Genomic DNA, 143,684 nt, shown 5'->3' on the forward strand with positions numbered 1-143,684 from the left:
GTTCAGTCTAACTGAAGGACTTTTTCTCCTTGATTTCTAAGTCGCTTCGTCCATCTGTCGAACTGTTTGTTTTTAGTCTTAAGTGAGAGTGAGCACACAGTGAGAGCCTTGGCGCATTTCTCATTTGACCAGCGAGGCCTGGGTGCAACATTTGATCAACAGTGACCACAGTGAGGACAGGGGAGTGTGGGCCGGGGCAGTGAAGCGTTTTAGTACATGCGTTATCTGCCATCTACAGGGCCCCTGTGCTCCCACGCCCCAACTGGAACCAAATATTTATCATCCACTTGTAAAAATATTGTTCTTGAAAGAGCTTTTTTCCTGTCTCTATCTCTCTCTCTTTCTGTTTGCTCTATGCATTGTAGTTCCAATCTAAGCTTTGGCAATTGATTTGTTGACAAAGGTGAAAGACAAATTGCTACTCCCCTCAATTCTCAAAACGAGCCTCGCTCATTTGTTCTGGGTGTAATTAAATAGTCGAAAAGGCTCGTGAGCATATGCTTTTCTCTCAGTTGTTTTCTATTGCGCAACGACATATTGTTTTTATTGATTAAATGTTGTGATAAAGATTCAAATAAGCATTAAAGCACTAACTGTGTCCAAACAAAACAAAAGCCAAAGGTTAAAACATGCTGGAGCAACTTTATACTCTCTTGTGTACGATTGTACTGTATCCAGTTTGAATTGGAAAATGCTGTTACTTTCATCACCGAAATCATTTCCATACTCGGGAAAGCTATTGGGATTAAGGATGGATGCAAACAGTAGGGTCATTGAAGTACATGACGTGTGTGTGTGTGCGTGTGTGGGAGAATGACAGGGAGAGGGAAGGAGAGCAGGTGCAATAACACAGGGGGTGGTAGAGGACACGAGGGCGGCCAAATGCAACAACCGCAGGTCACCTGGGATCACAGGCTAGCCGGGATCCCACGCCTCTCCGTGCCAAATCACCCGTGGACGGTTATTGGAACCTCCTGTCCAGTCCCACAATACCGATCCACGCTACCTACACTGATAACAATGCACTTTAACAACACCTCTGCTCAACTCACCATTTTGTAATCTCTCCACCCACGGTGGAAGTTTACCGAGCCGTTTCTCCGATGCTGTAGCACCGTCCACCCACCACCTTCAGTCTTCATGTCGCAGAACACCTGTGGAAATGAAGGCAAATCGTAAGAAGCTTTTATTACTTGGGACTGGACAGTGAAAATTAATGCTTTTTTGAGTACTGGTGTTTCTTATTAATTAAGTCATTTGGAGTTGTGTTTCAAGTCCAATATTCACCCTCCCTTGGTCTCTACAGCTGCGGAGGCAAACTAAACGCCCCACTGTGTTAACCAGCTGGTGCCTTACAGTTGTTTGGTGTTGGGCCAGTTGTGTTTAGTGGGTACATCAGAGTCTAGGAAACAAGTTTGATGAGACAGAACCCAAACAGTCGATGTGCGGGCCGTTTAACCAAATCCATGAGCAGAAAGAAAAACTAAATGTTCTGCAGAGTTCTCTTCATCACTTCAAATGTTGACACCTTTTACGTGACTCATAATCATTTGATATTGTATTCATTGTTTTTTGATTATTTCAGCTTTAGACCATAATAAAAACAAAGTTCCTTCGGTTTAAAACTGATGCTTAAAGCTTGAAGTTTGTAAACGAGGGTTAAAACATAATATATATAATGTTCCCTAAATTAAGATCTAATAGAAAATATAAAAAATATTGTTTTGGCATTAGTACCATATTGTTACCAATATTGAGTTTTATATATTGAATATTATATATTTTTATAAATATCCAGCCTTTTCTTATTTTCCATTTCAACAACAACAATTGACATTGATGAAGTGAAGTGAAGTGTTTTTTGTCAATAACCTCAGATTAGTTTACAGAGTGTTTTATATGAGAAGAGTGCCAAGAAGTTGCATGAAGAAATAAAACGCACTATAGTCGTTCTGTTATTTGAAGGATGCCTTTGAAGCCTCAGGATTCGTGTTGGGGGGGGGGGCCGCCCAACATTTCTGGGTGTCACGCGAGAATATAAACCCAGGTGGGAAGGAAAAACTAACACATCAGCATGTTCTCTCATCCCCTTGAGTGGGGGTTGAGGAGGAGGCATCTGCGTTTTGGGTTACACACACTGTTTTCTTTCTTACTTGGCTGCACATTTTGCTATATGTAGATATGTTTGGGAGAACAAATAGGAATGGATTACACTCATTCATCTAGTGACAGAATTTGAAATGTAGACTTGTTAAGGGATATTAAAGGTGAGGTTGGACTGGATATATTCCAGCTTCCCTCAGGTATTGTGATGAAATGACCGTGTGCCTTTCTCCCGTGGGCGGTAAGATTAGATCCTTCTTAATGTGCTAACGTTAAAAAGTGTATTCACCGTTCATACCTCAAAGCTACAGGGTGGGACCATGTCAGTTTTCTTAGTCACCATGTTTTCATCTCTTTGCAATGCTGTCGCCTCAAATTATAGAAAAGCCACCATGTCAGTTTTCTTCGTCACCATGTTTTCATCTCTTTGCAATGTTGTCGCCTCAAATTATAAATATCGTCAGTGACATTTCTGTGTCGATAACGTCTGCGACCTGCGACGTGGTTAGTAACCGATGAAACAAAATTGATTAGGTTTGCCGGTTGCTCGAATGCTTTCCACCATATAAACCACCCTGACATGTCTCAAGAGTCTGGCAGTATGGACGCTGGTATGTGGACAGCATCCCAAGGGCTCTCTCTATTTCCACAACTGGCTATTTTCTGCTAGAAATGAAATGAGAGTTTCCAGCAATTTCCCAGAATGGGAACGCTAAATCAAGGTCAAAAGGCACTCTGGTCTTTTACCTCTTAAAACAGAGCAGACTGGCAATATGCTGTGATTATCCTCTGGCACATTAAGCCAATGTTCTTGCCTTAAAGGCATCACGCTGAATAAAACAGCAGGGTCTTGAAATAGATTCTTTTTAAGTAATTTCTCAAATGTGATCGTTGTTCTGATTTAGACCAAATCCATGTTTAATACTCCAAATTCACTTATTATTGTTATTATCCAGTAAGGAGTCAGTTGGGGCCAAATCCATTAGAATCTAAAATGCAGACAATTTAAGCGTTATTATAATAAAAAATATATATCATGCTGCGGTGATTATTCAAAAGGGCTTTCAGGGGACACAAAAGTTGCTTCACAATGTGTGTTAAGAGAGAAGCCTTAATGTGTTTAATGTTATGAGTCCTGTGCATATATAACTCTTAAAGGCAACAGAGGTATGAAATAAAACATTTTAAAAAAAAGAAGCTGATCCAAGCTGTTAATTATTTGTTTGGTAAGCCATCATTATTCACAACCGTGGTGATTAAAAGTTACATAGATGGATAGATAACAGTCAAAATCTGCCTTCCACATATACGTGAATGCATTTTGTCTCTTGTCCAACTGAGGAAGCCCGCGCTCCGCTTTGAAAATAGGGCAATTTGTATCTGCCCCAATTTTTACGCAGCCACCCAGATTGCCAACCACATTGGAATCAGATGGCATAGATTGAAAGCAGCAATGATTTCGGGAGTACTAACTCGTATCAGTGGAATCGTACATTGGCCCCAGTTGGCAGGAAACACATGGCACCAGTTCCTAACACCTGGCCGCCTTACCCACAGGAAATGAAGAGGAAGAACAGGGGAAAACAGAGGCTGTAAGAGATGGTGCCAACAAGCAAACTAGACTGAAAGTAATGAATAACAGAACTGCTTTTTCTTTTTCTGTGGTAAGCTCTGAGAGTGAATGTCCCTGCCGCATCTTGCTGGGATTTAAAGAAAGGATGGCCTGCTGGTGGATGCCATGGTTGAGTTAGCAAGGGGTAGCTACTTCAGGTCAGCAGAGGTTCCTCCTAAGCTTTTCTGACTTTGCATTCAGCAGTGCTCACCATGAAGCCTGCAGGGCATAATGCTCCTGTTGCTTATTATTTTACCTCTCTGTAACCAAGCATGGCATTTCCATCAACCCTCTATACCAAAAGCCCCCGCAAATGATCATTACATCAGACTAGTTTGTCCATCCAGTGTTTACTGTTCCATAAAGTAACGATTTAAGCCCTTTGAATGTCATTATGTAGCGTGCGAGAGCTTTATATCACACAGGCTGGACAACAAAGAAACAACCCCAGTGCTAAATACTGAAAGACAAATGGGGAAAATGTGTCGCAAGAGCTTTCATGTCACAGTTCGTTGGGTGAGATTTGCAAGAAAAGGGCCAGTGACCTTTAACGCTTTACTACCTTGACACTCTGCGTGGAGTTAGGCAGGCGTATGCTGTACGTTCCACTCTCTGTCACTCCAGATCGCAGGATCTCCGCACAGTCCCCGAAACTAAGCAACTTCTCCTTCGGCATATTGGAGATTTCTGGAAAAACATGCAGGCATTTATTTACAGATGGCAACTTTATGGGTTTTGCACACAAATCCCGAACCCATATGTGAGTTATCTTGTAATGTTAAGCTCTGGCTTAAGTCTAGTGTCTGCGGTGCATGCATGTGTCTGGGATTTGAATTACAAGCTGTTCTAGGTGATGATTTTGTAAAATGTTTCCTTTTTTTAAAAAGCCAAATCCCATGCTCATTAATTGAAAACTGTAGATCCCTTTTTGCTTAAAATGCATCCTGGTGTTTATTGATTGCTACTATTCAGTCTTCTTTGCACTAAGGAGGTAATGAATCATAGAATACAATTGTATCCTAAATACTAGGGAGGGAGTGCGCTGTCTGTAATCTGTGTTATACTTACAAAACATCTGTCTTGTGTAAATGTATATCTTTTGTTTAAAATAACTGACGTTGGCTGTACAATATGCTCATTCAAAGAGGGCAAACCTCACAGCTTTACCATTGCAGTGGTTGACCATCGCCAGCAGCTGCTGAACAGTGTCTGTGAGCACGTCCTGCTGCCTCTGTAGTAAGCTGCTGTTGAGCGTGGAGCTGCCCAGTTCACCCTGGAGCTGACTGACCAGTCGACTCTGCCTCTCCAGAAGCTCCTGAAGCTGCTGCTTTTCGCTCTGCAAGCCCTGCAGCTCCCTCCCATACCGAGCCTCCAGTGCCAAAAGCCTCTGTTCGAGAAAACTACCAAAGAGAAAAATCAGATTCTATAAATTTGGCTATGACGATAAAACGATAGCATCGCCGTAGACGCGCCTTCAATAGCAAAAAGAAAATATGTTTGGATAGTTTCCCATTCACTTAGGCCCATAGTTTACATTAGCCATCTGTTTGTTTGTGCCACTAACCGGGGGGGTGTATGGTCCGTGCAGGCTTTGATAGTTTGTTTATTGGACTAAAATCCAAAGTGTCAAAAAAGAGTAAACTCCACGAACTTTCGTCTCATCCTCCCTGTGGCCAGGAGACCCTATTTGACCGTTATTCACGCACACTCCCATTCTGAGCTGAACAGAACGTGCCACAAACATGTTTTACTGACACCTGGCGCTGTGATAATTTCTGCTACTCGCTCCATCTTTTATTGTATTGATTAAAAAGTCCTGACCCATCCCTAGGTTACAGGGATCTGGGGAAAAGCAAATCTGAAGACACAATATTACATCAAATGGTAAAATGCATCCTGAATGGTAAGAGTGACAGAAGATATAAGAGAGCGGACGCAGGTGGAGCATCCATCCATTTAATAATACCGTTCTCAGCGGAGGTTGCACAAACTTGCACATTTACATGATGATGACTAATGGACATCCGCGCGACAGTCTCATTGAGCTAACATCATACAAACACCTGTGCTGCAGCAGCAGTCACACATTGGCCTGCGTGCTAAGCCTCTCGATCACAGCCATGAAGCAACACTCTGACTGTGTGTGTGTGTGTGTGTGTGTGTGTGTGTGTGTGTGTGTGTGTCTCTGCACAGTGGCCACATCTCCACCTCCAAATGAAGATCATAAATCCCTGCAACCTGATCTTTATGGCTTTGACTGACTACTGTGCAGCAGTTATTTATTGAAACAATCCAGCCACCCAGATTGAACAAGCTACGTTTCAGCCCTGTGCACATGCAGCCACTACACTAAACGTGTATCCTCAATCTCCCACTTTAAGGCAGCGACTCGGAAAGTGGCCTGGAAGGAAAGCTGGATCAATCTAAATCATTTTTTAACATCACTCCTTTTTCATATTTGCTTTGTGGAGAAACACTCAATAAAAGTGGCAAAGCAAGCTAACAAATTGTTTTCCATTATGTGTATTTTACTTTGAGGTACAGTGTAGTTTTGAGCGTGGCGGTAATCCAACACAGCAATGTTTAAACAGTTAGAGGGTTTGACAGACCAAACATGGTATTTTGGTTCCCAATGCATCCTGGGCAATTAAATTGTTATGCTTAGGATCTTGTGCTTTTTATTATTATTATTATTATAATATATAGTATTGCTATTAGACTGCTCTCACCCGCTCTGCAAAATACTGCACTTCCTGCCAATAGTATTTTACATGTAATGCTTATGAAAACAAACATGTCTCCCTGCACTTTTTAAGTTGGCAGCAGTTCAAAAACTGTCTCATTGCCCTCAAGGATCAGTAGCAGTAGCCCCCTACAACCACTACAGTTCCCTTTTATCCCACAGCTGCCTGCCTGCACATCTACTCTGACCCTTCTAATTTCATCAGTCCCGTCCTGGTGTTTACCCTTGTGAAGATGTATTCATTTATTTGCACGTCAGAGCCATGTCACCGACTTGAAGGACGAGGGCCAAAAGGGCAGAGCAGGGCAAAGCACAAGCAGATGTGTAACAGGTGTTGGAGCTGGGGCCACTGTGTTCTCCCGGTCACACTTGGTACAGATGGGTGGAATGATAAACAATCAGATACAAAGAGAGAAAACACCCGCTCCCTTTCACATCGCCCAGCAGCCTGTCCTTAACCTCTGCTGGCCCTCATTTGACATTGTGTTTCATTTTGAAGCAGGAAAAACAGCAGCTAAATGAATAAAGAAAAATAGCACCACCCACAGTAACCGCAGACTCACTAACAGAACATATGAGAAAAAAACATTACATTGTGGTAAATACAGTTCTTGACTGATGGGTGATTTTCTGGGAAATGGAAAGCAAAAAGGACTGCATAATATGACCCTGTGATGTCCAAAATGAGAGAATAGGGGCCTTGTGAATTACCACTTAAAGTCACATAATGGATCTGAAAATGAAGTGCCATTTTCACAGTAGAAAAGCTACCCTGGATGTCTTGCAGTGCATAAAAATGTACTTGCCTGAATAATCTTTGAAGGGTGTTTGCTCACCTGTTTTTATCACTGAGGCGTGAGATCTCCTGAGTCTGCAGGAGAATATGTTTCTCCAGCCGGTTAGTGAAGAGAGAGTACTCGAGCAGCTGGATCTCCAGGCGACTTGTCTGGTTTAACACCTAATGGATTGATGAAAAAAAGAAGAAAACATTTATATTATTATGTAGAGTGTTGAAGACTGGATGGCAGTGATGAGGGACTGATTGACAGGGAACGGGGAGGGGTGCTGCCCACCAGCTGAATGAATAAAAAACACCCTAGGGGATAAACAATCATCCCATCACAGCACATCACATCACAAGGCTCATAATGCTTGATCTTACAATGAAAACTTGAGCAAGAATTATCTCACACGCCCCTGTGACATGTTTTGAAGTTGCGAATGAAACAAAAGCTCGAACAAAGCAGCTCAGATATTTGCACAGGTTGCGGTTTCATATCCACTTTGATAAGAGTAAAAGAAAGCATGAGGACCAAAACAGCCCAATCTGTAATAACAGCTCCGTGGCATGATTGAAGACACATCTGTGTTGTGCTACTGAGCTTTATGTTTTAATTGGCTTGTTGTCAGACTCCGAGCGCAACTCAGTGTGTCAATCAGAGCCGGTAGAACCAAATACCAGCTGTTTAAAAGCGGTCGCCGCCACATTTGGGCATGGCTTCTCGGCAGGTTACATCTGATTTACATTTAATTAGCTATTCGCCAAGTGTTTCTCAAGTGACGTCATTTGTTTTTGCATGGGTGTGACGCCCACAGTTGTTCATTTGGAATGGCTGCAAACAAGTTGTCTATGGTCTCACTCAAATTCTTCTTGATGGGCTCACCTGGGTCTCAACGTCTGTCAGTTTGCGAGTCTGCTCCGCTGATTGGCTGAGAAGGTTGGTTCCCATTTCCAGCATGGCAGCTGTCTGGGTGTGTACCGCAGTTCTCTTCATTTCCTCCATCCCAGAGCGCACATTCTCCTGGATGAAGTTCTCCAGCTGTACGGAGAACAAGCAGACTCTGAGAATAGTATCCAGCATGTCAGATTCCCTAGGTTCATTGCGGTGATAATCATATTTCAGGAGGTAATATGTTCACTGACAGCTTGATGCAGTGTGAAAGTAGCAACCTTAGGGTGATCTGTCTTTTTCACCTCAATCTTTTCAGGTACTGTGATGATGTCATTGAATATAGTACCCTTAGGGCACTTGCACTGTCTCGCAACCCAGCTATCCATCCGCAGTTCTACCTCAGGCTAATACTGACCCTTCCATTATATATAAAATGATGCACTGTATAGGTGTTTCAATGGGATTTCAAAAAGAACAGTAATGATATACACCAAGAGCTTGACATTGTGATACTCGTGTGCAGGACTTCAGGGATAGTCGCCTATACTCTGTAATCAATCACAGGGTCAGAGAAAGAAGCATTGGCAAAAGCCATCATATGTTGCAGAGGGAGTAAAAATAGGATGGCATCAATCTTGCTCCAATAAATTGATTTTCTTATTAATGTGGTCGGTTTGAGCAAACGGCATCTGGAAGACACATTTGGCTTTCCCTGCCGTGAACGATGGAATTTAGTTTGACGTTTAACGGGCAACGGCCTGTGCCTTGCAATAAAGAAAAGTAGAATATCGAACCGGAGAACATTAATATTTATGACTTTTTTTGCGGGCAGAAAAGATCTGAATTAACTTGGTGAACCACGTGTCTGGAAAATGAAGACTCTAAAGAGAACCCATTCAAACGTATCCAGCTAATGAGTGGCTATTCTCTAAAAGACGAAGAGAATTCAAATTAGACTCCGATTGTTTGTTTTTTATTTTCGATAAAAATTCTCATGTCAGAGAGGAATGGGGTTAGGATGCGAGATATCTTTTTTCTATCTTTTATGCAGAACAAAAATACTGATCCAAGCTGGCAATTAAATTGTTTGCCTGCTTGTAATCTTTGTCTCTTTGTCTCTTACTTGCTCTTGTTCTCTCCGTTTCCTTTAAACTCTCCCCCTTTCTCCCTCTTGGTCCGTAAATCCATCTCTCACATTTAGCTACTTAAGGACAACTGAGGCAGCAGAAAGAATCCCTCCATAACGAAGGTTATGAAGAGATTACCAAACGGATTAAAGCCAATTTCAAAAGAAGAACCAAAGGTCCCTGCATCATAATCAGCCTCATGTCTTGAAGCTGCTATCAGCCGCCTGTCCAAAGTGTTTCTATTACAGCTTTCTGTGATTGAGCTCAATCCAGAGGTCTTGATACACTCCATCTCCCACTGCCAATTGCATCAATTGCAGTTCTGTCAAATGCCAGATAAATCTCATTTGGGATGTAGCATAATTCTGCCTGTTGTGTCTAAGAGGGAGTAGGGATCATTGCTTAGAAAACCAAGGGAGTTGTATCACTTGATATCTTAATTGTCGAGCGAATAGAGACATTTGTTCTCAGTTATAATTACATAGGAGAAGGGAGAACGCATACACGCCGTTCTGGCAAATGATAATGATGGGCATCACCAGAGATAGATGCATTCTTGGCCTTAAGAGTCACCAAAATGATAAAGAACCATATTGTTTCACTTCTCATGGTATCTAACTATGCAGATAGCTTTGAAATTCTGCCTCCACCAATGGACAATAATAACATTTTGCCGTCCACAGCTTTTTATAATGACATATTTTGAAAAGATCTCCCTGTTATTCTGGGTTTTCATTGGAACTACTTTCTGTTGAAGATTATACAGACTAATTAGGACATTGTTTCTGGAAAGAGATGTTGCTGATGAATCTTTTAAATCTGGAGGTTCATCAAAGGATGGTAATGTCGGTCAAGCCGCCACTTTAGTCTCTACAGATATATAACAAAAAAATAAATAGTGGATGGTGTTGCCATGACATTGTGTGCAGACATTCATTGTCCCCAGAGGAATTCTAATGACTTTTCTTATCCCTGACATATATTTAGTGTCACCACACAGTTTTGACTTATCACAGTCAAATCTTAGTAGCTACTGCACCATACTTTGTATAGATATTCATGGTTCCCAGATGATGTATCCTAATGACTTTGGTGATCCCCTGACTTTTCCTCTAGCTCCGTCATTTGTAGGTTTGAGTGAAACTATTGGATGGATTGCCTTTTAGATTTGCTAATGTTATGCTAACATGGTAAAAGTCATACCAGCATGTTAGCATCTGGACATTAGCTTTCAGCTCAAAGCACTGTTGTGCATAAATACAGTCTAAAAGAGCCGTTAGCATGGCTCTTGTTGGAATGTAATTTTAAATTCTGTGAGCTCCGCAAACATAATTCCATTCTCCCCTGTCATATTAGATGTAGATATCGCAAAACCTTGGCCAGTTAAAACCAAAACTATCTCATGCCAAGATACCACTAGAGATAAGTAAGAAAAGATGTTTTTGTAATTTGGATGAACTGACTCTTTTTAAGATGTTTTTAAGTCCGATAGGGAATGTGCAAGATGGAGAAAGGGGATGTATATTTAATGAAAGTTTAAAAAAAGCAAGAAAAAGGAGCTAATGGATGATTGGTCATATACTTACTTAATGAAATATTACTGGGCCAGGAAATCGGGTCATCTGAGGGTAGCCTAGCCACCTTGATCTCTATGCAATATTTCTGCATTAGCATAATCCGCCCAGACTCTTAAAAGCACTAACAAAAGCATGCTCACATCCTTTTTTTTGCCAAACCCTCAGGGCAGCTGCTGGCCAACGGGACTAGATGCGGGGCTGCATTGGGGGTTAGAACAAAAATATAACAAACACTAGTTTTATCTTGGAAAGAAGGAATCTGGAACCCTTAATACAGTTCTGTTGCACTCATCGACTTGGAGGTTCCTCTGCAGAACATGCTGGATTTGCGTGTGTGTTCCTGAGTTTGTGTGTGTGTGGATGTGTGTTTTCTTTCAAGGGGTTTGGGTTGAAGGCTCACAGTAAGGGTTATATTATCCCAGGGGAGCTTTGAGTGAGATCGTACAAAGTTTCACAGACGCACCGACACAGAGTTGCCTCAAGCTCTTTCCCCATGCATTTCACCAATTTCTTTCCAAATCTATGTAGATAGGCTTAATGAGGTCCACAAGGTGCTGAAAGGGCTTTACCATCTGGGGGTCAAAAGTCAGTAATAGCCTTGTGCATATGTAAAAGAGGCTCTCTGGGGTCGTGCAGTGTTTATGAGGAAATCCCACCTACAGTGCGATCATTTATGCATTACTATGGCCTGGTGGGGTTAACTTGTTGAAAGGTTGGATCTTTGTGTTCTTTCCAGACGTTATGTGGAGGAAGTTTGGCAACAGAGCAAGATATGTGTCAGCAGAGCTTTTTATGAAGGGGGGGGGGGGGGGGGGAATCTCCATGCATCTAATTCATGGCCGCTTATGTCACTGCTCTGGTGGGAGTGAAAGAGAGTGACAATATGCTGCACAGTATATACCCAGGATGAGTGCAAAATGTGATGCTTTGCAGACTATATGCATTAATAATATACTGTGCGCACAAGGGAAAGTCTGTGCACTCTCTCATTATCTCTTCCCGACTCAGAACGTGGCCTCATGGGATTCTTTCCATGTAAGATAGGTCTCCTGTTCATAGACTCATCATCAGACAGAGTGCACACAGGGGAATTAAGTGTGTGTGTGCTTCTGGGTGTGTGTCGCGAAAGCCTGAGCAAGATAGACAGAGTAAAAGATCTGGTGGTCGACAAGTCAATGCGTAAGATGGAACACATTTGTCTTCCCAGAGGTGAAAAAATGGTCCAGATAGAAGTGAAGAAGATGAATAGAGTGGAGCAGAGTGTCAAAAGGAGAGGAGACTCGGGAAAGGAAATGAAGGAAAAAGGGAAACTTTCTTATGGCGAAGGAGAGTGGAGAGTAACAGAAGCACAGGAAGAACTTTGGCAATCATAATGCCCCATTTTTAAATCCTGAAATATAATCAACATGTTTACTCTCAGCCAGCCAAACTAAACACTCGACATAAACCCTTATAATCGGCCCGAGGATTAGTGTATACCATAAATATTTTGTGAGTGATGCAGACAAGAATAGAGAGAACGGGTGGAGAGGAGTGGCGTGTCAGTCAGTCTGTCCTAGACAATGGCCCAACACTGATTCTGTGCCCTGATGACCTTAGCAATGAAAACACTATTGTGAAACCAACTTTTAATCGCATCATTTCATTTTAGTCAGTCATAATCCAAGCTAAATGCAACTGCAAAGGCCAACGGCCATGCTGAAATGTGTCTCCAGCAGATAAGCATTATTTTTTCACTGAGGAACTCATTTTTGGGAGTTTAGTACACAGTTTTCAGCCGACTTTGGCTTACACACGAGTCAAGAGGTGAACTTTCTGAGTTCTGTTTTTTGCCTGTGGGGGACAATACTTACTCAGAAGGTTTAACTGTGTGATACATTTGGCACTGTTTGCCATTAGCAAACTTATTTCATCTTACTTGACATGGAGCCAGACATGCACACAGCGATCATCCAGGAAATCCTAGCTAAGCACTGAATTTATCAATAATGACGGCTTGTCAACAGATGTTACCGGATGGTGTACTCCATGGACATCCCATGCTTCCCCCCCCCCCCCTAACAATTTATTTGAGGGTCTGCAGGCTTAAATGTGACTTGTGAAGAGGAGGAAAGACAAAGAAAGTGTGACAGCAAAGAGGTAGAATAAGATGACGGAGGAGAAGGTGGTAAAGTAGTAGATTTAGTTCAGAGACCTTACCTTGTGCAGCCACTGGGTGTTATTCTCCATGGCACTCTCTAGATTTTCCAGCTTCCTCTCCTGCCAGGAAGGCCTCTCCTTTTGGGCCTTACCTGGCTTGGATTGGCTTGTATCAGACTCTGCCTCGGGCGGGGAGTCCCTCTGGAGGGTGTTGGTGACCTGGAAGTCCTTTAAGGGGTGGCAGAGCTCCACCTCGGGGAGGATGAAGGTGTAGCTGCAGGGGCCGTGCTGCACGTGATGCTGTTGGCGTTCTGAGCCGATCGCGGTCGCCAGCAAGTAGGCCAGATAGGCAAGGGTCAGGGCCAGCAGGCGGCCCATGTCAGGGGAGAGGGGAGAGGGAGGGAGGAGAGTGGTAGAAGGAGGTTGCTCCACCTGGCAGAGCAGAGAAGTGAGTCAGGTGAGTTGCCCGTTTGATCCTCTATATCTCCTGTATCTTTTTCCGTCGTTTGTTAAAAAGTCCCTCAAGACTCTTGACTCTGTTGTCTCGGTACAACTCCTGCTGCTTCTGTCTCCTGTTTTTTTCTTTTCTTCTTTTGGCTGGTCCTCTTCTTCGCTGTTGCATCCAGAATTCTTCTTCACCCCAGTTCCTGCTCCCGCTGGTCCTCGTGAGAGCGGACCGAAAACACACACAGGAAATGAGGATTGCCTATTATTGTAACTCCAACACTCTAGTCCAGGAAACCAACATCAGACTTCCCTCTCACCATTTATCTCTCTTCTGAAAAGTTGCCTTTTTCTCACTGCCTTCTTTTTCGAGCTGCATGAGTCCATGCGTTGGTCTGGAGGAGAGGGGAGAGGAGGGGTTGGAGTGGAGAGTGGCCCGCTTCAGGATGTTGGCTGAAGTGGGAAAGCTCTTAAAGTAGAGAGAGAGAGAGAGAGAGAGAGAGAGAGAGAGAGTGGCGTACCTCTAAACACACACACACAAATGCACCTCCTTAGCACATAGTCACTCAACCACCCTTCCCTTTTTCACTTTCTCCCTCCCTCTTAGGGTACTCTTGTTTGCGGGGGTTAGAAGAGGAAGCTACAAAAATACACACAGCTTACCACAAGAGCGAGAACTTTCTCTCACAACTTTTAGCTCTTTCTTTTTTTCTCTCTCTGAACATAAAATGTGCTCTGTTTACATTGACCATCATAACTGTAAGTATAGTACAGTGCACCAAATATGTTGTACAAGCTTTAAAATGTATTTCTAAAAGGTAGAAATAAAATTTAAAAGTTTAATAATTCAGAACGTAAGTAAAAAAGACAAGAAATGGTTTTGTGATCAACTATTTTAAACTCACTTTTCTAGAGCTTTCAACCGTATCGTTCGATAGCTCTGGAAAAAGCTAGTAAGTGAACCTTGAGATTAGAATATTTTACTGCAGATATGCTTCCCCATGGTCAAGAATGATCATATAAATGATTTACTGCGAACACTATATACTGCACGCTAAAGTTCAAACAATATAAATTACAAATACTGCATAGGATTATGCTATAATGAAGAAAAGTGATTGTAATAAAGAGATCATTCTAAAATTAGATGATTTAAAATTATAGTTTAGCAAGTAACAAGTGTGACAAAGTATTTAACAACGCAATATACAGAAATGGTTGCGGTGAGAAGCATGGAAGAAAAGAAATGACAAAAAGAGGTGTTGTTCTCTCAGGCTGTGACATGCTCGAACATATTGCGCTGCCTTCATGGCAATGTCAGTTATCCCCAGAGTAGATATAGATTTTTGCTTCAGTCGGAGTGTGTCGAATTGTAGGTATTGAAGTTTTATTTTGGTAAAGGACTTGGTTCTTCTGTTTTTACACAGGCTGCAGTGTAGCACCGTGTTGCTCTGTCTCTTCCTCTGATTGTTGGCTGAACTAACACTCTGTTTTCTCTGCTGTGGCGTGTTTGTCCGTTAACACCTCTCAGTATACATATAATACCCCCCCCACCCCCCTTCATCAAGCCTATACACAGAATTGGCTATTAACTGTTAAAACATTCAGCATTTGGAAGGAACCATCTTACTGTCAAGTTTGTATCCTAGTCAAAAACATAAAGTTCGCAAAAAGGAGCTAGTTCATGTTATTTCAATACTTGCTGAGTCGTTGCCCAGCTCCTGCACACTGTGTTGTGTTTGTCCCACATAATAAAAAGGAGTGGGATCTACCTACCATGAACTGTCTTTGTTTTATGGCTTCAGTTGTTTTAATGGAAAATGTCCAGACTGTCAAAACTTAGAGTAATGTACAGTAGAGGCTGCTGAAATCACAGATGGGACTAAGTAACAATAAAAAAATGCCACAACCTCTAGTTAACTGTCTACGTAACCATTGTAACTGAAACAATTTCATTATTTCTTTCTTTTTTATATTGCAAACTGTTTTTAGTGCCAACCCACACACATATTTAATTACCAGTACAGACATCGTCAATCAGGGCCAGAATTCACACCCCTTGGAGAATGTCTTGACTCGTGCCCAAATCATTTCACAAGTAAAAACCACCAAGAACATAAATATCAATTTCTTAGAAATAATACATTTCTGTTTAAGGGTAATTTGTATTCCGACAGTTAATCCATCGCTTGGTATTGTCTGTTCAGTGCTAAAGAGCATTGTTTGGCAAGTCCAGCTTGGGTTTATGTTGTAGATGTTGATGTACTTGTTTTCTCTTTTCTTTCTTTCTACAGGCTTTGCTTGATCCAGACTGTTAGAGGAGACGAGCCTAAATACCAGCTGGATGAGCTGTACAATGGTAGGAGTTGTGTTCAGTAAATCGTAGTCTGAATGGGCGTATTCACAGCAGGCCACCAAACTCACTCTCGATACGTCCTGCTTCCTTTCAATACTGATCAAGTACCACTGACTCAAACAAGCAAAAGTAAAAACTCTCCAAGGATAACGAGAGAGGAAGTCGCCCTGTCACACATCCGACATGAAGGCTGTTTGCTTCCTGTGATCAATACTCCCAAAGAGGAACAAACCACTATTTAACTTTCAAATTGAACACGTTCTCTCTTTCTCAGTTTTTGACTACGCCTTTCCTATGTGAGTATTGCATTAGGACACGGTAAATTTACAGTAAGAAAGTCTTAATCTTGCATATACCTTTCACGCATTGTAGAGTCTTAGCCCTTATCTCTGACGAGCATTCCACAATGCCACTGTTGTGTGGACGCTTAAGCTTTAGAGCCCAGTGTGTGGCCCCGTCGCTCAGCATACCAGTAACTCCAATCTATAGAGATACGCATCGGTTCATATACATACACGCACTGTATATAGAGCACCCGCCTCTGTCAATGCGGCACGATTGATTGATTTTGATTCGGAAATTAACTTCACGGATACATGATGGAGATTTCACAAGCAGAGCAGTGAGGTGTGATGTCTTCCTGTGGACACAAGACAAATACATGTGGTTTGGTATTATGCAATGCAGTGTCTCTCTGTCAACACTGGTCAGACATCAAATTAGTATGCTGATTAAATGAACTGCTTTCCCACTACTGTTCACAGCAGGAACATGTCCTTGTAGCTTTTCTTGCCATGGATAATAATCAGATGTCACTCAGTGCGGTCCCACAGTTGCACACATCTGTAAACTAGGATATGAGCAATGTGAGATATTTGAAAAGACAAAGTTTTCCCACTGAGAAGATTTATGCAGGAATGCAAGCATGCTTCTCTTTTTATGTTTAAAGTACATTTACATGTGAGACTCGTCTGATGTGAAATGAAAGATGGATGCATCAAGTGTATTGGGTAACAGGATGCAATAGAGTAATGATCTCGTGCAAACTCACTGACAGTAATTCCCTGAGGGAGAAATCTGAACGTTTTTCCCCTTGAGGCGTCTTCCCGCAGAATAAAAAGAGCACATTCGCATTTCATTGCACTTAGTTTTTCATTTAAAGACGAACGGAAAGGGAAGATGGGATTAGATCCTTTTTGGCAGAGGTCAGGGACCGAGCAGAAGTGAAACAAGTGGCAATCTAAGGGAGTCCCGTTAGAGAGCGATGCATCGAGATGATTATTTATGGAGATGAACAATCAAACTGCCTCAGGTCTGTTGTGTGTCCTGAAAGACACCGTGTATCATCATGACGTGTGTTCAATCACAACATGACATTAAATGTTTAGAGTCTGCTTTCAGTTACGCAACTGGATATGAGCGTAAGCGAAGTGCAGCAAATGGTTTGACTGCTGTCCAGTGTTCTTTCATATAACAAATATCTGCTCATAAACCAGGCCTACGTCCCTTTCTAAAGCACTCCGTATTGTATCCCACATGATGTATATCCGTGCAGGTCTGTAAGCTGTTTGATCCATGTGGAAAAAAACACTTAAACAGGCTCTCTGCTCCTTCTCACATATTTCACAGTTTGTGCTAAACTGTGGTAGAGACTGAAAAATCTCAACTTCTACCACACCATGTGCACAGAGATGTTGACGATTCCCGGGTGATGAGTCGTACTGACTTTGGTGATCGTCTGACTTCCTCTAGCGCCACCATGTGGTTGTGTGTGATGGGTTGCCATGACATCCATGTCCCCCTCAGGATGAATTCTAATAAGTGTTGTTGATCTCGTAACTTTTCATCGAGTCAAAAATGCTGTTGTTCCAATTGTTTGGTTTATGAGTCAAATACCTGCACAACCAATGACATTCATCAGCCTCAGCTGTAGCTTGATTGTAGTTAACTTAAGTACTGACAGAGCCAATGACATTAGTCTTGTTTAACTGCCATAGTAAATGTTATTCTAGTAGTTTTTAGAGAATAGATAGTGAAGGAAAGAAATAACAAACACTATCAACCATTGTCACAATCTTAATGATCATTACAATATATCATACAATACCCAGGACAATGAGATATCCTACAAGTGATGAATTATGTGTTACAATAAAATCCTGTGTTGATATATCTTCACATCAGCCTTCTGCACTATTTTTAGGTTTGTCCCAGAAAGTGGAAGGAAACATCTCATATATTTGGTTGAGTGATTAGTTTGTTGAAATGTACATTTCAAAGATAAACACCTTTTCTGCCATATAAAACAAAATATGATGTAAAAAGAAATTGCCCGGGGCCGATAATTCATAGTTCACCACGATTTAACGCTCTCCCAGGGGGAAACGCTGTTTAGTTTAGTGTCTCCTGTCAGGCCGAGGTATTTCCCGCAACTCCCTGAAGGCCCCGACTCAATCCGCCGGCTGGATTTGAAGGTGACATTCAGCCTCCCCTCCCTCTGGTCCGGGTATAGCGACTGGGTTTCTTCCTCCTCTGCACCGCTTGTCATCCAACCCTGTCCCCGGAGAACAGAGCTATGAAAGTGACATAAACAAAACTGTGAAGGGAAAAAAATAAACACGAGCGCACTCGTTTTGTAAAAACAACACAAGTTATATACAGTATTTGATTTTGTTTTTAGAAGCCAAACTTGCTGAAAGTTTTCCCTTTTTTTGAACCCATCCGGAGCCTCTCGCAGTGGGACCCATCACTCCACACAGCAATCTAAACCTTCCTCCTGGGCAGGGTGGAAACACCAGAGAGAGAACAGAACTGCCCCAGATTCCACTTAAACGTTTCTCTTTTTAAGGCCCGTCCGACGCACTTAACATCCTCATCCACTCTCATCTGCTCAGGCTGTCACTCACAAATGAACCATCTGTTTAAGATATATTTTTTAACACTAGTAAATGACAGAAATGTGAAAAGTGCCCAGCGCATATTGGCCTGTTACATTACATTACAGTTCTAATGCAGACAGTTACTGTCTGCAGTGGGTTAATAATACTTATGATAACAATGTTAGCAGAGCTTTATTGTCTCCCCTGTTTCTGGGAGAACAAGGCATCCAGGCAACAGAAAGCCCGGGGGAGCTGTTCTGAAGAGAAAACAACGTTTAGCTCCGCTAATTTAAACTGGAAATAAGATGAACTTGAATGAACCGCATCTAACAAACCAAAGAATGAGACAAGTCCTGTTATTGTCCACGTTCATTAAAGACGTGCAGCGAAGCTAAATCAAGCTCCTCGTGGGTCAAATCACTTGGGCAAAGGTGCTCGAAGATGACATAATCACAAACTGACAGGTCCAGAACAAACAAAGCTCCACATTGAGAGCTGGAGACTGAATTGTAACTCAAATGCCATGGAGAATGATTCACCCGTGCACCCTTTAGATTGTGTACACAATGATACGCATTCATTTCCATGGAGACTAAACAAATAGAGCAGTTGGTGTCCATCGTTCACGATGCAGGATAGTTTTACCTCTTCTGACCCATCTATCAAAGCAACCAGGCTGTTCCAAAGAGGGGATTTCTGCTCTGGCAAGAGAAATCTGTTACTGACGATAAAACGCAACCTCACTGCAATTTGAAAAAATTAAATGTAGCTGTATGTAATTGATTAAGGCTGATGCAGAGAGAGAGAAATAATGCAGTTGACAAATGAACACTTGGGAAATGCTTCTCAGTCATGCTCCAGCATTCAGTCAAATGTTAAAAGTAGTCAGGTAAAGAGTTGTGAGGATGTAGCGATCGGTGTACGTTCAGTCGTGCCAAACCACTCCATATAGACAATTTAACAGCCCTCATAAAAACGGAAACATTAAGCAAGGCAGGTCCAGATCCACGTCTGTCTCCCATCGACCTTTCTCATCCGTTCCCCATTTGATCCACTTCTCTTGAATGAAAAACGTCCTGACATTGCCTGCTCCTGCAGCTCTCCCTTTATAAATTTCACCATTTAAAGTGCTATTCCTATCCGTCTGTGACACATACTGTCTGCTATGTGAGAGCTACTCAGCCCAGAGACCATTATTCATAGCAAGCTGTCTCTTGTAAAACACCACATGAACCGGTTTGAAGCCTGGCTGTAATTAATTAGAGAAATAAGCAGATGAACATTGTAATGTGGCACGTTTTTACCACTGCTGCTTCCTGCCATACGACGGCTCACGCAGAATTTTAACAGGATTGCTTGTGATGATGGCAATGAATGAGCTATAAATGGTGGTGTCACAACAGAGGCAAGCCATCAGAAAAATCATCCGCTTCGTGCAATCACAGCTCACGTCACCTTTGCTCCTTATGTCTGTTTCCATTCTTTTCCCTCCCTCTGGTTAGAGAGGTTTTCAGTGGCTCCACACATGATTCAACTATAAAGACCTATAATGTGCTTCATATGGGATTTTCAAACTGCTGTGTGTGTGTGTGTGTCTGGGTGTGTATGATTAGGAGGCACCTCTCTTGTTGTGCAGCGAGATTAGGTAATACAAAGTATTTTATGGATGAAACACATATTGGAAGCAGCTGCTTTTCCCCAGCTGTTTTCACATCGCCTTTGTTGTGTGTTGGAAATCAGGAAGTCCGCCCTGATGCCCAATAGCCCAACCGCTACTACCTCCCAAGGTAATGAAAAATATAGACTTACGGGTGTGCAGACTTTAATCTGTTTGCTTTGACTGAATGTCGTGGCTGCTGTCAAGATACAGTACGTGTAGGCACATGTGTCACTGCTGTGTAAAATGATGGGGCTATTAACGTCTGTGTGGGAGTTTGAGAGAGCACCAGATACACACATAAACAGTATTATACACGCTGAATATGGCATTGCATGTCTGTACTTACATTAGTTTTCATGTGGAACACGTGTACCCTGACCTCTCTGACCCCTCACACACTCAAGTAGTCAACTTCCTTTTCCTGACACCAGCACCTGGGTGCAGTTTTCTACTTTGTACCTTTTCACCCCAGGGGTGTGTGTGTGTGTGTGTGTGTGTGTGTGTGTGTGTGTGTGTGTAGATGTGTGTGTGTGTGTGTGTATGTGTGTGTGTGTGTGCGTATGTACATTTTAGGACCATATTGTCTGGTTCTGGAGTTGGTAACTTGATCACTGATTGGAGCTCATTAGTTTATAGCCTTTCAGAGGACTCTGGTCTATTGATAAAGGTGCGTGCGTGCGTGTGTGTGTGTGTGTGTGTGTGTGTGTGTGTGTGTGTGTGCGTTCGTGCGTGTGTGCGTGTGTGTGTGTGTGATGTACGAGAGCTAAAATATCAAAGCTGTAACTACAGAAACACTGCAATTAAGACAAAAGGGTTTAAAGGTTTTAGGATGATTTCAAACTTCAAGAGTCTTCTTTCAGCTTTCTTGTCCTTGTAAGCTAGGTTGTTCAAGAAAGTGGAATGCTGGGTGCCCTTTTTAGTTTATTATTGTATCAATAATTATATTGAAATTTAAATAATAAATCAAGTTACCATTAAATTCATGTAAATAGTAGAATTCATGTAAGAATTCAAGTGGTTGAACTACCTTTAAATAACAAAGTCAAAAGCTGCAGTTGCAGTGCAGTTACCATTACCTTCTACTGTGTTAAGCTAGTTAGCTAAACCTTTAGCAGGAACCTTTACTTTATTTTCTTCATCTTGATTGGATTTAGCTACTTCCTCATCTGTTATGTGAAACAATTAACTGAATTATTAAGATGTTGGTTCTTCAAAATGGATATTTTTCAATTGCATTTACTGTTAGGGGGAACAACATAACATTTTAGCTTAAGCTAAGGCTAATCATGGCTATCTCCCTAGCTAGCTTTAACTCAACATAGCTTTTAATCTTTAGTGCTTTGAGACTGGAAAGTGTGACATATACAGTCTGTGAGACGGATAGAAAGCAAAACATGTCTTACACTTAATCATTATGTATCTAAATGTAATGAGACATGGTGGGAAGTGGAGGGTGGCAAATTCCTGCCTCGTTGAGCCGGAGCATTTATGGCTGTGCTATATCTCACAGCCTCTGGTTCGCAGTGAAACTAACGGAAAATGATGATCCTCGAAATTAAATTTTTTAATGGCATGCTGAACCGAAGGCGTACGCAAAACATCTGAGTAACGCCTCATCAAGACAAAGTGTATCCACGGCCACATAAGTAAACATGAGGCACAGGCTCATTCACGGTACAATCTTACAATCTGACACAAACACACATACAGGACCACCTTGGGTGAATATCACTGAACTCTTCGGAACATTATGTTCCTGTGAATTATGGTTTTAATGCTTCATCCGTTCCCATTAGGCCATCCATCACAGCAGGGCTCGCTTAGTCATGGAGCAGTTTCATCAGCGGGGGAAAAGAGGTAAGGGAGACAAGGAGACATGAATGAGATAGAGAGAGTGAAGAGATGAGAGAGAGCAGTAGAAAGAAATGGTGAAGAAAATGGAAAAATGCATGCAAAGTGGTTGTAAACTAAGAAATTAAAGAGAGGGAGAGAGCTAGGACGAGAGATGTTGATATGACTTTCGAGGGAAATAAAATGTGTGGATAAAATGGAGGAGCAACAGCAGTAGTGGAGAGACGGGGCAGAGAGAGGAGTCATTTAGACAGATTGATGGTGATGAGGAAGGGCTTGAGATCCCTCCAATACTGATAACTACTCATGGCTGCTCTGACTGAGTAAAAGGGCTGTGTGTGGTTCTGTGCATTTCCTTTTTTTTTTTTCTTATTGCCTTATTCCCTTGCCACAGTAGCAGCTCTTGAAAAGTGGCCTTGACATCAGGTGGGATCCAAACAATATTAAAACACAACATTGGCCTGTTTAGACTTACATGAACTAAAACACCAATTTCAAGTCTGCCTCTGAATACAATTCTTGGTCCCGGGTTGTTTAGGAGTCAGTTTGCATTTGCTGTAAGGTAAAGAAAAGAGAGCACTGCGTTCAGGACGAAATGTCCTACAAGTGGAAGCAATCGTGTGCTGGAATACACAATTACACACACGTAAATGTGTCCTATAATACAAGCTCATAATGACTTGTGCCATGAAATTGTCCCTCGCCCTTCCATCAAACATGTTATTAACCCTTTTTGTAGCTTATCAGCGCCGATTGAATATTGATTTGCATAAGCCTTTTTAATGGCATGCCTCCATTACATAAAACTATTTTGTTCCATGACCAATTTTCCTTCTGTAAGATCAGGGACATATGAAATCCTTGCAGTGAATATGGATTTTTACTCCTGACAAAAACAGCTATTACTTCTAAACAGCCAAATAATAGACCTTGTAATTGTCTTGTTTGAAGAAAAGTGCATCCCACATAATTGTGTTTGTTTTCCTGGAAATAAAGTGTAAAAGGAAACGGCCCCTTGCTTCTCAATTTTACCTTTTGTTCCAGATTTCAGAAAAGGCCGTTTTTTTCTTTTTTATAAAAAGTTTTGATTAATATTACATTATTATTATTATTATTATTATTATTATTATTATTATTATTATTATTATTATTTTTATTTTATTATTATTATTATATTATGCAGCTCAGCGGGATGTTTGAACTAAACAGGAACATGTTGTATACCACAGTTCGCTATTCAGTGTCCTGCATGCCGGGCCACCCGGGTCTTTATATGGAGGAAGTGTCAAGTCAGATGGAGGTGTTGAAGTAAAATGTTGTCAGCAATATGGATCACTGGCTACAGAGGGTTTCAATCAACCATGTGAGGAGAAGGTATGGCAACTCTCACCAAAATGTCAGTGACAAATCGCACCGCGGGAACTCTGAAGGTTGCGTGTTATTGGGAGAAGAGGGAGTAATGACAAGGAATGAAAGAGTGGAAGATAAAGAGATTGATGAAGCTGGACAGGAGACAGAAAAGGGGGAATGGTTAGAGATAACGCACTTGAAGACAAGTAAGAATGGAGAGAGTTCACAGAGTCCAAAGAAGGAAGAAGTTGGTTGGGGTATTGGAGGACACGAAACCATAGGTTGGGGCTTTCTTATCGTATAAGATCAGCATGAGGGATGGGATGTGAATCCTCCACAGTGGAGTGGAGGAGGAGATGATGGGAATGTTACAGCTGGTCTGTTTCATAGAAATCTGGAAAACAGAAGAGATGCAGCAAGCCATATGCTCATCCTGGCTCACTGCGTTCCTCCCCGATCACCTACAGAGAAACATCCAACGCTGTTCTCAGAAATTAAACCATAGCTCTTGTTATTCCTATTGCATAACGATATGGTGTGGTCTTGTGAAGTAAGAAGAAAGACGTCGTTTTTGTATAAATATAGTAGGAGTAGCTATGTCTAAGTATAAATAATCCATTGCTAAGTGTGTGGGGAACACGTTTTAGCTTTCATCAAGATACACCGCAGAAAAAGTCGGCATCCAAACTTAAATACTGCTAGACTTTGAGCCGGTCATGGAGCATCTGGTCTTACTCAAGAGCCTGTTTGTGTGTGTGTGTGTGTGTGTGCGTGTGCGTGCGCTGTTTTGGGAATGTTGGTTATCAACCATTTTTAATGTGTTCTACTTAGAAAAATTAAATGTCAGACATTGTCAGCATGGGATCTGTGGATCATTGAAAGTCTGACGGGGATTGTATGCGTTTAACCAGGTGCGACTGTGTGCGGGGATAAGTGCTTTTAAGTTTAATACACAATATTTTATTATTGAGCGTGATGGTTTCCAAATGTGCCCCGTTTGTCAGTCGTGCTTTAAATCATGCATTTCAAAGTAATCATTTATAACTTGGACCAAACACACCAGAGTAGTTGTAGTCCAGATGACTAAACCAGAGCCTTCTGTCCTTATTCTGGCCTAACAATATTCCAGGCGATTGGCAGGCTTTTGTTACATTGTCCGCACACGTAGGCGCCGGCTAGTTTATTTGATATTTTCCTATTGGTGTCATACAGATAACAAAAACAGAGCCCAGTATGACATTCATATGGGGAAAATAGCTGACATTGCAACACACATTCACTGAATAAGACATGTACAGTCTCTGTTCTTACTGGCATTGTGTTCTGCCTTTTGTTAGGGCTTCTGTGGATAGTCAGGCTCCATCAATAAGATACATAACTACATGCATAGATGACAATAATCTTTCTACTTATTTATTGTTATGATCTATTTAAAATATGTCATACTGTTACCATTTGCAGGCAACACAGCACGCTGTAAAAACAAGACTCATTATAAAACCTTGTGAAGCCAATAAGTAAGCAAACCGTTTCTTATTAATACTTCTAGCAGACACGGTGAATACATGAGCAATCCTTTGTGTTGCTGGCCACCTGGCCGATGTAAGTCTAGTCCTCGCTTCGTTTAGCCATTTTTTGGTCTCCACCATCTAGCTCTTAAGCAGCTCAATGTTCCCATAAATTTACCAGCTAGCCTCTAAGTTTACTAACTTTGTCTGCTGTTTGTTGCTAGGCAGGAAGTGGGTGTTTCATTGAAAATGGCTGTACATGAGGTGGATGGAGGCGACCAGACTGGAACCAAAATAATAACATTTTGAGGTCCAGATGCAGTCTTACAGACTACCATATTCACTACACCACACGAGATCTCTTCCTATATGTAGCTGCTGTGTTTCCGCAGATAGAAAAAACAAAACAATGCGCCAAAAGATGCTAAAATGCTTTAAATAGCTGAGAGGAAATGTTGGTAATTCAATGTGGGTTGGTCACTATGAGCGACCATTTCACATTACAAATATTAATTTGATTCATAATTGATAGGAACATATTGATGAGAGCAGCTTTAATGTTTATCCGCAATGCAATTGAGAGAGTCATCCCTTGTTACTGCAGATATGTTTGGATTTGGGAGTTGTGTGCTTGTAAGAGGGGGCTGTTGGTTCAGGGAGCCCTGAGCTTTACCAGGATCCTGAAGCATGCCAGGGATTTTATTGTGCCAGGTGTATATTACCCTGGCGACTGTGTTTGTGTGTCCTTTAATATACCTAATGATATACAGTACAGGCTCAGGCAGCCAGCTGGACCTTTTTATGTTGCGTGGAATTGTTCACTGGTACGTTTGAGTGATTACCTGGACTATTTTACGCTAATTTGTACATGTACGTATATGAAAAAGAGAGCATAAATGCTAGAATATGCACAAAAGCTTGTGCCTACTGTAAAAAAAATGAATCACGCTTCTCTTTGTTCTTTGCTTAATCCAATTCAGAGCTGATGTTGGAATGTCACAGCAGGCGCTCAATTTAATTACAGTTCTCTTTAACAGTTTAAATGTGGCATTGTTAACAATCCATTTGTACATGCCATCCAGATACATTACAGTAATTATGATACGTCTCTGCTATTTAACAACTTGATTGTATTACTAATGCAGAAATTGACTCTTAAGATTATCATCTATTTTACTGGTAAATGATCCCCAAGGCATGTTATATGATACAGATATAAAGCATTAAAATATATTGTTGCTTTATGAGAGTTTCCATCTCAAGCTCTAGATACGATCCTCTGATCCCTGTGGATAGGATTGAACACGATCTACAACAGATAGAGCTGTTTTAAATCTATCTCTGATGTCGGGGTCTTCTATTTCTTTCTCTTCCACCTCTTCCTCTTAAGGCCCTGTCACACATATCCGTATAACAGAAACATACGAAAATTTGTCATAGTCCAAATACGTCCAACTTTTCATCGGATCTGAAAAGTGAACATATACAGATACGCATGTCTAACCTATTGATAGCGCATCACTTACTAATATAAAATGTATCAGAAGAATACCCAACGAATGCATTACGTATACAAAAATATGGCGTATACAAAATATCGGCAACACGCTGGTTTACGTAGATATAAGGTAAGGTATAAGTAGTATTCGTTAAGAGTTCACTGTGTTAAGCTGGGGTGCGTTGTTGAACGCTCATGTTTTGAGCATGTTCAAAATTACTGGATGTACCCGATGTGTGCTTCATAAGATATGCAGACGTTACGTGACGTTAGACATACGTGAATACGGAATACGTACATACAGTACGTAAATACCCACGTAAATACCTACGTGACTATGTTAGAGGTACGTTAGATATAGGCTACGTCGGCTGACGGTGAATCCTACAGCCAATTTATTGATAACGAGTGGATAACCTATTCCTACTCTATGTTAATATGATGCCTGACGACGGAGTAACTTATTAAACGTGTTTCTACAGAACAGCTAGCGGCATGTTAGCCGTTCTCCAGCATCAGCATGACGTGAACCAGATGGCACTTTTCCAGCTCCGTTGGCCAGACGTAAGTAAGTGATACGATATCAATGTTTGACATACGTATAATAATTCGTTATGTATTCGTTATGTATGCGTCAGCTACAACACCGCTCTGGAAAAGTTGGACGTATTTGGAGCTAATTTTCATATACGCCGGCATGTTTCTGCCATACGGAGCTGTGTGACAGGGCCGTATATCTGCCGTGTACGGCGTATCGTCTGCGTCCTTCAAACGATCACAATTTACCCTTAATTTATATCAACGTATCGCCGATATTTCGTATGCGCCGGCATACGTTTCTGTCATACGGATATGTGTGACAGGGCCTTTACAGAATATGCAAATATGGGTATTTTTATGCCTGTTCGAAGATGACATTGTGTCCGTACGTCTGTCCGTCAGTCCCATTCTCGTGAATGTGATCTCTCAGGATCGCCTTGAGAGAATTTCTTCAAAATTTGGCACAAACTCGAACTCAAGGGTGGACTGATCCAAATCTGGCGGTCAAAGGTCAAGTCCACTGTGACCTCACAAAACACGTTTTTGCCCATTACTCAGGAATTCATATGCTATTTATGAACATTTCACACCAGTGTCTAAAATGATGAAGTGATTACATTTATTTTACAGACATTGAAGTAAACTTTAACTTGAATGGTTTTGGCTGCACACAACTGCTTGGCGGTGATTCTACTTTTTTAATCTCATTATCTCTCAAGCTGTTGCGACGTGTCTGCTGGGCAGGTAGCGTCAAGTGGGTTTATCAAATGTTTTTATCTGAAAACAGATGGGAATAAGGTTGATGAGAGTGTTGAGACTGAACCAAAACTATAAAGTTTCAAAGACAGTTATAAAGACAGAGAAATTACATGACAAGTGTAATGTGCACTTGTGAAAACATGTCAGTTTACTGTACGAAGACCTCCACAACGCTTAAATGCAGGAAATGGTGTTGATTACAACAAACCTGCATGAAATTCTCCTGCCTCCTGTTATGTCACAGGCACCACTTCACCACAGTAACATCACATGCATCATCACTATCACTGAGAATAAAGATAACACACTTTATGGGATAACATCCAGCATGGGCCTTATTCCGTTTCTGTCCCAAATACACATATTCAAAACTGAGCAGAGACAGCTGCATCCCGGTGCACCAGTCATTCTTTGGATCATGCAGGAGGCACATGGCTGGACAATATTGGCTCCAATGTGGATTTATTTTTGATTCATTTTGAATTCCATCGATGCAATGACAGTTTCTGTGTTGCACGGTTTTCATTTTTCTCAAGGAGGGTACTGCAGGTCCAAAAATTCCCCCAGCTTATTCTTGTTCTTGGCTGGATTTGGAAAATGGTGCAGAAGACAATCAGCGGTGTGTTAGTGTTCTGTTATGCTTGAACCGGGCAGAGGAGAGTGAAGGTTGGCATACTGAGTTAGGCTTCTCCACAAGAGAGTGACGCTACATATTTGTAAGGAATGGAAAATGGCTGATACTCTATTTCACACTTCAAATCCAAAACCTTGAAAGAATAGGAGGCATTATTGTGCTGTAAGAGATGTGTAATGAATACACAGAAAAGTCTACATATCATATCTACACACTAAATATGAAGCTTAGATTATTAAAACGACTTGAGGCAGGAGGAAACTACTTTAGCTTAGCTTTGTCTAAAGATCAATATTACCTACCAGCGCCTAAACATGTTGATTAGTTGGCTTTAGAGGTGTTAGTAGGTGGGTCTTTAAGCTAAACTGACTGTCTGCGAGCTCTTGCTTTAGCATACAGACATTGAGATTGGTATAAATCTCCTCATCTAACTGTCCAATAAAGCGTAGTGGAGTGTACTTATTTCCGAAAAAGTCAAACTTCTCCTTTAAGAGCCACATAAGAGTGCACCGGCTCAAACTGTCAGCATAATCTCAAAAACAAAGCATGAAAACATTACTTCGACCTAATCTGTCTCTTTACACTTTACGTCTGCTACAGATATGTTGTGATAACTTGGATTTACTGTTTGTTATTTATTATGTTACAAGTTTGGAAAGCTCACACTAAAAGCTCAAATAAGATTTAAAGACCACCTCCACAGGCCAATATATTTCAGCAGTTATGTTTGCATAACAGCTTTTCATCGCCCAAAAAGTTCAATCAAATTCAGTGGATGCTGGGAAACGTGTGGAGGCTTCAACTATAACCGTGAATACCTAGCTACCATATGGAATGGACTGCATATATATACATATAGCGCTTTTCCAATTTTTGCAATCAGTCAAAGCAACACATCAGCATTCATACAGAGTCAGTGGCTACCATACAAGCTGCACATTAGCTCGTCAGTAGTGACATGCCGACCCTCCGACCACTGGACGACCACTGGACGACCACTGGACGACCACTCTACCTCCTGAGCCACAGCCGCCATAATAATATCAGAGTATGATATATGATACATCCGTATGTTTTAGCCAACGCAAATGCATGAGAGCAATAGTAACAATCTGCTTCCCCTTCCCCCTAATCCGTTATCTTTGATGGTGGTGAAGCGTAGCTCTGGGATTTGGTCCGACATGCAATGTGTTGCCATGCTTTGTTGCTTAGAAACACCTCCACCAGCTCAGTCTGGGGTCAGCGGCTGCTAAACGGTGTGCTTTTAAATCCCCCCAGCAGTCATCGCTTTGTCAGCCTGTGACTCTGTGCCTGTTCTCACCGTCGCTGGGTCTCGCCACTACATCAGGTTCAAGTCATCCAGCGGGCTCGGGGAGATGCCCGATCGGGCACTCACTGAATGCACTTCCAGATTAATGCTTTGAAAGTGGTTTTGCACAAATAGCTTTAATAACAGGTGTCATCGAACAGAGAGGAAGGAAAAAGTCTGAAGGCATGTGCAAACATTTATCTCTGTCACACACACTCAAACACACACACCCTCAAATGAACTGTACTGTTAGCTTCATGATGGACAAGCAAATCGCACCACAGAACGTCTACATCTGCTGAAATTCCCCCATAATTTTACATGTCAAAGAAGCTTCATCCTCCGATTGACTGGAATGATTTTCACATCCAGAGACTAACCACGAAACACCCTAACTGAATGTGTTTCATACCAGACGGACTAATATCCTCTGCCTGTATATCATCAGTCTGTCAGTGTGTACCTCTCCTCCCTCTGCTCTTACTGTAAACTATGTCTTTTCAATGGAAGGCCTGACACAGTGCGGGCCTCGAACCCTGCTGGGCTGTTAATGGCCTGCTCTGTTATCACTTTGCCGCTACTCCTCACACCTGCACTCAAGAATAATATTTACCCTGTCTGTCATCATCACATGGTGTGTGTGTGTGTGTGTGTGTGTGTGCGTGTGCGTGTGTGTGTGTGTGTGTGTGTGTGTGCGTGTGTGTGTGTGTGTGTGTGTGTGTGTGTGTGTGTGTGTGTGTGTGTGTGTGCGTCTTTGCGTCAGACTTTAATGATGACTTCCATTCTTCCCATCTCTCAGGCGTCTTATTAGAGAGGGAATGGACACAGGCTGTCTGTGTGAAACGGATCTTTCTCAGGAAAAGGTGGGAGCAGAGAGCTGAATACCAGCACAGAACCAAAACCTCCCTGGTCACTCATAATATTTTAATCAGGCACTATTTAAATGCATGAGCACGTGTGTGTATATGTGTGTGTGTGCTTGCTTTGCTGTCTTTTGTGCATTTGTGTGCAGGCCAGATGATAATTGGCTGGGTAGGGCATGTTGCCTGATGCATCTCTCAATACGCTGTGATAAGTATGCTATCCACTCGTGAAACAAGTTGTGATTGCTTTCATTTAAGTAACAGTTAAGTCATTTTCCCCTGAGAATGTAAACATGAGCAGGGAGAACGAGACAAAGGAAGATTGAGCGGGACTGAGAGAATCGGGAGAGGCCAATGCTTTCCTTGTCTGTTTTCGAAGTTTGAGGAGGCTGGGGAATCGTTTATAATGAGAAAGACAACAACTGGATGATGTTTCGTTTCAGTTTTCACCCGAGAGAAGATCGGCACTGCATTCCTGCGCATTTGATCTATGAATATCCTGAAATTCAAATAAGAATTGACGAGCTGTGACACATTTTCAACAGCAGAGCAGCACTAGTATCCCAGGCTCAGTAAATGTGTATCAGACAGAAGACTGAAGGTGACCTTATAGAATTGTTTAAAGGGGACATATGCTCATGTTCAGGTTTGTACTTGTTTCTACTAGAACAGTTCTACATGCTTTAAATCTTCTCAAAAAACATTATTTTTCTCATACTGTCTGTCTGAATAATCTGAAACGCTCAGTTTCAGCGCCTGTCTCTTTAAGCCCCCCTCCTGAAAAAGCTCAGATTGGTCCGTGTTTCTGGGTCTTCTGAGTCTTCCGTATCGGCGCTCTCGGCGTCTTTGCACCGTCATTGCAGGGGAACGACATGTCATGGCACTGTAGTGGCACTTTCCACATATTTATAATATAGCTGTGACATCACAGCCTTAAGGAAAAGCCTGTCGACTAGTTTAAAGTCACAGAGCCTTCTCCATCGCTGCTCCCACCCTCTGGAACTCTCTGCCTCAAACCATCAGAGACTCCTCCTCACTCACCTGCTCAACACTGCTTTCAACCACTGACCGTCTCTTCTCCTTATCCTCCCTAGCCATAGTTCAACATTTTGGGAAATTTGCTTGTCTTCCTTACCTGACAGTTAGATGAGAAGATTGATACCACTCTCATATTTGTCTGAAGCCAGAGACAAGCATAAAGCCAGTTAGCTTAGCTTAGAATAAAGACTGAACCCAGGGGGAAAACGGCTAGCCTGGCTCTGAAATCCCCTTACCAGCACATCTAAAGCTGACTAATTAACACATTGTATACCATGAGACAGATAAAGGTAAGTCGTTTCCCCCGGGTAACTGTCTTTATGCTAAGCTAATCCAAGCAGCTGCTGACCGTAGCTTCATATTTAGCCTACAGGCATTAGAGTGGCATCAACTTCTCATCTAACACTGCCTGAAGTCAAATGAGCAAAATTGCAAAAAATAAAAACAATTATATTTTAATCGCTGTCAGATGTATGCCGTTACAACACTGCATAACTATAGTATATTAATATTGCACAGTAAATCCACATACAAAATATTCAAGAAAAGATGACGTATGAAATGATTTTATTAATAAATCTACAGTACATAGTTAAAGTTACAAGTTAAAGCTTTGAAATCCATGTATTGACTATTTTTTCAGTTTTTTATATGACTTTGATTAATTTCACGGTGCATCACAGGGTTACGGTTCTAAACCCAGTTGTTCCTTGATGTTGCAATTTCCAACCGCTTAAAGGACGTGACTCACGAGGATTACAAGAAATTACTATTTTGTCATTTAGATTTGTAGAACTTTGCTGACCTTGTCACTTTTGAGACGTAGTTGTAAGAGAAGCGGCGTTGAGGCAAACACTTCACAGTTCACCAGAGCATGATGAATTAGAAGATCATTAACAGCGGTCGCTATACTGCTACCCTCAGCCTGATGATTTCATGAATGCACAGACAGAACTGACATCTTACAATATAATGCAATCAATGACAACAGCACCACAAGTTATGGCTTCATAAATCTACTCTCTTTTAAACAAAACAAGGGGATGCAAAGAGACTTTTACAAGACTTGTATTGAATTGCTTCATATTATATCTGTCATTTTGTCTTTTTTATTCCTTGTCTGAAGAAGATCTTGTCAGTTTTGCCAACTTGGCGACTTGTGATGCTAGTGCTGTTAGCTAACACCATTGAAAAAGATTTGGGAACATTAGGCTGAATTGTATAATTAAAACAAATCTAGTTTACTCTGTCTGGCTTCTCCAATGTTACCTATCCGAGCTTTAATGTACCTGCATACAAATAGCTGCGTGCAATTCAAATCATCCTATTTAATAACTACTCCCCTTTATTAATAATAAGAAATCAGAAAAGAAGTGTTCACCAGGCAATAGTTAATATTTAATTGTTTTGGGCAAAGTATGAAAAAGGCATTAACATTATTGAGTCAGTGTGATTAATGCAGTGTAAGTAAAAATGTGCAAAACAAATACAGTCCAGAATCCACCACTGAGCTGCTTTCCTAATTTATTTAATGGGGTCTGCTGAGATTCCCAGTTGTGTGCAATAAATCTTAATTTGCATCTCCTCTCAGCATCCACAGTACTGTCTATATCATCCCTGAGGAGAACAAATGTACTGTAGACCTCCATGGCAACCAAACTGGTCTGCAGACTTGCATCTGTTAATGTGCATTTGCTGCCATCTAGTGGACACAGGCAAGTGCTGTATTTGGTGTAATGTAAGGTCTGTACAGTAGGGATCACTATACTGTCTTTTTTCACATTTCCATGAGTTTTGTTTATTCTGCCTCAAAAGGCTGCTTTGGATTACTGTGGGAACTAACCTGCACTTAGTAAAGTGTCCACTAGATGTCAGTAAATAACGTGTCTTCAAAACATGAAGAGGGGAGCTGTGATGAGGTAAATCATATGAGGTAATGCTATCACTTACTTGTCCCTATATGTCTACAGGTGACGGTCATGGTCTTTGTTGGCACGGTGAACACTACCCCCCCTCCTCCTTCTCCCTGATCAAATCCCTTTTTAATATAGATTCGTCTGCTTCCTCTCATCTGTGCTGTAAAACACTCATGGGAAATGTTTGGAGATATTTATACCACCATGCAAACAATATCCTCGGGGTGAAAAAAACAAAACATAACAACCCCGGGAAACATTTGCAGAGAGGAACAGAAGCAAAGGTTGTGTTTAGGTGTTATACACAGGTTTCACTCATTGGCCCACTTCTACAGCTTTGGGAGGAGCTTGATGGCTGCTCAACCTAGTTGGCTTCAGTAATGTGTAAAAAATAATATATACATATATATATATATGTATATATGTATGCTCATTATTCATGAAGCAGCCAATCACAGAAGCTGCCTGCTGAGCCACCTGTGTGTGTGTGTGTGTGTGTGTGTGTGTGTGTGTGTGTGTGTGTGTGTGTGTGTGTGTGTGTGTGTGTGTGTGTGTGTGTTCCACACTGTTGATGGCTGCACAGAGTATTTTTCTTCTGCTTTCAGAGGCCGGCTGTTGGACTGGATTACACCTCTCTCTCTGTCCTCTTCCCTCTCTCCACCTCTACCCCTCCTCATCCATCCCTCTCCACCCTCAGCTCTCTTTTCGGGACTTTGCACATAGCCTAGCCCACCCCACCCCCCCCTCCTGCCTCTTGGACAGCTTTGCTCCACCAGTTCCGTACTGTGCCGGCCTGGAGAGGAGTAAGAGAGCGAAAAGAGGAGCGAGAAGAGAGGATTTGGTGAACCGAGGAGAGACTGACAGGGGAGAGGGACCATGGCTGCGCTCTCTGCCTTGCTGAAGACCTGGGTAATTCTGCAGACCTTGTGCCTGGCTCTGGCCCAAGTGGTGAGTGGACATGGGAGGTTGAGACCTGCTCTGCTCAGGCTCAGCTCCTTTATTCTGGGGTTCAGTGGGGTTCAAGGCCCCTAGAAAGGGCCGGCGGGCACTGGAAGTCTTGATGTGATGGTATAGATTGTGTTCTGTCTTGGTGCTGTTTGAGGTGATTTAAATGCTAGAGAACGAACCAACACAGGTCTAACTGTGGTGATCATCTGGCTTTATAGCATGCATGCAAAAGAAAGAGCTTGAAATGTGTTTTCTGCTGTGGAGACTAAATGAAACCGGGCTATCTTCTGTGGATCATCGTCCTTATCGTGTCTGGACTCTTATCTCTTTTGAAGATTAGACTGAGGAGATACCATTGAAGGCAAGGATTTGCCATTACCTGGGTTCCTTTTTTTTTTGGCCTTGAAGATTTTTATAAATCAAAGACTGGAGATAAACATCAAATATATTTTTGTTTTTCATGGCTACGGCAGAGATGAGATGGAAGTCAGTGGGCTTTGACACACATACAAACACACATACATCACACACGCTAACTTTGTCCACTGAGCGTGAAAACCGCTGTTCAAACAGACACCTACGTGTCTGGACTCTGCTGGACGTCTAACACTTTTCACTCTTAAGGATTATTCTTGTTTTTGTTGTTCTTGTTTTTCACTTGAAGAATTGGATTTTAAACGGCTTTTATGACCTGATGAACTCACTTATCCACTGAGATGATATTCTTTACAGCCTGAGGAGACTTTGGGATGGATGGGGGGGGGGGGGGGGGTAGTAGTGGGGGTAAACAGTGCCAGTCTCATGATCCCTCCTTTCACATTCCTCCTTATCCCTTTTTTTAAACCCCTCTCCTACACCAATTTTATTAAATATTATCCAAATTCTTCCTCATATTGGTTCCTTTTTTTAACGTTTTTTTCTGGGTGATTCTTTCATACAATGGACACAATGCAGTAACCTTGAATTGACCAATTTGATGTAGGTCTACCTGCATCATATGACAAGTTAACTAATACAAGAAAGAAAAATATACATGTATCGTTTAGCTTGCTTTAATGTCGTTGTTCCTTTTTGTTATTACCTCTTACAGTGTCACTATGACCTATTTGCACAGTACTTTAAGAATACCTTTACTGTTGTGTGTCATTACTTCCACTAATAACAGTCTTAACATGTGTCTCTGTCTGTGTTTCAGAGGGGTCCACCTGGACCTCAGGGCCAGTCCGGCCAACCAGGCCCCTCTGGCACCCCTGGCTCAGATGGCATTGATGTGAGTATCCACACAGGTTTGCCCAGCAGATTTGTCACAAAGACCATCATTGTGCTGGTGAAATACCAACCATGTGCTGCTCTGCAGTACTGGAGTCTTACCAGCAGGGGACCCTGCAAATGAAAACACAGTGGCACAAAAGAGCTCTGTTCCCAGCAGAGAGAGGGGTCTTTGAGAAGGGACCCTTGCCTCAATCCTGAGTGTGTGTCAAAGTAATGTGATACATTTGAGATATTCTCAGGGGCTAACTACCCACAGGTTGTATAAATATGGAGGCTGCTGGGGTAGTGGAGCTGGAAACGAACTGTAAAGCCCTGGTGCTTGTTCTGATCCTGAATCAGATTTTTTGATTTGTGTGCATCAGCTAATGTGGAGCTAACACAAGTCCGTTAGCTTTTCATATACAAGGAATTTGTATTGGTATAAACATAGTAAAGAAATATAAATATAAAAATACTATAAAATGACAGTCATACAGACAAAACAATACCACAAAACTTTGATTTTCTATAGTAAAAAGTGCCCGTACTTTTTGTGACAACCTGCATAGTGAACCACAGGACTAACTAAGGAGATTGTGGTGATGCATAGACACAGATATGTATATGTCCCATCCTCATACCCTGTTAAATGATCAAATACCAAATCAAAAGGTTTTAACGTCTCCTCTCTGTCTCTCTGCAGGGAGAAAAAGGACCGCCTGGGGGCCCTGGTTCACCAGTAAGTTTGTTCTGTTTGTCAGGTTTTATATTATATAAAACCTTTAACATTTGATTCATCCAGACTTCTTGTTTGTCCGTGACAATAGTGTGTGTGTGTGTGTATTTTTTTTAATTCATTGTAGGGACTTAAGGGGGAGCCTGGAGAGTCAGGTCCAAACGGAGCAGCAGGAGAGAATGGCATTGATGTAAGTAAACTGACTGGTGTGTGAGAGAGAGAGAGAGAAATATTATTTATTACGTTTTTTAATTGTTTTGTAATTGTATTAAACTATATAACATGGTATTGCATAGCATCAGTGTAATATACAGGCTGCATGTGGCACCTGTGTATTTAATATGTGAATCTTCTTTGGGCAACAGCATGTTTTTGTTTATGCCAACGAAGCTAATTTAAACAAACAGAGAGAGAAAGAGTGTCAGAAAGAGAGAGAAACGGCTTTCACAACAACAAACATTGTGAGAGGCTTAATGTGAAATCAGCTTAATAAGGAAAAGAAAAAACACAGTGTGAAAACAATCCCGCAGGAATAACAAGACCGAGCACAAAGACACTGAATCCAACAGAACTCGTGAAAAGACGGCCAAATGTATTTCTTTCTCTTCTTTTAATTTCAATTCAATGTGTCCATAGATGTTTGGAAGAAAAAATAGTGATGCTTTATTTCAAATTAAAGGGACATTGAATGAATTCTATCACCATGAAACAAATGGAAAGAAGAAAGACTTCAACTGCATCATCGACAATGTCTGGCTCTGCAGATTCTTTATTAAAGTAAAGCAAATGTTTTCTACATAATTCACCTGAAAGGATGCAAACAATGGGTTTTGTCGAGAAATGTTGAATGCAAATAAAACTAAAACAGACTCCACAAGGGTTTAGATTGCCTTGTGGACAAATGATGAGGAATTGTACATGATGAGGTTAATAACATTTATGTCAAACCCATCATCCCCTGCTGATTACAAGCTGATTACTACAAACCGCTCTGGTAATCGCAGGGAGCGAGGACTTGGACAACAATCAGATACGTTTAAAATGATCTTATAGCTTTGGGGGCACTTCTTGATTTACCTCCATATTACTTGAACTGTGGTGCAGTCTTGGTTTGGAGGTGAATTGAGTGTCGATGCCTCTTGGTCACATGCTAACAGAAGCACACACACACACACACACACACACTCACACACACTCTCGCTTGCATTCCTCAGAGATTAGCCAGTAATCCGCTCTGGAATCTCAATGTCAGGTTTGCTTCCTAATTACTTACAAGAACAGTGTCAGCTTCGATCAAATGTGCGATTAGCCCTTTTTATAAGGTGAATACAAGTCCCATATAGCCACTGGCAACTGATCATTTTCTTCTTTAAGTCTTTCCTTCCCCATGTTGACCTCTACACGTCTAGCCTTTCAGCCGGCCAACATCTCTTTCTGTCTGTCTCCAGGGTTTGATTGGAGCAAAGGGTGATCGAGGTCCTATTGGGAGCGCTGGCCCCAAGGCAAGTGTCCAAACCTGCAACTGAAAAGATAATTAGAACAAGTCCGCCGTTATAATACTGTTCTGTGGGAAACCTGTTTTACTACAAAAAGGGGCCATGTTCCTATTATCTTCTCAGAGTGATGTTGAGCATGACAATGATCCCCTGTTTACAAGAAAGTAAGTAATTATGTGCGTGTATCGTAGCACGCCACTACTTTAGTTATGTCGTTCTGTTGCCTGCAGGGTCATCCTGGACCAAGTGGGGAACCCGGACCTCCCGTAAGTAAACCATTTATTGTCTATTAACTTTTTGCAGCTATGATGAATGACCTTTGGCTTGATCCGGTCTGTTAGTCTCGCTCGGAGGAGTCCACTTCTGAAATCGCGCATCACATTTGAATTAAGCTAAATGTTTAGCCAGGACATTGCAAATCTTTTTAGATAGCGCTAAGCTAAGCGTTACTGTTGTAGCTGGTGGAGGTGAAGCTAGTTTTAAATACTTATATAGTGACTTTAGTTCAGTGATTCCCAACTAGGGGTTCAGGTCGGGTCACAAGATGATCTGTTGGGTATCAAACTAGAAGAAATCAATGTTCTGCAATACAAAATGATATATTTGTTGACATTTCTCTAATCTTGACTTTCCCTGACTGGTTTAATCTTTATTGCATCATATTTTAAAAGCTTAAATGTTTTTAAAACTAAATGTAAAATATAAGAAGTAAATTGTAATTGCCAGATAAATCCAGTGGAGCAAAAGGTACAATATTACAACTGGCATACAATGGAAATACTCAGATAAAGTAAGTACAAATACCTCATAATTGTACTTAAATATATAGTAAACTTACTTACTTATTTATACAAGGTACATCATGACTAATTAGATGACATTTTATGTCATAAGGTTGTCATGGTACTTATCAAACTGAGTAATGTTTAAAGCCTTAAGAACACGTTTGTTATTTTCCGAACAGCCATATTGTAACCCAGCTGGTCTCATAAGGCAACCTCCCGAGCCCCTTTGTCTTCATGCCTGAATGCCTGACCAGCTGTGCCCCCTTTTTGGGCCTAGTTTACCCAGATGTGGCATATGCCTTCTACAGCTGACATGAGCTTTACTTCTACACAGTCCTTAATAAAGAGGAAGGTTTCCATCAATCATCCACATTTTATGGATATAATATCATTCAATTGAACTGCAAAGGCCTCCTAAACCAATCAGTGTACCAGCACATCCGCTGTAACACAGTCTAACACCACTAGGTGGTGCTCAGTGTCCATCTATCAGACATCATCCAACATACTCAAACATTAAGTCCAGATTCATCCAATGTCATGCTTGACTGCAACGCTTTTAGTTAAATCCCTTGTTTACCATTAGCAGGCGTCCTGTCTGGAGGCTGTACTCGTACATCCAGCTGCCTCGCGCTGCACAGACAGGAGATCTGTGGGCTGCTCTTCCTCCAAGAAGGCTTACTCACTTAATTACTTTGTTTATAATTAATTCCAAGCAAAACACACAGCGAACGTAAACTGATTGTGCGCCGTGTCTTTGTTCTTCTTGAGCACTGTTTACCCCTCGCTCTGACACTGTACACAAGCATTACTGAATTACTGCCGCCATTAATAATTGGATTCACGAACATTAATTGATACTTTGATGGATTGGTTCCACTTGTTATGCAGTAGTTTAACCCCTCGTTCCTTCTGTCCACGCAGGGACCCGGCCTTCCAGGACTCGCTGTAAGTAGCTTGTTTGATATTAACACAGTCAGGCCTTTATCACTTAATGACTTTGAGGTGTGGAAATAATTGTGCGACTGCTGGGAAATGTATGCATTGTTCCTGTTGCTCTCTGTCTAGGGCGCTCCAGGGCCAATTGGTCTTCCAGGTGAAATTGGATTATCTGGATCAAAGGTAGGACACCGGCTTCACGTTACTACATGTCTTACAAACCTCTCATAAACAAGTTATATGCAACCAGAACCACGTACAATCTTATCCACAGCTTCTTTCTCTCTGCTTCATTTAGGGCTTCATGGGAACACCTGGAGCCGGAGGACTTCCTGGACCTCCTGGCAAGCCAGTAAGTTTATTCAAACATGATCTGGCTGTTAGAATGCCGAAAAACGATAAAGAGGTTGGAGTGCTATTGAGTTGTTGTTGATATTTCCCTCTGGTGTACAAACCATGCAACTGTTTCTAAATACTTTAAGCATTAACCTTTGGTATAAATGTGCTGTCATTTCTTCTTGTATATGCCGATACAAATATGCATGAAATGTTATTGGCTGATGGATAAACAGTAAATAGAAATGTGTTGCTTGGATAAACTCAAACTTCATCCACAGAAAAGATGTCACCGTAAATAATTTCATATCTGAAGAGTTCATTTAATGAGGTTGGTGACAGCTGTAAAAGAGAGAGAGAGATAAATGAGCTACCTGAAGCTCATAGGGCTCAATCACCCATATAGTAACAGCACTTAACTTATATATATATATATATAATACTGAATGGGATCGCAGTGTGAAAGTTAAGCAAAGACAAACTCACAACATCGCATTTACTAACGCTATGTTGAAGTACGCTCTGTTCTGCAAAACCAGCAGCAATGCATTAGTATGATAACAAAGCACCAGCCAGAGCTCAACGCTGCTTGTACTGTACAGGCCCCCAACAGACAGCACGGGGTGAAATACCACAAACTGTTCTGAGCGCCACACTTTCAAGTCTTACTGTCCAACTGTGTACGTTCTCTCCTGTGTGCATCTCTGAGTGGTTCCAAGGAGGGGGGTGTGTCTTCACTGAGAGTGATGTTCCCAGCCCAGGGGAGTGTATTTGTTTAGCTTTAGTGCTGTCCCAGGGTAAATAAACCCCCCATTAGATCAGTGGGCTGTCTCATCTCACTGTAGCAGGAATACATCAGCCCCCCTGAACAGATACTTTACTTCCTAACTTAATCTATAAACAGAGAGAAGGAAAGATGGAGGGAGAAATAGAGGGAGAGAGAGAGAGAGAGAGAGAGAGAGAGAGAGAGAGAGAGAGAGAGAAGGAGAGAGTGCTGGCTCAGCTCATGGGAGCAGAGGCGACTGGGACCAGGTGAATGTCTTCATCTATTTGTCTGTCCATCTAGGGTCCTCCAGGGAAGTTCATTGGTGGAGAAGAGGGAAGTGCAGACTTCCAGGTAAGATCTAATGACATGCCCTTTCTTACAAATCTATTCTGACACAACTTCGCTTTTCATATTCTGTATATTTCCTTCTCTCGACAACAGTGTCCTCTCAACTGTCCAGCTGGACCTAAAGGCCCCCAGGGATTGCAGGGAGTCAAGGTTAGTCGTTTGTTTCACGTTGCCTTGAGGGAATAAGCATAGTTTTTTCAGCATCAATGATTATGTTACTATACAAAGTTGTTATGACACCCTACTGACTGATTGTTGCCCTTTAGGGACACAAAGGACGTGCTGGTGTTCTCGGAGAGCCTGGTAGCATAGGAAAATCGGTGAGCTGCATAATGTCTGCTAGAATGGATACACACGCATCCACTCAGACACTCATACATGTACTGAGCATGTTGCGCATTCCCCCACAATCGAGGACCAGCCGAGGTAAGGATTAGCTCTAATGAAGCCCCCCAGAGGCACATGACTGGCACTAATCTTGCTGAGATTAGTCAGAGCCGGCCCTGCAGTCAGCATGCAGTGAGCTAGATGAAAGGTGTGCTGAAGAGCCAGGTACATGGAGAGAAGGATGAGAAAGTCAAGGTTCACGCAGCCCTCTCACTTCACTGTATTAAGCACAGTTAATGGGCACAGTAGGCTCCAAGGGAACTGCTAGCCTGACCCCAGGAATTAGCCTCTGATCTTCCAACACAAGGAGCCTTAGATGGTCGAAAACATCAAACGCACCACGGTACCGCTCCTCCGCCTTGACTCAAGGTTGCACTGTGATGTGGCCCACTCTGTTCTTCAAGACAGCATGAGCTGTTTACATTCCCACTAGCTATTTGAGCTAAAACACAGATACATTTTCTACTTGTTATTTTACCGATGACTATGTGAGCGTACAGTGAGCAAGATCAGCGTCACATTTATTTTTAGATTACTGAAAATTGAAACAAGACCTTTTTTTCAAACTTTGGCCAGAGCCAAGTTAGCTGTTATACCCTGCTCCAGTTCTTTATGCTAATCTAAGATAACATGTCTCCAGCTTCTTAAGAAACAGACAGGAGAAATCAAATAAGTGTATTTCCAAAAATGTCAAACTATTCCTATAAACACACAAGCTGTTAGGACTGGTTTAGCTTCCCCTGATGATGATTGTGTAGCTCATGGTAGGTGTTTGACAGTTTTCTGACCAGCTAGATTTTTACCAAGCTTGATCAGCAACATCAATGACCAGTTCAGACATCAAAAGCAACCAGCAGCCATCATAGACTGATTTCAAATCAGTCCAGCTCAGAGTTTCTTGGGTCGAACTCTGTGGACAATGTAGCCAAAGTCAAGAGAGCAGCACAGAAAGCAAATAACTAATCACGCTGGTCTTCTTCCTTTCCTCCGCCAGGGTCCCAGGGGAGAATTCGGCATCTCTGGGGAACAGGGCATCCCAGGACCTCCGGTATGATGGGAATTCAACTATTTTAGTCACCTGGCAGAGTTACAACATAAGCTGATGTTGTTTTGTTGTATTGTCGCTTTCATGGTCTCTGTCTCACGTTGTTTGTCCTTGCTTCCTTCTAAGGGTCCGATGGGTCTGAGAGGTTATCCAGGAATGATGGGTCCTAAAGCGGAAGCAGTGAGTAACACCATTTCACAGTCACATCTAACTTTTTTGTCCTCCTTCTCTTTGGGCACAAGGCTGTTTTTATTCTTAGATGAGCATCAAGGAGGCACAGCCAGACCTGCCCCTGCTATACAAACATCATCCATTACCAGCAATGGGGACATATGGAAATGATGCTAACACAAATCTCTCCCCTCCTCTAATGAGTTGGGGTTGTCTGGGTCCATGGTGCCTCCATCTGTAGTTAATGATCCGCTGTAGCCATCCGTCTTACTGTTAACATTAGCCACGTTAGCCAAGTTAGCGCCCCGGCTTAGTGCCAAAGCAAGAGTGGCTGGCTCTATGTGCAGCTCCCATTAGTGAAGTGAGTTAAGCGCTAATTACCCCTTTATCACAATGTGACTTAGCATCCTCCCTGATCTGAAGTGATTGATGGCACTTTTTTGTTTTCCCACAGGGGCCTCGTGGTTACAAGGGCATCAACGGACCTGTAGGAATTGCTGGGCCTCCTGTAAGAACACACACACTTACACGACTCAAAAAAAATCCACAATTCACCTTATCTACTCTAAGTCTACTCTCTCTGTTGTTTGCAGGGTGAAGAGGGACCCAAGGGACCACCCGGAGAGGCAGGAGACAAGGGAGACAAAGTAGGTGACTCTTAGTGTTTCCCCTTGAAATGTATCGCTTAAAGCAAGATGAAAAAAGATGAAATATTTCTCAGAACTTGAATGGGGACAGTGATCCTGACGTGCATTGCGAATTCACTGACTCGGGCTTGGTTATCTTCTGCAGGGCAACCGAGGTATCCAGGGCCCACAGGGTGCGGTTGGCAAGAAGGGAGAGAATGTGAGTGAACGCACTTTTGTTTGTGCACTACACAGTTGTGGCGGTGTTCAGAGAGTGTGCCAAATGAGGTTCCACTGACTCATCTGCCTGCTTTTTCAGGGTCTGCCGGGTATTGATGGAAAGGATGGCACACCTGGTATTCCTGGAATCAAGGTAAGGGTTGCCAGCCGTGATAATGATGAGAAAATTCAGTCGCAGTGAAAGACAGCAATTCATTTATTTTTTCTGTTCTCTTCTTCTGCAGGGCGGCCCCGGCCAGGCTGGGATGCCTGGTCCTCCAGGTCCTCAGGGATCAGCGGTGAGCAATCCTTCAGTGTAGGGGAGGCGGGTTCAGCAATGCCACCAAAGACTCATGCAAATAAGCTCATCCGTAAAGGGTTATTATCACTCTGACCACGTAGGGGGTCAATCTGTTCTCCTCCTCTATTTAACAAAGCCAGGACAAACCAGCGTGAAGCAGCCTGTAGATTTTGGTATGTTTTGTTTTCCGGGCACTCATCCAGGTAACAGTGACCCTGTGACCCACGCTGTTTTAGAATTTAAACCACCTTGAAATAGTGTTCTCCCTCCCACCACGAGTGATTTATCACAATCAGACCTGTGTTTGTGTGTTTATGTGTGCGTCAGTGTGTGTGTGTGTCAGTGTGTGTGTGTGTGTGTGTGTGTGTGTGTGTGTGTGTGTGTGTGTGTGTGTGTGTGTGTGTTATTCTGACTAAGGGGTAATGGAGCATGAGATGCACACTTTGCTGTGTGGTCATTGCAGTGACACTAACGCTGCTGCAAACTCAAACACTATAACTTACCCTGCTTTATGCCCTAGTGTGATTGACTATCCCTCACACACACAGACAGACACACACACACACACACACACACACACACACACACACACAGACACACACGCACACACACACACACACACACACAGACACATACACAGACACACACACACACACACACACACACACACACACACACACACACACACACACACACACACACACACACACACAGTTGCAATCAGTGCAAGAAAACCTGCTGTAAGATGTATGCTGATAGCCGACACTGTAGCTCGACCTATTTCCATTGCTGTTATTATATTAGGCATCAGCTTTGTTTCCACCCACTACTGGCACCCACTTGTTAATATCCACATCGATTACCAGTTGCATTTTCAATATCATTGTCTGCATTTCAAACATATGAAATACACCATGCTGTCAGAAAACCAGGTGCAGACTTAGATGTTTTCTTTAGCGTCTTGTTAATTCTGTGTGCAGGGATTGCCTGGCGGCCCAGGGTCTAAAGGTGGACCTGGATTTAAGGTAAGTAATGTTATATTGACCTTTTTTCTCGTTAAATCTTTCAAATACACACCTTTCTCTTATCAACTCTCTTTGCTTGTTAGGGCGAGCCTGGACCTCGGGGTCACGTCGGCATGCAAGGTGCCTCCGGACCTCTGGTAACACATACACACAAAATATGTTTGTTTTTTTTATCAAGAATTCAAACGGTGTTCTTATGCTGTGCAGGAGGGTGAATAATTGCACTTGAACTGTGTTCTCCTAGGGTGAGCCTGGTCTTCCTGGTGAGGCTGGTATGGAAGGCGTCCCTGGATTCAAGGTACAAATCCAGAATTATCACGTGAAAGCACTAAAAAAAGTGCAACAATGAAGGCATACTCACTTTCCCTGACTCCTACAGGGGGACAGGGGCCAGCGGGGAGCAGTCGGGCTACAGGGAATAGTCGGCAAGGCTGTAAGTTGCTTCTTTGCATTTCTTTAAATTTCATCTGTAGCTTCTTTTTTATTCCTTTTATGAATTCTAATGCCTCTTTTAACAGGGAGGCAATGGAGAGAGAGGACCAATGGGCGTTCCAGGTGCCCAGGGTCTTAGTGGAACCAAGGGAGACAAGGTACGTGCGTGCGTGTGCATGTGTGTGTGTGTGTGCACGAACAAATACATATATTGCTTTGTAAAACATGAGTCATTGCCTACATTCAAACACACTCCATGATGCTTTATGCTTTAGTTACCCAGACTTGTCTATTGGGGGCAGTGTTTACCCATGAATAAAAGCCTCCACAGTAAATCACCGAATAAGGCAAGCACTATAAATAAGCAATATAAATGATAATCGGAGCATCCTCATCTTCCATGTTTTAGAGATGAGACAACATCTTTCTTACTTTGTGATCTGCGGTGTCACGTCTTGAATCAGTATTTAGTTTTTCGGAGGATATTGTAATGTACATTTTAACCACAGTCACGTGTCTTTCTTTCCAGGGTTTCCAAGGAAAAGTTGGGTCAAAGGGAGACGATGTGAGTAGCGGTTTGTAAAAACCGGATGGTCAGATACTTAACTCGTATTGTTGCATGTTGTATTTCTGCTCCAATGCTGACAAAATATTTCCTACAGTCATCCTTCTCTCTCTCTCTCTCTCTCCACTTTATCTTTTTCTTTCTGTCCCTTTTAGGGAGACCCAGGTGTTGAGGGATTGGCTGGCGAACCAGGAGAAAAGGTAAAGATCATTACCGTGCAACCTAAAGCTGTATCAAAACTTTTTGTTACAAAGAAACACAAAAGTCTCAAAAAAACTACAAAATACTAAAACTTGCCAGCTTTAGATAAGGAGGTTTAAACATTTGGCTCCAAATGGCATCAAAGCAGAGTGATACATAACGGAAAATGTTATAACCATACAGAAGTTAAGACGAAGAGACGAAGCCTGTTTTTGAATTTGCATACAAATCCCCATAATAGTCCAGATGGCAAATGAGCTGCTTACATGACAGTGAAGCAATGATGCACGTTGGCGCTTTGCAGCAGCATTTCTTCAGACATTCATTTACAATGTTCGTTGGTGAATTATTGCTCAATGAGTGTCTCTGACGGGGAAATGATAGATGGAAGTGATGAATGTGAAAGTGACAAAGTCTCTGTGTTTGCCACAGGGTTTGTCTGGAGAACCCGGGCCCAAAGGACAGGTGAGATTGTGCCGTGTGGAAATCTGATGACTTCTTTCCTTCATTTTTCCCCTTCTTTGGTTCTTTCTTGGATTGTTTGTTTTGTTAACTTAACATTATTCACCCTCCATGAATTGTCTCTTCTGTAACGCTCCTCTCTTCACAGCAAGGAATCAGCGGTGACTCTGGACACAATGGGCCCACTGGAGACTCTGGTAAACCTGGAGACCAGGGACCATCAGGGCTGCCCGGTCCCAGGGGACTCAATGGAGAGCGAGGAGTACCCGGCATGCCAGGTATTCAGGGGTCACCGGTGAGTTCAGTTCCCCCCCCCTGATCACATTTATGATGCACTTTGCTGTCTCGTTGTAACGCTCAGTCTCCTCTTCGTCTCTCCAGGGGCGCGATCCATCTGACCAGCATATTATCGAGGTGGTGTTGAAGATGTTGCAAGGTGAGCGTGTACACCTGGATATTCAACTTTTGATGTCCATGTTAACTCATTTCCCAAAGCTACTTTGACCATCGAAGGTAATTAAATCAACTATGGTGACGTCGTTTCTGCTGTTACAGAGAGGCTAGCTAGAGTGGCGGTGAGCGCCAAGAGGGCGGTGCTTGGTGGAGCAGGTGTAATGGGACCTCCCGGGCCCCCTGGACCTCCGGGCTCACCTGGCCCTCAGGGGCCACATGGCTTACCTGGTTCCCGTGGCATTCCTGGCATGTTTGGAGGACACGGACAGATTGGAAACACAGGACTTAAAGGTAGAAATAGTGTGCAAAGAGACAGTTACAGTGTTAAACAAATGTTCATTTAAGTTAAGCAATTTTGTAAAATGTAGTTAATTTCTGTATTTTTATCAGATTTATCAAAAATATCTGAATTATATATCGCTCATCGGCCGTCCTGCACTCTCCGCCATTGAAAGCCCATATCGGTTGACTGCTACTTTCTTTTTAAGCTACATTTGAGCCTGTCCTCTTCTGACTTCCCCAGGAAAGAGAGGGGCAAAGGGAGACAGAGGAGATCCTGGTAAACCCCATCCAGGAGCACCAGGACCCCCAGGAATACAAGGTAAGAGCTGAAGCCTCCCATAGCTTAAAAAGAACAGGCTGATGCACGTACATGGAATGTAAAGCAGAATGTAACACTGACCACAGGTTCAGGAGCGTGAGGCTGCAAAGAGAAAGTGAAAGACTGAAGGTATTACAGCTCCTACCACCAGAGAGGCTCGGAAGCATTTTAAAAGCATCATTAACTCCAGTCGTTTAACAGATGCTCTTGACTGAAAATGTAATAGGATTGCAACATTACACACTTATTCAAACAGTGGAAAACACTCCCACACTCCCCTGTGCCCACAACTTAAACATATGCATATACACAGAACACATGTGTAAGTCCAGAGTGGGCTTTGAAGAGACTTCATCTCGAACTCTGGAAATCAGTTCAAATCCCTACTTGATGTTGAACCCTCACCCTCCATAGGTCCCTCTGGCGTCGATGGCGTGGCTCGTGACGGTAAGCACGGTGAGAGAGGACCCCAGGGATCAGCCGGAGAGGCTGGTTATCCCGGTAAAGCGGGTTCGGCAGGTCTTCCAGGCCTTTGCGAGGCGGCGATGTGTCTGGCCGCGTCAGCGTACACCTCCCCGAGACTACAGGAAGCGGGCACGATCAAAGGACCCAATATCTAGAGACCTGCCTCTCCATCAGCAGCTCACGACACCTGAAGGAGAAGAGAGGGGGAGAGAGGGAGAGACGCCGCTCTTCTCTGTAGGACAACATCGAGAACGAAGGGTAGGGGACAATAATAGTGACTGGATATATAGCCCCCCCCCCCTCCTGAAACTGACAACCTGAAGTTTTGAATGGTGGGACATACTCTGATCTTAATCCCCCACATCGCCATGACAACAGCAGCTCACAGCCACCCACATCCTTCTGCATTCTGTAGTGTTTGTTTTGTTTTTGTTGGAGGGTGTCAGGCCCATCCAAACATCCCAGCCCTGTTCCAGCAGAGCAAGAGAAACAGATTGATATCGTATCTATGAGCTGAGGGGATAAGAAAACCCAGCGTGGTGAAAGGTGCTTTTCTTTTTGTTCCACAGTGGTCACTTTAAATGATCTTTTGAGACGTGTTTTGAAGTTTAGACGCTCTGCCTCTCCTGCGACATCCCACCTAATGCCTTCAAAGTGTACACAAAGGACCAATAAATGATTGAAATCGACCCTCCGTACTGTACTGTATTATGAAATGCATCTTCATCTGTAAGCTTTAGAAAAATCCTTAAATTACCTCATGTACATTGCCCCCCCCCCCCCCCCCATCATCACTCCTCTCCTTTCCCAATCCACGCTTTCTTTTCCAAGTCTCATTTTAGAAACGAACGACTAGCTTGATCTCGTGCTCTTGTTGCCTGGCAACAGCATATCCCGATGGGCACTCCCATTCTCCCACAATGCAGTGCTGTAAATCTTTGTAAATGTGTGTTGATTATTATGTAGAGAAAAAAAAGAATGGGTTACGATATGCACCAACGAGACTCCTGTGTTAATGAATTCAGTGAGTAATAAAAAGTTCTGACAGAAATAATAACTTTCTCTCAAGACCAATCGGCACCAATGTGCTTCTCATGCCACTGCCAGCTCTCCACAGGGTGTCAGCTATTTAATGACTGATTCTTTTTCATCACCATGAGCTATTTATTGTTCTTTATATAATCATTTGTAAAGAGGTTTTTTTTCTGGCTGTTCAGGTCAACACAAACCAATAAAGAGGAACCTTTTATACAATCTAATGCTTTTCTGTATCATGTGGGGAAACATGTCTCTTTCAGCTCCTTTTCTTTTTCTTCTTTCATATAATAGTATCAACTCATGCATGTAAAGAAACTCCAGAGCTGCAGATGCTCAGCTTTTGTCAACATTCTTGCACCGCCAACAGTTCCCACCATAGTACAATAATGTACCATCGTTCAAATGCACAGTGCTTTCTTTACATGAAAAACAACCACAGTTGTATGTTTTTCTCAAATGTGTCATAATAAAACATGTAAGGCACATAATGGGTTGGATGACGGTAAAGAAACATACTGTACGCAGGCTGGGGAGTTGAGCTGGACCCACTGACCCCTTCAAGTGACCGACAGGAAAATAAACAAAACGCAAAACACAGAGAGACAGGAAAGAATTAAACAAGAAGAACAAGAACTAGAAAGATATATTATTAATCCATCCATGGATTTGAGTGTTTGATACAAAGATAACACGATACAGCGTCTTTGAAAAGCAATTTAATTCAGTATTAACTTTTAACAGCTCCCGTGGGTTAGTTTGTACAAGAGAAACACAAGTCTGACCACGGCTCAAAGTTTAATCTGCAGATGTAACTATGGAGATGAGGAGAAAAACACCCAAAATATGTAACGTGTGACGCTTTTCAGAATAATTTCCTTGTGTGGTTGTGCTTGGTGGCCATGCTCAGTGTGTTGCATCACAGTACCTGTGCTAAATGGGCTCAATAATGGCTAATATGTTCTTAATCAAATGCTGTCGAAGCAGACGGACCGCTATTACAGCTACTTGGGGACACAACATGATCTGGGATGCTTAACAATGGCTATATTTCCAAAAATACTAGTTAAAATGACACAAAAGGAACTTTACCATCATCATTTTATAAAATCCAATATGCTCTCTTGTGTAAACGCATGAAATAATTATGTTTTTTAACACATTATTCAATTTAAAAGCTTATAGACCTTAGAAAAATATCCCCTTGGCTTTTTTTTTTGTTTGTTGCTTTTGACAATGAAAAATAAGTCACTAGCCATGCGTATGCTTTCCTATCTGTTGAAAAAGTATAAAAAGCCATTATATATATATAAATATAAATATATACAAAACAGTCAACCCATCAAAAAGGGAACGAATGCAATTTTTTGACATCTGTTTCTACAGAACTGAAATAGTTTTCTGGGGATATTCTCTTACAAGTCAAATTCAAATACGTATCACAACACAAGCACCGAGACAGACTATTAGAAATGCATAGGATGCACTCTGATTGTGATTCTGTGAGGAGGGAACAAAGATATGAGAGGTGCAAGCATAGTGCTACAATAATTGTGTGTATTCTCTTGCTACAGATTTAGACGAAGAGACTGGAGAAAAAAAAAAAAAGCCCAGAAGAGGCCAGAATTAATCAAGGAGAATAAAAATACAAATAGTGATTCTTGTCATCTCCCCTGGGTTGTTTGAAAATGTACAAAAGGAGTGAAACACAGTGAGAATAAAGAGGCAGTAATATAGCAATGAATTGGCATTCATAGGGAAAAGAATGATGCAATAAAAATGTGCTGCTGTTGTGTCTTCGCAGGCCTCATTCCAGCGGGGCCATAGAAATGCATTGTGGATATTTTTTGCTGCTCAGGACTACAGTACAGATCATACAATTCAACAACAAAGGAGCTTCTTGATTTCATCTTGTGGTCAGATTTAATAACTTTGGATCACAGTCTTTGGCTTCCTGTCTTCTGCTCTGCCACTCTACTCCACCTCCAGTCCTCTACCAGGGGCCTTTCATAGGTGGGCCCTTGGGGCTGTACTCTACTTGATGGCTCATACAGTCTCCAGGGTTACACCGGCCATCGTGCCCCTTTGAACCAGGCTGCCCAGGAGAGCCTGAGATCCCGGGAACACCCTGCTGGCCAACGGAACCTGGGGGTCCCATCTTACCATAGCCATGCGGGCCGGGGACACCTGGAAGGAGAAGAGGGAATGTAATGATTGTGGCACCATCACTGCCCTGCTACTGACCCGTAAAGAGCAAATCATTTAAAAGGGAAGATTTGAGGTAACACACACAGGTCAGAGAGGTTTATATTAATCTGTCATACTTCTTGTGAGTAAGGTGTTGTCATTTAACACTGTAGCACCAATGCAATGGAGAAACGAGTAAATAAACAGTAAGTAATGAAAACAATCTCTAATAGATGAAGTGCTAACTACCATGTCCCCTATTAAGGGAACATGGGGCAAACATTACGTCCATAATCATTATGTTCATAATGGTCATTTTGGGGGAGTGGCTTCAGAGGGAGGCCTGAAGTGATGGACGTGTTGCCAACTTGGGGACTTTCTCTGTAGATTTAGCAACTTTTGGAACTAGCGCTGCGAGCTACTTCCATTAGGAAAGAGTCGGCAACATTGGGCTGGATCTTTCGGTTGGATAATTCTTTTTAATCCAATTTACTCTCGATGGCTTCTTTAATGTTACCTACCCAAGCTTCAAGTAAGGACGAAACACAATATGGCTACCACTCTGCTCCTTACTGATCCTTGGACCAGGGGGGTACATTACCTGGCGCTCCTGGAGGTCCAACATCTCCCATCTCTCCAACACCCTTATCTCCTTTTTCTCCATGTGGTCCTCGTGGTCCTACACAAAGAGATCAATCGTTCACAGTTAGCTAACGATGACACTTATTTCACTGTCATGGCACTTGAAAGATTATTGGAATAATCAATGGCTCACCAGAGGGTCCTTGGCCTCCTGGCCGGCCTTGTCTGCCGATCTGTCCTGGGACTCCAGGTCCCCCTTGGTTCCCGGGAATACCTGGAGTACCGTCTTTCCCTGGGGGCCCAGGTCGACCTGGGGACGACACCATCTCTACTGGAATCTGCATGCGAGACATGTAGTAGGCCATTCTCTCTGGGGAGGGAAAACATGCAATAACAAACGATGATTCCACACTGGCGATAAATAACAGCGATGTCCCAGAGGAGGAATGGAACAACTCTCTGAAGGGGAAAAACGCATCTGAAGAGAAAATGATAGTCTAGAAACTGCAGCACTAAACACAGTAACAATGCACATGACCTCACCATCAAAGATCTTGATGACCTGCTGTCGGATGAAGTTCTTGACTTCATCATAATTGACTACAGCCTGGTTAGGAAAAGAGAAATAAAGAAAAAAACAAAAAGGGCAAAAGTTAATCAAGGAAGATAATTAAAAAATGCATTATTTACAAGAGCAGATGGAACTACTGAGCGCCTCTGGCCACTGTACTGTGTGACATCCCCTCTTCTCACAACCTAGCTGGATATTGCGTAAGTATATATATACATATATATATATGCTACAGTGCTGTTAGTGTAATGAAACTGTATCTCACATCATTTCCTGGTGACCCTGCAGGTCCAGGAACCCCTGGGGGGCCCTCTGAACCCGAGCTACCCCTCTCGCCTCTGGGTCCGACTGGGCCAGTCATTGGCTGCGCATCCTTGGAGTGGTAACCTCCAGCGCTGGGGAGCCCAGGTCTACCTCTCTCCCCTGGAGAACCTCTCTGGCCTGCAGCTCCTGGTTCACCCTGGGACACACACACACACACACACACACACACACACACACACACACACACACACACACACACACACACACACACACACACACACACACACACAATGTTAGAAGATAAACAAAAGTCATAGTATAGTATGATATATTATACTACGACTTTGTTATGGTAGTATTTCATAAAAAATGTCAGTTTAATATGTAGAAAATATGAAGAAAGTCACAGTGTAGTATGTCATAAAAAATAAATAATATAGTATGTTATAAAAAAAGTCATAATTAAAATAAAATCATAACATGGTTTGTCATAACAAATGCCTAAAAAATGTCACACAATATAGTTTATTATAAAACGTTAGCTAGCTAACTAAAAAGCTGTCTGTTTCCCACTGCTGTCACTTTCTGCTAACAAAGAGATATCTCTCTTCTCATCTCAACTCTCAACCACAAAGCAAACGGTCCACTATTATGTTCTTCCTCACATCGCTGTTTCTGCTTTTTTCTTCTTTTAACTTTTAGAAGCATATGAAGATTTGTATCAACCCTATTTCATAGAAGAAGCAGCAGCAGGCCCTTTCAGACAGCTTTTGGCTACGTCTATATCATTTTCTACACAACTCAGCCCACCGTTCGGGTTGTTTAAATACACCCCAAAAAAAAGAAAGCCCTGCTACATTAGCGACAGTGATTTATCAAGGACAAAGCAGCCCATAATGGACATCTAATGTTTACACGTCACCGACAGACAAGCGGCACTAGAAATAGAGAGGAGGGAGAAGAATAGAGGAGTCCGTTCTCGTCTTTCTCTTCTTATATGCAGCTAAAACCCTGACAATGCCGTCCTGTCAGCGTGACAAATGGCCTCATCTAGCATCCTCCCCTCAGGCTTAATAGCATTATCCCAGAGGCAGAGAATAACTTTATCACTGCACCCACCTCCAGTACTGTAAGCCTGTGTCTAAGGAAAGATCCAACAGGCTCTACAGCTAAAGAGAGCCGGCAGACAGGGAGGGGTGAAGTGAGGTGAGGAGGACAGAGGGTTTCGGTGGGAGAGTCGGAGGGTTACTGAACTGATGACTGTGTTAAGTGCGGGTGCTGAGTGGACAGAAAAGAAGAGAGCAAGCGTGTTCAGCTCCATAGTGCGCCGACCTCCGTCTCCCTGAGCTAAAAGGAATAGAAAGAGGGGGAGGCATCTCCCTGCATTCAGATGGATGGTTGATGCTCGGCTTGACAACACACACACACACACATATTATACTGTTCCACCCCCAGGTCGACTTTTACCTTTTGACCTGACTGCCCGTTGTCCCCTGGTAGGCCGCCCGCTCCCTGTCAAAACAAAAAAATAATCCATCAAAGGAATAAAGAATGCACATCGCCACATCGATCCCTCTCCACTATACTTTAATGAGGACGGACACTCCACCCAGACATTACTCACATCTTTACCAGCTGCACCATCGCTGCCTGGCTCTCCCTTAAAGACAAAGTCAAAGCAGGAGAAAAACAGTCAAGTGAGGTACACAGGCCTGGTGGCAGCTAGAATGGCTGTTAATTACAATTCACTCGTATTACAGTTTCTTGGGGACAAATTTGGACGTAGACAGAAGTTTAGAGGCACTAACCATGAGCCCTGGGTGCCCGGGTGGTCCTGGGGCTCCTCCCATCCCTGGAAGACCCCTCTCACCAGATTGGCCCTTATCTCCTTTGATACCCTACAGAGGGAAGATGGAGAATTCAGATTTTCAGATTCTCTTCCATTGTTAGTACTTTAGCGATGATATAATGTGTCTTGTTTCACCATCTCGCTCTCTCTCACACACACACACACACACACACACACACACACACACACACACACACACACACACACAATACAGTATAAATCATAATTCATAATTCTAATACTTTCTTAAGGCACATTGATCTAACTTGTGAATTTTTTTAATTAAGATACCAAATCCTTATATCTGGTCATCCTCTATCATTTATTTCAGTATGCGAGGTTTCTCTATTTATCGACTGTTAATATTAATTTTCATCCTCAGTGCTCACTATTTACTGTATCTTTTTTATTCTGACCTCCAACAAATATTCGGCTACTGAAACAATCCCTTTCCGTTCAGGGAATGTTGAAGATTCAGCTAATTTATTCCATTTTCTTGTATATTAAAAATAGGACTTTGTCACAGGATTTCTCTTACCAATCCTGACGGACCTGGAGGTCCTGGTGGACCAGATGGACCTGTAGAACCCTAATGAGGACAGTAAACACAAGTTGTTCATGTTTAACACACTAACATACAACCATATCAACAGAATACTCATGCACAGTTTAAAGGCTAAAGGGCAGTAAACTTACAACGTGGCCGGAAGATCCAGGTCGGCCCGGAGCTCCTTGGGTTCCAGGATCACCCTGAAAAGATCACAGATTGACCTTTAGAAATCCCTAGGGTTACACCGACTATGATATATATATATACAATCTTGATTATAGCGTTTTAATCATATTCCAAATCTACTTGGGGTAATAAAAGGAAGTAAAGATATTCACATCGTGTCCCGTCCTGCCTGATGGTCCAGGAGGACCCGAAGGTCCAGCTTCACCCTGAAGGAATGAGAACGTAATGTGAAGGAGGAGACATGAGTGGAATGCATCACTCTTCTACTCGTGGAGACTTAAAACAATGAGGCAGCATAGGAATATCACCCACACTTCATGACATAATTTCCAGTTTGATCAAAACAACTTGGCCTAATGCACAAGCAATAGACCGCAATGGAAAGCAGACAAACAGACAAGACACAGTGTGGTGGTAAAGCAGTGAGTTGTTGGCTAACCTTCTGTCCAGGGAAGCCAGCATGGCCAGTTTTCCCTTTGAATCCCTGAGGGGAGACATCAAAGGGAATTAGATTGGTACAGTATCAAAATTCACAAAGTCGAGGCTGCCAAATAACAGGCAGACATGTCTTTGAAAATCCAAACACCTGCTCTTGGGTGGAACACAAACTGAGATACAGAGAGAGAGAGAGTGAGAGAAATAAAAAAGGAAGAGAAGGGGTTTTGTTCACTGAAGCCGACTACAATGTGTGGATATCACTATCTCCGCTGTGTCGGTATACAAGATGGAAAGATCTTAGAAGACGATAGGAAGCTTAGAAGTTCCAAATGGGGTCACATCACCAGTGACATCTACAACATTAACAAGACTCAGTAATGATTGCACATACATGAGTCACAGTCCATACTAATTTGACTGGGGTGCTTTTGGTAGAGCAAACGAAAAAGTCAAGAACCAAGATGATCAAACCGGGCTCGAAACTTTTCTATACATATGCATTCATTTTCAATCCAAAATGCAAGTCACAATCTCAAGAGCACAAAAACTTCACCCACCGTTGGCAATCCATCTCTCCATTAAGAGCTTCAGATAGGTTTTCAATGAGAAAGGTTTAGTCACGCAGGATGATTTGCATACCAGTTTGTGAAACTCAAGGTGAGCCGTGGCAATGCAATCCTAATGCATTGTATAACAAGTATGCCTACCACAATGTATCTAGCAAAACAAGCTGCTGTGAAAAATAACGAGGGCATTGCTCATGTGAAAGTTTGGAAGAACACAACTTTTGCATTCATCCCTGAAATAGTTTTAACACAAACAAGTGCCTACAGCCATGCTAATGTCTCTGTGAGGCTTTTGTTCAACGTTGAGCTAAATGCACATAACACATCTTAGAGTAAGCTGTGTTAGCATGCTAACACATCTTAGAGTAAGCTGTGTTAGCATGCTAACACATCTTAGAGTAAGTTGTGTTAGCATGCTAACACATCTTAGAGTAAACTGTGTTAGCATAATAATCTGATCTGATGATGGTGCTCGACGAAAGGTTATGGGATGAATACATTATTACAATTAGTCCTAATCAAACTCCATGGCGATCCATCCAATAGTTTTGAGTATGTATAAATATATGAAAATCATAGTTCGAGAAGTCATGCAATTAGCATCGCTAAAAATCCTAGCATGTGTGACCGAGACGGAATTTGACACAAAATGAATTAAAACCCTTTTTTTTGTTCATTTCTTCAACTGTCCAACTCTAATGGTTTTTTGAAATACATATTACACAATATCAAACGGGGTTACATGTGATTCATAAAACTTGGTACAAAAAATGCATATTAAGATCTGGTTTGGATAGTGTTTCAGTTCAGGATACACAGTATATTTCTCATGAAATTAATGTTGTATTGTGCACTGGATAAATCCGCTCATGTAGATGTTAGAGGTGATACTTACTGGAATTCCTCGAGGTGCTGCTGGGCCTGTAGGGCCTGCCTCTCCCTGACAACGAAAAGAATAGCCAACACCAAAGGTTATATGTATGTATTTTACCATACTAACTCTAGCATGACCTCAGTGTACGTTTGGATGTTCTGCTTGTGTGTGTAACTCACCCGCAGCCCTGGTTTCCCATCTTTCCCATCCAATCCCTCAATGCCAGGCGGGCCCTTTCATTATAAGCACAGACACAGAGAGCAAATGAGGATTCTCAATACAATGCAGTTCATATATATGTTGGAATGGGTCAAACTTGGATAATATACAGTATATATATATATATATATATATAATATGCATATACCATCAGCCCATGGGAGCCTGGTGAGCCTGGGGGTCCACTTGATCCCTGAGAGCCTTGTGCACCATCATTGCCCTTTGAAAGCAGGGATGTTCAATACAGCAGAGGATCATTTCGGATGTAAAAAGAAATGTGCTAAGTTTGTGATTTGTACTCACTTTTTCACCCTTGAGGCCGGAGAGCCCTTCCCTTCCACTTTTTCCAGCAGGACCTGGTCCACCCTAGAAGTGCGCACAGTAATATATACAGTCAGTAAAACTACTACGAGGGTAAGAATCTGCCAAAGAGGAGATAAAACATAAACATACTGGTGGTCCTGGGAAGCCTGGTTGTCCTTGGAAACCCTTGAAAAAAAAAAAGAGTAACATATGAATACGTGTTTCATTTGTTTACAATGATCACATTTCTCTTTTGTGTGTTATATGTACCGGTTCTGCTTTGGGACCGACAGGCCCTGCTGGTCCCGTGTCTCCTTTAATGCCCTGCAGACACACATCGGTTACAAAATGATTCTCCGTTTATTGAGGTTTGTGATGATGAATGAGAAAAGCCAGGCTCTAAAATGACGCCGGGCTAAATTTATGAGGAAACACTGACCGGTGTGCCGGCTTGTCCTTGGTACCCAGAGATACCAGGAGGACCCTGCAGGTGTGAAAGAAATGTTAGCGAGTAATGTGCAACGCTAGCTGCAGATACATTGTGTCGTACGTAACGTCGATGGTGTGCGGAGGTTTACCGTTTCTCCTTTCTGACCGCTGCTTCCTGGGCTCCCACGTTCGGCCTTCAGTCCCTGACAAAAACAAATGGACGGTTAATGAATGTGACAATATATCTATTCATAAAACATCAGGTGAGGTCGCTGTCAGTCACATGCTTCTTTTATAATGAGACTAACTTACAGGAAGTCCAGGCGGTCCCATGCTTCCCGGATACCCGGATGTCCCCGGAGAGCCCTGAGCGGAAGATCATACAATCAATAAATATTCTACATGTTAAGGCTTCAGGAAAATTGATTGGCAGATAGTTACCTGCTCGCCCTTCATCCCTTGGAGGCCGGCTGCTCCCATCTCACCCTGCTGTCCCTGAGAATGATGGGGAGCGAGGAATGATTAGAAAATGAATGAGAGAATGTGATAGATACGCTCCCCTGTTGGACGTGAGCCAAGGACGAGGAGAGTCGATATAAAAGATATCCTATAATGAATTCACCAACCAACATTATTGAATGTTTATTTGCAAATACAAGTACACACAGAGAGGATTGCACACAAATGATCCAATGAAATGTATCGCAAGGAGGGGCCTTTAAAAGAGCAAATATAAAACGTGTTGATAAATGACAAAGTTATACAATGTGCTTGTGTATGGTGACTTCTGACAATTGACAACTGTTGACAATTTTGGTCCTTTAGCACATTCCATGTTCGCTCTCTTGCTTTTCTTCCCCATAAATAATACAAACGTCGCTTCCTTCCTCTTTATCTCCTCCTCCCTTATTGTGTTGCAACTCGAGGTGCACATTCTACCAAAGCCGCATGCTTCAGTAAGTCATTAATCACTTTAAAGACATCAAACAAACAAAAGAAAGTGGGAAATATATACGTGGTTAATGTGTTCCTCAGCAACACAACCGCAGACTTTACTTCTGTGATGGATAAAAAGTCTGTTCTTAGTGAGCACCGAATGTTGTTTTGACGTAAACATTAATATGCATGTGCGAGTGTGACCCGTTGCCTAGCAACAGCTGCTGTATGCGGAAGAAAGATTAGCTCCGGAAGAAAAGAAAGAGAAGAGTTTTAAAATGAATAAAAGCATGTCAACGGTGCTGCTTTCTTTTCAAACATTTGGCATGGGAGATTAATAATTAGTTGTTTCGCTAACTGTGCGTTCATATGAATTGTCCCTTTAGAATAAAAACAAAATGTAACCGAAGTTGAAAAACAATGGTTAGAATATCACGGTGAGATATTGGTTATTAGAGTGATTACTGAGGGTTGTAATTTCCAGAAAGTAATTAGTAATTGATCATACTGAGGAGACGCTAATTAGTAGCTCATCGTTGTGAGTAACGTGCTCACCACTGAATGAGTAATATATTCAGCAGCAGGTCACACTTACAAACAGCATAAACAGATACACCAGCGCACACAGCAGAGGCTAACACCTGCTGTAAAGTGCGACTATGCCGCAAATGGATTCCACGCAGCGCTCGCACAGCTCATCCATTTAGCATCTCTATTCTCCGAACACAATAAATCTGTACGTGGAGTGGAAAGGGGAGAGCTCTGTCTGCACTCTCCATCACTTAGACGGGGGGGGGGAATAATTGAACAACTGGAGAAAGAGACGACCAAATCGTTTCCTCATCTGAAATAACGTTCATTAAAGAGCCACGGGGAGAAGCAGGGAGGGCGGAGAGATGGAGAAGATGGCATAATCAAGGGCTGCTTGATTTAAAAAAGTTGAAAAAGCCAAGAAGAAAGGGAAAAATTGATTAGATAACGATACTAACTGATAATAATTCTGCATTTTTGCCAAAGTAATATTGTGAAAGAAAGATTTGTACTTGCCTTGAAGTATTTTTACATTGTTGGATTGGTACTTTTACTTTCACAGATTAAAGGAGAATAAAAAAAGGAAATAAATGAAAATGAAGTTGTGTGAATTACACTTACAGATAAACCAGAGGGGCCCTGAGGACCTGGGAAACCAGGAGGTCCCTGTTGACAGAAACAAAGAGAAATAAACACTTAAGACAAGAGGAAAATAAAATCTATTTATAATAATGAATAATCAAAGCACTGCAAGAGAGCTTGTGTGTAAAACAGTATTTGAGAGGTGAGTTGTGCAGGGTCTCATTGGACACTACATCATTTTACTTGAGACCACTAGGGTGCTCTGTTAAATCATGAAAGTGGAGAACACAAGCTGCTCTTAAGTCTTTTCAAATGTAAAGCTTTGAGACATAAAAGCCCAACAGGGTTGTCCTAACATTCACAAAAAAAAGAAGAAATAAATTACAGAGATTAAAATGCACTTATAGTTTTCAATCCTGTTTGGTTGATAATAGTTTTCAGAGTCATCAAGTCTGTCATCACCTACTGGAGTGGATGTACTTTAGGCAGATCCTCACATACATAAGGATTTTGCCATTAAACCATGATAACATACTCGTGTTTCTCTACTATAAATAAGCTCCGTGGGAGTTACAATTGAGCTCTCTGCAGAGGTTCGACGAGAGGAAGATATGTTGCTTAATCTCACCATGTGTCCTTGTATTCCAGCTGCGCCTCTATCTCCTGATAAACCCTTTAGTAAAGACACAGAAAGAAAAGGTGATCCTACCCTCGTTTTTTTAAATGCATACAAAAGGCAAACGCACACACTCTCTCCTATCGAATGAACAGTATGTACTTGACGGACTCACTGGCTCTCCTCTCATTCCTTGTGATCCAGGCGTTCCTGGAATTCCAGGTGTTCCCGGTCGGTCATTCTATGGAGGCAAAGACGGGAATCAGTCAGAAAATGTGCACATACGTGTCTCGTGAATATATCCTCAGAACACGATCTCGACTGACCACTGCTTGTGTCGCCTGCTCTCTCTGCAGTCTCTCCAAACACTGGAAGCAGACAACAGACTCAGAGTCAAATGGAGACGTACTCACCATCAAGTCAAATACTACATTGTGCAGTCACGTAAGGTCAACAACAAACACAGTGACAACGTTTTTAAATATGATTCTGGATTGAGAAGAAAACTCCCAGTCTCACCTTGTCACAGTTGTCCAACGGGGTGACGCCAGGCTTACCCGGCTCTCTTTTCTCTCCCTCCACATTAGGTGTGCCTGGAACTCCTGGAACTCCTTGGGAACAGTTCCCTTCACAGCGCTCCTGTGTCGGAGAACACACATAGACACATATATACTATGTATACTGGATACAATACAATTAAATTCCCCCAAAATGCATTTGTTACTTACATCACCATCTTGTCTAGCAGAGTCTTGAGGCAGTGGGTGTGGTCCAGTGGGGTACTAGAGAGGGGGCAGAAAGTAATATTTACTTGATGGCATCAATTACAATAAATAAGGCAAAAACCCTAATTATCAAAATCAGCTCTTTTCTTCCACTATCGACAAACGCAAAGAAAGTTTCCCAACGTTGATAAATACAGTTCAGCTTTGCACTGAAGGACAGTTTCTTCACAGTTGCACAATGTCATGACAATGACTGACACCTCTTCCCAATGGCGTGTAACTTATTGTCTGAGGGTCATTAGCACTGAGATTAGCATCGAGCGCTACATGCTAATTCAACCGGGACAGGTCTGTGCATTCAGATGCAAGACAAGTAAGTATACGGCACGTCTGTGTAGGAACATCTCATTCAGTACAATGTCGAGACAAAATAACGCACTGAGGTTGCAGAAAATACCTTTTTCACAGAAACATTTTGACGAGTCACAGTAAGAGAAGCACAGGTATAAATAATTAAATTAATGACGGCTGAATTCCATTTAGCTGCATGTGCATGCTGACTCACTGTCACTGGGACTCTTGAATAGAACATTGTAGTGTTGTTAGTAACACCTGTGCTTCTCCTACCATGACACGTCAAAATGGCTGCTGTGAAAAAGGTCCACTGAGGACGTTCCTCTCCTCCAGACGCCTGTTCAGTTGAGAACTGCCTAACATCTCTTTGGCCTTAGGCGACAATTACAAAGTGTTTTAATTATGCATTATATCAATCCTGGTGTATATTTTTTTAGAATAATAAAAAAAAATGTTTTCTTCTGTAACTTAATTTTCATATTAAAATACAGCTGCATATGCCTATTACACTCACTGCACCACACACAACCCTCTGTTTCTTGCTATAATGATATATGTAGTATTTCTGATGTCAAACATTTGACTTTTTGTATGATTTCATGGCAAACAATAAAACAAAAAAAGAAGCAGTAGCCTACATGAATACTTGAAAGCAAGCAGTGTTGCTACTATGCTGATATGCACAGTGCCACGATGGAGTTCCGCTGCCTGTTTGTACTGAGTTCTGAGCTAAAAGTGCTCACTCCACACGCTCAATCGCATTTACTGTTAAAGGCAGTCTGCTCCCTATCAAAGCAGAGGGAGCCTTTCCACTAAGAGCGTCTGTCAATAGCACCTGGCCTGGTTTCAAAGTCGTTACAAACTAATTTCACATTGTTCAGGATGAAGCCATTAGCTAGAAAGACTATTTTATGCCGCACGCTATTGGATTATTTTTTTTTTACCAGCACAAGGCTTTGTGCAATAACAGACTTGCTCAAAAAGAAAGTTCTCTATAATTATGTGTCACTGTGCAATGTTCACTTCTGCCACACTTAAAGGGATCAACAAATTGCTAACATTGTGATTTCTCTGAGCAACATAATGTTATGTTTCAAAGACAAAGCAATTTGTAAGGCTTCATAGAGATATGCTGCCACTTTGAGTGACATAATACCCATAGAAGCATGGTAGAAAAAGAGGCACGGTGGGTAAGTCTGCCAGCATTAAGTCTGGACGTGTGTGTGTGTGTGTGTGTGTGTGTGTGTGTGTGTGTGTGTGTGTAAGTGTGTATATCGATGGCAACTTTTACACTGTAGTTAAACTTCAGTACAATTTAGCAATTCTGCAATAGAGCTTATCCTACAACTCAAGCTTCAGTAGCATCTCTTCCTTTGCACCATGAGCCATTTAAATATGTAGATCATGTTTGTAAGCCAGAGGTGTTGCTTAATATGTGATCAATAAACACTTTTCTGTTCAGAGTTCCTTTAAGTTCAGTCTCATATTGTCTACTGATTATCCAGCACCTCCCATTCCTCCATTAAACTACAACTTTAAATTATTTTGTTAAAGGTGAGATTCCCCTTGAGCGCTGGCTGGAGATCAGCATCGATGTTCCTTTAATGACATTAAGCAATCAGCAGACTTGAAATAAACAAAAACAGACACCGTCTACAGTTAGAGTCCACAGATGACTTCACAACACTTAACCTCATTTCTCCACTTTGACGTTGTCCTCGCACTTACTTTAAGTAAACTAGCTTTGGACACATGAGACCTTCTGAAATGTGCAACAGATCCGAAGCCATGAAGGAGACTCATGTCCACTCACACAGTTTCCCATAAGTAGATGTCAACAACCTCCTTTTTAATATTGTTTTAATATCGACAAAAAGCGTCCTTAGTCTTACCATCAGCGTCATACTCTATCAGTTCACCCGTGCTCAATGTTTAAGATTTAACATCACGATACAATGAAATGACACATTTGAGGGAAACATTTCTGTTAATTGTTATGAAATGGGAATGTTTTTACATTTATGGAGTTAAATTGAACACATCATTTGTGACTAAAATCAAGTAAAGCCCACATGGATACAGGACCGTGTTTTATAAATACCGCTTCCCGACACATGCACTAGTCTTGAGCTTTCGCATCATTTATACATAAGGCTCCAGATCTGGAGTCGCCTCTCCTCCTTCCTCTCTCTAATGTTACTTACGATGTATCCAGGTAAACCCGGTTTCCCCTGTATCCCGTCGTTTCCAGGGATACCCTGAAAGAAGGAACTGAGGTTGAACTGGTTTATAGCCGATCGAGGGCTAGCCACTCCCAACTCCACCAACGCAGTCAAAGGGTCCCCTTCTTCTGCCACGTCTCATGAAACTTGCATTCAGCCATAGTTACAAAATGCACCCGTGTCAAAGACATGACCTCCTCCATCACCACTGTTGATGTCCTTCTTACACCTTTAACGTTTTTGCGACACAGATCACAGTAACACCTTATTTGAAGGTCTGCTCAAGTTTAGAAATGAAATCAAACTGAAACTTCAAATTAGCATTTAGACCTTCAAATAACTGTTCATGTCTTGACGAACATCCCCCAAAAGCTTCCCAAATGGGTTAAAGCTTGAAGCACCGGACGGGTTAGTGATCCTGGTTATCTCAGCCTATTTTTAAAACCAAGCTATTGCACACATTCAGTAAATAACGTTGCTCCATTTCCTACATGCATATTATGAACTCTGTTTTGCCCATCAAGTTGCAAAGCATGTCAAAGCATTGCCTTTCTTAAGAATCCCAGTTGCCCAAGCTGAAAGCCTACATTATAAGTAGTTTATAGTTTAATCCAGGATGATGCAGCGACTGAATTGAACTGAAGACAGACCCCTCTCACCATCCTACTGCCCCCCTTTCTCTCACCTGTATTCCTTTCAGTCCATTAATTCCCTCAGGCCCTGGGGGGCCAGGTGGGCCGGGAGGTCCTGCTGGGCCCTGCGACACACAAAGACATTGCCGCAAATGACATGACACATTCACAGTCGAACAACAAATGTAGAATTCTGAGAAGAAACTTTGCGATGGCAACAACAGAAACAAAGCTTTGCAATTGAAGCGCAAGTTATCAGACACAACTGCTGGCTGACAGATCAGACCTGAGGCCCGGGCTGCCATGTGTTTATTGGAGTTCCTGGAGCACCCTGGAAGGCAAAAGTAGTCAAAGTCAGAGAAGCACTGGTGCTTGCAAAACATACAGAAAGCACACAGTGTGAAGTTAAGAATAATACAACAAATGACAAAGCGCAGGAAGATGCAGAGGGGGGAAATAACTGAGCATGAACGTATATTATTCTCAATATGTCCCCTGTGGAGTCATAATTAACCCTGTGAGAACATGTTTATAAAATCAATGTGTACTCAGTCTCCTGTAGCGAGGCATTAACAGTATTATTGTAATAATTGTAATAATGTCTTTATGTGTTTGCAGTGTGTGTGTGTGTGTGTGTGTGTGTGTGTGTGTGTGTGTGTGTGTGTGTGTACTCACAGGTCCGCCAATGCCCGTGTGCACAGGGATAATGCAGTTGCACTCTCCAGGTTCACCCTGAAAAAGATATCAATAAAAGAGCCATAAAAAGGCTAAAGTGAAACACTTCAATCACATGCTGCAAAACCTCCTTTTTCATTCAACATTAAAACTCTTATTTACTGTAAGAAAGTCGCAACTCTTTGAGCTTTCAGGACTCCTTTGTGCCGTTTTTGCTAAACCCTGAAATCTTACGCATCACAAAGTCTGTCTGATCTTTTGCTACTTTGTGAACTGAAAACGTTGCATTACATGAATTTGACCTTAATGTAGTGTAAGAGAATGAAATGAAAACTAAAATGCAAAGAAAGGTGCAATTCACCTAATACAAGAAACCAATGATATCCCCAATTACACAGCTGCTCTCAGTACCTTCCTGTAGCATCAGGTTATTACGGTCTACATCAGCGCTCCAGCAGAGCTCCAGACTCTGTGTGAACAAGACACGTTTTTCTTTTTCCTCCTTTAACTGTCCCGCATCTTACACACCTCCCGACCCTAAAGCACTGGCTCCACTGCTTCTTCATCTCTCCCACTCTCTCAGTGACAGTCTGGACTGGTGGCTCTGATGAATGCGGTAATTAATAGTCTCACACACTTTCTCTCATAAGGCCCCGAAATTCCTCTTGTCTGCCAGCAACAGTACACTTGTCACCTCCGCTGCTACTCTATCCGTGGCCCAAGGCAGGTGTGTACGTGTGTGTGTGTGTGTGTGTGTGTGTGTGTGCGTGTGTGTGTGCGCGAGATGAGAGGAACCATCTCTTGCGATTACCATCTGTTCCACCCCCTTATATTCAACTCCCCCCAGATCCCTTCATCCAAACAAAACGGTAGACTTACCTTGTCCCCCTTAGCTCCATCAAAACCCTGCAAAAGAAGACAGCACACACACACACACACACACACACACACACACACACACACACAAACACTTAGTTACTCTTGCTTTGTTGTTCCAGAAGAAAGCTCACGGGGCAGTGAGCTGAGCGTAGATCAGGGGACAGAGGATGAGATGGAAGCAGACATTGCCTCTGTTATGGATCGAGGCAGACATCCTTGGTTACAAATGATGCCTAAATCAAGGACAATTCCCAAAGAAGCTCAAAGAAAATTAAAGCTCTGAACAGACGCTAACACAGAGGCAACAACTCAGAGTTTACTACCTACATTTCTTTAACGTTTCTTCAAATTGTTGATGTACTACATGTAGATTAAACAATTTAGACAATACAGGAACAAAACAACTCACATTTCTGCCATCAGCTCCTTGAGGCCCGGGGAAAGCATCTCTACCCTGTGTGAAAAAGTAAATAGGAAAACAGCGTTTGACGATATACCAGCATGACGCGATATGTCCGTATGCATAATGCAATATGATGCATTTTTGTCTTACCGGGAGCCCTGGTACTCCAATGCCCGGAGGCCCCTGTGGTCCTGGGAGCCCAACTTCTCCTCTGGAGCCCTGAGAACAGGAAACACTTACTGTCACATGGTTTCAATGCTTCTATCTAAACGAGGTACATTTGATTGCATACTGAAACGAAACATTAGGCTTCCACCTCTCTATGTTATGCTACCTGTTCCGCTGCAGGGCCAACAGGTCCAGTCAATCCTCTGGCTCCAGGAGGTCCCTGTAGATCAGGTATCAAAAACACACAGATTAGGCCAACATCTGAAAATACAGTTTAGAAAAGTAAGATTTAAAAATATATATAATTTGATTAACTTACTACAAGTCCTTGGAGCCCTCTGGGTCCCTCTTCACCCTGTGACGGAATGAAAAAAGACAAAACGAATAAGACAGGCACAGAGTGGATATTTGGGAAAGGAGGTAAAGAGATGTTTCACAGTGGAGTAGTGAGGAAGGACCAGTCAACAAAGCGATTAGGATTCCTCAATAAATCAAAGGATTTGTGAGAGAACGACGCAGGATTATTTTAAGATGCTTATTTACAACCTCATGACTTCATTGTTAGATCCAAGAGGCAGGAAAACGCTGATATCATGGAAGGATATGGTGTTCATTACTGAGAGCACAGCAGGACCAGATCCATCCAGGATGTTTTGTAAGACAGAGCTGCATCAGCAGTCTTTATAAAACTCCAGATGTGAACACATCGTTCTTACTTGTGGTCCTGGAAGGCTGACTCCGGCGACTCCATCACCTCCCTACAGGGAGCGCAAGACAACGCGATTAAGAATGTGTCAGTGATACATGATTAGACACAATCTTCCGCATGTATTTATAAACACGCTAATACAATAAATGGACATTCACACCTTGCGTCCTTTGGGACCAGCAGGCCCCTGCACACCTGGTAAGCCGGGTTTTCCCTGAAGAGAAAGCATGCAGGATGATTATCAGCAATTTTCCTGCTACAGCGAGCCATAAGTACATACATAAATACATAAATGCATACATAATATGTATATTATAGCATAAATAAATACACATTTTCCTCACATTTCTTCCATGCTTCCCTTGCCCGGCAGGACCAGGCTCTCCTCTCTCTCCTTTGGGGCCTTGCACTGCTACACCATCACCGGTTGTAGTGCCCATAGAAGGACAGCTGGTACAAGCATCACCCTGGGAAAACACAAGAAATGCAAACCATGATCCCGGGACCTTTTGGAAAAAATATAACTTTGGTTGAAAAAGGATTTTGCCAATCGGTGTTTTTAAACCACCATTGGTACAAGTGTGACCAGCGGCATCTAAGATATCACCTGCTTGATTTGACGTCTCCATGAATGGAAGGCCAAACACTCCCAACTACCTGTAGATCTTTATCGAACATGCTTTTTATGCTGTAAGCCCTTTGATTTGATAACATTTTATTGCATCAATTGTAGTCAGCAGATACTAAATAAGGTGCAGCAAAATCGATCTGACTGATCAGTTCAGAGACTTTGTACCTTCGCTCCCTTCAAGCCCATTAGTCCGTCTTGACCAGGCACTCCAGGTAGTCCTGGGGCTCCGCCAGCTCCGTCCCGTCCATCATTTCCTTGATCTCCTTCTTCACCCTGGTGACATTGAAATACGTTGATAACAGGCACAATTCTTACTTTAAAGGTTCTATATAAGGCAGAAATGTAACGGCCACCCTTCCGAGGCCGAGTGGAGGCAATCTGTCGATCTCGAGCTTTGACGTACCGAGTGGAGGACGCCATTGGATGCACAATATTCCACTGATCAACAGACGCAGCAAATGCGGCAACAAAGGCAGTTAAGAAGAAGACCGCTATCACATAAACTACTAAATATTTTATGAGGAAGGAATGCGCTCGTTTGTCAGACGTCAAAGATACAGACGACGGGTTCTGGTGAGAACAACTGAATGTAAACATAACTTGTGTTTGTTTAGAAGAAAACTCCACGGGGTGCTATCAATTTTCCTCTGCAATCTGTTCTGTAGCCGAGTTGTTGATATCAAACTAAAGCATTGCTTCATTATTATAATTGTCTGGTGTGAATTTCTGAGTTTGATTTGTAGTTTCAGCCTTAAAAATCCTCTCAATCGGGCTCAGCTTGAGTCCAAGCAAAGCGATTGTGGGAGAGTCTCGAGGTCATTTAAAGTAGCCTGTTTCCGGCTGATGGCAGATTTATTTCCCAGTTTTCGGGGGTTTTGGTAATGTGAACCTGGACTCCTTTGAAATCCTGTTCCATGCCATGTGGGGTGATTCTTCTGCAGACATCCTCGGTCCCAGTAGATGTCAAATGAGTTAAAGTCTGACTGTTTCTAAAGGCAACCAGTGACTCCAAATAGTCTAACTCCTCTAGGTTATGCAGCATGTTATTAAAAGTCATGTTTTGGGTATGTGGGCACGAGTTATTTAAAAACCCGTGCAGAATGCCTAAGAGACATTGATTAGTTGGTTTCCATCTCTCCGCTGAAGTCAAGACTGTTTAATGTGGCGAGACTGTGTCGCTGGGTCATTGATGGAATACACCATGAGTGAAAATACATAGTTATATACAACTGCTTTCATAACCACGATCTATGACAGGAAATGTACCTTTTCTCCTTTAGTACCAGCCAGTCCTTGTGGGCCCTGTGGAGGCAAATGGAAGGTGATGTACAAATACATGATACACAAAGCCACACTCTGGAAACCCATGCGCAGTCATCTGCAAGTATCGTGCTAGCCTCTATCCATTCAGGTAAAAACAACTGACATAAAGCTCACCGCAGAGGCACACGGCATGTAATTGGGAGAGGTGACAGAAGCCAACAGAGATTTACTACACTTAGTAACAATTCTTGTGGTAAGAGGAGAATCCCTGCATATCCTTTTTGTACAATAGGCATCGTGGTTGATTCGCCCTAAGGGGGGAGATGGGGGGGTCTTTCAGCATCTAAAATCTTTTCATTCATCCAGATGCTGCTTAATCTGATTTTACTGTGGCAACAAAAGAGGAAAGCGAGAAGCTGCTTTGTTTTTTTTTTGGAATGATATGATTTAATTTCTATCATTAATTCAGATAAAGTCAGATCACAGACAGTGGCGGTGTGCGCAGTATAGATCTCTACCGCAGAACTTAACCGTTATAATAAAATAACGTTGTGGTTGGTTGTAAACTGCAGTACGGTTCCATGTTCATTTAGTCAAGTTGTATTGTTAAACAATAAAATGCAATAAAAGTGCAGTAACATAGTGTGTAATAACAAAACACAATGAAACTAATGGTGGCAATATATACAATATGATACAAAGTTGAACAGAAATTGAGCAGCTTGGATTAAAGCGTCCTTATTTATTTTGTTCTTGGCTTTAGGAGCTCAGAGAGCCTCATACTGTCCTCTGAAGGAGGGACCAACACAGTCTCTGACCTTTTCTCATCTGACAATTCATACTGTGTGTTTGTGGTGTTTTGTGTGCTCACTGGTTTGCTGCAAGCAATGCAAACAGATTTCAATAATCTAACATAAACCAAGTTTCTAATTCCTAAAGCTGCCTGTGTATTTTCTGGATTACTTGCCATACTTCCCTTACAGAGCAATAGTACCTGTTTGCCATCAGCTCCGAGACCTGGAGGTCCGGGCGGCCCTGGAAGGCCGGGTTCGCCTTGCTTGCCTCTAGTTCCGTCAGGCATTTTGTAGCTGGCGGGTCCGCTACCGACCTCGGCGGGCTGGCACAGACCACACTCGCCCTAGAGAGGAGCAGGGAGTCAGGGAGGTTAGTTTGCATGACAATGAAGCTAAATGAAGCAAAAAGCAATTACGTCTACGCTTACCTTCTCACCCTTAAGGCCAGGAATACTAAGACCAGGCTTGCCCTTGATCGCCCTGTCAAAAGACAAATATTATATTAAAGTGGTGTCGAATGAGAAGTATTAAATGGCGTCAGCAAAAGATACACAATTGTGAGATGCTTGTGCAAAAATAGCAAAATGTGGAAACTGTTCAAACATCGCTTTCAGCTCAGAGTGCATACTAAGCTGTTAGCATGTAGCGATGTACAACATCATTTTGTAAGAACTGAAGGAGACAAAACAATACTTTTTTTAAAACATTGAAAGCTAAAGAATCCCGTCGCCCTGCTGCGTAACAGTAACAGTTCGTCACCGCTCTCTTACCTGTGTGCCTTTCTGTCCGTCATAGCCACCGGGTCCCGCGGGTCCGTGCTTCCCCTGTCACGTGGACACATTTCATTTAACAACACAACACAATCAGCATGTGAAGTGAGATATTCTGTTTCAAAGAACTGAATATGAACTTACCTGCTTACCATCAGCTCCTTTGCTGCCTGCGCTACCCTGCAGACAAGTAAAAAAAAAAAAAAAAAATCACTACACAGCGTCGGAATTGATAAAAATGGATGGGTGTTTTAAATTGGTAATTCACATTTCAAAGTAAGGTGCACCCTACAGGCAGCCATGTCAAGTCTTTTCACAAGCTAAGCTTTTCACTAATAAGTTCCCCGCTGAGTAAAATCCCTATGGCGGACAGTTTTGGGCCCTAAAATTAGCGCACTGCTGTGATCATCTTCTTGGTGAAGTCTATTATGAGCCCCGTTCTGCAACCTACCGAGTGAGCTTCCCCTTATGTAAGCCTCGTCTGCTATTGAGGTCACCAACTCCCAGTGTTGTTGTTTTTAATATTACAGTGCTTACCTGCTCTCCTCTAAGTCCAGGAGATCCTACGTTCCCTGTCTCCCCCTGTGGAGCAGGACAAATTGAACATTTTAATGAAGGTGCTTATCGCTGCTCACACATGCAAGCAAAAATAACAAAATCACAAAAAACAATTACCCAACGTGTTTCCTTCTACCATGTGTGTTACAGTGGATATTATTGCTTCTCTTCAGGAAGACAAAAGTCCTCCAACAATAACAAGATAACACCGTTTCTCATTGTTTATGAGTATACTTGCTCTGCTTTTTATTTAGCACTAGGATTACATTAAGAATGGACTCACTCGCTGTCCACTCAGTCCGATCTCCCCCTTCTCGCCCTTCTGCTTCAGGGTTTGAGACTGGAAACCGGGGTCGATGTTTGCGGGTAACTCTCCGAGGGTGGGGCACACGGAACACTTCTCTCCCTAAATCACGCGGACAGATCGGACATGGGTCAGAGGACGTGTCCAAATAATCATCTACAGTCAGGACTCATTCACAAATGAAAGAAACGATCATATGGTTAGAAACATAAAGCATTAAAGTGTTTGTACAGGTTTAGCGAGACTAATTAGGGTTCTTTACATCGCTGACAGCCGAATAAAGAAGTCTAAACAAGAAACAGTTTGACCTTAAGCCAAATAAAAGCTGACCTTTTCTCCTTTGATGCCACCTGAACCTGCTTCCCCCTGTCAAAACATACAAAAACAAAGACATCAAGATGATGCAAATTAGTCCCAGCTCAGTCTGATGAGCATACTGTGGTGCAATCAGTGTAGGGGAGAAGTGAGCTAAACTACAGTGGTAGTTTTAACTGCATTTGTAGTCGCTTGCTGGTAGGTCAATTACATTCATATTTACATAGTGATTTAAGTAGTGAAACAACTTTGTTGCACATTTTATGCAGCTAACTACTGAAATTAATTTTCTTTTATTAAATTAATAAAAAAGGAAATATTTTTTTATATATTATTATTTGATTATTATTATTAGTATTACTATTACTATTATTATTATTATTATTATTATTATTATTATTATTATTATTATTATTATTATTCTCTATGTTCATTTTTTCAAACGGTATAAAAAAGTTAAATATTTTTTCTTTTGCTTTATGAATGACCTGAAACTAAGCGAGCACTTTTTGAAATAAACAATAATTTATAATTTATCATTTTGGATCATATCTACATCGTCAATTTGATCATCTATTTTTTAGAGTAGAGTACTTTGTAATAAAGTACTTTGAACTACTAAGTAGCTTTTATTAACCAAACTAGATGAGCTTCCCCAACACTGGGTACAATTAGGCAGATGTGGGAATATATCAACAATGTGTGTGTGGGTAGATGTGTGGAGCAGGTTGGCATTCATGCATATGTATATTTATAAATATGTATATATCTATAGAGAGAGTATAGACATACTAAACAGGCCATTTGTAGGAGTACTGAATGTATGTGTGCGCACTTTTGTCTCTTCTTTGGACTTTAGTTCAGCTAGTTTGCTTTAGGAGAGCCTTGTGCACTGCTGATGTTAGCATATCTGAATGTGTAGGAAAGCAGATGAGCGTGCATAGGTCACGCGTCCACAGATTATGAATCAACCGTGAGCTGTAAATGAATGACTCTATACCTTCTGTCCTGCCTTGCCGTCTGCACCCAGTCGCCCCTGGTAAATACAGGGAAAGAAAAGAGAAGAGAGGAGCAGAAGTATCGTTAGATCAACTTTGATACGGCGAGGTCATACTCCGTCTCACTCGCTCTCTCTGTTGCTCTGCCTCCTTCTCCCTCTGCCCTAACCAGGTATGACAGATGGATGCTGGCATTATTGGAAATCGTTGCACAGAGAATCTCATAAGGCTCTAGATTTATATTCTTCCCCCCCCCCCCTCCACAAATCATTCCCCATTTCACCTGCTAGGGTAAGAGGGAAGATGCAGAAGGAACAGAAAGAGAGACACAACGCACAATGTGTTGAGTCCAGACTCCCCGGAGAGAGAGATGCGTTACGATTGATTAAGCAAAATGACCATTGCCTTGGAGAATACATTTATGACAATGTCAATGACATATCACGCTTTCTCTTCTTGAGCTGCTGTGAGAATTACAAGGGCAAATACAACTCCCCCCCCCCTGAGGTAGAAATAAACTCCAACCCTTCGCTCAGAATGATAAGAAAAATAAAATATACACTATCAAACAAGTGCTCAAGGTACAATCGTCAGCTACGGCTACGACTTCCTCATAAAACATGTGGCGAGATCGTAAAAGTGTTCAACCGAACCGCTCGGGGCCGGTTCAGAATACATTACAGCTCGACATTACATTCAAACTGGTGTACTTACAGCCGGTCCTCTCTCTCCTACGCCCGCTAATCCAGGCTCTCCTTTCGGGCCTGGCTTGCCTTGCAGAGCCACTGTGTTTCCCATGTCTGCAGGCAGCACGGGGCACACTTCGCAGGGGTCACCCTGAAGATTAAAAACACGCAATACGAGGATGAGAGAGCACACAGGCACGCAGATTAAGAGATTAAAGCTAATGTTTGCGTGTACCTTCTCTCCTTTGTACCCCGCTGGTCCTCTCGGCCCCTGTGAAAACAACAGAATCCCAGTCAAACACTGACGCATGAGCTCGGTAAGAACACTGTATGTGTGAAGCTCCTGCAGACGTTGCTGAATATCAATCAACGTTTTAAAGAGTCTCTCACCGGATCTCCCGTCAGTCCTTCTTCTCCCGGAGATCCTGCGTTTCCCTGTTAACACAAATCACTGAGAGTATTGTTACAGTTACCCTCAAAGCTTGTTTACTATATCATTTTGGGGTTTTGCTAGTTTAATGATGAATCCACAGAAGATGATGGAATCCGTTAACTACAGAGACATGTAATGATGATGTCAATATGCTGGTCTGGATCAGTGGTTCCCCCACATTCCTATCAGATGAGCTGATCCACCTTACCACAAATATCATGTGTCATGTGCCAAACGGTGAACCTACCGTGGCTCCCTTCGCACCACCCGGTCCACCAGGAGGGCCCTGACAGGGACAAAGAAAGTACATACATCTTTTCAAAAGCCTTTTCGAATGCTGCGACAAAAGAAGAAGTTCTGCCAACGTCTAATAAAAGTACTTTCTGGTCCAACTCTCAGACAAGTGTATCAGGTTACACCTTCCAATAAGTGCACATAGACTACTTCATTTCCTCCAGAGAACACACTCACTGGTAGGCCTGGCTTTCCAACTCCTCGTGCGCCTGGAAATCCAGGCTTCCCTGGCTCACCAGCCAAACCCTCAGGACCCACCAAACCTGAGGTACCCTGTGAAAACAAGTTTTAACACAGCTCTATTAAATCCAAACTGCACTGAAAGTATGTGACGGACAGATATTATGGACTTAATGCAGCCAGACCTTCTGTCCCTTGGGTCCGACGACGCAGATGGACCCCGCTCGACCCTGGCGAACGGAGACAGGAAGTGACAAAGCATCAGTACGGTCGGTGACATCGTCGGCTCAGAATGATCGAGCGAGCTCAGCGGAAATCTATCTCCAAAACGTCTTCATAAATTGTTAAAGACACTTGTTGATTTCCCTCATTTGTTTGACATTTCACAATTGGAAATAGACAGCGGGAGAATTGCAGAGTCTGTAAGATGTATTATCTTCAGCGGTGCATATGCAATATTTTCAGGCTGCCTGATTCAAGTCACATCAACAAGCACATTCATATTCACAATGTCAGATGGATGAAAGGCTTAAGAAAATATCTACCCTCCGCCAAATCCATCTGTCCACGACAAGCACTTAGCCTGGTGAACAGCTAAATGTGAGTGCGTCTGATGCCGGAAACCAAGGGGAATATCTCAGAGCACACACACGCTGTAATTTGTTACTCAAAACTTTTCATGCGTCTACAGGATCACTGCGCTGAACAGGGAAGATTAAAAGGTTTAAGTCTTACTGAATAGGCTCCTGCCTGTGTAAGAGACGAACAGCACAGTCAATGAGGCAGCATTGATTGTGCAAGCTTTGTTGCTCTAGCCTAATCTAACAGGCATTAACAGGCCGACTTAACGCCATGGGAGAGAGGATGGGGGGGGGGGGACAGATATCAATGGGAGTCTTAGCTTAAAGAGTAATACCGTATAAGTTGACTGAATATCCTCTCTTAGCCTGATAAAAGTGGCAGCGTAAGTGTGTGTGTGTTTGTGAGTGCAAGCTCATTTTTAGCTTCTGTGGTATTTCAAAATAACCATTTGACTTAACCTCAAAGCTAATTTCACGCATTCACTGATTCTCATTACAGGAACCCTGTGAGACAACGTAAATGAGAGCAAAAAAAGACAAAAATAAATACAAGGTTTAAATAAACACCTACATCCTTCCCTGGAGTACCAGAGAGACCCTGAGCACCGTAGTCTCCCTTCTGACCTTTTTCTCCCTAGACCGAGCGGGAGAAGAAACACACAGAGAGACAAGTTAAAATAATAAAGGCTTAGAAATGAATTAGATGAACATCATAAGGTCATATCTTTATTATTCATCACTGGATGTTACTTAAAACCTTTCACCTTGTACCCTGCTGCTTCGCCCCAGTTGGCAGGCGACGCCTGTGGAGAGGAGGAATGGAGACAAGAAACCAGATCAATGACCTGGCTCTAAAGAGACATCACACACACACACACACCACTGGAGCATAGCAAACAACACAGTGACCAGTATGCAAACCCGTATGGACTAACAGCAGGACCCATATGCTTCACTGACACACACACACACACACACACACACACACACACACACACACACACACACTTGACCTGAGAAACACGGGCATGCAGGTACAGATGCATATACACGAATCAGATGCATCCCATGTATACTTAGACACATATCCATAAAGACCTGTACACATTCATGCTTGCACACACAATGACTCACAGTTCAATTCCCACTGAATTATTAATATTAATGCTTGAAAATGAGGATTTTGAAATAAGGATCAAACTGAAGGGTTGGCGAGGTCGGGAGGCAGTGTGGTGTGGTGCTGTAACCTGGAGCAGAAGATTGGCACTCACCAGCTCGCCTCTCTCTCCCTTCTGGCCCTTGGGTCCCTCTGTGCACTGAGGTTAGAGACACTTGGTTGGCATGTATTATCACAGAACACTTTTTGGACAATTTTCAGGTTCATACTGCGCTGGAAGCCAAATAACGAGACAATGCAAAACGAGGCACGCTGTGAGAGTGAGACGCAATGGAAATATTACTTACTGGACCTGAATGGGAGCCAGAACAGCCATCACCCTAAGATGGAGAGAAAAGAAGAGAAGAAGAATGATTGCTTGCGGGCGAAGAACAGAATCAGCGAGCGACTGATGAATGCATATCAGCTCAGTGGTGGATTGGTCCGTAGCCAGCATGATATTACACCACGGCAGAATCAAAGTGTGTGTGTATAAGTGTGTATGTAGATAGGTATCAGTGTTCAGTGCAAGGCATGTCTGGACATCACAGATTCCGCCGATATGAATCTGACTACACACACACACACACACTCACACACACACACACACACACACTCTGCAGCAGTATACTTTTGGCATGTTCTGAAAGAAAGAAGTGAAAGTAAAGATCAGAGGTCCTTACATTTTCTTCCCTATTCAGGAGTAAACAACCAGCACACTACAGACAGACAGACAGACAGATAGACAGACAGACAGAGAGAGAGAATTATTATTATACCGTATTTAATATTCACTGAAGTAAAAGGAAGTTTGTGTAGGAAGTAAAGTGGCCTGTAGTTTCTGCAGTCGCCAGATGGTGGCACTGTTATACAAAACGAAACTGTGCCGAAGCCCTGTGCTGCTACGGAATGCAGTTAAAAAGGATGGGAGGTGGACAAGTGGGCACACACACACACACTCACACACACATACACTCCTACACACTCACACAGCTCCCATGGGAGACGGAGATCAATAGGAATGTCTGATTCCCATGGCACAGGAGTGAGGAGACCAGCTGCTCCTCACAGGAGGGTGCACACACATACCAAATAAAGATAAGCATTATAAATAACTGAAGCATTTCTTTTAGCGGAAGCGAGTAATTAAAGCCAAATCCCCCCACCCGGTGTTTCTGGGAGTCATGCTTTCACACACCGAGACGTTTGCATACATAGAAGCAGCCACTACGAGCTTGCTGAGACGACAAGAGAGGGCTCGTAACAGCCCGGAGACAATGTGTAATTCTCCCTCTTCTCCCCCCCCCCCCCCTACGAGCTACAAATCTATCAATGGCTGGCTCGGCCGGCTGCAATGACGAGTCACTCTTTCCGAGCTCTTGTCTGGCCCGTGGGCTCAGTCGAGTACTCGTATAGTTATGCTTATAACCTCAGCAGCCTTGCGTTTATAGTTTACTCTCTATGTTTTCAAATGGGGAAGTCAGATTGCTGTAAAAAGGGCAACATACTTGTTCTGTGCTCTATGAAATGGCACCAACACGTCCCAGTGACTAAGCCCGCGTTGCTGTCATTGCTGATAATTAAGAGAGCAGAATTGAGAATCTCTGAGGATCATACACACGATGCTTACAGTATTTTAAACAGTTTTCTACTGTATACTTTGTTTTCCACTGTGAACATCCTATTGTGCATTGTTAACGTATGGCATTGAGTTAAGGTTTCAAACAAAAGGGTTGCATTTGTGTATATTAACATTATGTTGGCAGTACAATTCATAGACTCTAGAGAATGATACGTCCCGATAACAATCACAATTTAGCTGCTAAATGCTCCATTAGTACGCTCTAGTTGCTGAGTAACTCTGAGGGAAACTTCGTCAGCGATCATTTCACGTGTTCGTCATCACAAGCGACATCCTTCTTGTTACGCATTGCCATTATATCCATTGGTAATATTTAAATATTGATTAGTGCAGCTTTAAGTGCATCATCTTAATAGGCATTCTGGTACAAAGTGTCATATTTAAGCATTTAATATCCAAACAAAGAGGCTCCCTTCGTGACATCCTGCATTCCAATACACTCATTACATTATGCATGCCAGAATTATGCTCATTTATTAGCCTAAACATCTCAAAAGACAGGCTGATTTTTTTGGCACCAGCTTCCTGTCAGTGAGCCTTGTTTTTTTTGGTATTAAACATCCCAATGGGCTCATCTTTTGGCACCGTCTCTCTAGTTGCCAGGACTTGACAGAACAAGGGCAACACCCGGCACACTAATGAGACTCTAATACTCAGTATAAACATACATTTGTTCTTGCCTGTGTTGCATGTTTTAATATGTGTGGAATTAATTATATAAACTATTATATTTTTATAGTATTTTATGTGTAGGTGCGGCTTTCTCAAATGCATAACTTAATTAAAAGACAGGAAGTGCATGCTGGGATTTTATTTGGAATAGCCCTTATTATTAGAATTCCTGCTGAGCCCTTTGACTCACATAACCAAGAAGCCACTGATGTAGCAGGAACAAGCTATAGAGGAATAGCTGAAGCAGCATGTCATGAACACTGGGAGGAAAATTGGTTTCTAACTGAGCTTTAGGATTGTGCAGCAGAAGCCAAATCTACCCCCTTTTCAGACCATTTATTAGCATAATGACATTAATACATAGGCCTCCTCTGCATATGTGTTGGCATTCGTGTCGCAGTGCTTTTATCCAGTTGTACTATCAATGGATTCCGACGGGTAATATGTCTATTTTTACCCTGAAAAAAACAAAACTTTCTCTTGTGTAAATTGACTAAATTAAATTCACAGAACAGAAGAAAAGTCACTTTGGTTTCTTTGCGTGTGTTTGCCCCCCCGGTGGAAAGGCAAGCTGTGCGCTTCAACCCAGGTAATAACCTACATTGAGGAAGTCAGGGGAGGTGGCCAGCTGCATTAATAAGCACACACAGGAGCGACATAATGAAGCGTCTGGAGTTTTGTATTCTATTTGTGAACAGAACATGCCTATTGTAGGTGAATGACAAAATTAATAGGCAGCCGCAACTCCCGACTGAGGCTCGGCGCATAATGAGGTGTAAATCAGTCCTCAGTCAGTCAGCAAGCTGCGTACGTGTGAGGGAGGGATGGAGGGAGGGAGGGAGGGAATAGAGAAGGACTATTCATTTTACTAACACCATGCACAACACACATACACACAACATAAAAAAGTCTTCCTACTTGAATTTCACCATTATGCTTCCTGGACTGTACACATTGGACTTTTGGAGTCTCTAATTCAAGTAAGTAAGTGTGTGTGTGTGTGTGTGTGTGTGTGTGTGTGTGTGTGTGTGTGTGTGTGTGTGTGTGTGTGTGTGTGTCAATTGTGAGGCTTACTTTCTCTGCCAGATCCTTTGATGCAAAAATCTCCTGTAGAAAGAAGGAGGGGGGGAGGGGGGGGGCGGTGATAGAAAGAAGGAAAACATCAGGTCTTTTTTCTTTCACATCACATTCAAACATGACCTCAATATTACCACCATTTTTTGGCTTCCAATTGGTCCAAAATTGGTTTCTGTCTATGTTTAGTCTCTAACGCTGACAGTTTCACGTCCAAAAACTGGCTCCTATCCTATTCAGACACTTATTCTGACTTCACAGAAATATTACTTTGTCTGGTTTTCTTGTTTCAGCCCTGAATTGTTCCTTAAATTGTATCAAGGTTTTAATCCACATTTTCTAAACGATTCTCCAACCTCTGAGCGTATAGTTTATATTCCCAGTCACTGGCAGTTCTGCTGCAGTTCCTAGAGTTCCTTGAAGATGTTCCCAGGAAATAGCAACAATTGCACTTGAAAGTCTCCGTATTATCAACATCATATGACATATTTGGCATAGGCAAGCTGTTGTTTTCCTGTTGCATGTGCACTGCATCCCTTTAAACATTGTTGCCGTTGCATTTCATTGCATCAGATAAACAACAAAGAGAGGAGAAAAAAAGTCATCTTGGTTTCACACACGGGTCATTAACAGTTATTCTTTATTCTGAGTGAAAAAAAGAGATGGAAGCAGATGAGCAGAGAGAAAAAAGAAGAAGTACTGTACCCCACGAGCCCAGAGGCAAATGAGGAGATGAACCCTGCTGTGCACAGAGTTACAAATCAGACAAAAACAAAAATATAAAAAGATTCAGCAACAAGAAACATGGACTGGAAAGCTGAACGGAAACTATTTGTTCAATGCAGCAAGTTAAAAAAGGGGAGAAATAACGAAGAGTTTGACCAAATATGAGCTGGTTTTGGACTTAAGAAAATACAAAGTCAAGTAGAAACCTGGAAATGAAGACCCAAAGAAGCCTTTAGGTCTTCTGAGGAGCAGATGACCTTTCAGCTGGGAGCTGGGCTGAAAGAAGGAAACAATTAGGTTTACGGTGCTGGAAGGTAAGAAAGAGTGCGGGTGAAATGTGTCATACCTCAGGACCCAAACACACACACATGATCAAAGGTACAGACACACTTCATGAAATCTGATTCCAATAGTAATCGCAAGAACAGATTGTTTACATCACCAGACGATGCGGTTTCTTACTGTATATCCAAAGTCCTTGTTAATATCGAAGCAGCAGAACCACAGGTATCATAGATATAATTCCACACATTTTTCTTCCTTGACAAAACCTGGCGCCTATATTACCCACAATGCAACTCGACCACAGATAAATCGGTTGCAGATTCGGGTGTGTTATGCTAGTAGGAGCTGACGCCGCTAGCCTCAAGCAGAGAGGAGAAGCGGGCTACAGATGTAGAACATGTCAAGTCTTCAGACCCAACCGATGCTGACTCAAGCAACACCCCTTGAGGCACTTTATCAGAGTTCGCAAAGCACCTCTCTGGAGCCAAAAAAGAGTGAATACAACTTGTACACACATACAGTAGAACTCCCCAAAACCAATAAACAAACTTTTATGTTTAAAGCCTTTAACTTAAGGAGGAAAAAACGAGTGAATGTTACAGGGTTTTACAAATGAATAATATCTGACCCCGGTTTACCCTGAGCTCACTCCATGGCAACAATGTACAGTACTCTCTCCACATACAGAACACACAACCGTCCACGTATGCACGAGTTTAATACGTTGTCAATCAGTGAGGCTTAGTTTAATGAAAGCGGTGCTCTGGCTCAGTGACATCTGGCCTGCACACTGGAATCTTGGCTTACATTGATCATTTGCTGTGTACAGAGCTCACACACACATAGATAAAAATAGAACCTACTCAAGTTAGTCTTGTGCTTGTATGAGCATGTTGTGAATTAGGGCAAGACAAGAGACGGCACAGCTATAAGAATGGGAAATGAGGACAGAAATTTGTCCGGGATTCATTACGCATCTGTGAGGAAGATGGTGGTAACATTACTATTACTGAACTATATAAGGCAACACGGAATACAATAATCTGTCAACAACTGTTAGCAGAGGAGAAGTGGAGGAACAATGACAGGTGAGAGAGGACGAAACACAGAGAGAGATGGAATGCCTGAGTTATTGTAAGTGTGTCTGACCCCATCTGCGGGACTGATTACTGTGTCCTGAAGTCAGCTCTAAGTTAACGCCAGTTCTCCACCAGACAAAGCCTAATGAATAGATAATTGGATATAGATCCCATTAATATGAACGATGAAACAAGCGGCAGTGGAAACAAAAAATTCATTTGTCGTCACGTTATATATTGAAAGAACTTCATGTATCACGCAGCGTTAAAGAAGCTGTAAAAAAACACCAGGGAAATGTGTCGGTTAAGTGCTCCCACGAGTTGCACGAGGCTCTATTTGTCATTCGCGAACACTTTGATTGATTGCTAAACAGCAGATTTCACTGAAATGAAGTCACATAAAACTGGGAAGTGCTAAAGACTCTAGCAGAATAGAAAACAGGGGGTTTTTTTCAACGGCAAAGTTTACAGGGAAGAACAACAAAGCCATTTGTTAAAAGTCCTTCAGGCCAGCGTTTGCTCGCCAGCAGGAGCATCTATGACTCAAACAGTCTCAAAAACAAAGCCGTTTGAGGCCGAGTCCTCTTCTGTGTCTGCATGTGGTATGTCTGTGCCTAATGGGAGCCATGTGTTGTGGGAATTCATGATGGAAACGACAAGATTCAATCACATTTTACATCAATTTGTCACTGGATGCAAGAGTTTTTCATTGAAATACAACTACTACAGCATAAGAAGTGTATTTTCAGTGTATGGTACGGTACATGGTGTAATTGTGTGTGTTCTTTTATGAGTGTGTGTGTGTGTGCGACCACATATGTTTTGCATTGTCTTTCTTTGTGTGCATTTGTTGATTTACCTGGTTAAAAGTGTTTTCCAACAGGTCATACTCAGCAGCACGGCGGCTCTTGGGAGCGTCTGGTGGGCACTGCGAACATACAACAGATATCATTTGAGACGAGGTAAAATAAAAAAACAGGGACTCATTTTCCAACTGTTGTTAAGAAAATTAATTCTCCTTTAAAACCCTAAAGATTCTGACATTTACAAATAAAGTATGTTTCATATTTGGGATTCACTTGCACACATTGGAGAGCTGACATTTGTGAGCTAAATAATTGGTGATTGCATCGTCTTCTATTATATTAAAGCACAACATAGGATTCAAATTAGAATACACTATTTCTAGCATTATACCATTTTTAATTTTTTTTTTTTTTTTTTTTTTAATAAATAAATAAACCCTGTGTAATTCAGAACCAGACAATCTAAAACACAGAGAAAAATCCAGGCTTCTGTACCATGGTCTGTTATACGCATCGCAGCAGTCAGATCACGATGTAAAAGCAATTGACAGCTAGCAGTTCTATCTCTTCCCTTTGGTTTCAAGAGCGCCGCAGCCTTCATGGGTGTGTGAACAGGCGGTTAAGTGCCTACATATGTGCACACATGCTCCTCCATTATTCATTTTCAAACTTAAACACAGCTTGAAGGGAGCCCTGCAGCACACATGCCTTGAGCAAAAGAGAAGAGGTTTCCTTCTTCAAATCCTTTAATTAAAAATTATTCAGCTTTTAGTCCTTCCTCCAGAGGACTCCACAGTTTCAAACTTCTGTGGGAACTTCTCACCCCTTTTTGTATCCCTCTGAAAAACTCATTTCATAATGAAAAAGACACGTACGTGTGTACACACAGACACCCTGGAGGATTCTGACTAAAAAAGTTGGCTGAGCACAAAAATACCTTCAGCTTAAAAATAAACCCCGAGAACTGGCTGTTTGCAATTCCTTCCATACCTGAACAATAACTTTGTCTGTCTAACAGGAAAATGCTGTTAAGGTCCAATGAATCCGTTTTTTCTCTTTCTATGAAGCCTGCGCAGCATAACTGCACACAGATACACGTAAAGAGAATAGGTAGATAGGCAGGAGAAAGAGAGAAATATAAGCGTAAAATTGTAAATAGTGAAGAAACTTGTATTTCTGAGGCTGCGAGAGAAAACAAGTGATACTTTCAATTAGGCTTTCGGTCACACTTTAAAAAGTACAAACAATATTGGCAAACAGCAGTTGATGTGACATATTTGCACACAGTGGAATTACTCTAAATTGTATACATACAAAGCCTTGTGTGAAATAACATAAGATGGCCTTTTGTTTGTGGAAGTCAAGTAAATTGACGCCTCTCACTGCAAAACAAAAGTTTTTAGTTTTTCTTTCTGAATCAAAACCTTTATTTGTACAAAGACAAAGTGTTGCTGATTAACAAGAATAAGCCCACAGAGCCAACGCAGAGATTGTCGATGGTTAATTATGAAAACGCAAACTCAGCTTTCCTTGCAGCTGTTGCACAGTTACCTTCCAGCAAATAACTAGATTAGTCTTCACTGGGGAAAGAAGAACTTCCTCCAAACAGAGTGACATGCGCCTGTTGACTGAAGCTAAGATTGGTGTAAGCCTGAAACCTCTAAAGAAACTATTTTAAAGCCAAAGGAAATTATTTTCTCCTGATGATGTTCCTCCACACTCATCCCTGTGTGAAGACTGGGGTTAGACCGATCATTTGGTGGCGAGAGGCCCAACTGCTGGTGTAAGATGTTCAAGCCCTTTGAGAAACATCAACTCTCGTATATATGAAATATAAAGCTGCATCCAGCAATCGGTTAGATTAGTTTAGCACAATCTAACAAGAGGGGAAACAGCTGTTCTGGCTCACCAGATGCTCACTCGAGCTTGATATTTACCGTTCTGACACACGTGATGTATCTATCTGCCAGAAAGCAAATAAGACTTCCCTTTAAATGCCAGGTTTATTTTCATTATAGGACGATGCAGGAGAGAATTCAACGTAGAAACACTTTCATTCATTGTTTTTTGTTAATCCTTCATTATCAGTTAGGGTTAGGGTTTGCCAGTCTCACCCGTGCTCCAGGTATCTCGCAGCAGGCCTCCTGAGTAGCTAGGGAGGGATCGCAATACAGCGTCACCTGCTGAATGTCCATCTATGGAAAGAGAGGGATGAAAAAAATAAATATTTAACACGCATTTAACGCTCCACAAGTCCTCGGTTTTGTGTGTCTGATAATGTAAATAAAGTTTAGATCAGGTGGAAAACAAGGCTGAGAGCCAATTAGTTTCTCATTTATATAAAGTATTAGGAAAACACTTTGTCCAGAGGTTTACGTGTGTGTGTGTGTGTGTGTGTGTGTGTGTGTGTGTGTGTGTGTGTGTGTGTACGTTTGAACACTTCCTCCTTGCGCTAACAAAAGAGCCTTCGCCTGCTTTCTAACTAGGCCGGTTAATTGATCATCAAACTAAGTGCCTGGATTAGCCTCTCTGGGAACCATCACCTTATCGTGGTGGAGAGGTTTGTGTGTCCCTATGAACCTGAGAGCTGTGTTGTCTGGAGCCTAGTGCTCCTGGTAGGGTCTCCCAAGGCAAATTGGTCTCAGGTGAGGGGCCAGACTAAGAATGGTTCAAAAACGACTTCATGAAAGAAAGGAAAAGGAAAGGAGAGACCCTGCCCGGAGGAAGCCCGGGGCCCCCGTCTGGAGCCAGGCCCGGAGGGAGGGCCCGACAGCGAGCGCCTGGTGGCCGGGTTTGCCACGGAGCCCGGTCGGGCACAGCCCGAAGAAGCTACGTGGTGCCTCCCATCCATCCATCCTGTGGGCCCACCACTCATGGGAAAAACCGCTGGGGTCGGGTGCGCTGTCACATGGGTGGCAGTGATTGGTCAGGGACCTCGACGGACCAGACCCGGGCAGCAGAGGCTGGCTCTGGGGATGTGGAACGTCACCTCTCTGTGGGGGAAGGAGCCGGAACTAGTGCGGGAGGTGGAGCGCTACCAGTTGGATCTGGTGGGGCTTACCTCCACGCACAGTCTTGGCTCTGGAACCGTACTCCTGGATAGGGGTTGGACTCTATTCTTCTCCGGAGTTGCCCAAGGTGTGAGGCGTCGGGCCGGGGTGGGGATACTCACTAGCCCCCGGCTGAGCACCGCTATGTTGGAGTTTATCCCGGTGGACGAGAGGGTCGCCTCCCTACGCCTTCGGGTTATGGGGGGGAAAACTCTGACTGTTGTTTGTGCCTATGCCCCAAACCGCAGTTCTGAGTATTCGGCCTTCTTGGAGACCCTGAATGGAGCCCTGCAGGGGGCTCCAGTAGGGGACTCCGTAGTCTTGCTGGGAGACTTCAACGCACACGTGGGAAACGATGGAGACACCTGGAGAGGCGTGATTGGGAGGAAGGGCCTCCCTGATCTAAACCCGAACGGTCGTTTGTTATTGGACTTCTGTGCTAGCCATGGAATGGCCATAACAAACACCATGTTCGAACATAAGGATGCTCATAAGTGCACGTGGTAACAGAGCATCCTAGGCCAAAGGTCAATGATCGATTTCGTAATCGTATCATCTGACCTGAGGCCGCATGTTTTGGACACTCGGGTGAAGAGAGGGGCGGAGCTGTCGACTGATCACCATCTGGTGGTGAGTTGGATCAAGGGGTGGGGGAAGACTCTGGACAGACCTGGTAAACCCAAACGGGTAGTGCGGGTGAACTGGGAACGTCTGGAGGAAGCCCCTATCCTGGGGATCTTTAACTCACACCTCCGGCGGAGCTTTTCAGCCATCCCTGTGGAGGTTGGGGGCATTGAACCTGAGTGGGCGATGTTCAAAACCTCTATTGCTGAAGCTGCGGTGATGAGCTATGGTCTCAAGGTCTTAGGTGCCTCAAGAGGCGGTAACCCTCGAACACCGTGGTGGACCCCGGTGGTCAGGGAAGGCGTCCGACTGAAGAAGGAGTCCTTCCGGGTTATGTTATCCGGGAGGACTCCGGAAACAGTTGCAGGGTATCGAAGGACTAGAAGGGCGGCAGCTTCTGCCATGTCAGAGGCAAAGCAGAGGGTGTGGGAGAAGTTCGGAGAAGCTATGGAGAAGGACTTTCGGTCGGCACCAAGGTGCTTCTGGAAAACCATCCGGCACCTCAGGAGGGGGAAGCGAGGAACCATCCAAGCTGTGTACAGCAAGGGTGGGACCCTGCTGACTTCAACTGAGAAGGTTATCGGCCGGTGGAAGGAGCACTTTGAGGAACTCCTGAATCCGACTAACACGCCCTCTATGGTTGAGGCAGAGCTGGAAGCTGATGGGGGATCATCGTCAATTTCCCTGATGGAAGTCACTGAGGTAGTCAAACAACTCCACAGTGGCAAAGCCGCAGGGGTTGATGAGATCCGTCCAGAAATGCTGAAGGCTTTGGGTGTTGAGGGGCTGTCTTGGTTGACACGCCTCGTCAACATTGCGTGGAAGTCTGGGACAGTGCCTAGGGGTTGGCAGACCGGGGTGGTGGTTCCCCTATTTAAAAAGGGGGACCAGAGAGTGTGTGCCAACTACAGGGGTATCACACTTCTCAGCCTCCCTGGTAAAGTCTACTCCAAGGTACTGGAAAGGAGGGTTCGGCCGGTAGTCGAACCTCTGATTGAAGAGGAACAATGCGGATTCCGTCCTGGTCGTGGAACAACGGACCAACTCTTCACTCTCGCAAGGATCCTGGAGGGGGCCTGGGAGTACGCCCATCCGGTCTACATGTGTTTTGTGGATCTGGAGAAGGCGTATGACCGGGTACCCCGGGTGATACTGTGGGAGGTGCTGCGGGAGTATGGGGTGAGGGGGTCACTTTTGAGGGCCATCCAATCCCTGTACGCCCAAAGCGAGAGTTGTGTCCGGATACTCGGCAGTAAGTTGGACTCGTTTCCAGTGAATGTTGGCCTCCGCCAGGGCTGCGCTTTATCACCAATCCTGTTCGTGATTTTCATGGATAGGATATCGAGGCGTAATCGTGGAGGAGAGGGGTTGCAGTTCGGTGACCTGAGGATCTCATCGCTGCTCTTTGCAGATGATGTGGTCCTTATGGCATCATCGGTCTGTGACCTTCAACAGTCACTGGATCGGTTCGCAGCCGAGTGTGAAGCGGTTGGGATGAGGATCAGCACCTCCAAATCTGAGGCCATGGCTCTCAGCAGGAAACCGGTGGATTGCCTACTCCGGGTAGGGAATGAGCCATTACCCCAAGTGAAGGAGTTCAAGTACCTCGGGGTCTTGTTCGCGAGTGAGGGGACAATGGAGCGAGAGATTGGCCGGAGAATCGGAGCAGCGGGGGCGGTATTACAGTCACTTTACCGCACCGTTGTGACGAAAAGAGAGCTGAGCCAGAAGGCAAAGCTCTCAATCTACCGGTCGATCTTCGTTCCTACCCTCACCTATGGTCATGAAGGCTGGGTCATGACCGAAAGAACGATATCACGGGTACAATCGGCCGAAATGGGTTTTCTCAGACGGGTGGCTGGCGTCTCCCTTAGAGATAGGTTGAGAAGCTCAGCCATCCGTGAGAGACTCGGAGTAGAGCCGCTGCTCCTTTACGTTGAAAGGAGCCAGTTGAGGTGGTTCGGGCATCTAGTAAGGATGCCACCTGGGCGCCTCCCTAGGGAGGTGTTCCAGGCACGTCCAGCTGGGAGGAGACCCCGGGGAAGACCCAGGACTCGGTGGAGAGATTATATCTCCTCTCTGGCCTGGGAACGCCTCAGGATCCCCCAGTCGGAGCTGGAGGATGTGGCCCGGAGAAGGGAAGATTGGGGTTCCTTACTGGAGCTGCTGCCCCCGCGACCCGATCCCGGATAAGCGGTAGACGATGGATGGATGGATGGATGGAAAACACTTTGTCCAGAGGTTTACGTGTGTGTGTGTGTGTGTGTGTGTGTGTGTGTGTGTGTGTGTGTGTGTGTGTACGTTTGAACACTTCCTCCTTGCGCTAACAAAAGAGCCTTCGCCTGCTTTCTAACTAGGCCGGTTAATTGATCATCAAACTAAGTGCCTGGATTAGTGGATCAATACAGCGTTAATAGTACCGGCTCACTCCAGGCCCATTCTCCCAGGTAGCCCGCTCACATTTTTTAATCAGGACTGAATGAGATTGCCTCGAAGAAAACAGCCCCTCAGGGATATAGCCTATGGTATAAAACGCACACACATACACAAAATATACAAAGGCCTTTATGGGAGGTTTGGTTCACTACAAAAATATTTCACTCTGTCCTTCCTACTGGAAACAGGGAGGTGTGGAAAAAAAGCCCGGTATGTTAAATTATAAATGCCAAGGGTAAACTAAATTACATTATGCAGCACAGCACTACCATTCTCTGTGGCACAGGTCCCAAAAAGGGAATTTGGCTCAATCAAAACACTTCTGAAACAGACAAGTAAGAGTTTGCTCTTTGTACAGAGAGAGACTTGCAGGTCACCACACTTTCAAATAGCAAGTTTAGATGACATTTACATTGTGGAGCTTAATCTTGTTCAAAAGCTCTTCAATAGCAAAGATGGGACAGTCACACATTGTGTATTTTATCAAAAGCTCACACAAATCCTCCTCTCATTTCACTTTTCTTTATCCACAGATCCGTACCTGCACAGGCCCAGCATCTGAAGCCCGAACGCCCATCAGAGTGTGTCCGTCAGCGGGCAGAGCTCCACGGGGCTCCAGGGGTTTGGTCTCAATGGAGTTGCAATCGACGTAGAGCGAGGCGGCTCCCTGTTGCACGCTGAGGGCCACCTTGTGCCAGCTCAAGTCCATCAGGGCTTCCACCCCCTCCCCGGTGAAAACGCAGCTCGCCGGGTCAGCTGCGGGGTCTTCCCCCCTGGCGCGCAGGGACAGGGTGCCATCAGGGCCGTTGAGGTCTACAGAGAACTGGGTTTCGAACACAAGCGCTAATTAAACACCAAAGGGTATGGACACGATGACGTCTGCATCTCAAGACGTCTGACTGGCAGTAGCTTCCACAAAGAGCGATGTGTACACGCTGCTACCAGCTAACAGAGCTGTAGAACACAGTAGCAGAGATGAGGTAAAGGGGAAGACATATTAATTACACACGCTAGCCGTACAGCCAATCAATCACTCCTAATGAGGCAACTTGGCCATCATCCATCATACACATTGAGTATTTAAAGCTGGCCTCAGACTCTCAGTGATTATGGGGAGTCTGAGGGACTCCAGTGCTTCATCATGGAACACACATGAATAACAATGAAGGTGAATGAACGAGGAGAGCAGAAGATGATGGAGGGAAGAGCGGCGGAGGGACAGGGGGGAGCGAGAGAGGGAGGGGAATCGAATGAAGTTGAAAGAGAAGACAAAAGACGGGGGGGATTGAAAGGGGGAGAGAATTGAAAAGGTGTCACGAGAGAGAAGAAATCGAAGGGGAAAGTGGATGACTATGCAAAAGAGAGATGAGGGACAGGAGCAATGAGTAGACAAAAGGAGTGATGAATAAAAGGTCAGTGATCGAGGAAGAGAGAGAGACGGAATAGTCATACGAGGAAAGAGATGCGCGGGGGGTTGCGGAGGGATGCAGGAATGTGTAAAGACAGAAGGGGGGGCTGCACCTGCGGGTATCCCTGCTGATCAGAGATCTGGAAGAGGTAGATGGTGTCTCTCAGGGCAGCCCTCTTTAACGCCAGGGTGAAGATCAGAGTGAACTCCTCAGGCAGGCCAAGAGGAAACACCTGACTGGAACACAGAAGGTCAGAAGGTCAGGGACACGTGACTCCTCCCTGCGGCGAAACTAAGTACCGGTAATAAATGTGTCTGTACTGTATACGTGTTTGCAGGTGCAGGTTAAGGGATACATGTCGGAGGTTAATTGCACATGTGTTCACGTGTCCGGTTAATACTGTGCGTACATTTTTCATTTTGAGACGTGTACATAGGCAAGCTGAGGAAACTAATTTCACTCTGGGACAATGAAGACGATCCATCTAAGTTGACACGAATGCAGTTGGTAGCCAGGGAGCTAACATCACATGCAATTAAGCTTTTGACAAATTAAGACAACTTTTGGCTTCACGTATCTTTCTTTGACGTCCTTGTGAGCACAATGACAACGACTTACGTGCGTTTCCTGCGTAAGTATCTTTAGACTTTTGACGCATTCTTATAATTCCATCCTTTTTGCTTTTCTCCTCACATTTTGTGACCACAGCGAGCGGTATAATACAACGCTGTGTGTCTGTGTCACCCCCCCTCCCCCCCAGCATTCATTTTCATAGCAGATACAGTCTAGCAAGCCTCATCCCTCAGTTTCGGTCAAGGGCATCTAAGCACACAAGTATACACACACTCGAATATTCACTGCATGGATGTGTGAAGATGTATTGAGAGATGAAGGGTCCACAAACAAGCCCAGTGAAAGGCATGCTCACTGAGATGGTGAGCACTTTGAAATATTCTCTCTTGCTCCATTTCTCTCTCTCTCTCTCTCTCTCTCTCTCTCTCTCTCTCTCTCTCTCTCTCTCTCTCTCTCTCTCTCTCTCTTTCTTTGCACACACGCACGCACACAGAATTGTTGATGCTGGCAGCTGGTTTCCCGCTTCTAGAAGTGGGGTGACAGTGATTTATGACTAAGGGATGATCCAAGGGAAAACAGCCAACTATAGGACGTCAAAACAAAAGAGAGGATGAGTGGGAGAAAAAAAAACTTTGGACCTGGAGGAAAAAGAGAGAATGAAAGACAAAGAAAGGCAGAGAAATTATAGTGAGGGAATAATTAAATTGTGTGTATAATATAATAATACAAGAGAGCTAATAGCGTGTAGGCAGACATTTTGAAGATGGAATGAGAGCGTGTGTGCAAGAAAGAGAGACGGGCAGACGGATAGAGAAAGAAAGAGAGAACAATGTTGAGAGGAGAGTGCTATTGCTGTCGATTAGTGACACGAGCTGCAGGGCACAGAGTCACTCACAAAATATTGACTTTTAGCTTGGAAGTCCCACACCGTGGCCTTTTACATTCAGAAAGACACACACACACACACACACACACACACACACACACACACACATATATATATATATATACAAACATACATTGGGGAGATAAATCACTCAGTATGGGCCGGACAGATTCAGATCCAGCCTCTCCCAACTCGGAGAGAAAGTTACTTTTGCTTGTTGTTTTCTTTTAGTAGAAGAAGAACGTCAGTGTGAGCCAAGAGAGAGAGAGAGAGAGAGAGAGAGAGAGAGAGAGGCACAGGGGAAGAGGGGGGAGAGAGGAAATCTAATGTCGAAAAAGCAGATCTCTAGTTTAAAATGGGAATATCACCTGGAGAGGTGCATAGCAGCATGTACCGAGTTGTAATCGAGATGGAATCAATTGCTTTCAGTGGATAGGGTTTCTATCCCTGAATGTATTATACACACCTCAGTGAGCGGAATCTGAAACAGCTAGGAGCTAAAAGAATCTATAGTGGCCAAATGTTGTTACACGTTACCGTGTTGTTATCCCCCCCTTTGGCTATCTTCCATTTGTGGTATTCTAAACAATTTGTATACAACTGTAGGAAGAGCACAGACTGTGCAGACAGCAGCACATACTTTGAAAACTTCTGTACTGCTGACGATGCATCTCAGTGGTTTATTGTCATCACCTGCCCGAGCCTTCTTGCGGACTCGCAGCTCGGGGCATTTGCACGAAAAATTAATTTTACACTTCTGCTTATTAAGCGATTCCTGCACAAGGAACAGCAGCAAAATACTTAACGTGTAAACAACTTATAGCACTTCTGCTTTGTGGTAATACGTGCATATTAATTCTGTCATAAATACCTTGGCCTCAAGCCATAATAGCACACAATTGCGTCCCCCTTTTCTCCTACACACTTTAGCTGCATGAAAGAAACAGGCCCAAAGCAATCAAATCATATTTTAGCTGAAATTAAAATTAATGCGATCAGCTGTGTGACTGGTGCCCATTCCACTGTCAGCAGAACACTGAGAGAGGCAAGAGACAAGTAGCTTCATCTGACTGTCACTCATCTGTGTTAGCTTGGATTAGCCTCTGATACAAAGCAAAACGCTGCTTCCAGTTGCTCTACACGCGCCTCTCACTTCAGTGAACCTCGCTGGCGATGAATAAAAGCTGCTGCTCGAGTAACGAGAAGTGTGCGGTGGATGGGAGTCATGTGTCGTACGGCTATACAACATATACAGTATATAGTCTGGGACAGGAGAAAGGGGGAAATAATAAGAATGTGAGGCGCTGCAACTGCACTCATGCTGTACAAACAGACAGATTTAAGCAGATGAGCACACACCCACACAGCTCACACACAGCTCACACACACACACACACACACACTGAGAGAAAAAGGCTGCAACAAGCCTGAGGGTTTGTTCTGATGCATTCACTTATTGCTTGGATTCAAACCTTTAACCCTCTTGTTCCCTCACCACATCGCTCATCTGTTCTCCGTCTCCACTCTTCTTTTCTACATATTTGAAACTCCTCCATGTAATGCCATTTAAGAAGGCAAAACTTTACTCTTTTTTTGGTTGTTTGTTAAATAAAGAAAGAAAGGCAACATTAAACTTACTGATGCCAATAAACAGTCCTCTCTGATTTCTCTCATATCTACTTCTGTGGCGTTCGGGTGATGAAAGAAAGTGAGTTCTGTGTATAATGAGCACAATTAGAGGCAGCCGACAGGCAAGGCTGACGCGCTAACATTGATTATTCTCTGCCTGAGTTAAAGAGAAGTCACCCAGGTAGCATTCTGTACAGATAGAACTGACAGCAGAGCTCTCCATGGCATCAGCATTTCATTTCAATAAACGCTTGCACCATAACAAAATCCCAACCCGGCAGCAGAGAAGAGACAGAAAATGGATGTTCCCGTCCTCTCTCTGTATGGTTAGAGGCAAAACAAAAAACTTCTTGGATTTTCCTCTTTGGCTCCAAAGATGCTGATTTCCTGAGAAGTGACAGTTTTTTTTTGTGTTGCCCTCCCTTCCCCCCCCCCCCCTCCCCTCCTCTCTTTTCCTAAGGACATGTAGTCTCTAAGCCTGTGACAAACAATACATGTGACACTTTTAGAACAAAATGGCTCCGCTGAAAAGAGTGTTTTGTAGACAGATTTATCGGGTCTTCAAGCAAGAGGAGCTCACAGTGCGGGACAGAGTGATAAAATACTCTGCGCTGACCCAATTGGCAAGTTCTGGAAAAACTGCTTTATCAGTGGGTAGTGAAGAAGCTCAGCCGTCTGAAAACCAGCTATAATTCGCAAGAGCTGAAAAAAGAGACGGCACATAACCCTAATAAGCACTTGTCACACAATTCCAAATACAATCTACACCCAACTACTGTGTAATAACAACATGAAAACCCAGGAAAGCATAATTACACCATGTCAAGCTGCAAAAATCATGTTGTGCTCTGTTGGATTTTATGGCTGCCGGTCTCTTTGCCCAGAAACAAGTTAAGAACACGCTTTGGCTCTAAAACACCGCTATTAAATTCACATCCTTGTATCTTTTAGGTTTCCTTCCCTTGCATTATGCCTACTAATTAAGGCATCACTTCTATAGTTTGTGCTTAAAGACCTTTCATGTGAAAAGTAGTTACAGTAAGTATAGGCGGTCACGACCGGAAAACCAAAAGGCTGTCGGAGTTCACTTTTACAAGCCGGCGTCAGTGGCGAGGGGAATGAAGTGGTATTTCTGGGAAGGCAATCAGCGACTGACCCTTGCTATGTGGTTTGCCAAGTGTCTGCTTTTTACACATCAGACATTGGACAGCGCTGACATGTTGAGTGAGGGTTCAGAGGCTGTTTAGTCGCAGTGCTCAGACTCTCTGCCTTTCTCTTTGTTCAGACATGAAAGGAGAGAGCCTGTCGACATTGGCCTACAGAAAGCAAAAAAAATCCAGCAGAAGATGCACTTTATTTCACTTCCTGTAATACATTCTGCACCACCCGAAGCTGTACACGCAGCGTGTTTCCGTGAGACGTATTTGACCGTAGTGCTGCGGGTAAAGGCATGCACTGTAAACTCACTCGGTAGGGAGCAGGAGCGCGGCCTTTCCCAGGCGGAGGATGACGGGTCCTCGCGGGTTACGGATCCTCTTGACATCTTTATTCTTGAGCAGGGAGAATCGCTTCACCAGATTGAAACCTGTAATATTGTGCCTGGTCGTCTGCGGAAACTTCCACTCCTCCACTTGTAAGGATGGGCATTGTTCATCTGTGGAGACAAATAGACGACACAGAGGGTTAAACGAGGTTTTAAAAAGTGTCTGTAAACACACAAAACCCTAAGATATCAAGAAGAGCACTTTGAGTCTTTGGAGAAGGTATTTCAAATGTGACCTTTCACTCTCTCTGCCGGGTGAGATGGAATTTGCGCGAGACTGAACGGGCAACTTCAAATTTACATTTGAGAGTAACAGAAATATTGATCTGGTGGAAAGAAGTAGAGGGCAATCAGTGGAGGTGAAAGAGAGTCAAGTGTAAAACGCAGAGAGTGAGATGCAATGAGGGCAAAGCTGTGCAGAGAGGAACACAGCCCGGTCTGACAGGTTGTCTCGCGCCCAAGCTTGTCTGTCGCGGTAGCTTCCGTTTGATGGATATGTTCTCACCCTGTCAGGGGAGGTTACAGAGAAAAGTGTTGCCTGTCAGAGTGGCCTGCCTCACTACAGAGAGATGTGAGATGTGTAGAAAAACAGGACTTGTACAGGTAGACACGGACCCTGTGAATCATTGTGATCCACAGTTAATTGATCTCTTTGGGGCCGAGGACCCCGAGCAAGACGTTCCACGGGGGCACTGATTTTCTATTTTGTGTTATAACTGCAGAGAATGTGAAGGCAGGTGATGTCCTGCGTTAACGGGGAAAAAATAAAACTGTGTTGCCGTCGGTAGCATTGTAAATCATTAATGTGTGCCTTCTGCCAAAGCTGAAGGTTAGATATTTTCATTTAGCCTTTTTCAAAGCTGCCCCGTGCACACCAAGTGAAGCAAATAAGAGCAATGCTCTGTATCCTAAGAGTGTGAAGGGTGGTGTCTTTTTTTATTATCACACTTCCGAAAAGAAAAAACATAAAAGTAAAAGTGTTAGAACGAGGATATGAAGGTCACTACTGATTGTTGCTTTGAACAAGGAGAATAAAAAGCTTCCTTTCTTAGACATTATGACTGTCAATTGAATATATATTAGAATTTTAGAAAAAGAACAGACATTGAAAATGAAAATTTATATTCGATTGTTAAAAATACAACAAAAAGCAGGACGCACTGACCGCACGGCATGATGGGAGTCACACAACGTCCCTTTCAGCGATTGAAGATGAAACGTTACATTGGGTCACGAGGAATAATTCTACAAAGAAATATAGAGAGAGTGACGCCGTGTCCTCCTTATGGCATGTAAACTAACCACGCATCTATTTGCTGTGTGCTCGGGTTTAGACTGGAGACGTAGGAAACAGAAAACACACATTTTATTTGGTGATATTTACTGGAAATAACATACAATATAGCCTAAAGCAAGTAGGAACATTCAGGCGATCTCGTGGCCTTCTCCCTCCAACATTACAGGTCATTTAGCAGATGATCTTATCCAGAGCGACTTACATGGAACTAAGTACAGGGACAGTGGAGCAACTCAGGGTTAAGCGCCTTGCTCATGGTGTTTGGAAGGTGTACCACTAGACCACTAGGCCATCAGCTTATGTAAGTGTCTGTGGGGAAAGGAGGAGGTCACGTATAGATAACTTCTCACACGGTGTCATGGACATAATGCGCAACAATAGGTTAGACAAAATAGTTTTAACGTACGTCTTTTTTTTTTTTTTGGAAGGAATATTTGAATGTCCATTTTGTCCAATTGTGACAGCCCTTTTAAACACCGAGTATAATAATCCACTTCTAACCAAAGCAAGGCTTTAGTGCACTGCATGGAGAGCTGCCTTTGCAGAATGCAATGTCTCTGTTTCCAAGCACAACTTCACTTCATCCCGACTGGAAGTCACACAGAAAATGAGGCGATAGAGCCTAATATAATTACTTAAAGAATAACATCCAACTGACTTTAATTAAGAGTGCGGAATTTAATTTCACGGAGGCTCAGCTCAAGAATGAATTAAATCACATTCAGCACTTCATCACCTTTTTTTCTTTTTTTTATCAAGTTCATCAATTGACACCCTGCAGCTTTTGCTCATCTTGCTTTCAAAACACAAAGACTGTTTCAAAGCATTGCACTGCAGCCTGTCTGCCTGCACAGTGCGCCATTATGTTATCGCTGTCTGATAACAGTACAAATCAAGGTGCGCAAAAGAGAGCTGTCAAGCAGTGGTGTTGTAGTACACGGAGAGAAACTGGAGATGAAAAGTCAAAGAAATTGTAGGGATTGAATGTGACTTCTGAACAAAGTAACAGATGCAGTGGAGAGTACAGGAAGTATCAAGCAGTCTTCGGAGCCCTCTGATACTCTCGCTCACTCTAACTTACACTTACTTTCTCTCTCTCTCTCTCTCTCTCTCACACACACAAACAATTCACACATGTGTTATTCATAACTTGACTGGTCCATCCTGAAACCATTGGCTGACTCAGCACAACGTACGCTCTCTGTAGCCTCACAAAGACACTCCTGCCTTTGAAAAAAATAAATTATATTCACACACAGACACCAAGAGCTTTTGTTCATATCTCCCATCGCAGGTTTTTTTGAAGTCAAGAAATGGTAAGATCTACCTTTCGTCTCTGCTTACTCTTTATTTTGTTTTGTTTTTCATCACCGCCCTATTTCCATCACACAGAATCAAGATGAAGGCTTTGTCAGGAATAATCCTCGCTGCAGGCAAAGGGGGCAGCACAATGAGAAGTCAAGCAACAGAAGAGAGGAGAAGGTGGAGAGAGCAGGAAGAATGAACACAGGAGAACAGAGAGGAGGAGGAGGAGGAGGGGGGGAGTGAATATGTTACATTTTATCAGGTGTTTTGTTAATCTGTGTCGTCTTTCCAGTGGCCAGTTAAAGACATCTCAGAATCAGTGTGTGTGAAGCTCACGCTCTACATCAGTGGTCCCCAAACTAAGGCCGCGGGCCGTATCCCGCCTCCACATTTGGCCCGGCCCCCTGAACAATACCAGAGACGCATTCTGATTTTTTTTTCAGTCTGGCTATGCGAATCCTAGACTAGCCCCTGTCAAATAGAACGGAATAATGGCGAAAAGGTTAGGTAAGCCTCTCTGGGAACCATCACCTTATCGTGGTGGAGAGGTTTGTGTGTCCCTATGAACCTGAGAGCTGTGTTGTCTGGAGCCTAGTGCTAGTCTCCCAAGGCAAATTGGTCTCAGGTGAGGGGCCAGACTAAGAATGGTTCAAAAACGACTTTATGAAAGAAAGGGAAAGGAAAGGAGAGACCCTGCCCGGAGGAAGCCCGGGGCCCCCGTCTGGAGCCAGGCCCAGAGGGAGGGCCCGACAGCGAGCGCCTGGTGGCCGGGTTTGCCACGGAGCCCGGTCGGGCACAGCCCGAAGAAGCTACGTGGTGCCTCCCATCCATCCATCCTGTGGGCCCACCACTCATGGGAAAAACCGCTGGGGTCGGGTGCGCTGTCACATGGGTGGCAGTGATGGTCAGGGACCTCGACAGACCAGACCCGGGCAGCAGAGGCTGGCTCTGGGGACGTGGAACGTCACCTCTCTGTGGGGGAAGGAGCCGGAACTAGTGCGGGAGGTGGAGCGCTACCAGTTGGATCTGGTGGGGCTTACCTCCACGCACAGTCTTGGCTCTGGAACCGTACTCCTGGATAGGGGTTGGACTCTATTCTTCTCCGGAGTTGCCCAAGGTGTGAGGCGTTGGGCCGGGGTGGGGATACTCACTAGCCCCCGGCTGAGCGCCGCTACGTTGGAGTTTATCCCGGTGGACGAGAGGGTCGCCTCCCTACGCCTTCGGGTTATGGGGGGGAAAACTCTGACTGTTGTTTGTGCCTATGCCCCAAACCCAGTTCTGAGTATTCGGCCTTCTTGGAGACCCTGAATGGAGCCCTGCAGGGGGCTCCAGTAAGGGACTCCGTAGTCTTGCTGGGAGACTTCAACGCACACGTGGGAAACGATGGAGACACCTGGAGAGGCGTGATTGGGAGGAAGGGCCTCCCTGATCTAAACCCGAACGGTCGTTTGTTGTTGGACTTCTGTGCTAGCCATGGAATGGCCATAACAAACACCATGTTCTTACATAAGGATGCTCATAAGTGCACGTGGTACCAGAGCACCCTAGGCCAAAGGTCAATGATCGATTTCGTAATCGTATCATCAGACCTGAGGCCGCATGTTTTGGACACTCGGGTGAAGAGAGGGGCGGAGCTGTCGACTGATCACCATCTGGTGGTGAGTTGGATCAAGGGGTGGGGGAAGACTCTGGACAGACCTGGTAAACCCAAACGGGTAGTACGGGTGAACTGGAAACATCTGGAGGATGGCCCTGTCCTGGGGATCTTTAACTCACACCTCCGGCGGAGCTTTTCAGCCATCCCTGTGGAGGTTGGGGGCATTGAACCTGAGTGGGCGATGTTCAAAACCTCTATTGCTGAAGCTGCGGTGATGAGCTGTGGTCTCAAGGTCTTAGGTGCGTCAAGGGGCGGTAACCCTCTAACACCGTGGTGGACCCCGGTGGTCAGGGAAGCCGTCCGACTGAAGAAGGAGTCCTTCCGGGTTATGTTATCCGGGAGGACTCCGGAAACAGTTGCAGGGTATCGAAGGACTAGAAGGGCGGCAGCTTCTGCCATGTCAGAGGCAAAGCAGCGGGTGTGGGAGAAGTTCGGAGAAGCTATGGAGAAGGACTTTCGGTCGGCACCAAGGTGCTTCTGGAAAACCATCCGGCACCTCAGGAGGGGGAAGCAAGGAACCATCCAAGCTGTGTACAGCAAGGGTGGGACCTTGCTGACTTCAACTGAGAAGGTTATCGGCCGGTGGAAGGAGCACTTTGAGGAACACCTGAATCAGACTAACACGCCCTCTATGGTTGAGGCAGAGCTGGAAGCTGATGGGGGATCATCGTCAATTTCCCTGATGGAAGTCACTGAGGTAGTCAAACAACTCCATAGTGGCAAAGCCGCAGGGGTTGATGAGATCCGTCCAGAAATGCTGAAGGCTTTGGGTGTTGAGGGGCTGTCTTGGTTGACACGCCTCGTCAACATTGCGTGGAAGTCTGGGACAGTGCCTAGGGGTTGGCAGACCGGGGTGGTGGTTCCCCTATTTAAAAAGGGGGACCAGAGAGTGTGTGCCAACTACAGGGGTATCACACTTCTCAGCCTCCCTGGTAAAGTCTACTCCAAGGTACTGGAAAGGAGGGTTCGGCCGGTAGTCGAACCTCTGATTGAAGAGGAACAATGCGGATTCCGTCCTGGTCGTGGAACAACGGACCAACTCTAAACTCTCGCAAGGATCCTGGAGGGGGCCTGGGAGTACGCCCATCCGGTCTACATGTGTTTTGTGGATCTGGAGAAGGCGTATGACCGGGTCCCCCGGGTGATACTGTGGGAGGTGCTGCGGGAGTATGGGGTGAGGGGGTCACTTTTGAGGGCCATCCAATCCCTGTATGCCCAAAGCGAGAGTTGTGTCCGGATACTCGGCAGTAAGTCGGACTCGTTTCCCGTGAATGTTGGCCTCCGCCAGGGCTGCGCTTTATCACCAATCCTGTTCGTGATTTTCATGGATAGGATATCGAGGCGTAGTCGTGGAGGAGAGGGGTTGCAGTTCGGTGACCTGAGGATCTCATCGCTGCTCTTTGCAGATGATGTGGTCCTTATGGCATCATCGGTCTGTGACCTTCAACAGTCACTGGATCGGTTCGCAGCCGAGTGTGAAGCGGTTGGGATGAGGATCAGCACCTCCAAATCTGAGGCCATGGCTCTCAGCAGGAAACCGGTGGATTGCCTACTCCGGGTAGGGAATGAGCCATTACCCCAAGTGAAGGAGTTCAAGTACCTCGGGGTCTTGTTCGCGAGTGAGGGGATAATGGAGCGAGAGATTGGCCGGAGAATCGGAGCAGCGGGGGCGGTATTACAGTCACTTTACCGCACCGTTGTGACCAAAAGAGAGCTGAGCCAGAAGGCAAAGCTCTCAATCTACCGGTCGATCTTCGTTCCTACCCTCACCTATGGTCATGAAGGCTGGGTCATGACCGAAAGAACGAGATCACGGGTACAAGCGGCCGAAATTGGTTTTCTCAGACGGGTGGCTGGCGTCTCCCTTAGAGATAGGGTGAGAAGCTCAGCCATCCGTGAGAGACTCGGAGTAGAGCCGCTGCTCCTTTACGTTGAAAGGAGCCAGTTGAGGTGGTTCGGGCATCTAGTAAGGATGCCACCTGGGCGCCTCCCTAGGGAGGTGTTCCAGGCACGTCCAGCTGGGAGGAGACCCCGGGGAAGACCCAGGACTCGGTGGAGAGATTATATCTCCTCACTGGCCTGGGAACGCCTCAGGATCCCCCAGTCGGAGCTGGAGGATGTGGCCCGGAGAAGGGAAGATTGGGGTTCCTTACTGGAGCTGCTGCCCCCGCGACCCGATCCCGGATAAGCGGTAGACGATGGATGGATGGATGGATGGATGGAGGTTAGGTAAGAGAAAAATTAATTCAGAATGCAGGGTATTTAACCTGCAGTGGTTATTTGGTTATTATTTATTTCACAAATAGTGTTATTTATTTCCTGACTTTTTTTTCTGTGAAGATCCCGGAAAGGGTTATTAATATTTGGTTATTTGTGGCTTTCTGGAAAACAATAAATGTTTACGTTTAGGCACCCCTGCGATCGTCACACTTTTTCTGTTACAAACTGACCCCGGCCCCCATCAGAGAAGGGAAAAGTTATGTGGCCCTCACAGGAAAAAGTTTGGGGACCCCTGCTCTACATCGTATGACTCAACTCATCAGACTGTATTTCAGCTCAACATCCTTCAGCTGCTAACTGTTAGCATAGCCTGCTACAGCGGTACAGTCACACAATACAAAGACATGAACTTTCCAACTTTAACATGCTAACAATTGAGCATTGAGATTTCTTTTTTTGGCCACTGGGGGGCAGCATTACACAACATTGACATAATATCACCATATAAAGTTGTTACAGCAAATGCGTTAGCAAACAGTTTCGACTGCACCTTGACGAATAATTAAAAAGTATATATAATAATAATTCTGTTCTTTGTATGTTGCACTTGTATTGGTTTGGTTTATTTGTAGCTAATAGTTGAATTTGTATTCTATTGTTTCTGTATGTTGCACTTTTGTTTGGCTTACGTGAAGGTATTGTTCTGCACTTAAAGGATTGTACCTATGTGAAGCTAATGTACCTGCAAGATTCTTGCTGTTCGGAGTTGTATCCTCATGATTGTTTGCACTTATCGTAAGTCGCTTTGGACAAAAGCGTCAGCTAAATGAACTGTAATGCAATGTTAAATATTTACACATCCAGGAGACACAAAGCAACATCAGCATTAATTTGTATTCTTGTTTCTGGCCACTTGACAAAATGTAAGCCTAATATTCTCTACTTTTCTTTACTTTAAACATCCGCCTGCTACAGCTAAAATGAACGAACAAACGCAAGATGTTAGCTTGAACCAAAAATAGGAAAATTGCGAGCCATTACGCCAAAAACGATGAGCTGAAAGACGCTAAAATGTTCCATAGAGGAACTGCAGTTGGGAGATCATTCTCTGTGGGCTTGTCAATGTGAGTGATCTTAGTGCAGCTTTAACTTAAAAGGATTAAATGCAACAAAAAAAATGCGTCAGACACAAACTTGCAAAATGCTCAACTTTTTGAAGGCAGACTGACAAAGCACAACTGAAGATGAAAAAAACATGAAACTGAACTAAATCACATTGGTAAATAAAACATTTGTAGCCACTTTTTAGGCCATAAATCAACTATATTTACTTCTCAGTAAACACAACATTTAACTCAAATGAAATGTTGTGTTTACTTGTAGGAGTGTGAGACCTTTTGCTCGCGCTCATGGGATTAACAAGCTATTTCTACTTAACTAAGAGGATGTATGATATTTTAGTGGACTGTTGCGTACTCAGGCAGTTTGGCAGAGGGCATACTGTGCAACTTGAACCCCATTTCCTCTCAAGCTGTGATCAAAGGAAAGCATTTGCTTGTTGACAACCTAATTAGCACATAGTATGAGTGCCACTCCAGGATCCCGCTAGCAGCTGCATGTAGCCTGAAAGAGATTGGATGGTCTTGGCCAGGTTCACTTCCTCTTTGATGGGGTTGTGTTTGAGTGTTGCCAAATCAGGTAATGCTACTACACTGGCAGTCATGCAACACACTGCTGTGAAGGTTCCCCCCAAGTTTCTATCTCGCCAAAGATTAAACAAAATCAGGACATTTAGGGGAGTGAAACACTACTTCTTGATGTATACAGACTTGCACTTAACTTGGAGGATGTACACGTGAAAGGTGTCAGAAAAACGACAAACTTGGATGATTTGTTTTTTTTATAAATGCATCAATTAAACTCCAAAACAACTTGTCCTTCACACATTCATTATGACACAGAACAATGTACAATGAACTCTAGCTGGCCCACTGCATCACCCCAGATATGTGCAACCTCTCTTTTATGCCTTTGAGAGGACATTCTCTATAATAATATGCTCTATAAATAAAGCTGCCTTCGCCTTGCCTAACATTTCTTGATATTTAACAACCTATAGAAGAAATAGGAATCAATAACCTTATCTACCAGTGCCTTGTTGTGGCCAGAGTCTACTGAAACCAAAGTGCCCCTGAGTTTTAATGCTGTTTCCGTAGCGGCGAAACGATTGCCAGAGCGCTTTCTCTAGGGAGAAGAGGTTACATGCGTGCTCACAGAGTCAGAGTGTTTGGTTTGCAATAAGAGAGGGTATAGTAATTATTGAAGGTGGTTTACAATGTGGCATTCCAAGATAATTGGACTGGGCTGCTGCTCAGCAGAAAGTCAGACTCTGAGGGTAAGTCTTCTAAATCCCTGAGCCTGGGTGTTGCAGTTGATTCAATATGATAATTCAATGTAGCCTATGTAAGGTTAAAGCGAGAGGGGAAATACACTGAGAGCATGATAAACAAGAAGGAGGGATTGAGGCAGAGGGAGAGAGAGTCATACTTGCCCTCTCAGCCAAATGAGACAGACAAGAGAGAACATTCCAGTGTTTTTTTCTTTTTTCCAGAGATAAAACTGCAGCACAGAGAGGAGTGGAAAGACTTAAAACGCTGTACTTTAGAGGGATGAGCTCACTCGTTTTCCCCTTTTGTAGGCCTCTGGCTCACATTCAATACGCTCTCACAAGCTCACACAGACACAAACTGGACCCGTGACACATTTACGAGCTCTTCACAAGAATAAACTTTGAGAGAACATGCAGAGGTCTGTTCACTTCTCAAATGAGATTGTGTTGTTGTTGGACATGATGTCTGGATAACCTGTATGTGTGTGTGTGTGTGTGTGTGTGTGTGTGTGTGTGTGTGTGTGTGTGTGTGTGTGTGTGTGTGTGTGTGTGTGTGTGTGCATACACATATAGGTAAGTGAGGCTGCATTAGAGAATTTAGAGAAAGGGGCTGAGTGACACTTACAAAGGAAACTGCTTACGTGCATTTTGAATCATTTGACTGATCACATTTCTCACTTGTTGGTTGTTGTTGTTGTTTAGTGCTGAGATGTGATTCAGCTCTACTTTACTGAGTTATTGATGTTTCAAAGTTATTGCATGCTCATTATGCTTTTTGTCAGAAGTTTTGATGAAACTTCCACTGCACACTTTCTTCCTGTACAGCTGTAGAGGCATTACAGGACAGGTTCATTCATGAAGCAGCCACGCTGAAGCAGTTCAAAGTAAGGCTGCACAATATATCGGTTTTCTTTTGTGTCAACTAAAGTTGAAAGAGTAGAAAAACGTTCCTTTTTTCATTGGTGCCTTTTGTGTTCAGTTCAATGTTGTATTTTAGCAGTAAACTGAAAGCAACACTTTGATATCTGCTTATTGATCACGATGTTCAAAAATGTTATCGCATATTTTCTCCATATCGTCCAGCCGTAGTTAGAAGTTTAAGTGTTTTGCTCGAGATAATTTCTTGCCGGTGACGATCAGGCACTGCCTGTGATAGCCTAATGAGTGCGGAGCATGAAATGTAATTAATCAAGCCTTTGTTTGATGCTCCTCCCCAACATCCTGTCTGAAGTGGAATTACATCATATTAACAGATTATTTCAGATTTGGAAAAGCGCTCATCTGTACTGAATGTTGCTGACTCAGACTGTTGAAGCCTCTCTTTAGCTTCACAATGCAGTTTTTGCACATAATGACGTGCTACGTGATTATGGCATAAGAGTATTAAGTTGTGCATTAAGATCAACTTTTAACTCGACTTTAAGAGAGTAAAGAGGCTCTTTAATGGAGTTTTTACATCACTTTCCGTTCCACTTTAATATACATTTAGCAGAAACACAGTATTTAATAAAAGTCAGGGGCTAATCAGAACTAAATACAGCATATAGGAAATATGTATATCCAAACAGTAAGCCTTAGCACTAACCACGCTGTGTAATGTATGTCTGCCGCTCACTGCTCGTCTTTTCTAACTTTGTGAGCAAATGAGTTTATACAATACTACAATTCATTGGCATCAAAAAAAACATACAACTTAGCTCAGACACACAGAGGGAAGCTGAGTGAAAACAAATCAATACACAAATCTATAACTTCAGACTGCGTAGGGTCTGTGGAGCACACAAAAACCCACATATCAGCAACACTTTGCTAAAGGCAGGGAATCAATTTAATTCAACTGTGGGGACTAGTCTCTCCAGCTGATACACTGCAGAGCTGCAGTGCAATCATCCAGCTCGACTCTCAACACTAGTTTTACTTAAACCTGCATTCCTGCTGTAATGTCAGCAAATTACCAGTAAGTAGAGTTTTGGATGAGTCAGAGGAATGTGTGTGTGTGTGTGTGTGTGTGTGTGTGTGTGTGTGTGTGTGTGTGTGTGTGGTGCTTGCTGTAACAAAGTGTTATAGCTGCACTTGAGAAAGCACTCTCTTTCAAACACTGGGGGACAGGACTCAGGGGAGCTGCAAGCTGACTCAGTCTCATCTGAAAAGCTCTGACTCGGGTCTCCTAAGAGGGACCCCCCTCCTCCACAAAGCTCCCTTCAGAATTCCACTAGCTATGGAGGATTGCTCAGCTCCCCCCACCCCCCCCAAGTGATATCACAGAGCGGGCCCCTTGAGAACACAGTGACAGTGGGATGAGGGAGTCTGACAGTCGGGAAGCAAATAAATAACTATAACAGAAGACTAAAATAGGTTTCTCTTTTGCCTCTCGATTCCGTAGTTGTCTGATTTTGTCTCGCGAATGCACGTACAGACATTGAAAATCCGAAAAACTCACTCCACTACACAGAAACTCAGAATGATTGATGGCTCATGAAGAGGAACACAACCGCACATGGTAAACACACACGCCTCCTTGCCACAGCCTGACCAATGTGCCACCAACAGCTACCAGCAGAAAAGGCACATAAGCTGTAATTACAGTCCCTGTCATTGTAGCATCGGGCCACATCACACACACACACACACACACACACACACACACATACACACACACACACACACACACACACACACACATAAACACATACACACACACCCACACACACACACACACACACAGTTTCATCAAAAACATGGGTGACTAGTTGTTCAAACACACATCTCCAGCTTGAAAATGTGTCTCAGTTATAATCGTTACAATGTTTTGGGTCTTTTTAGCATTTAAATGCAGATACAAGGACTGTTCTGGGAAGCAGTTGGTTGAAAGCAATTAGTAAATTTCCATTTTCCATTTTTCTTTTGTAGCTTCAGTGGTAGGCAGTATTCAACAGCTGGATATACATGTAATGCAGGGATTTTATTTTGTAAATCCAATTTAGCATAAATGTTAATCCTAATAATATTTTAAATCTTATTTCTTATATCCTTTTTTGTTTAACATTTTTTGAAAAATAAGCGTGTTGGTTTATACCGCTCTCATATGTGTACTGTAAATATAAAGGCACAGCTATGAGCTGGTGAACTTGGGTTAGCATCGAGCCTGGAGTAGATCTTTAAAGGACACATGAGATTGGTGTCCATCTTCTCATCCATCTCTCAGGAAGAAAGCAAATGAGCATATGTTGAACTATTCCTTATGTTGTAGAGCAAGGCATTTTCTTTGTTCTGAATGTCACTTCTTCTTTTTTTTTTGTCCTATGCAGTTGGCATTATGTAAAACTCCAGCCGGGGGGAAAAGGAAACTCACCTTGCTCTGATATCAGCGTGTCACATGATCCAAAGCTGAGTGCCAACAGAGTCAGAGAGGAGCAGAGAAGCCACATGGTTTCACTCCACCGAACGCCTCGCGTCACCTCAGCCGCCAGCTGATGGATGAACAAACAGAAAAAGAGAAAGTCAAAAAAGTCAAATCCTTCCTACTTTCTGTCAGAATGCCACCCAGTCTGCTCACTCAGCCGGCAGCTGTACATTATGCTTGACTCCTAAATAGACGTTCATGTATATTTATGACTCAGTCACAGTTGATGTGTTAATTATGTGGTATGATGCAGGCTTTGTTATTGGCATATGAATTAACCAGAATGTCCCTCATTAAGGAGTGTAACTCTATAAAGTCTGATCATAGTCATTATCCTGTCCATCTGGTTGGCCTTCGTCTGGGCAGCTGCTGCACACAGGCTCACACACACACACGTGCACGTGAATATGTCTAAGAGAGTGCACTTAAGCTTACACACACACATACACACATACACACACACATACACACACACACACACACACACACACACACACACACACACACACACACACACACATGACCGTATCTGGGAAAGAATTCTAAAGTCAAAAATGAATGTATACATGGTGCTGCAAACAAATACCAAGACAACAAAGGCAAAGTAAAATACACACTCGATGTGAAATGATTTACATGCAGGCTGGCTGGTTCTGAGTCAAACACACAGTGTGGCCAAAACACACAAATACATCTGGAGACTATTCCACTGGAGCCATGGCTGTGTTGTACCAGATGCTTCCACGTGGCCAAACAACATGCACACAAACACACGTACACACACATGCACACACATGCACACATTATGTGCCACGTCTAAATCATCATTATATTCAGTCTCCACAGTCCCTCTCCCTTCCTACAACCCCTTCTACACAAACACACAAAAGAATGTACACACACGTTAACACACCAACACCGCCCACTTCGACTCACATAAACCCATCCCAGCTGACCTGGACTTGCCCTCAGCATATTGTGAAGACCCCATAACTCTGCAGTGTTTACAGGTACAGCGGGGCCCTCAAGGCAGGCAGGCGAGCAGACTGTGTCTCTGTACACACACCTGTCCCGTCTGCCAGGAGAAATGACCCCCACACTCCCCTGGGGGTACACAATGTGGTGCTCCTGACCGGCAGAGGACACTGTGTGAAAAACATCTAGCCTGACCTGACTACCCGCAGCTTGCAGCTAATAGACAATATGGTGGAGAACAGTGTTTTAAATGTTGTTCTGAAATACTAAAGACAGCTCATAATGCGCCAAATTGCCTATTATGAATATTTGTTTTGGCTGCTGACTCATGATGTGGTTGCTTCCCTTGTTTTCTTCAATTTTAAAAGGCCAGGTTACAATTTTATAACAAATAGCAAGATCCTTGCAAGACACTGTTCAATCATACTTTGGCACAATGTATCTAAGAACACAGCTGTTATCAACATAGACACTGTATGTGAAAGTATCCGCAAGCTAAACAGCAAGCAACAATAGATTTAAAATGGTCTCCCCTGCAGTTGGAAGGTTAATCAAAGCCTTAGACGACTTTTTGAACCACCTAAAGCTCTAGCCATTATTATAGGCTTCATGCCACATGATCACAATAATAAAAAAGTGCATACAGTACATAATACATAATGCATCACAGTCCAGAAAACACAGGCTGGGGGAAAAGTTACAGCACATTGCTATTATTATCTGGCCATAATCCAAAACAATTTAATAGGCTTCCTAATATGTTTTGCTATGGATGTCTCTCTTTCTCCTTCTCTCTCTCTGAACTCCATCTGCAGCTTCACGGGCCACCCAGCTGGCTATAACAGATAAAGGCAGTATGGGGTAAGGCCACAGGGCTCGGCCGCTGGGCTGGCCGTGAGCCCGGTAAGCAGGACTGCGAATGATCGGGTCACTGAGTATGAAGCCAATACAGGAAGGAAAACAATGACAGATTTGAAAGTCTTCCAGCACTAAAAGCCTGAAGACAAGCACTGGCGGACAGAAGTGGTGACCAACATTGACAATCACAACACACGCCTCATCATTTACGCGTGGACTGTTCTGTCCCACCTCGGCGACAATATAGAGTCGGTCAGTAGTTCTAGGGGTCGATTTGGTTCTCCGTATTTCCAGTACAGCTACCAGTTATAGTACTTCTTTATGGATCGAATACAGGGACAGAATAGGTACTTATATTGTGCTATATAACAATGTAGGTAATTTGTGCTCAATGCTTAGCAATTTCTGTTGTAACACATTTCATCATCGTTGCCACCGCTTACAGATGGAACAACAGCCCCAACCCAAGCCTGTTTAGAGGAACACACTCTGACAGAGTTAAATGAAACATGTCCTGTATATGGCCTGACAAGAGAATTGCTTATTAGCCACCCAGACACGGATGATTAAATAACAGTGAACCAGTAGCCCACTGTTTAGACTATTTTCCACCTGGTTAAATGGGAGAACCCAGCAGAAATGTGTCGGCCATGTAATATTTGAGGGTTCAATGCCTTTCCAGCTGTCTCCCCCGGCGGCATTCTGTAGCAAGAAGATTGATGGACAACATGCTCACAAGGTTTCTGTTTCCAAATTACCCTGCTCCATCTCACACATATAAACACACACAGTCAAGAGTGGTTTAGGTGCTGGGCAGTGAAAACAACCTCCTGATGTGACTGTGGGGTCGTGACCCAAAGTGAATCCTCCAAAGGAGGTCCTCACTCATCAGAGGATGTGTAGGAACGTGTAGTAAAAAGTAATGCAGCTATAAAACTGAATTTAGTTGGTGTGGCTGGGATTAAATTATTGTTGGACTGTCTACAGGCTTGTGACCACACAAAGCATTGACTAGAAGTCTACAGTCATTGTGCGGGTCTATGAGGCAGTACTTAAGGCAGATTAATGGTTTCCACATGGCAGCGACCGTGACGAAAATGACGTCATCTGCCCTACTTTGTAGTTGTTTGCTGCAGTGTATGTCTGAACTGTGTTCGTCATCCTAGGCCCAATTCTTGTTAAGCGGTCACACGTGCTGTATTCTTTGACGTTTTCATGATTTTCGACCAAATGCAACCAACCAATTAGCTCTTCTTCTTGCTGTCATGTTTTCTAGTGTGCATGTGTGAAACACGTACACATACCTCAGATGTTTGTATAAAAGTGCTTGCACATACTTGCCCGCTGTCCATGTGCAAGTCCACATTTGTCCACTCACATATACACCCTGGAGTATGATCAAGGCTTTAGGCCCAGCCATGCTTTACCAGCATGCTAAAAATGACAATGCTAGCCATTTTACCATCCTAATATTAGCATGATAATTAAAGTTAACACGAAAATAGTTTTGCAGGTATTTGGTCTTAAACCACAGTAGTAGACAAATTGAAATGTTGACCTGATGATGGCAGTAGGTGAAAAGTCATGAGATGTTTAGAATTACAGTTATTCCTGACGCAATCATGAATGTTTGCTCCAAATTGAATGGCAATCCAACCAATAGTTGTTTAGCATTTTACTCAAACCCATGAATGTGAGGAAAAGTCATAGGATCACTTAAGTAAGTCGGTATACCGATCCATCAAGTAACTATTGAGATATTTCACAGGATAAGTCAGAACTTTGACCTGCTGAAGGCGCTATAGTAAAAGTTAAGGGATCACCAACGTCATCATGATTCATCCTCTAGGGACCATGAATGTCTGTACAATACTTCATGGTAATCCATCAAATAGCTGTTCAGATATTTCTGTCTGGACCAAAGTGGTAGACCGACAGACTGACACTGCCATCCAAAGAGCCCTCCTGCTGACATGGCAAAAAAAAGAAAGAAAAAAGATCAATGATGACATCAGTCAATAAGCTGCCATCTTTTCAGGCACTCCCAGAGTATCAAAGCATTTTTGTTGAATGTTTTGTCTGTCAGAAGCTTCTCTTTACTGTAATTCTGATATGTCAGCTTGAACATAAAAACATGTACACTCTTGGCTCCTGGAACTTCGGATGTGCTTCAGGCCAAACTCGAGAGTGCATTGTGGGCCTGTTATAACGGGGGACTTGGAGGGAATAAAAGTAACTAAAGATGCCCTGAGGCTTTGATACCAGATATCCACTGGCCGCGAGCAAGAAAAACTCACAAACTAGTGAAGGCAATATCCAAAGCTGTATCACACTCAAGGGAGACCAAGGCTAGCCTTACTTACTGGACTGTTCAGGGCCTTTACTTGGATACTTGTGAATGAGAAACAGGCAAGCACAGTTGCAGATTGTGAACAAGAGGAATAATAACCCTCCGGTTAGGGTTGCCTCAAATTTCCACTACCATGGACACTTCTAGGCCATGTACATAAGTAATGATGTAACGTGAAGCCTACTCTAATGGCATGATGGCCTCCAGCCCATGCTATGCATGCTTGAGTCAGGCTTCAGCAGGCAGATGACCTGCTGAAGGCTGATCATTTCTGCTTATGTTTACATCACTACTGACCTGAAAAAGCAAAGAGTCAAGTGGATGATATACAAATAGCAGCAGGCACATGGGGCAGGATAGAACTGGAATCAGTAAATGAAACAGATGCATGGCGTGCATGTGCAGCCTGCAGCCGTTTAAGTGAGCAACACTTAATGTGTAGTCAAATTCAAGAACACCGATTTGTAATGTTTACAGGGTTATATCCCCCAGGGTCTGAAGATGGAGTAGAACGTGTTCCTGCAGGGGGAAGTGTCCCTGAAGATACAAAACTGTTTCCAAGCTTTTTAGATAATCTTTGGTTGAAATGAACCTTCAAAAGAAAAAAAAAAGATCTGTTGAGTACGGAAACGAAAGAGATAACAGTGGAGCGATTGACACCTCATCAGAGAAACAAATCTTATTTTCTCTCAAGAAGCAACTGGTGACGAAGACGACTCGGAAAACTTTCAAGATGTGTGCGCAGACAGGATGCAAAAGCCAGCAAACATGGGATGGCTGAGTAATGAGGAAAACAGATGTGCCTGTGGCATTCAAGCTTCCTCCTCAGCACTTTCCTTTGTTTTCCCCAGGTGGAGGCAAGAAGTTAGATGTTGGATACTGGTCATTACTCGGGCATTACTTAGCTGGAGAGATACGCATGTTGCAGATACAAACACGGTGCTGCTCAGAGGCTTTTCCGCACCACAGGGGTTGGATGCAAGCCACATTAGATTTACAGTAACAACTCAGCCATGGTCTACGTGTTGTATGAAGGCTTGGCTTGGTAATGAAGGGAAAATCAGCATCATTTTTTGCCGGCAGCTATACCAACTAGTTGTGGTTCAAATTCTTTTTGCAAGATCCAATAAAGAAATACAACATTTCTACCATGTGTCAGGGCTACTCAGCAGATAAACATTTAATGATCCCCACTGGGAGAAAGTGAGTGCATCATGCTTATAGTTTATCTCCTAAAGTCATGACACTTTTCTTTAGCATCACTTTGATAATCCCATAAGGAGTTGCACTATAACTATGGTGCTCAATAGTGACGTTACAGTCAGTTTCTTCAATTTATTTGCCATCTGCTGTATAATACGCCTCAACCATTCCCATGTGATTTACTGTTGCAATATGAACCTACTGCAAAAGTTTCAGCATAAAGTTCAACTGCAGTCTTATTACTTGTTACTAACTTTCTTTAAAACTTGCATCACTTTTACGTCCATAAAAGTCCACAAAAGCCATACCTTCAACAATTGATAAATCCACAAATTTGCGACCACATTAATCCGGAAAGAGATGCGTATGTATCCAGGGAAATCTTGTGGAGCGATGCAAATCAGACCTAATCCAGTGCGTCTTTTGTCCCGTTGACTTTTTTTTTTTCTTGAAGCTTCTCCCACGGAGAAAGGAAAGAAGAAAAAAGTGACTGCAAGATAGTCCGTGTCCAACTTTTCCCCTCCCCTCTCTCTCTCTCTCTCTCTCTCTCTCTCTCTCTCTCTCTCTCTCTCTCTCTCTCTCTCTCCCGCTGCTGCACAATCCAAATCTCTCTCTCCCTCTTCTACTCCCCCACTGTTCTCTCGGGTTTCTCCTTACTTTTTCCTCTCAGTCTCTATCCCCCTAACTTTCTCTCTTCCTGTCTATTTTTTTTAACACTCCCTCTCTCTCTCTCTCTCCCCCCCCCCCCTTCCTCTCTATGGGGAGATCCCTCAGTGAAACATGTAGTGACATCACCTTGTCCACAGTGCTGGAAAATGAGCCAGGGGCATTTCTCTGATGTCTTTACCAAGCTCTTGTAGGCCCCTACCCTCCTCACAGTCTACCCCCACACTAACACCCTCACCTCCTCATCCTCCCTCCCCTCTCATTGTCTGATTCATGGCTCACCGGTAAGGAAAACGTCCACTCTGTCTGGGTTAAAGCACTGTATTAAGACAAGAAATACGGATAATGGCAGCAACTGCTGCTGCATTATTGAGAAGAATTTATTCCATTAAAATTAATGAACTTGATTATCATACTTACCTTTGATTGACGGCCAGGTCCACAGCTTCCATATTGTTTTATCACTGGGTTTTATTGCATCCAATCCATGAAGTGGCCTCGGTTGCCGCCCCTGACCATTCAGAAACACTCGTCTTAATAGCCGTATAAAATTTCCACCTTTATTGTCAGTAAGTAAATAGTTCAGGAGGCATATAAATATCACTTTGGTGTTTGATTTATGTGTGCCTCCCCCTCTGATGTGGCTGAATAGGTACTGAGGAGTGCTCACATCTTTTTATTTCTCTCCTCTGTTCAGAGGTCAACTTCTCTTTCAAGCCATTATCTTTCACTTTCTCATTAGCTTTAACCTCTAGCTCAGAAAGAGAAAAAAGTTCAAAGAGCATAATAAGAGAGAAAGGCTCAACAACTTTGTGAATTCAAGCAAAGCCTCTTTGGGTGTCTGTGCTTTCTTCATCAATGGCTTTTGCAGCTGTCTAGCAATGCTGCAACCTTTGAACTCTGCGTTCACCCGAACGTGACCTTTCCGAATCAACAACATTAGTGGAAACAAAGTCATTTGGCCACTGCCTGTGGGACATCAAGTGTGTGTGTGTGTGTGTGTGTGTGTGTGTGTGTGTGTGTGTGTGCGTATGCGTGTGTGTGTACACATGTCTTCATATGCGCTCATGACACAATAAGTATGTGAGCAAAGAAAGGAAGTAATAATGCTTTGAGAAACTGAACACCTCATTTGTTTTACTCACTGCTGAATACTTAATGTCAGAACTTAAATAAGACTGAATAGCAGTGGAATATGTTCCTTTAAAAACCATTTATCTGAACGCATGTGAGTTGAATTCCCCCCTTTGAAATTATGAGCAGGTCATGTCAAGTGCAAATTCAAAAATGTGATTTTCCTTTTTTTTCTGGTTCACGATTTCTGAGAGAAAATGTTCTTGTGTTTCCAATCACTCACCTGTAGGTTTCTTTCTTGGATCATATGGCTCACAGAAAGTAACCTAATAATACAGGTGTCAATTGCTTATTCTTGGCAGACAGGATGTTCAAATTCTGAATTTTTCATGCTGAATTTTCCCCCAATCCATTTTCCATCAAATTTGAATTTAGATTTATTTACATGACTTTAAAAAAAAATTACTTAAATTTAGTTTTCCTTTTTCAGAAAATCGTTCACAGAGCCCAGACGATGACGCCTAATGATCTTGGTTTCCCCCTGACACCACTAGCAGTCAAAGTTTTCATTTCATATGGTGAAATATCTCAACATTTTCTTGATGGATTGGCACATAATAGATTTTGAGTGAAATGTCGCAACAACTATTGGAAAGATGCCATGAAAGAGACATTCAGGTACCCTCAGGATGACATGTAATAACTCTGGTGAACCATTAAACATTTTATCTAGTGCTACCATCAGATCAGAATTTTAAACTACATTCCCATGTCTGCGTGAGCGTATTAGCATGCTAGCATAATATTTATGAGGAGTGCTAGCGCTGTCCTCACTGCCTCTGGTACGATAATGTAATCTCCTGATGGGAACTTTTCATCTTTTGATCTCCAAAATCATCATGAATGCATCTCTATAAAGAGATATGTCCCCCTCTCACACAAACACGTTGTCTTTGCTGCTTTACAAACACTCTTTGATCATAATCCACTTTTAGCTATGTGCCTGATCTGCTTTGTTAACATCGATACATGTCATTGACTAAGAAGCAGAGATACATCTCTCTGCTTTGTAGCGTTCTGTTCAAAACTTGTCAATGCAGAAGAACATTCTATACAATAATTACTACACCTTCCTTTAAAAAGAAAAAAAAAAGAAAGAAAAGAAAGGATTGACAAGAAAGAGGCAATCATTTTGAAGGTCTCTGTATTATACATGAAGAAAACGCTGCTTCAGAAGCCTTCTGAGAGCTCCATACGGAGAACAGATTTGTCTTCTCTTCTTCACAGCTCCTCTCTACGTAAAATCAGGCGATGCCGAGGCATGCGTCTCCAGTTTCAATGAGAATTGATGTAAATGCTCCAGTTCACATGCATAAGAGCCATTCATATCCTCGCCTGGTGGGACTAAATTGTAATGACAAACCTGAGAGACATGATCATAAATGCTTCATCATGAAAAAAAAAAAGAAAAGGGAAACAATAAAACAAAGTAAAAGATTGCTGTGAAGGATCGACAACTGAGATATCATTGTAAAAATTCAGAGCCTTGGGGGAGTCTCGGGTTGCGAAGAAATTGGCTGCATCTCAAATCAGTCTGCGCTGTTGTCAGGGAACACAAGGATTCTGATTATGGCCTGGTTGTACTGGTCCAACTTTTACAGACTTGGTGTGTGCGTAATGTGTATACTGTACGTGTGTGTGTGTGTGTGTGTGTGTGTGTGTGTGTGTGTGTGTGTGATGCTGTGATCCATTACAATAACACATACTGTACAAGGTTGGTAGGTTTGGCCGAGTTCCAGCTCTCGGTGTGGGACCGTCTCTGAAAAGGAGGATCAATGACTTAGTCAACCGGCATCGTATGGTGGTCTGAAAACGTTCCATGATTTACAAGATGCGAGGCCTCGCTTCGAACCAGCTTTATTCTGTCAGCACTTCGCCTCACCTTCTGTTCAACTTTAACTCTGCCCTTCTTTTTTTTATGCACCCGTTTCATTTTTGGATGCCTCTTTCAGAATTAAATAGGTCTTCTCAATCTAAGCTCTCTTGACTTCCCAATAATTAAAAATTAGCAGAAAGGCAATCCAGTCTGATTATCGCTGAGGACTCTTGAGCTCTCGAGTGGTGTGGGATTGGAAAGGATTGGCACCTGTTTCAAAGTCCTCAAGGGGGTACTCCAGGATCAGCACAGGTACGCAGCGGCATCAGGGGAGGGGGGTCCGTATGTGTGTGCACATGTTGCCTCCCAGATCTACCGTGCCCCTTTCCGAGTCTCTCCATCTTCATTCTATCCTGCCCTCCTGCTCCATCTTCCCTCATTCATCTTCTTCCAAGCCCACGCCTCCTGCATCCTCTCCTCCACCACTACCGTCAGCCATAGCTGTAGACATTAGAGGTGGACTTTTCTCTCGTTTCCCCACCCTTATTCCCCTCTCCAACAACTCCACCACTATTTCTCTCCCTCAGCAACTATGTGAGGTGCAGGGAGTGGATGGATTCTGGCAGTGTCTTTATTGGCTCTGTTATTTCCACTGCATGCTCCCATGCTCCCCTAAGAGGATGAGGGATGGGCGAGCAAGGGAGCACTGTGAGAGGGGACCAGACGGGATGGGTGGGTGGCTGTTAGTTAGCTTTAGGTTGGTCGGGGTGGGTGAAGAAGAAGGAGAACGAGGGAAACGTGCTTTGTCTTTTTTTTTTTTTTTTTTGCATTCACGTTAGAGCTGCAGTCAGTGAACCTTTACACATGCATTGCTAAAAATCTGACACACACACACACACACACGGGAAGATACACTCTGCGAGTCCCTGCATCTTTACTGCAGACAGAGGAGTGGATTCTGTTTCAAGCATGAGTGCCTATATAAAGTCAATCAATGAGGAAAGAGATAGCCACACATACTTAAAGTCGCACTACACACATCCTATCACACAGTAGAATTAGTGTGAGGGACTCCTGTTTTCATAGTCATTAAAAGCCTCGGTACACCGGTGTGTACCAGTAAATTGGCTTAATACCCAACACTGGCTCTTGTTGACTGATAATGTAACCAAGGCTTCAGCTTTGCATGAATAAAACAGCGTGTGTGTAGCGCTCCTCAGCTTGCTGGTCTGCATTATTGCTGCAATAAGCCATGGAATAAAGTCAGACTCCCACTGCTGCAGCAAACCGGCAACTTAAGTTACAACATCGCCACACACCGAGCACACTTTGGATTTAAGACTGGAGCGAGACGGTGTAATACGTTACTAAAGTCTAATTTGCCTGTCGTGACATCGGGGGAAGCACAAAATAGAGCACAATAAAGAGAAGGAATGGGATCCATAAAGAGAAGAGCGAAAGATAGTTACTGAGGGAGATGGGGAGGTGAAAAAGAGATGAAGAGGGAGTTGATTATGTCTGCCACATCCTGCGCCATTATGACAAGCATGTGGAGCCTATTTGGCCAACTGACACATATTCTCTCTCTCTCTCTCTCTCTCTCTCTCTCTCTCTCTCTCTCTCTCTCTCTCTCTCTCTCTCTCTCTCTCTCTCTCTCTCTCTCTCTCTCTCTCTCTCTCTCTCTCCAGAAGAAAGGTTTGAAAGGCGTGGGGATGGGTCTGTGGAATATGCTGACACAGGCTAATAAGAGGGAGGGAGGGGGGGGGGGGAGAAAAGAAAATACACACACAAAGAGGGACAGAGACCAAAAAAGTTGTGGAAGAAATACAGTAGCTGCAGCAGTAGTTTTCCATTGGAGTCTGGAAAGAGTTGGTGTACTCCTCATCAAGCATGTGTGGTCACATGATCACCAGGCCACATTACTCAGAGGTTCACGAGAGCTCACTGCTTTCAGGACTTCTTGAAAGAGAAGGATTTTCTTCCTGGAAGGGTTTCCAAACATGCTGCATATTAACAAGAGTCTCACAAGCATGCCAAATGCATTTTCCACATTAAACACAGACGACCTTCTTGTTCAGATTATCCCCCACTCTCTTCTCCAGTAAACCAGAAATTCCGCTTGCCCCCTATAATTTACTCCATTTCATAGATGTGTATCTCTTTAATGCTCAACTTCTGTAAAGGACATAATTTATGCGTGGAAGTGTGTGGACTTTGTAATTTGTTTCATTCCTGATGTTCATAATGCGGAGTCCCATTCAAATGTGTACCTGATCACACCTGTGCAGACGCTAAACCAACAAGCCTCTACCTGAGTCTCTGCAGCACTGTTTCAACATTGTGCTGTCCAAAACACACAATTACTGAAGACTGAGTTGGCTTATTCATATTCCTGGGTTGAGACAATTACCACTATACAAGGTTACAATAAATGTCCCTCAGGATCAATAAAGTATCTATCTATCTATCTATCTATCTATCTATCTATCTATTTTAATTCAGTTACAGTTACAGCTACAGTCACAGAATCACAGTTATTATTTCCTTTCCCTGCCAGTCAACTTAAAACAAGACACAAGTTTAAAATCGCATACCAACATACTATTCATAAAATCCATGTAGTGCGTTCCAACTGCATAGCATGTGTATAATGCGTATGTGCGAAATGCTTGGATATATATGCAAGATAAGCAAGAATTTCTTATCATTTGTTATGCAACTGTTAGCCCATCCAGCACTGGTGGGACGTGATGTGATGCCAGTTCTGATTCAACACAAACCGAATACTTAGTTTTAAGGATCATTGTCATTAATAGCTCTGCTGGTACCTGGTCACAGGGGCAAACAAACTTTCCTCCGAGGTGGAGGCTATGACTTTCTATCAGTACTTGAGGTTAATCTATTAATTTTTAGCGGATGTGCGAGGGAGCCAAGCCCTCTTCACTTTGCTGTCTCTGAGGACTCAGGAAGTGATGTCTGAGACGGCCAAAGGAGCATTAAGACTTGGCCAAGGTCGACTGTTGACACTTGCCTCCTAATTGCAGAGGGGCTGCATGGGCATGCAATCTGCTTTCAAATACAAAACTGCACTTTAAGAGATTACAAAGACACTCCTGGAATACATATTACCAATTTAACATCACCCAATACTTTTCCTCTCTGTTTATCAGCTCAGACAGTTTATCCCGGCTAAAGTGTGCGCACTCACGTCCCAAGCAAACACATACTGCATACCTCGGCATGCAGAAGCTCACACCGACTCGCATCAGCAGACGCAAAAGTGCATTAGCATGACGAGCTTTACAAGGCAATATAAACAGGATGTAGAGTCCTCCAGTGGCCCTGTAGCTCATAACAGCAGGTCATAAAGCACATATGAAACACACACCACAGCAAGTGTCTGGCTGAATCAATATCAGCATGCTTTATGCTGTGCATGCTCAACCACAAGATGTTTATAATCAAATCAATATGAGCAATAACAGCATTGTGTATCTCAGATGTAACTTCAGGGCTGTGTCTGTTGGAGACCAAAAACTCTTCTTGAATGCCGACAAAGACGTCATGCTCGAGGTGGGTATGTATAGAATTACCTACTGTACTTCTGAAAGGTTTAATCCTGGCCTAGAGCCCCAAAAACCACACAGTGGAACTGTAAATCAGCCCGTGGTAGGAGGCTTTTAGGCTAATCAAATTGTCCGCCAGGTAAACGAAGCACACCGGGAGTCCAGGATACTTCTGACAGCCGATGGTGGCAGGTTTAATGAAAGCATTGGCTCATTAACATAGGGCTCAGACGGTGGCCCCGTGCTGTCCCTTCCAGGCTCGTTATCTCAACACCCATCCACCACATCCACGGCTAATTAGCTTCAGCACACAATAAAACTTCTAACATTTTGAGAGATCATTAGAACAGGTTTGTTTTCGGAGCTTGCTAGCATGTTATCAGCAGGGCTACCGATACAAAGCATCAGAAAGCAGCAGGGTTCATCTAATTTCTCCACCCTAATGATGGATCCTGCACAAAGGCGAAAGTTTGAGTTGGACAGCAATGGTTACACAAACAGGATTGGGTACAGCTGTCCTTTTTTCAGGAAAACTGTATCATTTTGTCCGGCCAATTCTTTGACTGCGGTATAAACACAGCTAAACACAATGTGCTGCGCATACAGTAGGTTACATTACAGTGTTGATACAATCCATGCAGTAGCCTCTAGTCTTCACGAAGAGAAGAGTTGAAGTTCATTTAAAAAGGCAGGGGAGAGAGAGAGGGGATGACATGCAGCAAATGGCCACAGGGCAGATTTAAACCAGAATCGCTGCGGTAAGGACTCAGCCTGGGTACATGGTGCTCAGGCTCCACCAGTAGAGCTACCGCTTCGCTCCTCACGTCTCTCTTCTGGAGCATCGTTACACAAACACGTCTCCTGCAATGAACAGAAAAGTGTCAAAACAACATGAGCATTATTTCATGTTTAGGTGGTAAATGAACTGTATGTATTTACGATTAAATGTATTCAGAAGCAGGCTTCAAAGTACTTGTCAGACATTTATTTAGCTGCTTTCTGTTGTCAGAAAAGCAAACAGTTTGATGCCACATCTTATGCTGCCACGTCTTTTTATTTCTGTTACACTGCTGTGTGTGTCAGGGCATAACAGACAGGATTTGAAAATGGGTTAGACGGAGTAGCACACTTTTTTCTCCCTCCTTTCCTTTCGTTTTACAAGTAAATAATGACCAAATTCATTCTTATTTTTGTAACTGACAAATCGTTGACTGAATCTGCACCAGGCTTTTAGAGTTTCTTAAAGTGGTAGGATGTTTGGGAGGAAAAACATAGATATCCATTATTAGCCCCTTCACCTAATCCCTCAAAATGAACTCCTGCACACATTTATCTTGTGAGCCTTTCTGATCTTCTTCTAATCTGTCATTTCTTGTGTTGCAGATTAGATTCCTGAGCATTTTCAATGTTTCTAATGTAATGTAGTTTCTCAACAGATGGTGGAAATCACACTAAATGCGTGTTCTGCATGTTGGATGAATGGGAAAGACTGTAGTTTAGGTCACAGTGGGCAATCTCAGGACAGTGCTATAACTAGAAGTGCACTTGGAGAGTGCAGACCTGTCCCAAGGCCATTTCCAAAGAGTGAACAAATAATGCATGTATCCGCCTTGTGATTCTGATCAAACATTTATTGGGGTTTTTTCTTGGCCAATGCTACACCCTTCCACCCAAGTTTCCGTAATCCTGCTGACAAACAAAACAACAAATGTAAAAAAATAAAGGTATTAAGCTTACTCACCCCATAACCGACCCTTGGAGAATGGGAAGATCTGGTGACCTCACCGTTTGTTAACCCTTTATCCTATTGCTAATGTGATTTTATTTGTGACAATATTAGTACCCTCTGAAGTTTTCGTTAAACCCGCTGCATGGGCCTTCTCTACAAAACACTCCCGAACCACAGGACTCTAGAAACTCAATCTGGAAGGACTTCTTATAGCTTGTGTTTTCACAGCATCTCAAAAATGTTCAAAAATGAAAAGGTGACAATTACATCAGCAGACCAACAGTCGCAGCTATAGTCCTCTGCCAGAGTCTACGCTCCATGAGTTCATTCATAGGGCCTCTGTGTATTCGGCAGCATTTACACTTCGCTCACAGCCACGATACAATATCTAGTTACACTCCCAGGCTGCAACAAAACAGAAGCGAAGCCAAAAAGATGCTTCAGGTTGTGAGTAAAGCTCAAGTGAAACGTTAGACGTTACGCAACCGCTGTAGACGGCTGTATTTGTATTTACTTGTTTTAGTTGTAAACACACTCCATCATTCCTCATTTTGTTGAAACACATTGAGTATTGGAGAATGTGGATTAGATGTGTCTTTCATCAAGGTGTAGCCAAGTAGCAGCAGCAGCAGCAGCAGCAGGATAATGTCTTTCATTTGGCATCTGTGCGTACTCTCTCTCACGTCCTCTCTCTCTTTCATATGCATCAGTGGTCCTTGCAATTAGTTTAGATTAGCTAGACCCCGCCGTGGGGAAGCAAGCCTCAGCCAGCCTCAGCCCAACCCTTTGCAGCAGCGAGGTCGGCAGGTGATATTTTCAACACGAAGTCTTCGCAGTGTCTGCGGCGAACAGAAGCTTGCATCGACAAAAGACACGGTGTGTAGCTTGCTCAAGAAGACTCATTCAGGTGAGAACACCTGACATATAAAGACCTGTTATTCTCCCTGCCGCCCCTATTCCCTCACATTGTCCTGGTCATTAAGACTCTCAGGGGGTTTAGCATTGACCTCTTCACCCCTGCAGAAAAGATACGCTCGCTATCATCGCCCGAGATCAATGGCGGTGGCAGACAGAGAACAGAGAGAGGCCAAATGGACAAAGACAGACAAAGAAAGAGCGATATAGAGAGAAAGAGACTGTTCCACATCAAGTTCTAAGCTGATCGATTCCCCCCTAACAGGGCCTAGTAGTATTGATTGTAGTGTAAGTAGCTGCCTCGCTGTGGCTTACACTGGAGCACACACAGCACTCCTGCAATGGTTCACTGATACACAATAGAAGTTGTTTTTTTAATACTTACTCTATTTCACTCAAGTGTTGTCACTATTCTCAAATGTTTTGCTATGTGAAGAGATTTTATGGCCTTGATATGGCATTTGTGCCCTCATATGTGCACTTTCACACATTTACAGGGTAAATTATTTGCTGCACCACATGGAAGTCTGCACAACATGGGGGGCCTATTATCACTGCAAGTGCTCACCCACTCACACTTGTTTGTTGTTTTCAGCTGTGAAATGCGCGGGTTTTTTTTTTTGTGAGCGCGTGTTTATGCGTATGTCCTTTGAGCCACACACTTGAAGGGATTTTCTTGGTATATGATCTCAGCACAAAATCCAAACAAGCTAAACAGACGGGGAAGACACACAGAGAGAGGGAGATGGAGAAATACAGAGGAAGATCTGTGACAGAGGAGACAGAGATGAGCGAAGAATGAGAGGGAGGAGGAAAAAAAAGAGAAACAGAATGCAGGTCAGGCCTCCATAGATTACGGCATGAAGGTGGTCGAGGCAGCACGGCTAATTACGCGTGACATTACTGAATAAGCTGTTCCGCTTGCTACATTTTATTAAAGGGAGTAAGAGGCTGCACGCCTTAATTCATTATTCATTGATTTTAATGGATATTTTACAGTGAAAAGAGCAGAGAAACTGTCCAATGGTGGAAATACCTGGCCTTCAGAAAACTTCTATTTCCAGGTAATCAACTTATTGATTTTGAGGAAAAACAACAACAACAACATTTTTTGGCCGTAAAACTCATGCCGGGGAATGGTGTTATTGGGACAATGCACTTTGACAGGACGTAAATGTCTGTGGGCTAGAGGGAGGTACAAAAGTTGAGTGTTGAGTGTTGCTGTGTTTACATGCAGGTGAGAACTCATGGCAGCTTTGCTCCATTTACTCAACCACTGAGGCAATCCAGTTTTACAAATAACTATAGATGTTGAGCGCAAGACAGTCTCCTGTGCCAGAGTTAGAAGGATCAGTAAAGAGGGTTTTGTTCTGTACAAGGCATTGACTCAGACCTCCAGCTGAGTGAGTTGTGATTCTAATCCGTTCATTTGTTTTCCCCTCTCCCTACAAGGCATTTGCCAAATATGTTAATCTGCCCAGATATGCCAATTTATTCTACAGCGCAGAGTGGGATTTTCTCAAAGCAAAGACCACAAATATAGTCCTATATAATTGTGGTTTTAAAAGCACACACACAATTTACATATATGCACACATTAACAGAAACCCCTCTGCAGGAGCAAACTTTGGCAGCAGCTGTTTTTGTGCAACTCCGGGTTGCCAGTGTGAATTAGAGAGAAGGCTGCTCTGCCTCCTCTAAATGTTTCATGATGTTTACCAGGCTGTTTGTTCTGAGAGCAGATCAAGGGCGAACCACTCCCACTGGCACCCACCAAAGGGGCGCAGAGTGGGTGAGGGAAGGAAACAGAGTTGGATTAATGAATTTCTGTAAGGTTGGATTGATGTATGGATGGATGGATTCAGTAATGGACCCTTCGATGGATGGATACAGAGCCACATTACGCCAGGATCAAACGTAATGTGTAAAGCATACTGCCATTTGCAGCACGGCAGAATGCTTCTGACATATCTTGTAGCTGGAGTAAAATCAAACTCATTAGATGGTTATCAATCACACATTTTCATTAGAAAATTATCACTGGCAGCTGGCCACATACATGGCTAAACAATATTCAGCATGCATTATCCGTGCATATGTTAGGAAGAATGCGCAGCAGTAAATCTAAACTCAGATTAGTGTAAACACAAACTGTTTGAAAGCTATATGAAGGCTGACAGGCACAGTGTTAGTGCCTTGTCAAAAGACAAAGAGTGCTAAACCTTGATGGTTAGAATAAAGGTGAATTGATGGAAATGAATGAAAGAATGAGGACAAATATACAACAAAAAAGGATGAAGGGCAAAATTAGGAAATCTAAATGAATCAACAAAAAAGAAAAAGAGGTGGAAGATGGAAGGATGGATTCAGGAACACACAAAGAGACTAAGTTGCAGACTACATACAAACAAACATACAGAGGATTATATAAATATGACTATATAGAAGTTCAGATTCAGTTTTAAATCTGCATGCCCCTGCAATTAAAAAAGAACAGCAGGTTACTTGTGGCGATGGGAATTCTGGGAAAATTCTTACCAGGAATTTCTTCACATTGTTGACAGACAAGGCTACCACATAGGGAATATAAGAGATTCAGAATATCCATCTGGATTCACAGTTATTTCATGGCTGGGCTATGCTTGAAAGAACTAATTGGTACAACTCATCGTCCAACACGAAGGCGTTTGGCCAAACGCGATAGCAGGGCGAATAGGCGGACTTTAAAGCGAGCAACGAGAGGGTATGCATTCGGGAAAGATAACAGTGTTATTAGAGTCTTATTTGTACACAGGAAAAGACAGAAACAGTTTTGAAAAATAATGAAAAAATAGAGTTTGAGAGAGGAGTTCAAACCCTGCTTACTTCCTCACCTCCACACACCTGGCTGCAATTGCTACGTGGGGTGTGCGTGAAGTTTGGATTGTGAGTTTTCGGAAAGGTTACTGAAAGTGTCGTACGCAGTCTCTCCAATTCCAATGATAGAAAAGTGTGGGGGTGTGAGTTTCAAACATTGTCCAAACATCCGACCAGCACTTTGTTAGAATACTGAGACGATTACTTTGCCAGAAAATAACGTCAGTATTGAACAATTTTGTTCAACGTCTTTTATGTCCAATGCCAACGCTTTCTCCACTGACCAATGGCAGTTTGGTTAAGGTTAGGGAAATATGATGGTTGTAGCAAACACAATAAGGTGAAGATAGTGTTAAAGAGATAGTTTAACATTTGATGACGGGAAAAATAAATAGTAAGAAACCCCCAATGTGCTGTTTGTACGCTTCAGTTTTCAGTTTCAGCGTGCTGGTAGGTAGATTTTGTTACTGCCTGACAGAGCCAGGCTAAGTGGATCCCCTTGTTTTCAGTCTTTGTGTTACGCTAAACTAACTGGCAGCTCAAACTCCCGTCTATTGTGTGAAAACGAGATGCTTTCGTCCTCGCTACATGAAGGACAAACTACTTCCTGCATTGGCACTGAACGAGACAAAGACAGAGCCAGGGAGGGAGGGAGGGAGGGAGGGAAAAAGAGCCTGACAATCATTTAACATGGATATCATCCCTAGCATAGCCTACTGGGCTGCATACAGACCACAGGTTGCTCCCGCTACGTCTGCCTCAGCTCCCATGTGCCATGTATAGCAATATGATGTGACATTAATTGAAGTTGCACAGGGGATACAGCATACCTTGCTCTCTGGCCTTCTATCTCATATAAAACGATGAAGAGGAACCCATTAGTATTCTAGCGTGTATTCTCTTTCGTGCTCTTCCTCTTCTTTTTCTCAAGCTGCGACGTTGGGCAAATATTTCCTCCCTACTTGCCATTTTTAATTGTTCTCAACCCAAACCCCTCCTTCTCCTTCCCGTGCTCCTCAGACGGCATTTAAGACGATAATTGACATTCTCAGACAAGATCAGTGCTGACCTGGAAGCGAGCAGGGGGACGTTTAGGTGGTGGCAACGCTCACAATGCCTACGCTGTTCTGCCGGTAATTACACCCGGGGCACGGAGATCAGCCGCTGCTTATTGAATTCATATAAAATATAACTTTGGAGAAAGTGCCGGCCGACGGTGCGATGTAGAAATCCCACAATCCTACCAGCCTCCCCTCCATCACCCGTCTGTCCTCCCTTCAACCCCCCGCAGCTCATTTGCAGCCCAGTTTCTAATTCACTTACTCTGTCATATCTGCTCCCTCTCTCTTATTTTCCCTTCCTGTCTCTATCACTTGCTGCTCATTGGAAGTCTGGCTGTCTCTCTCTCTCTCTCTCTCTCGCTGTATTCCCCTTCAACCTTTTCTTTCCACTTGGTCAATCCTCTGGAGTTCTGTTACAAAGTTTTGATCGGATTCTCTGGCTGTTTTACCCTCCCAAAAGCCGGGGTCTTTGTGTTATTCTCTGGTGTATATTCCCTCGTTTCTCCCTCTATCTCAGCCTCAGCTGTGTTTCTACCACCGCTCATCTTTTGTCCTTACCTGGCCTCTCGCTCTGCCACTTGCTATTTTCCTCACATGACATTCTCTACTTCATTCTATAATCATCACCATGCATTCCAAAAGTCTAATCAACTCTTTGCAGATTTGTATTATTCCTTTCAAAAGGTCATAATTGGCGCCAAGGAGAATACAGATTACTCTGTAGTGCTCTGTCCACGGCAAGTTATTTCAAGCATGTTTGCAATTTTTGCTTCTCTCTGACTCCAGTACCTGAGGAATACATGCTGTAATTTTGTCTGTTGCACTGCCGCAGTTTGTCCCTGCTCCAAGATTTCTGCTGCCTGCCACTTGGGGGCGACATGACCATATGCTTCCATTTATTAACTGATCTGCAACCGCAGGTCCACAGCTCCTGCTGCGCCTTATACACAGTCCACAGTCTCTGGGTAGCTGCACCATCCCATGGTGCTCCCTCCTCCCTCTCTTCTTCTCCATCCCTCCTTCCACCCCTCCATTACCCCCCTGCACACCTCCTTACTTCTTAAATCAGCTGCGATAAAAACAGATGCCGGATTGAAATGTCAAAAGTGTATCTCAAACTGCCAGAACATTAACCTGTTCACCCTTAGGTGCCTTGCTTTTTTCAGAGGGAGGGTGGGCAGAGCGTAAGGGAGAAAGGAAGAAAGGGAGAAAGGGAGGGAGGTAGGGTGAACTGCCATTTATTAAGAGTCCTCATGGGTTACAGAGAGAAGGCAGATATACAGGGAGGCTGTGGGGGGAAACAGACGGCGTAAGCAAAGTAGACAGAAAATACTCCAGTGGCTAGGGGAAGGGGGGGGGGGGGGGGGGGGGGGGGGGAGTTAGTGAGAGCAATAAAGCAGAGAAACAAGAATGAGCTAGAGAAAAAGAGAGGCAAGAGGGTCGACTGAACAAGAGACACAAAGTCAAAGAGACCAGGAAGAAGAAAGGGTGAAAGGTGAGTAAATACTAAAAGAGAGGTAAAAGAGTGAGTGGTAAAAGGTAAGAGGAAGTCAGAGTGGGGATACAGAACAGAGATGATATGTGCTACATCTCAGTGGGGGCGATTTGGTTGATAATAAGCTGATAAAACCGCCGCCTGCTCTCAATGCCTGTCATAAATCTTTCATTGTTACTCTCGTCTCCCCCACCCCTCCCCTTTTTTTCCCCTTCATATTTCACTTGCCGAGCCATCTCGTCGGCCTTCAGCCGTACAATACAACTGCAACGCTTGAAACGGGCCAGTGGTGCATTTTAAAATGAACACCACAGGGAGCATGTGGGAAAACAACGGCTGAAGCCCACTGTCTCGCTGTGGATACGACTCTGAGATGAGCGGTTTGTAAAGTCTTAAGGATTTTGTTTGTGAATAGGTTGAGAGGGAAAAGGGCTCTAAGAAGGACTGTTGAACCACAGCACTACTCAGGTGTCTCACACTTCTCCATGCCCGCTGTGCTTACAGCTGACCTCTTCGAAATTCGTCCTCTTCATTTCCATCTACCGCACTCTACTCACCTCTATCCCTCCCTCCCCTCTTCTCTCATCCACCTCCTCGTGCCTATCTCTCCCTTGACACAACAATAAATCACAGGGACTAACAGGGTCTTATTTACGTTGGGGGGTAATTATATGTACTGTATGTAAGCTCTCAGGCGATGATGAATTAGCTGCCCTATATAAGCCACTCCTGACTGACACAGATGGCACACGCGTCAGCCAACACTGGACTAGCTGCTCGAAACAGGTGGGAGAAGGAGATGGGAAAATAAATGAAAAATGGTAATACAGAGATAGATAGAAGATAGAGGAAATGAGGATTGTTATTAGCTCCTCAAATGTAGCTACTAGCCCTGCAGTCCTGGAGTTACTGCATGTAGTTCTCTTCATATGGTACACATTTAGAGGCTAAAAGTATTTAGTATTTCTCCTCCTTTCTCCCCCCTTGCCTTCAAAGTATATTTGTGATTTAGTTCTGTCACTACGTTCCTAGAGCACCAAACACGAGACAGACACAGTTAGCAGCTAGCTGTTTAGCATTGTGGAACATTTAGCGGCTACAAAGCACAATACTTTCGACTAGGTTTGGTGAAGACAGAGCAGAGATAAAAGAGAGTGAACGTTGCACTTACCATTTGTCAGTTGGCCAGAAACACGACTCAAAACGACTGCCAATGTTGCTCCATGTCTGCTAGATGTGGAAACAGGCTATGTATGCTAACATGTTAGCCATAGCCACTTTCTTAGGCTATAAAATGCATGATTTTCAGCTTGACTTCTGCTTAAAGGGCCAAAAAACAACAGAAACAGGAAAAGCCTGGTCCTGGTAATATGCAGGCTGGCTCATTGTTGCACTGTCATGGCTTAGGGGTAGCCTACACTTGAATTCAACAGAAACATCGTTCGAGTTATTAGTAAGACCTGTTATTTATTTATAAATCCAACTTCACAAAGCAACTTTTTTTTGCTGCGGAAAAAGTACGAAAAGAGCAAGTGAGTGATACAATTTCTGTTTTATTGAGCAACCTTCAGTCATGTACATGCAACTTTATCTGATTAAAACCAGAAAATGAGCTATTTTAATATAGATGTGGCCTTCATATCTTTCAACCAAATTAATCATTTTCATAACCAGTCTGAAGGGTGTGCTTCATACAAATTGAGTCCCTCAGTTACTAAACCAATCTTTAGAGAAATTAAAATAGTTAAGGTCCCAAATACATTAGACATATCCATGGAACCCATTTCAAATACAGTATTTAATGACATGTCCAGGCATGTCACAGTGCAAATGCTCTCTGCTACCTAGACAGGAAACATTACATTGTTTAGGTAAACCCAATCGTAGCTGACCTGGGCATCACATAAGCTGTCAAACTGGACCACTCATCTACCGTAAATAGCCTTGAAAGTTTAATGCTCACAATTGGGAGCGATCGCACAACATTTCTAAATGTAAAGCAGTTCATACTGTATTGGGGAAGCACTCTGGATCAATCTGAGCTATATTAGTTTTTGAACTGTACCGATAATGTATCACACTGGAAAGAAAAATAATGTCTTGTCACTGACTGCTTTGCTCGCCTGCAGAATTAATCGATGTAAGTGGATTTTCTGAGAGGCTTTTGGATGTTTTTAGTGCCAAAAGATATTAGATGCATTTGATGCTTTGTAAAAGCTGAGGTTTTAGTGAATTAGCATCCCTAGCCTTTTACAGAGAAAAAAACAAACATTTTCAACACCAAGTGAGACGCTCATTGACTTCCAGCCAAGAAAAGCAGACTTCAGTCCGTCTTTAATGTGGTTTAAACAAAGACGGAAGTGGGTTGAGGTAAAGTGTCCTGCTTTGCCTGCGTACCCTCCGCTCCATGCCAGCCATTGTCGTCCCTCAGCTGACAAGTGATGTTCAGTGTGTTGCTAACACCAGAACAGAATGCTCTATCATTTTGTGTCAGCCGGCCAGACAGCGGCAAGGAGGAGAGGGAGCAGGAATAATGTGGCTGGACTGAGGAATACGAAATGAGGGAAGAGGGAGAGATGGAAGAGGGGCTGCAGGTGAGGGCAGGGAACGAGGCAACTAGTGAAAATACATTTATCTCCTGCCATATGAATAATCTTTCTACCAACCCCACAAACTCCAACCAACCCCCCCCCCCCCTATCCATCCAAGCATAATGTTTTTCTTCATCACTGGCAAAGGTGCCTTGTGAATAGCTGTGTGAGAGTGAAATGCAAAAAAAGAAAAGAAGGGAGGAAGTTTGAGAGAAAATGCCTTGCAGACAGCGATGGCAGCTTCAATATGTCTATGAGATTCAGTACACACACACATGCACACACACACACACACACAGCTGGACATTCCCTAATGCAGCAGATCTGAGTTGTATTTATTGCTGTTCTGATGGTCACCAGAACAATATGACACATGGTTGACATATTTTCTCCCTAGAAGCTGTCCACCTACACACACAATTTGTCACACATGCATGCATACACCCAATCTGACAGTGAGGTCAGGATAATATATTTTTGAGTGCAATTACGTTTTTGGCACGAGTGTGTTCCCTTGCAGTGTGTTAGGCGATGGTTGGCATTGGTGACTTTGTCTGTGTCATGCGTACGGTGTTAAATCTGTTTCACCTTACCTTGGGGATGGATCTCTCCTCTCTGTCTCCTTTGCTGTGGCACCCCCAGTCGTTCATTGTCTCTCGTTCACGCTCTCTATCCATCCCCCTGTCCCCTCTCCCTCTTTTCTCACTCTCTCTCTTTCTCCTTGTCTCATTGGCACAGGCCTACCCTCTCAGTGGAGGTGTGTGCAGATCCAGCTGGTGTGTGTCATGCTCTGCTGCTTGGTACCGCTCAGTAATGGCCGCAGTGGCCAAGAGAGCAGCTGGACGCACACGCACATGCACACACACACACACACACACACACACACACACACACACACACACACACACACACATATGGAAAGAGGAAAGTCTTCCCAGAGACTCACTATTCATTCCCCACATTACCATATTGTCTGTCTCTCGGAGAGAACAGGGCCAGGTGTGTGTGTGTAGGTGTGTGTGTGTGTGTGTAGGTGTGTGTGTGTGTGTGTGTGGGGGGGGGGGATGCTATCCAAGCGCCTTGGAATAGCTTTCACTGTGATGACCAGTGGCTCATTTCCATTTCCATCAAACCAGAAAATACCACGGGACTAAAGGTTTAAGCCTGAATTTACAATTGCTGGATTAAAGCCTAAACTGGAATTTGTAACAAAACAGTACCAATCCCAAGGGCTCTGTAAACAAATCCATCTTAGTTGCAAGTCTCACAGTTGATTTTTTCCCCCACAAGCTGATTCACCACTCAGGACAGGCTATCTCGTGTCAGTCAGGTCCGTGGGATGCTTAAAGGAAAAGGAAGTGTGCAAAACCACGTTCATTTAAAGAGACAGTTGACCCAAAAATCAAAAATACATATTTACTCCCTATCTTGTAGTGCGATCTATCAATATAGATTATTTTGTTGTGAGTTGCCAATGTCTGAGATATCGGCCGTGTAGATGTCTGCCTTCTCTCATATATAATGGAACTAGACGGCACTCAGCATGCGGTGCTCAAAGTGCCAATAAAATACATTTGAAAAACTCCACAGCAATGTAGTCTTTCCAGAAATCATGACTAAGGCAGACATCTCTACGGTCGATATCCCCAACACTGCAACTCGTATCAAAACAATCTAGATTTATAAATAGTACTACAGGTAAGAGGAAAAATGTGGATTTTGGGGTTAACTGTGCGTTTACATTTGGAGATCAATAAGTAAACCTAGGACTTCCAGCTCTTTCCTGACGTTTCTGTCATTTAACATTTGAACATTTATTCTGAATGGCATCATAATAGTGATCGCAGTGATTCTGAAAACCTCCAGTTTTGAGGCAAAGGCTCTCTTCTGCCTCCATTCTTTTATAGTGTGGTGGGTGCTCTGCTATGGGAGTACAGTGGAACGGTAATGGTACTATTTAGCTAATGTTGTGGAAGGCAGCATTTTCAGTCCCATTTAATTTGGGGCTTTTACGCACTGTGTAGGGATCCGTGGCTACACAATGTTTCATGCTGCAACAGCATGAACCGTCACCTCAGATCTGTGGATGAAATTAGAAAAAGAAAAGCATTCATTTTGGGTCGTTCAACATCAGTTTACATACACAAAACATCACCTCAAACACCTAACAGGATAACGAGAAAAACACCTGGTGGAGTAAGAAAAAACATAATGATAAAATAATAATAAAAGCGTGATTAAAAATGTTGTTTGGGTTTTATGACTCTATTCATGTGTCCTGTTGGTTGCTGTTTGGCTTGCATGCGGACTGAAAGGTTTGCAGCAGGTTCAGTTCAGTTGGGGTAAAGTCCTTTGTTTTTCAAGCGCTCTGGTCTGCACGAACACAGAGAGAGCTCCACATGAAAACAGCCACGGATTTGTTGCGGATCATTTCATTCTGTGTACTGACGTAACTTGCATCCATCCTCGTCTGCCTCCCTTTATCTGTCTGTGACTTTTTTTGTCTGTGATTTCCTAACCAATCCAATCGTATTGAACAAATATAGAAATTAGAACAAAGTTGTCTTTGGTGTTATTTAACAAAGAGTCAAAAGTATTCAAGAGAATCAAACAGTTTCAGCTGAAAGGACAGATCACCTGCACCAACTGTGTGTTACAAGTATCTGACCCCGAGTGCACAGACACACAAGTCATTTAAACAGTAGAGCTGCTCAGGCAGGACAGCAGGTAATGCACATTTAGGCACAGAGACATCAGACATGTTAATTACGACCGGTAACATCCGTCTGCTAATTGTCTGACTGGTCACAGTGGCACCCTACTATCTGTGAAACGCTAGCAGACGCGGGGACATGTGTATAACAACACAATCAGTCACTGTAAGGCCAAATAACAACTTTATAGATATAAAATATAACAAAATGAGACAATATGACAACATTTCCTTGACAGGGGGGATTACAGGTTGGCATTATTTCAATGTGAAAACCCAGCAAACTGTGACTACACACACTCTACTGCAGAACAGCCACACACAGCTTACCATAAGAGCTTTGCTCAGTTTTATATCACTTGACTTCATCCTCTATAATCTGATTTTCTTAAAACAATGTAGTTTTCCCTTGTTCATAATTCAGCTAGTAAAACTTCAGGCTGCTGATTAAAGTCATCATCATCATTATTAACAGTAAGCTGTTTGGCCATGATGATCACATCTGTGCTGCTGGCCTGCACGCGTCTCACTGATGGATACACATTTTCTGTTTTTTTTTGTTCTTGATTTACTGCAGCACCAACACAGCTAACCGGGGGATGAAACTCTTTCTCTCTTTTTGAAATATGGTGTGAAATAGAAGCTGGAGCCTCAATTGAAAACACTTACATGTATTTGATTGGCAGGTGTCAGCCTATCACACTCATCCGCTGTGCTGTCAGAAAGCTATGGGTGAAGTCACAGACGCAGGACTGTCTACTGTGTTTCAGATACAGGCATTACATCTTACTATTACTAATCCTTATTATTTATTTAGCTTAATACCTTTTAGCTATCTTTAAATACATTGCCCTTTCAACATAAATCTCAGCATCACAGAGAGTGAACATGAAATTAAGGGGGCGGGCATGAATAGATGAGAAACAACCCTAACTATACATGAATATTTTAAAAGTGTGGAGCGGATATGAACTCAGAATTCTTTCTTTGTTTTGACACACATCAAAACATCTGACATTGTAAATGATTGACGAACCCCCAGTTCAGGATCATATTTTATGTAGGAAGCCTCCATTGCAGCCTTAGCTACAAGGTTGAGCCCGGTTTCAAAGGATGAAAAAGGTGAGAAAGACCAAGGAGATGAGAGACATAAAAAAAAAGAAGAAGGAAAGCACTGAATGCATCCCACTCCTTTCTCTCTTGTGATGAAAACACAAGTAAAAGCAGAAAGACAGAGGGAGAGAGGAAGATGGATGAAAAGGGAAACATAAGGGCATAACCGTGACTAAGCAACTTAGATGAGAGCGGGGAGTATTAAAGATGAAAGAGGGGAAACAGTCCAGCAGCACAATGTGAGGAGCGGAGAGGAGGTGGACAAGATGGAGAGATGGGTATGAATTTATTTATTCATTAAATCAATTTATGTAATTTAATATGTCTGGCACATTGTTGTGTTTTTAGACACACACACACACACACACACACACACACACACACACACACACACACACACACACACATCCTCTCACACTCTTACCCAGAGAGCAACTGTCACTCACACTGGCTCTTACTGAGGGATTATTTTAGTTTTCCCAGCCTCTCTACTGTAACACTCGTTTTGTTTCTTTCTATTATAATAAAAATAAAAATCCCCAAGTCTATCTTAATACAACACTCACAGAGTTAACAGAGTTATTGGTGGCTGTAATCATCCCTCCTCTCCACACTGGCCATGCAGCCATGCCTGCGTAGTCCAACTATAACAGTGAAGTCATAATTACAACAAAGAAAGGGATAAAGTTGTGGAACGGGAAGTTGAGTCTTTATCTGCTTTTGAGACATGTCTGAAGAACATTAATGTAGTTTCTGGAATCACATCTTCTTACGTCCCTACCCTCCAGGATTACAGATGTGCTGCTTGGCACAAAATCGTGTAACTTGTTGAGGAATGTCATAGGTTGCCTATTTACACGATGTTATTCGCTCCCTTGCGAGCAATGAAACACCTACAGGGATCAGCGAGAGGTGTCGAATGTCGCACGATTTGGTTGCTGGCGGTGGGTTTACAATGTAAGTCGTGGTATACAATAATGTAGATGAGATACACGATTCTATTTCTGTGCAAAAATGTATTCATAGGCACATGTAGGTTGTCTCTGACTGCTGAAACCTTTGGCTAGACTACGGATTCTGAATCTCATTTCTCACACTTTAGATAGAATCGCTTCATGGTCAGCGTGGAGAAGAGGAATAATTACGGCGACTAATAACTTTGCCAATATGGCATGTGTCATATATAAACATGGACCTAAATTACATACACTAATACACTTGTTTCCTCTGGAGTGTTCCCTCTGTCACTATGATGTAAATATTTAATCTCGCCAATTTCTAAGGGACAAAAGTTCTGCAGTAATGGCAGGATCCTTACTGGGTCTCATCAATGGTTGCTTCTTATGTCATCCACAACTGCATCTAGGATATATGAGGTCCCTCCCTTTCAGCTGATTAAATCTCTGTAGCCATTACACGGCAGCGGGAGTGATGTGTTCGATTTGCAACCTCTAATTTGAGGGATGTACTGCACATTCCTAAAGTGCTGCACTATTATGTAAACTTTAAACAGTGTGGATAACTTTATCACGGTACATCATTTAAGAGCTGTAGCAGATACACATGGCCCGTCTGTGCCTTTCGATTGGTTGGCTATCCTCGCAGATACGATCGTAAGAAATGTCTGCCAGAGCTCAAAAGTTGTTCTTGTTTGAAGTGTTCTTCAGATATCCTGCGAACAAAATAACAGGAAAGATAAAGCAAATAAACATGACAAAAATCCTTTCTGGAGGGTAAGGCAATAACGGCCCATCTAAAAATATCTAAAGGTTGAAGAGGGGGAGTCCTAGAAATCCATATCTCTGATGTCTGACGCTTGTGTGCGCACAGTCATGTGCATGCATGTGTGTTTTTTTTGTGTGTTTCAGCAGACTTGAAATTAATTGCATTACATATTGCAAAAGGTGAGAGTTTCATGTCTTTTTCTTTAATATAAAGCCGGTCTGGGTGCTTTATTAATACTGTGAAAGTATCTAAACGTTCTCTGTAAGGTTGTGATGTCGCAACTATACTATATATATATATATATATATATATATATATATATATATATATATATAGTATAGTTGCGACATCACAACCTAACCTGACTCTAACGTCACTGTAGCGGCACTTATATATAGTAATTATACTTATATATATATATATATATATATATATATATATATATATATAATTACTATATATAAGTGCCGCTACAGTGACGTTAGAGTCATTCCCTGGCTTCAAAGACGGTGCAGAGACGCCGAGAGCACAGAAATTTGACCAGTCAGTGTCTCAAAGAGACAGAAGCTAAAACGGAGGGTGAATACAGCTATTTTTAGCCAGACAATATGAATAAAATAATGTACTTCTTGAATAATAAAGCATGTAAAAAACGTTCTATTAAAAACCCATGTATGAACCTGAAAATAAGTATAATATTTCACGGTACTCAAAGATGCCTTTAAAAGTCCTGCAAATCTTCCCCACGTCCCATATTCTGTATTTAAAGCGTGTAGAAATTAAAAACGAGACGTCATTTTTTAACAAGCAGCCAGCGTACATTTTGGATGTATATACTATCACCAGCTAGCTAAAAACATTAGCCCCAGCCACTGCATGAAGGTTTCTTGACTGACTGACAAGCAGTGGAGGAAGTCCCGTCGCTGACTGAGCGTTACGTGTTTCTCACAAAGCTTATCAAAAGATTATCTTAAATAATAGCTTGCTGAGCTATCATCCTCATGTACAGCGCTTTTATAGACTAGTTTGAATTAAACACAGTCAGAATAAGAGCCGAGCGCCGAGGCGGTGTGAACTGAAATGCCTATAAATGGTGATGCGTTCACTGACCGACAAACGTGCAGAAGTGCATTTGAACGGTGATGTGACGCCATTGCTCAGAGAAAAACAGTTTTCTACTCTACTGGCTCTTGTGAGATCCTATTGCATCCGCCATTACCATATTCACAGCAAAGCTCAGCTCACATGTCAAACTTCCGTTCTTGCTTCAAGACCTCATTCGGATGCTGACACTTCATCAAAGAACCTGACGATGAAACAAATAGCTGAATAACCCTGTCATATCAAGTCAAGAAGTGAACCTTGAGTAAGTAAGACAGATTGAGGTTCTTAAGATATTGTTGGGAGATAAGAGGCCAGTAAATTCCTAGGAATAATACAAAAGTGCATTTTGTTCCAACCCCAATTACTTTTTGCTTTTCTATTAGCAGAAATCCCAACTGGCTTTTGTCCAGCTTTGTATTAAGTAAAAAGTCTCAACTGCTGTCCTTCTGCATCTTCTCCGCCTCCAACTCTCCACCAAAAGGTTCTCTCTGCTTCTTACTAATCGTCGACCGCGCATGGAAAATAAATGGACTTGTCAGAGGACGATTGCTTACGTCTGGTTTGCCATCTCCTCTTTTTGGTTTCCTTCCCTCTGCTCCTTCCACCAGCTACCTTCCCTTTCCTTCTTTCTTTTCTAAAGATGTCGCTTCTTTAATCCCTCTGTTTTAACCTCCTCTTATTCTTTTTCTCCTCCTATGATTTTGGTTATCATTTTCTTTCCTGAGTGTGTTCTTTGCTTCTCTATTACCCTCCCCTTCTTCTTCCCCTCTTTACTCTCTCCCTGGCTGTGAGGTGATGTATGGTCCCTGTCAGCGCTGGAATCAATGGGATGCCGGTTGTTTTAATTTAGCCTGGGAGCCCAGCGGATCCAGATCCTCAGCGTCATGGAAGAGCGATGGTAGTGGCCTTCCTCTCCTCTGTTTTTACTCCCCTCCTTCTGTCCTCCCTCGCTCGCTGCATTGATCAACACTTAGCTCCCTTTGGACAACGCCGCATGGAGACCCACACCATCTCAAGGCCTGAGAGAACAAGTGAGCTCACCTCTTGTCTGTTAACATGCTTTGGATTCGCATCAGTACCAATCGATGAGCTGCTGCACAAAGGTGCCTACAGCTAAAGCGTGATAACGTTTCGAGCGCAGTGAAACAGAAGCGGAGGGACGGGTGAAAGCTGCCACCTGCGCTGACACGCTGTAGGCAAACACATTCAAAGTCAAATGGCATATGTTATCTTTTACATTGAAAAGAAAAAGGCACATATCATTCTCCACTTATCCCAGGTTAACTCACTGCATATTTGCCAAGACCTGACAGTTCAGCTTCGAGGATCTGCCTCAGGCATTCAAGAATCATCCTGATGGACAGACAAACAATTGATAATGGGCTGAAAGGTAAAAGGTTGGATGAGCTTCATTTGAGACATGATCTGGCGCTCATCAGCCACATTTCTCCTGACAGCTCCTCCTCTCCTTCTGTCTCATATCATTTTCCTCCCCTTCGTCATCTCCCCTTCATCGCCACCCATCATTAATACAAATCATCTCTCCCCATATTCCCCAACGCCAAGCTTGAGCGAAAGCCGTCATGCAAAGCTCACATGGCGGGCTAAAGTAATTAAAGTGGCTGCCTTGAAACAAAAGGCTGAATAGAGGAGAGGCTTTTGAGAAAATGAAAGAAATGTGCAGAGAAAGAAGGGGAAGCAATCTGAGAGGTGGTTTCCACCACAATGGCTCTGTTGATGAGAAATGTGCTGTACACACGGGTCATGTATTATTGGGTTTAACAGATGTATGCATGATGTGACACAAAGGGTACGAGGGGTTTGGTCTTTGTTTGAGCCACAACACATTTGCATTCAAGGAATACAGACATAATAGAACAGGTTATGTAGTAAAATAATGTCATTGTTATTAAGATCCTTTGTTCTCCAACTAAAACCACATAAAGTAAAAATGGTAATATTTTTTACTCTCTCGAGTGGACGAGCAAGTAAAATTTTTTAATCCAACTTCCTCTGGTAACTGTAGTTTACAGACAGCATTTTGTTTTTAAAGACTACACCGCTTGGCATCGAAACGGACTCTTTTTAAGCTGTGCTAAGTGCTACAATGGACAAGCTCATTTGCTAACCAGCCTGCAAACTGATGTTAGCAATGCACTTTTCCCCAATTAAATACACGCAAAGGTAAAATACAACATGCAATCCTGGCTTAAAGAAATTACGCTCATAGTACATAACTAGCAGGTTTGAGCAATTACATTTTCTAGGGAAACATAATTGCTTGTCTGGGTTTTATGTTCCATGGCAATCTTTTTGCAAGTGAGGGAAATGATGCTATTATTTATTGCACGGAAATCATAAAGACGTGGTTTGGAGGTTGGATGGATGGAGGTACACAGGGCAGGACTTTAACGGGAGACAGGGTTGCAGGATGGGTCCATGATTGTAGATGCATCAACTATAATTTCCTGGCTGCATTTTAAACACATGCACTGATAAAATGATGTTTGTTTATGCAAATATGATTGATGTAAATATTTTCTCTGTCATTGAGACAGCGCTGTCATGAAACCAAGAAATAAAAGTGAGTGCAGGGCTTGTAGTTCACAAAGCTGTTCTGTGTGCTGTTTCAATACATGTTTGCTAAGTCACTATCATCACAATGGAGAGCCTGTGGCCCAACGATGAAAGCCCTTCCATTTGCTGTATTATGAACTGGGTGCCGATATTACGGGGGTCAAATCACAAGCGTAAGAAGCGGAGTACTGTTTGTTTGTGATCTCTGCTAGCGCTGCGAGTAAACTGTTACTGTGACCAAACAAAAAGAAAAGAAAAGAGCAATGACTACAGAAGAAAAAAGGTCAAAAACTATGCCATGCTATATACCAGGGAAGCTTTTGGAGTCTGATATAATGTTTTTTATTAATAAAAGCCTGAATTCTATCAGTATTTCAAATGTTTCTACAGCTGTTTCTGTTTGTATATGAGTGCTCTGTTTAATAAAAAGTATTTGTGATTTTAAAATAGTCGTATGTTGTTGTTTTTAGGCCTTTCTAAGGCTATTGATAAATCAATGAATTAATTAAAAGTTCCACCTTGCACTTTTTAACAGTCCCCCTCAGTCACGTGATTATGGCGCCTGGCCTGGGTATCGGACACAAAAAGTCATCTGTAGCTACTCAATACTCAAATACATCAGTAATGTACTGTAGGCCTATGTCTGTTGCGTGCTGTAGATTTATTGCGTTCCGCTATCTGAAAGGTCTTGAAAGATACCAATCAAGTTTACCAGGGGACATGAGAAACAACATGACAGGTCATGGCAAAAAAAAAAAAAAATGACAGTAAAGAAGGTGGCAGGTGCTGTAAATTAACATGGTAGAAGATGACAGAATGAAAGAGGAGGGTTGGCGTGAGGTTGGATTGATGGTTGCAGGAAAGGGGCACTGAGGTGAAATCGGCGTGGTGTCAGAGAGCACCTGTGCCGCTCCCAGGTCTGCAGTACACTCCATTTAACATAACAGCACTGTGAATTTGTCAGAGGGAAGCAAGCAGAGGAACTGTTAACTGTTATTTCAAGCTGTCAGCTCGGATTTATGTCACACAATGCCTCATAGGGCTTCTCCGCGTATAACACAAGAAAAGAAGAGTGTAGGTGGCATATAAGGAGGAAGAGACCCACAGAAAGACAGATCCAGCATTATTAAGAACAGGAAAGATGCTTTGCACCTGTCACTCGAGACAAAACAACTCAAACAATTTAAGCGGTTGAGAATGTGAAAAAGAATGCAATTATCCCAGTTTGTGTTTCAAAACAAAGTACATAATGATGTTGTTGTGCAACTCAATACTTCTACTTTCTTCAGAAATTAAGTACGTAGGTAAAACAGACATGCAATTTAAATTTTAATTTTACACGATCCTGCTTCTTCCCCCTTCCCTTCTTCTATCCAGGTTTGCGAAGATGTGCATCCTTCTCCCTGCAGCCACTATTGGTGACAGAAATGGCACACACTTTAAATCACACAGCAGCAGTTAACAAAATGTCAGGGGCTGCGGGGCTGCGGGGCTAGACATTGTGCCTTTAGAATATGCAGCTAGGAAAAAAGGGTGTGCTGTGCGCCTCCAAACAGAATGATCTGTATTTTAAATCTAATTTTCTAATGTTTTTCTAATTTTGCGCAACACAGCAGCAGCTACACATGCATGGATGGGTATTAATACGTTCATATATATAGCACAAAGTGACTGGAAACACAAGGAAGGGTACTTGGACAGCTCAGAACTCCAGAAGTGACATTAATGCGTGTATACTACGTCCCCGTGATTTGGATAAGCTCATCAAAATCGGGCGAGTAGTTTTTACCTCCTTGGCGGGAGTAATAAAGGGCTCAGTATCCTTCAAATAATGTAGTTGGTACGAAGTCTCACCTGAACATGTCTGCAGGTCGATATTGACTGCTCCGCTGTTTTCACGCATTAGCATACAGCTGAAGACGTTTAGCTTTGGATGCATGCTCTGACATTATCCCTTCAAGTGGTTTGGGTCATCATTTTTGGTTGGTGATGTACAAAGCAGGTGTCATTACCTCAGTTATACCAGTGATGATGCCAAGTAATCAAGGTTCTCGTCTTGGCTTGAACGTTCAGTGTTCCTGTCAGCTGAAGTGGCCATGTTGAAATGGCTCAAAATGAAAATCCCCCATCTCTTTTGGAAAAAACTATTTGTTCAGCTCAGTTAATTAAAATGAGCCTGTCCACTAGAATTAATCTGATAAAACCCACTTTGCCAAACAAGTCCAGGCAAACCAGAATAAAATCAGCTTTGCAGTTCTGCAGCTAACGCACAAAACGTGTGTAAATACGAATAAGTCAAGGAAATTTGAAGGACGACGACTGTAAACAAATCAATACAGAGCTGAATCAAGCTAACGTTTGTCATGGCAACTGTTTTGCAGAGAGCATCGATGGCACTCAGTTTGTTTTGATAAGAGGACAAAATTAATTGAGTAATTCCCCTTTTGTTAACCTACACAGTTAACAGAGTAAATGCAATCTCCCGCAACACTCAAAATCCAATGAAAAACTTTAGTTTAATGTTTTTCTTATCAAACCTGGGTTGATAGACACCGACATTGCCTAAACTGATGCTCGACACTGTGTTGAAAAGACAAATCAAACACAGGCTTTGACAAGCTGTCACGAGAAGAAAAAAAGACTGAACCGAGAGAGATCACAGTATGGAGATAATACTAGACTTTCTGTGATGGGGGTACCTGACTTTCTACTCTGCCGTTACCTTGGAGACAGGACACAAGAGTGTACAAACCCATAGGTATGTGCACACACACACACACACATACACACATGCGCGCCCAGTCACATAAGAACAAAATACACCCATAGTGGAAAGAGAGGGCAGAGGAGGGGTTAGTGACATTTCAAATAGAGTCCCTGCTACTGCGTGGACATGTCATATTTTTCCACCAGACACATCTATCAAAGTCAGATAGTGTTTCCAAACAGTTGACAGCAAAATAATTAACACTTCATTACATTACACTATGTGTCCGACTCTCTCTGTAGCTACCGTTTCCTTTCTTCTGCTCACACACACACACACACACACACACACACACACACACACACACACACACACACACACACACACACACACACACACACACACACACACACACACACAAATGCCGTCCAATGAGTAAATGGATGTATATTTGGAAGCTTTTTTTAACTTTGATTCCTTGATCAATAAAACTTGGAGTCACAAAGGTGGGAAACGCTGGCACCATAGACTATATGTAAGATGTTTGATGTTATGGCCATCGCCTTCCAGAACCAGAAATGACACGAGAGAGTAAAGCTAAGTAAAACCGATCACTAAAAAGATATTTCAGGCAACCAAAATGTTACTTCCATGAATTAAAAACACACTGAAAGGGTTAAAGATCTAAGACGAAAAACACTGAGCACCCAGTCCGGACTCCTGCATGATAGGGACCTGTCAATCACAAGGTAGCCCGGCCTCTAAAGCATGCACTGCTTTATCGTCTAAGTTACTCTAAATGGGACCAATTAGAAATGAATGCTTTATTGAAGAGGACTTGAAACTAACGATTGAGACCATACACCCATTAGGAAAATCTTTACTGAGGTAATAAATCAAGTAAGAAGTAGGGTCATTTTCTTATAGACTTCTAAACAATCTCACTTCTTTTTGCAACCAGTGGAGTCGCCCCCTGCTGGCCATAAGCAAGAATGCAGCTTTATGGCATTTCTGCATTGACTTCACTTTTCATGCCCCAAAGTTGTTCCTAGGTTGGCACAAAATGTTCTTTTATTCCCTTGTGAAACATATAAAACCCAATTGAGAGCCCTAAAAGAGTCACTAGAACATTTGTGAAAACATTGCCTGGGGAAAAGGGGAGGTAAGAAAGTGGAAAAGCAGTTAATGCTAGCTAGTGGTCAGATGTGCACACACACACACACACACACACACACACACA

The 143,684-nt window shown here is 43.1% G+C and overlaps 3 protein-coding genes across 3 annotated transcripts in view; 1 reads left to right on the forward strand and 2 right to left on the reverse strand.

Annotated features, from left to right (window-relative positions):
* angpt2b (angiopoietin 2b) overlaps positions 1–13,888 on the reverse strand; it is a 19,318-nt gene extending 5,430 nt beyond the window's left edge. Inside the window, exons 1-6 of the mRNA XM_029443109.1 lie at positions 13,035–13,888; positions 8,123–8,278; positions 7,295–7,416; positions 4,883–5,115; positions 4,278–4,402; positions 1,053–1,154 (exon numbers count right to left, since the gene is read on the reverse strand). Of these exons, the coding sequence (XP_029298969.1) occupies positions 1,053–1,154; positions 4,278–4,402; positions 4,883–5,115; positions 7,295–7,416; positions 8,123–8,278; positions 13,035–13,352 (1,056 nt within the window). The 5' untranslated portion in view covers positions 13,353–13,888. The remainder of the gene's footprint in view (positions 1–1,052; positions 1,155–4,277; positions 4,403–4,882; positions 5,116–7,294; positions 7,417–8,122; positions 8,279–13,034) is intronic.
* Positions 13,889–34,455: 20,567 nt separating this feature from the next.
* col9a2 (procollagen, type IX, alpha 2) lies at positions 34,456–49,113 on the forward strand. The gene is made up of 32 exons (XM_029443108.1): positions 34,456–34,527; positions 35,723–35,797; positions 36,482–36,517; positions 36,642–36,704; positions 37,963–38,016; positions 38,241–38,276; positions 39,720–39,743; positions 39,864–39,917; positions 40,033–40,086; positions 41,137–41,187; positions 41,278–41,334; positions 41,451–41,504; positions 42,566–42,619; positions 42,743–42,796; positions 43,242–43,295; positions 43,381–43,434; positions 43,580–43,633; positions 43,733–43,786; positions 43,878–43,931; positions 44,914–44,958; positions 45,042–45,095; positions 45,203–45,256; positions 45,338–45,391; positions 45,477–45,548; positions 45,920–45,955; positions 46,111–46,155; positions 46,589–46,621; positions 46,767–46,913; positions 47,000–47,054; positions 47,174–47,362; positions 47,595–47,672; positions 48,087–49,113. The coding sequence occupies exons 1-32, from the start codon at positions 34,456–34,458 to the stop codon at positions 48,290–48,292; spliced, it is 2,076 nt and encodes a 691-aa protein (XP_029298968.1). The 3' UTR covers positions 48,293–49,113.
* Positions 49,114–49,875: 762 nt separating this feature from the next.
* On the reverse strand, positions 49,876–113,218 carry col16a1 (collagen, type XVI, alpha 1). The gene is made up of 68 exons (XM_029442630.1): positions 112,985–113,218; positions 107,240–107,357; positions 94,944–95,130; positions 90,501–90,624; positions 89,521–89,802; positions 84,984–85,064; positions 82,923–82,991; positions 79,974–80,006; positions 76,894–76,926; positions 76,701–76,745; positions 76,194–76,232; positions 76,001–76,063; positions 75,034–75,078; positions 74,846–74,941; positions 74,622–74,660; positions 74,332–74,376; positions 74,177–74,212; positions 73,970–74,092; positions 73,258–73,293; positions 72,273–72,308; positions 71,922–72,044; positions 71,618–71,662; positions 71,225–71,260; positions 71,081–71,134; positions 70,739–70,780; positions 70,511–70,654; positions 69,520–69,555; positions 68,419–68,526; positions 67,967–68,089; positions 67,783–67,836; positions 67,630–67,671; positions 67,233–67,268; positions 67,080–67,133; positions 66,896–66,964; positions 66,752–66,796; positions 66,343–66,369; positions 65,464–65,520; positions 65,075–65,119; positions 64,842–64,913; positions 64,139–64,192; positions 61,584–61,637; positions 61,375–61,494; positions 61,182–61,223; positions 61,031–61,096; positions 60,868–60,912; positions 60,279–60,323; positions 58,632–58,685; positions 58,503–58,556; positions 58,340–58,393; positions 58,201–58,245; positions 58,032–58,085; positions 57,912–57,947; positions 57,762–57,824; positions 57,607–57,678; positions 57,419–57,472; positions 57,261–57,305; positions 55,801–55,845; positions 55,514–55,567; positions 55,322–55,375; positions 55,164–55,214; positions 54,585–54,674; positions 54,401–54,436; positions 54,244–54,288; positions 52,778–52,972; positions 52,485–52,548; positions 52,135–52,311; positions 51,961–52,038; positions 49,876–51,359 (listed from the first exon to the last, which is right to left on the reverse strand). Exons 2-68 carry the CDS (start codon positions 107,313–107,315, stop codon positions 51,166–51,168), a joined length of 4,740 nt encoding a protein of 1,579 aa, XP_029298490.1. The 5' UTR covers positions 107,316–107,357; positions 112,985–113,218; the 3' UTR covers positions 49,876–51,165.
* Positions 113,219–143,684: the final 30,466 nt, after the last annotated feature.

The sequence above is a fragment of the Cottoperca gobio genome, chromosome 11 (assembly GCF_900634415.1).
Source record: "Cottoperca gobio chromosome 11, fCotGob3.1, whole genome shotgun sequence".
In the NCBI taxonomy this organism is placed as follows: Eukaryota; Metazoa; Chordata; class Actinopteri; order Perciformes; family Bovichtidae; genus Cottoperca; species Cottoperca gobio.

What these genes read in the sequence shown, in the direction of transcription:
- col16a1 (XM_029442630.1), bottom strand. Translation starts at nt 107,315, where the DNA reads ATGTGGCTTCTCTGCTCCTCTCTGACTCTGTTGGCACTCAGCTTTGGA. An exon ending in TCAGCCTTCCAGGACCACAA is followed by an intron (nt 67,269 to 67,629) that starts GTAAGAACGATG and finishes ATTCCGTCACAG; the next exon opens with GGTGAAGAGGGACCCAGAGG. An exon ending in ATGGTGCAGCTGGTAAAGAT is followed by an intron (nt 54,289 to 54,400) that starts GTGAGTAATGTC and finishes TTGTTTTGACAG; the next exon opens with GGAGCGGGCGGCCTACCAGG.
- col9a2 (XM_029443108.1), top strand. Translation starts at nt 34,456, where the DNA reads ATGGCTGCGCTCTCTGCCTTGCTGAAGACCTGGGTAATTCTGCAGACC. An exon ending in CTGGACCTCCTGGCAAGCCA is followed by an intron (nt 40,087 to 41,136) that starts GTAAGTTTATTC and finishes CTGTCCATCTAG; the next exon opens with GGTCCTCCAGGGAAGTTCAT. An exon ending in AGGGAATAGTCGGCAAGGCT is followed by an intron (nt 45,392 to 45,476) that starts GTAAGTTGCTTC and finishes CTCTTTTAACAG; the next exon opens with GGAGGCAATGGAGAGAGAGG.